This window comes from Prionailurus bengalensis, chromosome B2 (genome assembly GCF_016509475.1).
Source record: "Prionailurus bengalensis isolate Pbe53 chromosome B2, Fcat_Pben_1.1_paternal_pri, whole genome shotgun sequence".
NCBI lineage: Eukaryota > Metazoa > Chordata > Mammalia > Carnivora > Felidae > Prionailurus > Prionailurus bengalensis.
In genome coordinates, this window is record NC_057349.1 from 31,664,707 (window position 1) to 31,788,242 (window position 123,536).

The 123,536-nt window shown below is 46.9% G+C and overlaps 10 protein-coding genes, 2 long non-coding RNA genes and 1 pseudogene across 19 annotated transcripts; 4 read left to right on the forward strand and 9 right to left on the reverse strand.

Moving 5' to 3' along the window:
- Nucleotides 1–5,812: 5,812 nt before the first annotated feature.
- On the reverse strand, nucleotides 5,813–20,987 carry VPS52 (VPS52 subunit of GARP complex). The gene is made up of 20 exons (XM_043591133.1): nucleotides 20,602–20,987; nucleotides 19,649–19,733; nucleotides 19,450–19,502; nucleotides 19,189–19,264; nucleotides 18,923–18,990; nucleotides 18,447–18,622; nucleotides 17,921–18,071; nucleotides 17,532–17,632; nucleotides 17,288–17,420; nucleotides 17,091–17,148; nucleotides 16,599–16,732; nucleotides 15,968–16,123; nucleotides 15,377–15,495; nucleotides 14,848–14,971; nucleotides 14,489–14,584; nucleotides 14,268–14,375; nucleotides 13,978–14,043; nucleotides 7,213–7,324; nucleotides 6,890–7,008; nucleotides 5,813–6,690 (listed from the first exon to the last, which is right to left on the reverse strand). Exons 1-20 carry the CDS (start codon nucleotides 20,689–20,691, stop codon nucleotides 6,544–6,546), a joined length of 2,172 nt encoding a protein of 723 aa, XP_043447068.1. The 5' UTR covers nucleotides 20,692–20,987; the 3' UTR covers nucleotides 5,813–6,543.
- RPS18 (ribosomal protein S18) lies at nucleotides 20,669–26,165 on the forward strand. Of its 2 annotated transcripts, none has more exons than XM_043591141.1 (6): nucleotides 20,669–20,674; nucleotides 21,602–21,700; nucleotides 25,460–25,546; nucleotides 25,630–25,731; nucleotides 25,830–25,921; nucleotides 26,048–26,165. In XM_043591141.1, the coding sequence occupies exons 1-6, from the start codon at nucleotides 20,672–20,674 to the stop codon at nucleotides 26,121–26,123; spliced, it is 459 nt and encodes a 152-aa protein (XP_043447076.1). In that variant the 5' UTR covers nucleotides 20,669–20,671; the 3' UTR covers nucleotides 26,124–26,165. The 2 variants fall into 2 exon arrangements, with proteins under 2 accessions (XP_043447076.1, XP_043447075.1); XM_043591140.1 differs by lacking the exon at nucleotides 20,669–20,674 and adding an exon at nucleotides 21,022–21,131.
- Nucleotides 26,166–26,627: 462 nt separating this feature from the next.
- On the forward strand, nucleotides 26,628–28,548 carry B3GALT4 (beta-1,3-galactosyltransferase 4). Its single transcript, XM_043591139.1, has 2 exons — nucleotides 26,628–26,905; nucleotides 27,099–28,548. Exon 2 carries the CDS (start codon nucleotides 27,122–27,124, stop codon nucleotides 28,271–28,273), a length of 1,152 nt encoding a protein of 383 aa, XP_043447074.1. The 5' UTR covers nucleotides 26,628–26,905; nucleotides 27,099–27,121; the 3' UTR covers nucleotides 28,274–28,548.
- A 266-nt stretch (nucleotides 28,549–28,814) lies between these two features.
- WDR46 (WD repeat domain 46) lies at nucleotides 28,815–36,775 on the reverse strand. The gene is made up of 15 exons (XM_043591135.1): nucleotides 36,572–36,775; nucleotides 36,254–36,466; nucleotides 36,064–36,144; nucleotides 35,811–35,923; nucleotides 35,609–35,696; nucleotides 35,368–35,429; nucleotides 34,997–35,101; nucleotides 34,758–34,908; nucleotides 34,500–34,635; nucleotides 34,207–34,306; nucleotides 29,957–30,270; nucleotides 29,714–29,808; nucleotides 29,444–29,539; nucleotides 29,182–29,295; nucleotides 28,815–29,087 (listed from the first exon to the last, which is right to left on the reverse strand). Exons 1-15 carry the CDS (start codon nucleotides 36,638–36,640, stop codon nucleotides 28,986–28,988), a joined length of 1,839 nt encoding a protein of 612 aa, XP_043447070.1. The 5' UTR covers nucleotides 36,641–36,775; the 3' UTR covers nucleotides 28,815–28,985.
- Nucleotides 30,269–33,874, forward strand: LOC122489401. Its single transcript, XR_006298900.1, has 2 exons — nucleotides 30,269–30,433; nucleotides 32,289–33,874. It is a non-coding gene; the product is annotated as an uncharacterized LOC122489401 (long non-coding RNA).
- Nucleotides 36,776–36,782: 7 nt separating the features above from the next.
- On the forward strand, nucleotides 36,783–38,582 carry PFDN6 (prefoldin subunit 6). Of its 4 annotated transcripts, none has more exons than XM_043591144.1 (5): nucleotides 36,783–36,895; nucleotides 37,266–37,414; nucleotides 37,661–37,731; nucleotides 37,825–37,949; nucleotides 38,185–38,582. In XM_043591144.1, the coding sequence occupies exons 2-5, from the start codon at nucleotides 37,351–37,353 to the stop codon at nucleotides 38,312–38,314; spliced, it is 390 nt and encodes a 129-aa protein (XP_043447079.1). In that variant the 5' UTR covers nucleotides 36,783–36,895; nucleotides 37,266–37,350; the 3' UTR covers nucleotides 38,315–38,582. The 4 variants fall into 4 exon arrangements, with proteins under 4 accessions (XP_043447079.1, XP_043447080.1, XP_043447078.1 ...); XM_043591145.1 differs by having other exon boundaries at nucleotides 36,785–36,895; nucleotides 37,336–37,414; nucleotides 38,185–38,425; XM_043591143.1 differs by lacking the exon at nucleotides 36,783–36,895 and adding an exon at nucleotides 36,902–37,117 and having other exon boundaries at nucleotides 37,336–37,414.
- Nucleotides 38,583–39,237: 655 nt separating this feature from the next.
- On the reverse strand, nucleotides 39,238–46,745 carry RGL2 (ral guanine nucleotide dissociation stimulator like 2). The gene is made up of 18 exons (XM_043591132.1): nucleotides 46,634–46,745; nucleotides 46,221–46,419; nucleotides 44,846–44,929; nucleotides 44,409–44,587; nucleotides 44,240–44,290; nucleotides 43,854–44,151; nucleotides 43,330–43,581; nucleotides 43,141–43,244; nucleotides 42,959–43,043; nucleotides 42,789–42,857; nucleotides 42,518–42,592; nucleotides 41,897–41,929; nucleotides 41,653–41,774; nucleotides 41,460–41,555; nucleotides 41,250–41,361; nucleotides 40,845–41,135; nucleotides 40,053–40,167; nucleotides 39,238–39,923 (listed from the first exon to the last, which is right to left on the reverse strand). Exons 2-18 carry the CDS (start codon nucleotides 46,377–46,379, stop codon nucleotides 39,712–39,714), a joined length of 2,337 nt encoding a protein of 778 aa, XP_043447067.1. The 5' UTR covers nucleotides 46,380–46,419; nucleotides 46,634–46,745; the 3' UTR covers nucleotides 39,238–39,711.
- Nucleotides 46,746–47,485: 740 nt separating this feature from the next.
- Nucleotides 47,486–62,288, reverse strand: LOC122489397 (TAP binding protein). 2 transcript variants are annotated; one of them, XM_043591138.1, is made up of 8 exons: nucleotides 58,950–62,288; nucleotides 58,640–58,810; nucleotides 58,153–58,413; nucleotides 50,697–51,095; nucleotides 49,961–50,302; nucleotides 49,784–49,873; nucleotides 49,593–49,630; nucleotides 47,486–48,595 (listed from the first exon to the last, which is right to left on the reverse strand). In XM_043591138.1, exons 1-8 carry the CDS (start codon nucleotides 58,984–58,986, stop codon nucleotides 48,584–48,586), a joined length of 1,350 nt encoding a protein of 449 aa, XP_043447073.1. In that variant the 5' UTR covers nucleotides 58,987–62,288; the 3' UTR covers nucleotides 47,486–48,583. The 2 variants fall into 2 exon arrangements, with proteins under 2 accessions (XP_043447073.1, XP_043447071.1); XM_043591136.1 differs by lacking the exon at nucleotides 49,593–49,630 and having other exon boundaries at nucleotides 58,950–59,169.
- On the reverse strand, nucleotides 59,363–61,848 carry ZBTB22 (zinc finger and BTB domain containing 22). The gene has a single exon (XM_043591134.1). It carries the CDS (start codon nucleotides 61,846–61,848, stop codon nucleotides 59,947–59,949), a length of 1,902 nt encoding a protein of 633 aa, XP_043447069.1. The 3' UTR covers nucleotides 59,363–59,946.
- Nucleotides 62,289–63,398: 1,110 nt separating the features above from the next.
- DAXX (death domain associated protein) lies at nucleotides 63,399–67,940 on the reverse strand. 2 transcript variants are annotated; one of them, XM_043591146.1, is made up of 8 exons: nucleotides 67,766–67,940; nucleotides 66,589–66,847; nucleotides 65,604–66,435; nucleotides 65,264–65,478; nucleotides 64,873–65,107; nucleotides 64,240–64,717; nucleotides 63,859–64,081; nucleotides 63,399–63,653 (listed from the first exon to the last, which is right to left on the reverse strand). In XM_043591146.1, exons 2-8 carry the CDS (start codon nucleotides 66,793–66,795, stop codon nucleotides 63,594–63,596), a joined length of 2,250 nt encoding a protein of 749 aa, XP_043447081.1. In that variant the 5' UTR covers nucleotides 66,796–66,847; nucleotides 67,766–67,940; the 3' UTR covers nucleotides 63,399–63,593. The 2 variants fall into 2 exon arrangements, with proteins under 2 accessions (XP_043447081.1, XP_043447082.1); XM_043591147.1 differs by having other exon boundaries at nucleotides 66,589–66,844; nucleotides 67,766–67,878.
- Nucleotides 67,941–68,032: 92 nt separating this feature from the next.
- On the reverse strand, nucleotides 68,033–74,812 carry SMIM40 (small integral membrane protein 40). 2 transcript variants are annotated; one of them, XM_043591149.1, is made up of 2 exons: nucleotides 74,497–74,812; nucleotides 68,033–68,870 (listed from the first exon to the last, which is right to left on the reverse strand). In XM_043591149.1, exon 1 carries the CDS (start codon nucleotides 74,776–74,778, stop codon nucleotides 74,536–74,538), a length of 243 nt encoding a protein of 80 aa, XP_043447084.1. In that variant the 5' UTR covers nucleotides 74,779–74,812; the 3' UTR covers nucleotides 68,033–68,870; nucleotides 74,497–74,535. The 2 variants fall into 2 exon arrangements, with proteins under 2 accessions (XP_043447084.1, XP_043447083.1); XM_043591148.1 differs by lacking the exon at nucleotides 68,033–68,870 and adding an exon at nucleotides 74,246–74,293.
- Nucleotides 74,813–98,163: 23,351 nt separating this feature from the next.
- LOC122489405 lies at nucleotides 98,164–116,273 on the reverse strand. Its single transcript, XR_006298901.1, has 3 exons — nucleotides 115,443–116,273; nucleotides 98,828–98,917; nucleotides 98,164–98,435 (listed from the first exon to the last, which is right to left on the reverse strand). It is a non-coding gene; the product is annotated as an uncharacterized LOC122489405 (long non-coding RNA).
- A 95-nt stretch (nucleotides 116,274–116,368) lies between these two features.
- Nucleotides 116,369–117,903, reverse strand: LOC122490604 (annotated as a pseudogene).
- Between the last annotated feature and the right edge of the window lie 5,633 nt (nucleotides 117,904–123,536).

A 123,536-nucleotide genomic window follows, 5' to 3' on the forward strand; every position in this document is an offset into this window, starting at 1 on the left:
AACAGAATTTGACAAAATGAAATGGAAAAAAAGCCCCAGAAAAATCCACATTCATAGTGAGGGACTCCGGCATACCTTCCTCAATGACTGATGGGGGGAAAAAAAAACACAAGGTAAAATCAGTAAGGATATAGAACATTTGAAGGACACAATCAACAACTTGATCTATTTGACAAATACAAGACACTTCCTCCAGCAGCAAAAGAATCCACATTCTTTTGTAAAATAAATTTTGTTTACTAAAAATTACCCCATGCTATGTCACAGAACAAGCTTCAAAAAAATGTCAAAGGATTAAAACCATTCAGTGTATGTTTTCCAGAAGGTAGAAATCAAGAATAAAATAAGAAAATACTTAACTGCTCAGATATCAAGCCATATACTCCTAAATAACCCTTGGGTTATGGAAGACACCACAATAGAAATTAGAACATCTTTGGAGCTGAATAACAATAGAAAGAGACAAAGGATTTTGTGAGCCACAAGTAAACAGTGTTTAGAGGGAAAGTTATAGAATTACGACCATATATTAGAAAAGGAGACAAGGCTGGCAACCAATGATTCGAATTCATCTTAACAACGAAAAAAAAAGGCTAGCGTATCAAGCTCAAACACAGCAAATAGAAGAAATAATAAAGTGATGGCATGAATAAAATAGAAATAGCAATGCTCAATGAAGAAATTCAACAAAGTGAGGAGGAAAAAGCAGTGCCTTATACAGAGCAAGCATTTGATACGTGGCAGTCACATTACTGTCACTCAAGAAGGGTGGACACTGGGCTCACAGACAGATGGCTTGGACGCTCACCCTGGAGTAGACTGGTCCAAAAGCTTGCAGACCCCACCCTGAGTGGAGTGAGACGAGATTTGGGATGGGGAGATTGAGGAAGTAAATGCAGTCTTTTCAAAAGCCTCTGTGTGTGTGTGTGTGTGTGTGTGTGTGTGTGTGTGTGTGTAAACAGAACACCGTTAAACTCCTGCATACCAAGCAGGATGAAGTGCAAGGAGATAGCACCACAAGGAGGAGTATTTTGTCACTAACAATGTTGTAGAATTGCTGTGGCATGGGAACAATAAAAAGTTGGTTTCAGTATCGTCTTAAAATATTCTACAGACAACACACCCTCTTGCTGCCTGCCCTGGGGCAACCCTCCCTCTGCTCTGCCGTCAGTAAGCTGCAGCCCGGATGACCCATGTGAGTAAACGGTCCACTCCTCCACCAGAATGGGAGCCCTATGGGAAGCCATGGCAAGTGAGGGTTATTTTGCACACGACGGCAGAGTTTTGAGCAGCATAGCTTTGTACAAGAGAGGTGTTTCCTATATAGTTGATGAATGAATGATTGAACGGTGTAACAATGAAGACAAGAAAATATGGGCGTTTTGTTTAAATGTGAAGAAAACCTTCCCAATTACTGATGTTGTAAAAGAATGCAAAACCAGGAAACTATAACCATCTCATGAGAGCTCAAGGAGTTGTTAACCTTCTTGTTTTGAACCCCTTTGGCTATATGATGAAGTCAATGGAGGGTAAACTGCATAAAATAAAATACATAGGATTACAAAAGAAAACAATTGTACTGAAATACAGGCATCAAAATAAAAAATCAAAGGTGTGATAGATACTAAGATTTAGTGTAGGTCTAATCACTATCGTAACTACGAAGTAACAATGAACACACGTGACATTTTGAAATTTCTGCAACTAGAAGGTGATAAGGTGACATAAAAATGACTGTGATGTCTATTGATAACAGTCACAGGTACTGCTAATTCTGCTGTGGTGGGTTGCCTACACTTATCATTGGAGGAAATGTTAAGCTGCAGCTCGAGGTTAGAGAAAATAAAATGTAATTTTTCCTGATCCTCATTCACAGAGCCTTTAGGATCTTGGTTAAGAGCCCTGCATTTGAACCAGGGATGCTTCAGCAGAAAGGGAGCCGGGCCAGGAGAACATGTTGCTCTCTGCCCGTGAGCCTTGTGACCCTTAGTCCCTGCTACTTAGATCCTGTAACTGTCCTGGCTTCTGTCTTTTCCAAAGCCTGCCTGTTCACTTTTTCCTTCGCTTCTGTAAATATCCTCCCAATAAATTACTCTAACTTCTTAATTTGTTGCTTCTCCACAGATAGCTACTTCCTCAGCCCTATGACTCCCAGCCTGGAGTCATGGAACAAGAAGTGAATATGGGCAGAGAAGGTTCAAACCACTGAGGGGCTGGGTGGTGCTGGACTCAACTTATTCAAGCATGAGAAACAGGAACAGCATCCTCTCACAGGGCAGGTGTGTGGATTTCAGTGAGACGAAATATCTGCTCCTATGAGATCAAGGACTTTGATTTATTCTCTGTTGAATCCTATCAGTGCCTATCACAGAACACAGAAGGGGGTCAATAAATATACCTTGGCTTAACGGGTGTATCTGAATCTGGAAACACTTGAGAAACTCCAAAATGTAACATGAATTGCTGTATCCATTATTCCCAGGATGAAGAGAACAGATTCCTATTCTTACCCTCAAAGTTTTGTGTTGGTCTTGCTTTCTCCTTCTTTCCTTGAATCTTTGCCGTAAGTCTCTGTTGGAATCCAGCTAATTTGCCTTCTGACTGATTTCCTGAAATTAAAAAAAAAAAAAAAGCCACCCTTCTTAAGTGGAGGGAGGATGGGTCAATAATAGGATGGGGAGAAAGAAGGGTGTCCTTTATTTCTTTTGTCCTACCTCATTCAGTGGTCCGGAAATTGATGCCGAGATGAGCATGCCCATCTTGCACAGAAACAGAGCTGTGAAACACTAAGTAAATGTTTCCCCGAGAGCCCAATTAAGAAATAACTCAGGGCAAACCGAGGGTACAGTGGTAGAGAAATAGAGGGAAATGATATTTCTTTAAAGGACAGAGATCCCTGAGCAGTGTTGGAGAAACGCAAGGGGCAGTGATGTTCATCAGATGTTGAGTTTCAGCCTGGGGGTCACAAGGTTCTATCTAAGCCAAAAGGCTTGGGTGCCTGGCTGGCTCAGTCGAACATGTGACTCTTGATCTCTGGGTTGTAGGTTCGAGCCCACCATGCGTGTACAGATTACTAAAAAAAACAAAAACAAAAACAAAAACAAAAAACAAAAACCTTTTGGGATGCTTGAGTTCACTCAGGTCATGATCTCAGGGTTTAGTAAGCTAGAGTCCCTCATCTGGCTCTGCAGCATGGAGTCTGCTTGGGATTCTCTCTCCCTCTTTCTGCCCCTCTACAGGTCATGCTCTCTCTCAAAATAAATAAATAAACTTACAAAAAAAAACCACTTTAATGTTTATTTATTTTTGACAGAAAGAGAGAAAGAGACAGAGCATGAGCGGGGGAGGGGCAGAAAGAGAGGGAGACACAGAATCCAAAGCAGGCTCCAGGCTCTCAGCTGTCAGCACAGAGCCGGACGTGGGGCTGGATCTCACGAACCTCCAGATCATGACTTGAATCGAAGTCAGACGTTTAACCGACTGAGACACCTAGGCGCCCCCCCCCCGCCAAAAAAAAAAAGAAAAAAACTTTAAAAAGGGCGGGGGGGGGGTGTAGGCTGAAGGAAAACTCTCAGTTGCTTCAGTGTGAAGGGAGCATGAGAAAAGCTTCGTAGTCTTCAGCAAGACGAGGCATCAGAGCCTGTGAACTGGGAACGACCCCATCTCCTGGTCGATGCTGCCCCCTGGAGGTCGATGTGGATGTCGCGGCTCCCTTTCACGCAGTTATGTCTCATCCGGGTCCCGAGAGACTGTTGGATGAGCGTTCTTATGGATTCTCCCGGCGAGTTCCATGTCCCCGAAAACTATGTGCATACCTCCGGGTTCCCTCATCAAGGGTCTCCTCATACTACAGCACTGCCCCTCAGTGAGCCCTGCAAAATAACGCGCTTACCGCTCGTCTGAATATTTGGGTTCGGAGATGGATAGAAGTGTCTGTAGTGCGCGAAATCAAAGTGCCTGCCTGCACAGCCCTTGTCCCATCCGAACATTAGTTGACTTTCGATGAAGTCTCCTGTCTTGGAGGCAGTCCCCCTCGACCCTTTCTCTGGGAACCTGCTGTTTTGTCAAAGCGGCCTGTGCCTCCCCTGTCCCAAGTCCCAGACCCTGAGCGAACCTCCTTCTGTGCCCCTCACGCTGAGGCTGCAGTCAGATCAAATGTGATGAACATCTGGATCCGCTAAGGTTGAGAGCTAAAAGTGGGGAGGGTGTAGGTGGGCGAGGAATGAGAAGTGGGAAAGGAAGGCGGAGGGACAGAGAGTTCCGGGGGAGAGCTTGCGGGCCCCTCTGAGCCCAGCACACCAACCTAGCACGCGGCAGGCCTCAAAGAATGTGTGGGGCAGAGTCAGTCAGGGTAAACCTGGAAGCACGCCGAGAGCAGGGAGCAAGGGGCGGAGGCGCCGGGTGAGGTCAGTTAAGGACACTGCCCTGGTTCCGCCTCTGAAGCATCTGGCCCAATCAGGAGACGCCGACAGTCCCCCCAAATCACCCCGTCCCCGCCGCACTTTAGCCTCCGGCGCCCAGGCTTTCAAAGCAGTGAGGAGGCAGCTTTGATGTCCGGCTTCCAATCAGAGTGCGGCTCTCGGAGATGGGGCGGAACCCAAAGAAGGCGGGAGCGAGAGAAGGCACCCCATCCGCCACGCCCCCACCCCGCAGCAGCCAATCCGGAGAGTCTGCCAGGCGGGACAGTTCCTACTCGGCCAACCCGCGCGCCTACCTCTCTCTCCACCTCCCGCGCCCTGGGCGGTTAAGGACCCAGCCTTCAGACTCTGGCGGCGCCTTCCAGGAACCCCCCCCACCCCGCCCCTGCCTTGGCAGGCCGGGCCCGCATCCAGAAGGCCTAAGCGGGAAGCAGAAATCATTTTCCTTCCATCACTCGCTGGGACCTGGGAAGGTATCCTCAGGCTATAGGGGAGGAGGAAACATCCTCAATTACCATCCCTCTCACCCCTAGTCTGTCTGTGCCTTACCCCTTAGGACTTGAAGGCGCCTCCGAGTCTCTCCTACCTAGTCTGAGTTCAAACGAGGTGTATAGGTGGGAAGCAGCAGGAAGGCTCCAAGTCAAACATAGAAATGGATGAGACAGACACACTGCAGACCTGTCCTACACCTGCCTCAGTGGTGTAGGTGCTACAGCCCTCCATCAAGGGTTGTGCCAGCCAGAACCAGAGGAGCTCAAAAGCTGATGTTCAAGGAAAGGAGACAGTCCCAGGGTCAGTTTGGGGGCAGGGATGCAAGGAGAGACCATAGTGGGGAACCAAGGCAGCCATAGGACAGTGCCGGAGGCTGCACAGCCATGTTCCCAGCACCTGATGCATTGGCCATCTTAAACAGGGGCCACCTTCCTCCACCAGGCTGGTTACTCATGAAATAGTTCCTGCCTAAAACCAATGCCACCACTTCTTTGGCCTGAAGCAGTTAAGAGTTTATTATCTGGGGGGGGGGGGGGGGGGGGGCGCCTGGGTGGTTTAGTTGGTTAGGCATCCAACTTTGGCTCAGGTCATGATCTCACAGTTGGTGAGTTCAAGTCCCGTCGGGCTCTGTTGACAGCTGGGAGCCTGGAGCCTGCTTCAGATTCTGTCTCCCTCTCTCTCTCTGCCCTTCCCCCACCTGCACTCTGTCTCCATATCAAAAGTAAATAAACGTTAAAAAATTAAAAAAAAAAAAAGTTTACTACCAGTACCCCTTCCTTATGGATACCCATCAGAAGGGAGGTAAGCCCAGGAGGTAGCCTGAGAGGAAAGGTGACCCTGGAACAGAGATGGGGCCACTTGAAGGCCCAAGGAGGAAAGAGGAAGGAAATGGGAAAGGTGTGTTACGTCATATTAAATATTTATTGTTTTCTGCAAGCTGACCTTGGAGTAACTCTCAAGCCAGGAGGGGACTGGTTAGTGTTCAAGTTGCTGAGATCTTAGGTCAAAAAGCCATAGAAAAGGGGCACCTGGGTGGCTCAGTCATGTTCTCTTGGTTCATGAGTTCAAGCCCTGCATCGGGTTGCTGCTGTCAGTGCACAGCCCGCTTGGATCCTCTGTCCCCCCACCTCTGCCCCTCCCACACTTACACTCTCTCAAAAATAAATATTAAAAGAAAAAAAAGGCTACAAAAAACAAAACACTGGGGGTGGGGCCAGGGGAGAGGAATCAATGACTTGGAGGCAGTTTCACCTTGCCACCAATTCCAAGAGCTGGGGCTTTTGTGACTCAGGACATGGTGACAAGAGTTGAGTAAACCAGAGACCAAGGCAGTGAAGGTTTTACTGGGGAAAGAAAACTTAGGTGTATGTGTGTGGGGGAAGGATGGTGAATGAAATAGGGAAAATGATAAAGGTGTTTTGGAAGGCCAGGGGGAAGTGGTCCTGGGAACCTGAAAACAAGGAAATTCAGCTTATCCTGATAAGGCAGGGTCTGGGGAATGAAGGCAGGGTGAGGCATGTCAAGGACCTGGGAGGCAGAGGGAGAACTGGAAAGGAAACCCCAGGTGAAGAAGAGTCTGGGATAGGGTACAGAAGTCCATGGAGAAGGCCGGTGGATCCCAGGGTCCGAGACATCAGAAGTTGGGCTTGTGCTTCTTGAGCTCCACCATTAGATGATGAATATTGATGAGCTCAGCCCTGGCAGGGAGAGCTCGGAGCTGGGGCTGAGAGAGCACACGGTGGAACCGATGATAGAGCTGGATCAGCTGGGTCAAAGCTCCCTGGTCAGAGAAAGTCATGGAAGGATCATGTGGGGTGGTGAAGATGATGTTAGGAATCAGGCTAGGGCTCATCCAGAATTCTGGGCATGCTGGTAGTTGACGATCAAGGGTCACTTGCATGATGCGAGCCCAGGGAAAAGAGAGGGAAAACAACTAGTGACAGAGTGGGGCAAAGTGAGGGCTGGGAGTTGTAAGTCACCTGGATGATACTGGTCCCATTTCTGAAGTTGGTGAAACTCCGCATTACATCCTGACTCAGAGACTCCACTGATGATTTCCAGGAACTACCAAAGCCACGGATCAGCTGAGTAACCCGGGCTGATGGCAGGAGGAAAGAGAGAGGGTGTCAGAGAAGGACTTGGCTAGGGTGATCTTTGTCCCAAAGTCCTCCCCCAGGCACAGCCTTCCTCAGCATCCAACCCCATTTTCCTACTCTACCCTCCTCATGGGATCTGCACCCTCTCATTTTTCTTTTCCACTCACCTTACCACTGAACCCACCACTACCACATCATCCTCATACCTTCTTCCCCTCGAAGCCGCTCAGCCTGTCCACGCTCAATCAAAGCCTCCGCTTCCTTCACAAATGCCACCAGACCTCCAAAAGGGGGAGACAGCAACTCTTCAATGAATTCCTGTAGAAATACACATATACACAGGGTCAAGTGGCCCTGGTGTCAGCACCTTTCCTTGCGGATCATGACTGACCGGGTCCTCAGAACACTCCCAGAGCAAGTTATATACTTTAAGACACCACTGGTCTCAGGGGTAGGGGAAATCTCCAAGGATCCCCTTCTTCAAAAACAAAAACCAAAAAACTAAACTGGAGCTGGAAGCAGAGTAATAATAAATTGGGGTCAGGGCCGGAACCAGAGGGGTGGGCGGCTGGGAGAGGCAAGGCTACCAGAAGGCAAATGGCCATAGCAAGTCTGCTATCTGGAAATGGAGGGAGTCTGATGGCAGACTCAGGTGGAGAAGCAGAGCCTGGGTCTCTCATGAGAACCTCAAAGAGGTACTGATGTAGATCTAAGTGGATTGCGTCTTTCAGCTATTACAAAGGCAGAGACAAATCCTCTTGAAAGAAAATATCCTCAGGGTGCCTGGGTGGCTCAGTCAGTTGAGCTTCCGACACTTGATTTCGGCTCAGGTCATGACCTCAGGGACATGGGCATCAAGCCCTGCATCAGGCTCCATGCTGAGTGTGGAGCCTGCTTAAGATTCTCTCTCTCTCCCTCTGCCCCTCTCCCCAGCTCATGTGTTCCCTCTCCTCTCTCTCAATCTCAAAAAAATAATTAATTAAAAAATAAAATTACTGAAAAAAGAAAAATATCCTCAATCCCATTTTAGGCCCATATGACTCCCCCTGATCATAAGATCAGGCAATCAACTCAAAGATCACCAGACACATAAGAAAGGAAAAACTACCATAAGAATCAGTACAGATAGTAAGCAATGGACTTAGACCTGCAAAGATTGCCAACATCAGAACTATCAGATACACAGTGGTTGTGCATTCTGTATGAAACATTCAAAGAAGCTAAAAATATAGACACAAAGATGACCACTCAACAAGATTAGGAATGGGCTGGTGAGGTGGCCCCCGATTCTAAACTTTTTTTTTTTTTTTTTAACGTTTATTTATTTTTTTGAGACAGAGAGAGACAGAGCATGAACAGGGGAGGAGCAGAGAGAGAGGGAGACACAGAATCCGAAGCAGGCTCCAGGCTCTGAGCTGTCAGCACAGAGCCCGACGCGGAGCTCGAACTCATGGACCGTGAGATCATGACCTGAGCCGAAGTCGGACGCTTAACCGACCAAGCCACCCAGGCGCCCCCCGATTCTAAACTTTTAAGAATTTAGATAAAATAAGCTAAAACTATGTAAAGCAAAATTTGATAGAACTACAGTAAAAAAGTGACAAGTCTACAAATTTCAAAGCATCTCTTTCAACTACTGATAAGTACACGCAAAAAAAAAAAAATCATTAAAGATGTAGATAATTTGAACAATACAATTAAAAAGCTTGGATCTCCACACTGAGCAATTACAGAATACACATCCTTCTCAACCATGCGTGGAGCATTTATAAAAGTTGATCATGTACTAGGCCACAAGTGCATCTAAAAAAATTTCCAAAACTCAGTACCAAAAAACCCCACATTCTCTACCTACAATGTAATTAAGTTAGACATTAATTTAAAAAAAAAAACAAAAAACCTTTGATAAATAAGAAAACCAGTTTTGGAAATTTTAAAATACTCCTCCAAAAATCTCATGGATCTAAAGAAGAAATAATTGAAATATTAAAATTCTTAGAACTGACTTATTTCAAAAATGCTACATATTCAAACTTACACAATTCAATAAAAGCGATACTTTGAGGGAATTTCATTGTTTTAAATCTTCGGAAATGCTTTTGTTGGCAAGTTCTATGAAACTTTCAAGGAAGAGATCATTTCAACCTTAAACTCTTTCAGAATAGAAAGAAAGAAGGCATATTTCCTTTCTACCTCCTCCTCCGAATCCAGTATGACTCTGGTACCAAAACCATACAAAGACAGTACAAGGAAAGAAAATCAATGGCCAGTATCACCTATGGACAAAGAAGCAAAAATTCTAAATGAATTAGATCAAATCCAGAATGGTTTAACATTCTTGTTTTTTTTTTTTTTAATTTTTTAACGTTTATTTATTTTTGAGAGACAGAACACAAACAGGGGAGGGGCAGAGAGAGGGGGGAGACACAGAATCCGAAGCAGGCTCCAGGCTCCAAGCTGTCAGCACAGAGCCCGATGTGGGGCTCAAACTCACAAACTGTGAGATCATGACCTGAGCTGAAGTTGGACGCTTAACCAACTGAGCCACTCAGGTGCCCTTAACATTCTTTTCTTTTTTTTTTCTTAAGTTTTTTTTAATGTTTATTTATTTTTGAGAGAGAGAGAGAGAGAGAGCACGAGCATGAGTGGTGGAGGGGCAGAGAGAGAGGGAGACACAGATCCAAGGCAGGCTCCAGGTTCTGAGCTGTCAGCACAGAGTCCGACATGGGGTTTGAACTCACGAACTGTGAGATTTATGACCTGAGCCGAAGTTGGACACTTAACCAACCAAGCCACCCAGAAGCCTCTGGCAAGGTTTAACATTCTAAAGTCTACAAATGTCATAAACCATAAAACTGATAAAGAAGAAAAACCATGTAATTACCTCAACCACTGCAGAAGAAAAAGCATACGTTCTTGATTAAAAATTCAACACCCATTCATGCTTTCAATAAACAGTAACTTCTGGCCTACTGTAAATTAAACACCAAAGTGTTGGTGAGGATGTAGAGAAAAATGAACCCTCGTGCACTGTTGGTAGAAATGCAAACTGGTGCAGCCACTGTGGAAAACAGTATGGAGGGTCCTCAAAAAATTAAAAATAGAATTACCATATGATCCAGTAATTCCACTACTGGGTATTTACCCAAAGAAAACAAAAACACTAATTTGAAAAGATAATATGCACCCCTATATTTATCGCAGCCTTATTTACAACAGCCAAGATATGGAAATAACCAAAGTGTCCATCAACAGATGAAAGGACAAGGAATATACAATGGAATATCAGCCATAAAAACGAATGAAATCCTGCCATTTGCAATAACATGGAAGGACCCTGAATGTATAATGCTAGCTGAAATAAGTCAGTCAGAAAAAGGCAAATACCATATGTGATTTCACACATATGTGGAACTTAAGAAACAAAACAAAGTCAAAAAAAGAGACAAACCAAAAAGTAGACTCTTAGACACAGAGAACAAACGTGGTTGCCAGAGGGATGGAGAGTAGGGGGAAGAGTGAAATAGATTAAGGAAGTTCAAAGTACACTTATCTTGATGAGCACTGAGACATGTATTGAATCATTATATTGTACACCTGAAACTAATATAACACTGTATGTTAATTATGTTTGAATTTTTAAAAATGAAGTAATTATTGATAGGTAATGAAAAACTAGTAATGATAATAACTCTTGGCATGCTAGGGATTGAAAGGAATTTTCTCAACCTGAGAAAGGGTAACTATAAAAAGCCTACAGCAATGTTACTCTTAATGGGGAAATGATGAAAACATTCCTTTGAAAACTAAGAAAAGATAAGGGTTCTCACTGTCATCACTTCTACTCAACTATTCAGCTTTGTGTGGAGGTACTAGCCAGTACAGGAGGAGAATAAAGACATAAGAAATTAAAGACTTAAGGATTAGAAAGGAATAACTAAAACTGTCATATCTACATAGAAACACGCACACACTACCTCCAGAAATGTTTAGAAATAAAAAGTTAAGGAGGTGGCTTTGTATATGGTTGATACACAAAAATCAATAGCATTTCTTTTTTGTTTAATTTTTAAGTTTATTTATTTATTTGTCTATTTATTTAGAGAGAGAGCATGCGCACGTGAGCAGGGGAGGGACAGAGTGAGAGAGAGCATCCCAAACAGGCTCCACACTGTCAGCACAGAGCTCCATGTGAGGCTCCAGCCCACAAACCAGGAGATCACGTGAGCCGAAATCAAGAGTCAGACACTTGGGGCACCTGGGTGGCTCAGTCGGTTAAGCGTCTGACTTCGGCTCAAGTCATGATCTGGAGGTTCGTGAGATCCAGCCCTGCGTCGGGCTCTGTGCTGACAGCTGAAAGCCTGGAGCCTGCTTTGGATTCTGTGTGTGTCTCTCTCTCTGCCCCTCCCCTGCTCGTGCTCTGTCTCTCTCTCAAAAATAAACATTAAAAAAACGAGTGTGACACTTACCCAACTGAGCCACCCAGGCACCCTCAAGAGCATTTCTACACGGCAATTCAAACAACAAGAAAATTTCTTTTAAAAATGATAATATTTAAGTAACAAGTTTATTTAAAAGGCAAATTCTAAAAGAATAGATCAGGAAGTCTGAACAATTTGAAAGGAAAAAAGTTAGCAATTATTCCTAGTACTCCTAGTAATTATTCCTGAATGTGGGTTTATTCCTAATAGGAATAACTACAGTAACAACTCCCAGTACACTAGGGATTGAAAGGAATTTTCTTAACCTGATAAAGGGCATTTACAAAAACACAGCAGCATTATTCCTAATGGGAAAGTGATGAAAGCATTCCTTTTAAAATCAGGAACAGGACAGGGGTTCTCACTATTGCACACTATTCAATTGTTCAACATTGTCAGAGAGGTCCTAGCCAGAAAAGTAAAAGATCAAAGATGTAAGAAATTAAACACAGAGAATTAGAGAGGATTTATTTACTCCTAGTAGGATGAAATCTATATATTACACCTACCTAGGAATAACTGACAAAAGATCTGCAATGTCTTTGTGTTGAAAATTATAAAAGGTTATGAAAGGACATTAAAGACGGGGCGCCTGGGTGGCTCAGTTGGTTGAGTGTCCAACTCTTGATTTTGGTGCAGGTCATGGTCTCACAGTTTGTGAGATCAAGCCCTGCAATGGGCTCTGCACTAGCAGCTTGGAGCCAGCTTGGAATTCTCTCTCTCCTTTCTCTCTGCCCCTCCCTTGCTTTCTGTCTCTCTCTGTCTCTCAAAATAAATAAACACTAAAAACAAAAAGTTAAAAAAAAAAAGACATTAAAGAATATCCTTAAAAATGGGGAGCCCATGTTCATGGATGAGACGTTTCAATACCATAACTATCAATTCTTCCAAACTGATTCAAATTGATCAGTGCAATTCCAATCAAAATCCTTAACGGACTTTTTTAAATGTCAAAATTTACAAGCTGACTGTAAAATTTATATGAAAAATCAAGAGGTCAACACTACTCAACATACTCCTAAAAAAGGTAGAATTTGTGTAATAATATAGCATAATATTTGCATAATCATAGAGCATGTTTGCATCGTTATAAAGCACAATAATTAAAACTGCATTGCAGGTTAGACAAATTGATCAATGGAATAGAATAGACAGGCAAGGGGTGCCTGGATGGCACAAGTCAGCTAAGCGGCAGACTCCTGATTTGGGCTCAGGTCATGATCTCGTGATTTGTGAGATCAAGCCCCGTGCTGGGCTCTGTGCTGACAGTGCAGAGCCTGCTTGGGATTCTCTCTCTGCCCCTTCTCTGCTTTCTCTCTCTCAAAATAAAAAAAAAAAAAAACCATAAAAAAAAAAAGAACAGAGACAAAGACACATTTTGCTATCTGACAGAAGCACACTGTGTATGGAGAAAGAAAGGGATTTTCTATAGTTCTGGTTCCATCATTTTCTATACATAAAATATTAAATTAGATTCCTACCTCACATCATACACAAAATCAATTCCAGGTAAATTTAGGGCTTAAACGTAAAAACCAAAATTCTACATTAACAGGAAAATGTAGTATAATATTTTTCTGACCCTGGGATAATGTAAGACTTTTTTTTTTTTTTAAGTAGACTTCACACCCAGCACAGAGCCCAATGTGGGGTTTGACTCATGACCCCAAGATCAAGACCTGAGCTGAGATCAAGAGTTGGACGCTTAAACGACTGAGCCACCCAGGCGCCCCAACATTTCTAACAAGACAGAAAAATAAAGATCAGTAAAGTCAATCATATTAAAATTAAGATTAATTTTAAGACAATTAAGATAATTAAGATGGACAATTAAGATGTCCATCTTAAGACAACATAAAAAAAATAAAAAGATAAAACACCGAAAAATATCTACAAACTATATGATCAAAACATTGGTTTCATAAATAAAATTAATACAAAAAAACTTTTATAAATCGAAAAGAAATACACAGGGGCTCCTGGGTGGCTCAGTGTCAGGTTGTGAGTTTGAGCCCCACACTGGGTGTAGAGCCAACTTCAAAAAAGAAAATAAAAAACAAAAACTTTAAAAAAACAAAACTAAATAATTATTGCCTTACCATACATACATACATACATACATATATACACATGTGTGTGTGTGTGTGTATATACGTATATATATACATTTTTTTTCTTTCTGTTATGTATTTTTAAAAGCAAGAACATGGTAAACACAACATATAGGTCAAGGGGAGACCCTGAGAAGTGAGGAAATGGAGTGAGGAAGAATTCAGTGTTTGATGCTGGTTATTGCCAAGGCATGTAGTGGCTTCAGGAGCACGTATATCATAAAAAAAAATACAAAAGAAAATAAAGCTGACCAATAGTTGCAAGTCTGTGTACCTAATATCCTTTAATTGCCACACCCACACACAGACACACACAGACACACACACAGAACTGAAAACAGCACACAAGACCATCCTTTCTTCTTCCCCACACCCCTACCTGCGTCCGAGCATTGAGCAGCTGCTGGAAACTCTCAACCTCTTTGCTGTCATCTGCAGCCCGCTCCTAAGGGACGACAAAGGGAAATCTCAAGTGTGGGGAGAAGCAGCCCTTCACTTCAGGATATCCCCTTCCTTCCGCATTTACTGTACTTGGCCAGGCACTGTGCCAGACGCCAAGAATAAAACATGGAACAAAACCAACATCATGTCTGTCCTCAGGGAGCTAACAGAGCAGTAGGGGAAGCCAAACTCTCCAGGTGGGGAGGAAGGGAGAAGCAGTGTCTGTACCATCAGCACACCCAGCATCATGTCGTAGTTGTTGATCAGGAACACCAGCTGCTCCTTCCTTGAGGAGAACTCAGCTGCCACCCGCAGGACAAAATTCTCCACTTCCACCTGGGAAAGTCAGAAGGAGGTGACACAAGTGGAGGCAAGGGCGCACGGCCCTCCTCACACTCAGGTGGCTGCGGCAGCTGGGCTGCTGGGAAGGCTGTCCTGTCCGCCCTCACCTGTAGCTGTCCCAGCAGCTGCATCGTCCGCTCGTTGGGAATTGTCTGATTGATGCTGACAAGAGCAGAGGAGAATTCTGCATATCGGCGTGTGATCTTGGGGAGACAAAGTAGGAAGAAAATTCACACCAACCCCCTGCCCGAGTCCCTGGGAGCTGGCCAATTAACTCCTACCTCCCATCCCTCTAACCAACAGTGCCCAGCTCACCGAGTTCACGCGCACTCCTACATTGCCCCCTCACACAGTGTGCCCAAATATCCAGCCAGGCCCACAACACAACTGGACACCTGGCCAACCCCACAGTGAAGCTAACAGCCCTGCCTTTCAGAACCCCTTTGTTACCCTTGTCCTGTCTTACATAGTGGGGCCGAGTATCCAGCCCCCCAAGGCGCTGAGGGTCAGTGCTTCGGACACTCTGGACGTTCATCTCCAGGATCAGCTCAAACCGTGGCCAGAGCAAGGCAAGCACCTGCTCCCAGTACCTGCAGGCTTAATCAGAATCAGAGATCAGCTGGCAAGAAACAGGGGGGTCGTGAGGAGCAGCGGGTCATGTATGGAATTGTTGAATGAGCATATTGTGCACCTGACACTAATAGAATGCTATATGTTAGCTAACTGGAATTAAAATAAAAACTTAAGAAGTCAGTAAGAAATGGGGGGGGGGGGGGGCAGGGGAAGAGTTTCTGTGGGGGGAACCCAATTAACAGCTGATGGCTGGTGGAAGCAGGACTGGTATGAAAGGTGAATCAGAAAGCAGTACTATCTCCAGGCAGATGAATGGGAGTAAGAATCAGGTATCAGGTCAGTAGCAGTCCAAAGGTCAGGGCAGGGTCATGTAAGACTATGGGTTCAAGGGCAGTGGGCATCAAGGACCAGAACTCAGTGACCTGTCCAGGGCAGGAACATCCCTCTTCGCTGCAATGTTGCGGAATCGGAGAACAATGTGGATACAGAGAAAAACAGCAATGGCATCGTAGCAGTCAGTGAGATAGGACTCCAGGTGTTTCTATGATTCAGGGACAAACAGAAGATTGGAAAAGAATGTTACTGTGTCATTCCCAGAGGCTATGGACAAATGCATGTGCTCCTATGGGGAGGTGGCACTGGAAGGAAGGGAGGGAGAGGTGTGATCTCTCAGGAAATGGTCCCTCCTTCCCTGTCCACTGGCCACTCACATGGTCCTGCTGCCTTGCCCATCAGGATCTATGATCACAAGCCCATCACAGCAGAATTCAGGGCTGAGCACTATTTCGGGGGCCCCTCTGTTTTCAGATGTTACTGCCTGAGTGTGGGTCAGTAGTAGGGGTAACCTCAGGACCCCAAGCTTTGAGGGTTTCATATACTCTGCGAGTATGAGGATTAGACATTTTAGAATAAGGAAATCCTGGTTTCAGTACCACCACAGCTAGGACTCCACTAAGGTGTTAAAGAGGACTGAGGACAAAGAGGTCTAAGGGCACAGGAGCTGGGGATCTCACCAGGGTCATGCTGAGTGTACGGCCCATGACAGCATTGAAGAGCTCGTGCGCAGCCGAGCCAGACACAACAAAGAATTCACAGATGAAAAGATATTCACGGCAGGAATTGTCTAGGAGGGCGTAGTGCTGGCTGCGGAAGAGGGCCTCGAAGGGATACTAGGATGGGAGGGGTAAAGAAGAGAAACAGAAGGGATGGATCCCAACACTGACTCCCCAGAGACAGAGCTGGAAAACCATTGAGCTTGGGTAATGAGAGCTCAGGAGGCCCTTCCCATCTGACCCAAGTGCAGACTGAGAAAGAGCAACCTGAGTGTGTACTGAAAGGAGGAGGGGGGACAAGGGGCACAAGAGAAGAACCTACCCCCACCTGCCGTTTTTATGCATGCATTCACCTCCACAACCTGCCTCATGACATGTCACGCCCCTCAGCCAGTCTCTCCCTCTATACGCCCCAAAGTCAACAGTCTTAACCCTCCTCACATCACAGAACGCTCGGGTGACCTGAGAAGGCCACTCCCAGTTCTAAGGAAATTGATACAGGGACCTACAGCATGGGTGGCTTTGCCCAGTCTGGCCTCCCCCACCCAAGGCTCAGCGTCCCCTCGTGACAGACTCTTGTTCCTTCTCCTACCCTCTGTTCTCCCCGCTGTGCAGTGTGGGGCACCAGGATGGGGGCCTCCAGTTCAGTGGGGGAGATGACAGAGCCACGAGTCCCCAGGGTGAAGATGGTGTTCCTGCTGCGGAGGGAAGGCTTCGAGAAGAATCGTGAAGGGTCAGGGAAAATAATAAGATCACAACTGTGACAGACTCAGAGACCCAGTGCCTTCAGGGACTGGAGGCAGCTAGACACAGCCTAGATGTACTTCCTTCCCAGTACCAGGACCTCACTCTACCTGATACTTGTGAATGGGCTTCAGAGAGCTTCTATCCTCCCTGATACCATATGCAAAACCATGTGTCAAAATGATGTGTGCCTTTTTCTGGGGAGGAAGGCCACAGCCTTCATCACATTCTCAAAGGTTTTGGTTACAAAGAAAAAGGCAAGAAGCAATGCCTTTGAGGCTGAGCTGGAAGTACCCTCCCTGTCAAGGGCTAGTATGTGGGTTCCTCAGGTCTAGGATATCTTTCTTTGCTGTGTCTTCCACGCCCATTAGATCATCCTTCTCAGCCACTTCCTCGTACTAGAAAAAAGAGAAAAGAGAACTGGTAACCATCTCTTCCTATAGTGATAAAAAATTTTTGTCTACTGTCCAGCCTTGCCCAGAGGTGGTCCCTCTTCCCAGCCCACGTTCCTAGGAATGCCTCTCTCCCTGGCCTCACCTGCACCTTCATGAGCCGCCCCAGGTAAGAGCGATAATAAGACAGGTAGATCTTGCTCAGTGTTTCCACATATTCATCCCTGATCTCCTTTGCTGTTGCTCGTTCATTGCCCAGTAGAAACTGATAGAAGAACCTGGAGGGGCCAGGGATGAGTCAGTATCCCTGCCTCCCCAAAAAAGCAGACACTGCAATGGGCTGCTCAATACTTCAGAGGCCATCCTGAGCCCTTCCTTCAGGTGGTGACCTGTATTTCAGCAGTGCCGTCTGGGGGATCTGATAGTTGGTCATTGGTTTTCTGAAGGAATAAATCTTCTGCAGGATGAATTCTCGGATCTTCGTCACTGCCTAGACACGGGGGACCAAACACAGGGCATGAAGCTGCAACCTTATTACTGTTCAGGAAGTGGTGGGGGAAGTACCAAATGTTAAATATTGGAGGATGAAGGGTAGAGAATACCTCTTCAGTATTTCTTTAAATTTTCAGGGGAAGCCAGAGACGTGAGGATGAGGTCTGCCAGGTAAAGGTAGGGTGAAGTTTTGGGGAAAAGCTACAATGAGCGCTGCCAGGGAAATCTAAGTTGAAGGTGTCAGGAAGAGTATTATCATCTCTGGGCTATCATCCCCATCTCTCACCTTGACCCGGAGCCGGTCGAGTATGCCTCTGACATCTGCACAGGCCGCTGTGCCTCTAGCCTCCTGCTCTCGGACTGCAGCTGCCTTGGCATCCAGTTCCTGTAGCTGTTCCAGGAACCTGGGCTCTGTCACTGGGGCCTCCAGAATTGCCCTGGGTAGCAGGGATGGGTGGAAGGGGTTAGGAGGGAGACCCAGACATCCCTAGACCCCAAACCGTATCCCTTATATCCACCGTCTCCTCTCCCTTCTCACACTGTATCACGTAGTCAGGATACATGCACAAAGTTCCTGGAACCTCTCCCCCTGCTCCCATGCCCATAAGCCTTGAAACTGCTCACTACATGCCTGACCCTGGATGATTCCTAATCTTGGATGCATCAAGATTGAAAGGGCTGTCAACCCACCCAACAGTTTCTGGAAGGCACCTGATGACATGAAGCCAGGAGACCCACGTGATAAGTAAGGTAGGTCACCCCAGCCCAACTACCTGCTACAGACATTGTGACTCTTCAAACTGGCAACTCACGTGATCAGAGCAGAGGGCACTATCAGACCATCGACAAGTTCCCCAAGTTTCCCCCGAACTGCCTGGCGGTTTCGAAGCCGAATGTTCATGGCTCCTGACTGTTCCTGCAGTGTCCGGATCTCAGAGCTGATAGAGCTGAGGTCACTCTGAAAAGCTCCCAACATCTGCTCCATGCGCTGGGGGGAGGACAGAGATGTTGCTGGAGCACCACAGGGTAGGTAGGGGACAAATGGGCCACCTAAGTTTATTGAAGTCTTCAGTATCAGCCCATGAGGGTAGCAGGTGATGAGGTAAAAAGCACCCCAAAGGTCACTGGCAAGCAACATTAGTTATGGCAGTAACAACAAGAAAGGCTGCTGAGGTCACCCTGAAAATGAATCTAACTATCCCCATCTGAGACTGATGACCTAAAGAATGGCACCAGACACCATGATCTGGTTCAGGGTTATTAGGGATCACAGGTCATGGTTACTAACCTCAAGAACAGCATCGCAGGCTGTAATCTGGTTGTGCAGAGATGCTATGTTCTCACTCTCTTGGATATCTGACCCACAAAAAGTCAAGGGGCCTCACCATAAAGTTGGAGATTCTCAGACCTGCAGGACATCTCCAGTTTCTCCCTGAGATGACAGAAACTTCAGAGAGAAGATGTCAGCCCCCACCCCCACCCCAGGCTGCCTGCACCATACTCCACAAAATCCCTATTTTAATAACATCACCCATTTTCTCTACTGGAGGATACAATCCCGAATGGACTTCTGCTCAATCTGCTGTAGCTCCAGCTCAACCTGCTTTGAATAGTGTCGGAGATCCACGCCCTGGGAGAACAGAAACATGGCAGCTTAGGAGAAAGTCACAGTGAAGGGACACTGGGACAGAATCAACACAGGACTAGAGAATAAGACACCAGGGTAACATTATAAGTCCAAGAGACTGTTTCCTTTTTTAATTATTTGAAGGGAGGGTAAGTGGAGGGGCAGATCAGTATAGCCGAAAGCCTCACCGTTTTAAGAGCTTCCTTTACTAATTCATCCTCCAGATTTGCCTGAATGTGAACTGGAAATAGAAGTTTATTGTAAGGGTCCAGCTCCACAGCTCCCTCCCCCAACTGAACATCTGTCCACCAATCCCAGCCTTATTATTTCCAGCCCCCTTGCCTCTCAGATCCTCATAAGCAGTCTGCATCCACCTCCATCACTTACCATCCACTTCATCCAGGATGAATTCATCAGAGGAGATGTCCAACTCTCCAAGTTGCAATGGCTCCTGAAGACCAGGACCACCCCCCTGGAGAGAGACAAGTTAATGGGAAAGGACACAGGAAGAACATAGGGAGAACAAATATAATGGGATAATCCGCAAACCTTCATGGCATGGTGGGAGAGGGGAGAGGAGGACGGGCCGGAGTTTACTAGGGAGCCATAGGTACTGAGTCAAAAAATTCCAGGAGTTTCACATTGTACCCAATCTACTACTTGGGGCTTATAGGTAGGGAATACGACAAAGAAACAGGCAACCCACGGAGAGTAGAGGTGTCCCAATGGGAAAAATCAGGAGTTGCAGAGGACAGAGCAAAACTTACAGTTGAATGCAGGCTTTTCCAGACTCCTGCTATCTCAAGTGTTCTATCAACAATCCCTCTGGGGAGCACCAGCCTTTCTAGAAACGTCAGCTAACACATAGCTTTTACCTGCGTGCCAGGTGCCACCCTTCATATACTCATTCATCTCACCATAATAACCAACAATCTATATGGTACGTCTTATTATTTCGTTCACCTTATATGTGTATAAAGCACGACCGAGAGACTGGTTAACTTGCCCCAAGACACACAGCGTGTAAGTGGCAAAACTGGAATTGGAACCCAATCTGACTATAGAAGCCATGTTCTTAACCTTTACACTACACTGCTTCTCCATCCTGCCCCCAAATCTGGAAATTAATTGAAATTGTGCCTCTGGGAAATTGACTCTTGGCCACTCTGTTTCCGGCTCAGACTCAAGTCGGGTCCCAAGGAGGGGGTATGGAAAGCCAAACAGGTAGCATCATCGGTAGCAGTCGGGCTCCCACCCTTGTGCCTAAACCCAGCCCAGGCCTTTCTGACTCGAGGACGACCGGACAAGACTCCGTAAGAGAAAGAGCCCCGCGTTCTCACCAGCGGGCCCTCCTCCTCCTCCATATCTGAGGCCCCAGCCCGCAACATCAGCTCTCGGGCAGCTGCCGCCATGGTCGCAGCAGCGGCCATTCCGCGCAGCCTCACTTCCGGCAGCTGTCAGTCGCCGAGTCCGTCCCTGGAGTGGAACTACAAATTCTAGAAGGTCTTGAGGAGCGCGAAATCCTTCCCAGATATTTGAATTAAGTTGTTTGACTCCAACCTTCCCTCTTCAGCCCTCACCACTTCACCCAACTGAAAACGGGAATTGGAAGTCTTAAGCACTATCCCATCCCGGAACCTTTGCCGCTCTCACACCAAAGAACTTTACGAATTGTAAAGGGAGGCAGCACCGGAAGTTATAGCCATCAATAGCGACTCCCAGAAGTCGACTAGGCTCTGGCACAATTTCCTGAAGCGCTCCTGCAAGATAGCTCCGCCTCTTCCGTCTGGTAGCTATATAAGGGTACGACGTCACTTCCGTTCTCTCTTCCACAGGAGGCCTACACGCCGCCGCTGGGGCCGCCGCCATGGTAAGCTTGGGGTTAGTGGCGGGATCTGGCGACATCGGAACTGGGACACAGAAAGTCTGCTATTAGGAGGCCGGAAACGGCCTATTCTCCGGGTTCGTAACTTTCTGTGTGAGTCTTTGGATGGCGCCCCCCGGGGAAGAATAACTAAAGACATCTGGGGAGTGGGCCAAAGGAAGAGTCCCTCCCAGAGCGCTCGAAAGCGGCGAAAAGGTTGGGCGTGAATGGGGACCTCCAGTGTCTGCCACTCAGAGTATACTTTTGGGAACGGGCAGAAGACCTCCCCCCTCCTAAAGGTTGCGTTTTCCTGGGCCTGAACACTTCATGTCCTGTTGTCTGCAGCACTGAGGAGAGTTTGTTGTGAGAAAACTGAAGGGGGGGAGGGGGTCGTTGCTCCCTGTGTGACAAGCTTAACGTTACTGTTTGATAGTAGTTCATTCGTGTTGTCTGGTTTCTCCCCCAATCTCTGTCAGTCTCTAGTAATCCCTGAGAAGTTCCAGCACATTTTGCGAGTACTCAACACCAATATCGATGGGCGGCGGAAGATAGCCTTTGCCATCACTGCAATTAAGGTAAAGTAGGGTAAGGAATGGAGACTAAAAATGATACGTAGGTTAAGACAGCTGTAAGTGAGGCAGGGTTGAAGAAACACGTCCCAACTAGCTGGGTAAAAACAAAAGAATGGTTAAAAGTGATTAATTCCACTAATCCCTCGCCACGTTCACCCCAAAAGGTAAGTAAAGAAAGCCAGAGAACAGTCTGAGATACTTGTAGGGGAAGGGGAGTGGGTTCCCTTGTCTACCAGAATTCACTAAAATTTTACTGGACCATCAGCCATGATCCTCTTGTGAGGTTTGTTCTAAATTTGGTTTCTGATTCCTACAGGAGTGCATCATAACAGCAGCCATCACTGTGGGAATACATACACCCTAGAAATTGTATAATTGCACGTGGGGGGGGGGGTACATAGAAATGCCAACAGATTCCCAGCATGAAGAAACCAATAGTTGGGAAGTAGGAGGGTGTCACTACATCATGAGCAGGTTGTTTAACTCTGATGCCTGAGGTGAATGAAACGCATTTCCTGTTTCTGTTGATGGGAACAAGTGTTTGGTTCATTGTGTGAATTAGGTCAGGGAGCACAGGCTTGGATGATTCCCTTCACCAACCTGATGAACTGGCCTTCCAGATGGAGACATTATTGTATTGTAGTTTTTGGCCCGTACGTATAATTGTGGAATGGCTGAGTGTGTTTTCTCCCCTTCTGTGGACATCATGGGGGCGAGGATAGTCCCTGTCTTGCTCACAATCCCCTGCTTCTGGTGCATAATTGGTGTATTTATGCAGTGTTAGGGAATGGATCCAGGATACTGTAGCCTGGTTTCAAAAAATGTAAAGGAGACAAATATAAAATAACTTGTTAATTTAGAATTGTATATCCTAGCTTTGATTCATCAGATCAAATTCCTTTGCTTTTTCATGTTATACTGCAGGAAGCACAGCTTTTGTTTTTTCTTAAACGGTGTATAAAAAGATTGCTTTCTTTGGTTATTATGTGAAACTAGTAAGATGGTATAAAATATAGTACCTTTTCCAAGCGTTGGTATGAGGCTAAAATGGGATAGTGAATACACACAGGCACAGCATAGAGATGTATATGGCAGGCTCAGTTCCAGGCAATAAAGTGAGTCAAATGAATCTTTTGGTTTCTTGTTGCATATGCAAGTTATATTTACACTGTAGTCAATATTAAGTGTGTAGGATTATGTCTAAAAAAATGTGTGTACCTTGATTTAAAAATACTTTATTGCTGGAAGAAATGCTAATCATGAGTTTTCAAGGAGTCATAATCACAGATCACTATAATGACTATAATATTTAACTAAAAAGTGAAATATTGTGAGAATTACCAAAATGTGACGCCAGCACAATGCTTTTAGGAAAATGGCACCGATAGATTCGTTTGACACAGAATTTGCCATAAGCCTTCATTGTGTAAAAGAACAAAAACCACAATATCTGCACGGTGCAATGAAATGAGATGTGCCTGTATAAAAGATGGTGGTGGCTAATGGAATGCTTGTGTTAATCCCTTTCTCTCTGCCTCTTTGAAATTAACTGGTTTTGTATTTACTTTCATTAAATGTGTGTTTGTAGTCCACTTAACAATTTAACCAAAGGACTTAAAGGTAATTTGTGAGTTTGGTAATAAGTCTCTTATTACACTTTGCTTATCACTGGGAAAGGTTATTCCTAGAGATAGACGATACAGAGGTTTTTGCTAATTGTGTGGAGAGCCAGCAAATGCACCTAGCTCTTTGGTGAGAGAACAAAAGCTTGGAGAGGGTCTTTTCTAAGGATCCAGAATGGGGGAGGGGGGGTAATAATTAGAAACTGGAAGAAAGTGGAGGCTGGGTATGAGGAGGGATTCCTCAAAAAAAAAACAACAAATGATAAGATTAATTGGATGGGGAAGGATGAAGAATGGAAACTGACTCAAGCAGAAGAGGATATTGAGAAATAATACAGACCTTATCAGATTATTGTATACCAACGAACCTTTCCTAATTGTTTTGTTTCCACTTGAAGACTTTCGCTGTGTCTGTTTAAGGTTGGCTGGTTTTCTGCCTTTCCTCTAAATCAGGGTGATACTGCCATCTGTGGGTTACTTGGAAACCTGGGAAGTAACCCACTGGCCATGTTTGAAGAATTCAGGTCCTGTCCCATGAGTAACACCGCATTAAATACTTTCTGAGAGTAATATTAATTTGGTGCCAACTCTTCTATTATATGGTCTAGGCCAATGGGCTACAAATAATGAGTGATGGTCCCCTGAGTATACTCTTCTGGATGGAGAAAACAGAGGTGGTCTCCTTGGCTGAGAAAGGGGGATCTAGGGTCCTAACTTAGGAAGTTGGCGAGTTTGTATCAGTCTGCAAACAGGGCTTTCAAAAATTTTAGCTTAACAGCAACTTTTTAACTTACGGAAAAACTTTAACATTGAAAAGTAGAGGGCAGAAAATTACTAGCCCCTATGAATATCGTCTAAAAATATGAACTCTTGTTTTATCTACACTCTTCACTATCATTTTAAAGTAAACCTCAGACATACTATTTTATCTGTAAATCTTTTATTTTTTTCACATTTATCTGTTTCGAGGGAGAGAGAATGCCAAACAGGCTCTGCACTGTCAGCGCAGAACCCTATGCGGGGCTTGAACCCACAGACTTATATAAGATTATGACCTGAGCCGGAAGTCAAGTTGGACGCTTAACTGAGCCACCCAGGCACCCCTATCTGTAAATGAGAGGCTTAGACTTTAATATCTTCTGATAATTTGATATTCCAGGTCATTTCTTACAGAGAGGAAATAAGTCTTCGTTTTCTGGGGCTACTGAAACAAGCTACTTCTTGGCTTAAACCAACAGAAAACTTATTCCTATAGTTCTGGAGGCCAAACATCCAAAATCAAGGTGTGAGCTCCCTCAGAAGGCTCTAGGAATCAATCTTCTGGTGGTTGCCAACAGTCCTTGCTATTTCTTGTCTTGTAGCTGTGTCGCTCTTCTTATTACATGGCCTTTGCTCTGCGTCTTCTCTTTTTGTGAGAATACTAGTCATTGGATTCAGGGCCTGCACTAATCTGGTCTAACCTCATTTTAACTAAGTATATTTGGAATGACCGTTTTTCCAGATAAGGTCACATTCTAGGTGGACATACAGTGGAGTGAGGGGAGGGGCACTATTCAACCTGGCACACCATCCTTCACCATTCAGGTGCAAGTTTGGGTGGCAAAGTACCCGTGTTGATGCCAGCACAATGCCACCAGTGTGTTAGTTTTCTTGAGTTTGGTTTGGGTGGTTAGCTCCCTGTGGCCTGCTCATCTCTGAGCACAGACCATCAAGTTTGTGATCTTAGAAAACTAATCATTGCGATGAGGTGACCTGCCCAAAGGACTATGGCCCTTAGAGACCCAGAGCACCACAATCCCACCCCTTGATCAACCCTATTACCCCAAAAGTCCTTACTCTTGCTGCTGCATCCACGTTGAGAGCCAAGTTTTGGTCCTCCACAATGCAGAGACTAGAAGGTACCATTCTTGGGTGCTGCTGCAGTGTCTTAAGAGCCATCACTTGATGAATGTATGTGTTGAGCAGTATGAAAAGATGTGCTTTCTTTTGGACCCGCTCCTGAATAAAACCTTTTCTGTTTAATGGTTAGGCTTTGTATCTAAAAAAGTATAGTGCAGTGGGCGGTTGCAGGCTGAATAGTGGGGCTTACAAACAATAAAAAAAATCAGACTCAACCCCAAATTACAAAACCTCTCCTCAGGGTGTAGGGCGAAGATATGCTCATGTGGTGTTGAGGAAAGCAGACATCGATCTCACCAAGAGGGCAGGAGAGCTCACTGAGGATGAGGTGAGGACAAGGAAGGGGGTGCTGTGGGCTGGCCTGCCTTGGAAGGGAGGCCATCTGTATCTGACCTTTGTCCTGCTTGACAGGTAGAACGTGTGATCACCATTATGCAGAATCCACGCCAGTATAAGATCCCAGACTGGTTTTTGAACAGACAAAAGGATGTGAAGGATGGAAAATACAGCCAGGTGTGTATTGAAATGGGAGAGATTAGAGAAAGGCAGGGTGTCCCATTAGAATTAGTCCTAGGAGGTCAGTGGGTAAAACGTTGCTCTTCCAAATCCAGGTCCTGGCCAATGGTCTGGATAACAAACTCCGTGAAGACCTGGAACGACTGAAGAAGATTCGGGCCCACAGAGGGCTGCGCCACTTCTGGGGGTGAGTGGGGTGGGAGTCTCCTCTCCCTGCCTGCCCCTAGACTCCCAGAGGTTTCTCATGCCCCCCAAGTGTTTCCTTTATGGTCCAAGTGTATGACCTGTGACCTTTCTCTCTTCTCACCTGCAGACTTCGTGTCCGAGGCCAGCACACCAAGACCACAGGCCGCAGGGGCCGCACCGTGGGTGTGTCCAAGAAGAAATAAATCTGTAGACCTTGTCTGTTAATAAATAGTTTATACACCTAAGTCTTCTTTGTATGTAGTTCTCTCCTTTATTCTGGGGACACTGATCCGGAAAGCTACCACAGTGGGCCCTTTGGGTGTTTCTCCTCTCAGTTGATGGCCTCACTCAGCTACCCAAACCAGGTGCCCTGGGTCTAGGGTAAAGCAATGGCGTTGCTACTCCCCGTCCTACCAGAGGTGGCGCACCCTCTTGGGTTCCCACCTAAGGTGTGAGGTAGAGAAAACACTCGGCCTAGAGGGGGAGCCTAAGCCAATTTCAAGACAACCAAGGCTCTCGGGTTAGCGCGTGGGGCGGTGTGGCAAGTGTGAGTACCATAGGTCTTGACCAAACCTAGGTTTCTTAAGGAAAAAAAGAAGTGGCCCGCGGAGACCCGGAGAGTTGTGAGCTTCCCCTACCGAGGCAACCCTATAAATCGCTGACCCGGAAGAGCTGGGCTCCGCAGCAGAGCGAGGGGGCGCTTGCGTACTTGGGGAGGGAGGCCGCGGCTGGTAGGCTGCCCCGCGCCCGCCTCTGCGTACGAGGCACACTGATCCGAATCCCATTCGCGGTCGCACAGAAGCCCCGCCACCGGTATTTCGCTTGCCTCTACGCTTCCGGGAAGGCGGTGTGCACGCGCCACTACACTCTCCGAGGGAGGAGGGCGGGACCCAGCCGCCACCGCGGGTGGAGGAGGGGCGACTGGCGCTGTGGCGAAACCCCGCCATGGAGCCGAGCTTTGGGACGGCGGGGCCCCGACGACAAGGTAACCTCCCCGCAGCTCCGGCTGTGCTACCCCACAACCCCCGCGGCCGCGCCGCCTCCTGGGCTTAGGCGCCCCACTCCACTCCCGGCGCCGGTACTGGCCGCGCGCTCCATCCCAGGCGTGGCCGGTTACGGACCCAGATCACGGAGATCTGGGGCTTCCGCACTCTAACCGCCCCCATCTTTCCCTCTAGGTCCCTTCTGATTACGCCACACCATGCCCCTCAGCCTCTTCCGGCGCCTTCTCCTTGCTGCCCTGATGCTGGTGATTATTTGGACCCTTTTCGGGCCCTCAGGCATCGGGGAGGAGCTGCTGAGCCTCTCACTGGCCTCCCTGCTCCCGGCGCCGGCGTCCCCAGGGCCGCCCCTGGCCCTGCCCCGCCTCCTGATCCCCAATGAGGAGGCATGTGGGGGTCCCGGCGCCCCACCCTTCCTGCTCATACTGGTGTGCACGGCCCCAGAGAACTTGAACCAAAGAGACGCCATTCGGGCTTCGTGGGGCGGGCTGCGCGAAGCCCGAGGGCTCAGGGTGCAGACACTCTTTCTGCTGGGAGAGCCAAGTTTGCGACATCCCACCAGGGAATCCCACGAGATCGACCTGGCACGAGAGGCAGCGACTCGGGGAGACATCTTGCAGGCGGCTTTCCGGGACTCTTACCGGAACCTTACTCTCAAGACTCTCATCGGGCTGAGTTGGGCATACAAACATTGCTCCATGGCCCGCTACATCCTCAAGACGGATGATGACGTGTTTGTCAACGTCCCTGAACTGGTATCGGAGCTGGTTCGGCGAGGGGGCCGTTGGGAACAATGGGAGAAAAGCATGGAGCCTCCAAGAGAGAATAAGTTTGAAGATGAAGAGTGGGAAGAAAGGTCCATCTTCAGGGGCCAGCCAATGCCTCTTTTGTACCTGGGCCGTGTGCACTGGCGGGTGCACCCCTCTCGGACACCAGGGAGCAAACACCAGGTATCAGAGGAGCAGTGGCCTCCCACCTGGGGCCCCTTTCCACCCTATGCCTCTGGCACAGGGTATGTGCTGTCAGCTTCTGCCGTGCAGCTCATCCTGAAAGTGGCCAGCCGGGCACCCCCTCTACCACTGGAAGATGTCTTTGTGGGGGTAAGTGCCCGACGAGGAGGCCTCACCCCAACCCATTGTGTCAAGCTGGCTGGAGCCACCCACTACCCCCTGGACCGGTGCTGCTATGGGAAATTCCTGCTGACATCCCACAGGTTGGACCCCTGGAAGATGCAGGAGGCCTGGAAGCTAGTGGGAGGCTCTGAGGGAGAAAAGACTGCACCCTTCTGCTCCTGGCTCCAGGGAGTCTTGGGCATCCTGCGGTGTCGGGTAATAGCCTGGCTTCACAGCTGACAGTGTCTGGGGCCACAGCAGAGTGAGGAGCTCAGGGTCTAGCCAGCACCCCTCACAGCCGTCTCTCGCTCAGGCCCACGGCAGGGGCCCTAGCTGGCTACAGATGGCCACTTTCCGCTATCAGATGCTCAGTCTATCACTGAAGATAGAGAAATCGAGGGGCCTGGCCTGCCAGCCCCAAAGATGGTCACCAGGAAGAGCAAAACAATGCTGGGGTTGTTCTCTCCAGCCACAGGAGAGGGGCACAAGCTCCTCAATAAACTTGTCTCTCTACCTCTTCGAGTACAGCGTGGTCGTCACCAGGAGTCCAAGAACATATACCCGGGGAGCCTGGAGGCTGCCAGACCATGCTGGATGGGAAGGACCTCTCCAGGGACATGGGAAAGAGAGGAGGAAGGGCCCTAAAGAACAAGGCTAAGGCTATAGTGATGAGATATGAGGTGGGGGTAGAAGCAGGACACCGTGACCCCTCAGATCCTAGAGTAGTCCCATGCTGGGCACAGGGAAGGGAACAGGTCCTGAGAATGATCTAGACACATTATCCAAAAAAACCCCACTTTCTTCTTTAATCCCAACCCAGCCCAGGAGCCAGCTGTCCCTACCCAGCTGGGGAAGGGGCATACTGCCCCCTCCTTATTCTAAGGAATAGGGTCATTTCCCCACGGGCAGTCGTGGGGGAAAGTGTTGCTCTCAGGCCATCCTTGGGCACGGCTCAGCGCAGAAATCTGTCCAGGGCAGATGGTCGGGCCCTCGTGGGCTTGGCCTTCTTCTCTTGCTTCTGCGGCTGCTGCTCAAGGCTCTGTCGGACTTTATCCTGGGTGGTGAGAGGGCGGCAAGGTGAGAAGTGGCAGGCTGGCAAGGACAGAGGCCCACGGGATGCCTGGTCCAGCCCCCCAGTGATCATTTACCCGGTGCTCCTCATCCATGACCTTCCTCTTCCTCTTCACCAGACTTGCTGTAGAACTGCGGCCCTTCTGCTTTGGCTTTGGCTGGAAAGGAGCCTTGGCCTCGGGGTCGTAGCCCTAAGAGAGGAGACAAGGGTAAAATCCATAAGAGCCTCAGAGACCAGGAACCGTGGCAGTACCATGTGCTGTGCCGTACTTCTGGGGACATGGCACGGGGGAGGCTGTGAAGGGGGGAAGGGCCTGGGCACTTGGGCCTGATTCATACCAGCCTCTCTATCCGCTCCTTCTTTTCTTGCTCCAAAGAGATGACATCAACCTCTGCCAGGGCTCGTGGGTCCAGACAAATGAGCTCTGCAGGTACCTGGAGGTGTCACGGAGGGACAGGAATGGGTAAGGAACCATAGGAGCCACAGGAGGATGATCCAAAGAGGGACAGAAGCCAGGGAGCTGCTGAATCCCACTCTTCCCAAGACCCCTGGGGCCATGGGGAGCTTTTCCTACCCCCAGCCCAAACCACATGCAGGTACGTGCTCACCTTCTCCAGCAGGGCCTTCACCTCCCACTCCTGGCGCTGCTTTTGGCTCCTGTAAGGATTACTCTCCAGGCCGTCAAAGTTGGGCTCAGCAGCCCCTAGAAAGAGGGAGAAGCATGGAGCTATAAACAGAACCAAGTCCAGCCGCTCCAGCCCAACCAAGCCCTTTTGCTCCTGGCTATCACAAGCCAACCCACACTTCCATCCAGAGTTCATTCACTGGACCCCATCCTCTGGTCCACTCACCAGGTACCAGCATGCTGGTGATGCCCCCAGTGTGCCCCACCCCCAGCACATCTTCAAAGGGGCAGAAGTGAAGGCCATGCACGTGGCCTGAGAGCCGGTGGGTGAGGTAAGGCTGCTCCAGGGAGGGCAGGCTGGCCTTGCCCTGCCCCGCCCATATGTTGACCACGTCACCCATGCCTGCAGCCAGCAGTCCCCGCTGGGAAAAGACCAGGTGCCCTGCTCCCTGGGGCAGGGTCCGAGCACTCAGAGGCTGGAACGTCCCTCGTAAATCAAAGATCTTCAGCTGGTGGTCCAGGCCAGAGGTGGCCATGTACCTGGTAGAGACGGGGAGGTCAATTAATCTGCAGTGTGGGCTTACTATGCAGGTCTATAGCCAAGTGCAAGCATAAAGTCTCGGTGGGGAGAAACAATTTTTATTTCCCTTTTACAGATGAGGAAACTGAAGCTCAGAGGAAGATAATCAAGTAAGAGTGAATGGTAGAGCTAGAATTCAAGTCCAGCCTGTCTCTTTAGTGTCTCTTCTCCCTCTTTTTTTCTTTTAATATTTTAACGTTTATTCATTTTTGAGAGACAGAATGTGAGGGGGGAGGGGCAGAGAGAGGGAGACAGAATCCTAAGCAGGCTCCAAGTTCTGAGCTGTCAGCACAGAGCCCAATGCGGGGCTCAACCTCACAGACCATCATGACCTGAGTTAAAGTCAGACACTTAACTGGGCCACCCAAGCGCCCCATTAGTGTCTGCTGTCTTAATCAAAGGGACAGTGCACACACCCATCTGTACCTAAATGAGATGTTCCACTGTACCCACAGGGAGTACAGTGGCTCAGCAAAGAGAAGGATCAACAGCAGTGATCAGGGAGGACCTCTAGGGGCTGTTCTAGGTCATTCTCAAGAAACATAGCAAGTACAAATGAATTAATATCAGAGTGTGGAGATGGTGAAATGGAAGCAGAGGTCTGTTTTTGGGATCAGTGGGAAATGTCAGGAGGATCACAAGGGGACAAACAGCAGGGGCTCTTTAAACTCAGACTGAGGACCCAGAGTCCCCAGCACTGCTCTCCAGCAATGACAGACCACAACTGGAAGATTGTGAGGACCTGAGGAAACCTTAGGAAGTAATGAAGTAATAAGCTAGGAGGCCCTGCCCCACCCCCCCTTTCCCTGGAAAAAGGGAGGGCAATCCTCTCAAGGAATCGTGCACTATAGTTTGTTTTCCAAGGTTGGAGTTTCTATGTTCATGATGTTCCTCAGAGAGGGAGGCTAAAGGGCGACCAGCCAGGCCAGGGTATGTAAGTTTGCTAAGGGGCCACAGACTCTCTTTTTAGCCTTGGCTGTGAGCCAAAGAAGAGGGTACCAAAGGACTCCTATGAAAGGGACTAGCCTAGTGATGGGGCTGAATAGAGGCCCAGCTGGACACTTCTCCTCACAAGACAATCAGGACCCCAGCTGCATCAGATGGAAAGACCATCAATGCAAACCAGGAATTACGGAGGGCTCCTGGGACACAGGTCACACCCTTCAGTCAACCCACAATTCAAGGGAACATACTGGCTTCTCTCCCCACACATACCTGCCTTTGGGATCCCCTGCACAAATACCAGCCCACTGACCAGAGGGCATCCAGGCTATACTACCATGCTACTAACCCTGCAGAAAACAGTCTAGTTCTAAGAATCCCATCCAGTCCTAATGCCAGCTTCCAGAATGCCTCGAGGAAGCCAGTAAGCCTCATCTTGAGCCCCTGTGGCTTATCTGAGGTGCTCTTGAGAAGGACCAGAGATAAGCAGAGTTGGGCCAAGATCAAGGACCAGAGCTGTACTCAAGGTGTTGACCAAATCTCAGGAAACTACATGATTAGGCCTCGGGCACAGCAGCAGCTGACCAAAGCAGTCTAGGGAAGGCAAACGACAACATAGGTTCAATGGCCCACAGAAAGCATTCTCCTAAAGCCAAACTGGCACAAATACAGAGTAAAAATGGTTTGAAGCATATCTCTCGGCCCCTAAGGTACAACTACGGGAGGGCAAGGGGGTCTGAGCATCTGGAAAGTTTTTATAAGTTGGGGACTACTGGGCTATTCCTTTTCCAGACTTAAAAAAAAAAAAAAAATTTTTTTTTAACGTTTATTTTTGAGAGAGCATGCAAGCATGCAACTGGAGGGGCAGAGAGAGACAGAGACACAGAATCCAAAGCAGGCTCCAGGGTCTGAGCTGTCAGCACAGACCCTGATGCGGGGCTCGAACTTGCAAATTGTGAGATCATGACCTGAGCTAGGGTCAGACGCTTAGTGACTGAACCACCTAGGTGGCACCCCCCCCCCTTTTTTTTTACAGACTTTCTTTGAAACCATTTGAAAATAAAGTGATGGAGTTCACATTTCATGTACAAGATTCCTGAGCAGCAGTGTAAAAGAAGGAAAGCAGATTAGTCTGCCAGCAGCACCCGGGACTTGCCAGCAGGAGGAACAATCAGAGGCTGGAAAGTGTCTGTGAATATCACATGTGTTCAATAGGAGGCAGCAAGAATGGACAGAAATGGACCTCAGAGAGGCCCTTGAGGGGAAAGCAGCCAGGACCTCAAAGGGGAGCATGGGCAGTAATGAAAGGATGCCACCAAAACAAGCAGTAGAGCCTGGGCACCCAGAAAGCACCCAATCAACAGCAATTTGGTTCCTGCCCTTACTGATGGCTGAAGATCACAGGGCAATGGAGCTAGCTGGAGGTGTCCAGTCAAATTCTGGGTGACTGGAAAGTGTGGCAGAAAAGGAGCAAGCCTGGAGGAACTCTGGGGAGTGGGGTGACCTATCCCGCGATGGACACATTAAATCTGGGGCAACAGAAGACAACTTAGTAGGAACTAAGTGTGTCTCCTGGCTAATCGTTTCCGTCAACCACAGTCCCGTTTCTGAACATAAAGTAGAATACTGCCCCATGACAGGCTCAACAGCCCATTCACCCTTGTACCCCCAGAACCTCAGCACAGAGCCTAGTCCGCAGCAGGTGCCCAGTGAGTGCCTGACAATGAAAGGAATTAAGAGGAACATCCACTGATCCCATTAGAGGGAACTCATGCGGAAAACAGTACACCAGGTCCGCACATATGTACGCATCAGACAGCACAGCTGGGCAGCTGCAAACTCTCAGGAGAGGCAGCAATTCGAAGCAGGCCCCCTACTCCTACCCCTCACATCACCAGCCAGAACTCAAGAGAACGATCATCTTCAAGGATGCCAGTGGTGAAAGCCAGTGCTCCGTACTCCCTGGGCACCACGCTAAACCCTACAGGCTTTAACTCGTGTTGACACGGGCCGCCCGTGACAGCCTATGAACTAAGCCCAGGGCTTGGCAAACTACAGCCCATGCACCAAACAAATCCAGCCCATCACCTGCTTCTGTACAGCCCTGGAGCTCCAAATGGTTTTTACGTTTTTAAGTAGTAGGAAAAAATAAAAAATCTTTTGAAACAGGTGAAAGTTACAGGAGATTCAAATTTCAGTGTCTGCAAAGTAAGTTTTACTGGAGCACAACCACACGCTTTCATTGGCTTCTTCTGGGGCTGCTTCTGCACCACAAGAGCACAGGAGAGAGGTCAACACCAACACCACATATGGCATCTCATCTCTGCACCACTGTGGGCACACCACAACTCACAAGGACACCATTATAACTGGACTTTTCAAGCGCCACCTATCTCACGATCTGTGTGAAAGAGGTTTTCAAAGACAAATAGGTAAAATCTCTTCCCAGATCAATGCTAACAAGCATTTGCAAATGAGTTTGATGATTTAGAATACTGTAACTTTTAACCTTAACTGAGCAAAATGTTATCCTCAAAAAGAGGAATCCAGTTCTTCCCATCAGACCTGTATTACAAAAATGCTATATTCAATTATTATATTCTAAGTTTTATTGCCTAAAAATTTGTGACGCTTTGTTTTCTCTTAAGTACCTACATAACATGCTCGAATTTCCCTCTCGGCTAGCAAAACCTAAAGTCTTTCTATTTGGCTCTTTACAGAAAAAGCTTCCTGCCGCTTGAGCTAGATACTCATCCCCACTCTTGGGGTGATGAAAGAGTGTGTGGCACACAGAGGTTATGGAGTGTGCCCATGCTTACGTGGCCCGTCAGTGGCTAGGATTTAAATCTGGGCAGCTTGACTGCAAGTCTATGCTCCTAAAGGCATACTGCTTTCTATACTCTTCTACCCAGCGGCGACCTCCCCAGCACCTCATGACCAAACAAGTGACTTACGTGCCTGTAGAATCTACTGCCACAGCCCGGACCCCTCCACGATGACAGAGAATCTTTGCCAGTGGCTCCTTCATGGCTGGACTCCATAAGGACACAGTCCCTGGATGTGAGAGAAGAGGAGCTGAAGTTATCAACAGGCGCTAAGGGGATTATACCTGGGAAAGATGGGGTCTCAAGGCCAACAGGTATCAAGAGAGAGGAATAGGGGCTATCTAAAGGGATGTGCAAAGTGCAAATATAGAAGCAAAGCAGGTCAGGATGATCAAAGAGTCAAAGCTCAGCTAGAGACCAACCGTTGCTGTGTCCGAGATGGATAACGGCATTGTAAGGGTTCTTAGTCATGACATCCAGCCGTCCAGCCCGAGCATTCAGAGCTGCCACGATCTTTCCCACTGACACATCCAGGTAGGTCAGAAACCCTGTCTCTGACTGAGAGAAAGAGAGAGATCAGAATGAGTCCTGATTGCCCTCTGTCCTTCTAGTGGGATCCCAGAGAAGAAGCAGTCTTCTCAAGGGCTGCCGCCCAGTCCCCGTGTTCCGTTGCCACTCACGGCCGTGGCCAGAAGGAAGTGAAAAGGCAGGAACTCAAGCCGCGTGACACGGTCACAGCGGCGGATACAGTGGAGCTCGATGCCCTGGTTGTCATAGATGTGAAGCCAACGATTCTGAGCGACGGCAAATAGTGCCTCTGAATGCAGAAACCTGGGAGGAAGGCAAGAGTGGTTCAGTGGGATGGGGTCAAGGGACTGTCATTCAATCGAGAATGGGATGCCTCGCCTCCCCCACTGACCGGATGTCCCGCACTGCCTCCATGACGTTGATCTCGCACATGAGCCTCTTTGTTACCCAGTCAAGGGTGGCCACATGACCCCGGCGCCCTCCAAAAGCCAGGTGTCTGTTAGAGGTGGGGAACAGGCAGTGTCAGTCCAGGGAAGCACCGTGACTCAGACCATCTGAGGTATGCCCCACACCAGCCCCTCCTCTCCAATGAGACATTTTACATGCTCAACCTCACATGCAAGCAAATCACAGGACCGCCCCCCCCCCCCCCCCACATCATCGGCCTAAACATACACTGGCCTGGCTGAGGTGAACATGGCTGAAGTGTTTAAGGAGATGCAACCATATCCTAGTTCAAGAGTCACTGACATCCAGCCTTACCTTCCAGTTCGGGAGTAATTCAGTCTGTAGGGTCCAAACTGCCGCAAGTTCAAATCAAAGTGCTAGGAAAGGGAATATCATTAAAAAAAGGGGGGGGGAAGAGAGAGAGAGAGAGAGAGAGAGAGAGAGAAAGTCAAGAAATAACTGGCTCCTTTCAATAATTCCCTCTTGTAGTCCCCACTTCCGTCTTGCTCTGCACCACCAATGTAGCCAGTAGCCCCTTTTCCAATCTCAGACTCACCTTGGCTGCACTTGCAATATCCACAGCCTCCACAATGTCCACCTGGCGTATCTTTGCCGTGTCCTCCCCATCCTCCCCTTCCAGAAACCTAGGAGTGAGTATTAGCAGTAAAACTTCCTAATATGAAGTGGGTGTACCAGCGTGAAAATGATAAGGGACCATAAAGCAGGGCCTGGGGAGGCCCACACGAGAGTCCACTTACCCGGGTTCCTCAGCCAGAAGCAGCTCAGAGCGAGCAGCTTTAATGCTTATTTCCTGTTCCTCAGCTTCAGCCACTTCAAGTCGGCTTCGGGTTTTGGATTTCGAATGCGGCAGCTATAATATCGTTGGTGGTGGAGAGGTGAGAGAAGAACTAGACATTATGTAGGATTCCGCGAGAGCCACACAGCCCCCCTCCATCCCCACTCATATACTCTCGGGCTGCAACCCTTCCCCACTCTCTGGCTGGTCCTCACCTTTTTGGATTTGTCAATGCGACAGAACTTCTGAGCCACCTCCACAGGGACGGGGGCAGGGCCTGGAAATGGATCCTGGGCCTGGGGAAGGAGGTAATAATTAGAAGACAGGCTACGGCTGACCCTCAACCCTCGCACGCGTAAAGTACAAGGCGACTTGCCCCACCACCTTATCAGGTCCCAGGCTCACCCCGGACAAACTCCGCTGAGGCTCCGGATTCCTCCGCTCTCGGGGTTTCTTCGGAAGCTGAAGCTTTCTGGAGAACCGAGACTTTTTTGGGATGTTAGTGTTCTTTGGCCTCTGGTGGCGGAGCTCACGATTCCTTTTCTTGTTACCAGGGGGCCCCGGAGAAGCTCCGGCAGCGGTCAGAGTGGTTTCTTCCTCCCAGTACCTCCGGGGTTTCTACGGGCAGAGCAGGAGCTCTTAACACTCCGCAGCCCGCGCCGCGTCCCGCCCCCCGCGACCCCACAGCTAAAAACTTCTCTTCCACCCCAGGGAGGTCTCTACCTTCTTCTTGGCCTGAAGTCTGTTCTTCTTGGGCGGGACATCTCTGCTCGGTTTGGGGACTGTCTCCATCTAGCCCACCCGAACGACGATCCACGTGCAAAACTCCTCTCAGCTGTCCCACAGTCGGCTTGGAAACTCCCGGAAGTCGGCCGGCCCTCATCCAATCAGCGCCGTACCAGATCTGAAGCCTTCTAAGCGCCATCTTAAATGAGGGCTCTTGCGCGCGCACTCTCGCGCGCGCGCGCTCTCTCTCTCTTGAGGGGCGGGGCTGGCGTTGGCCCAGCCATCTGGAGCAGCAGTTTATGCCCGAGTAATGAATGAAAGGTAGTCTGAGGCTGGGGCCCAAGAAACAATACAGTTTCTCTTTCCGGCTTCGTTTCCCCATTTTGCCTAAACCTTCCCGAGTCCAGTCTTTTTTTGCGGAATACCATTCATTAAACCTGCCCAAACTACAGTTCCCGACATGCGTAGGAGGACAACTTCCGGCACCCTCTTTTCCCAGCATCCTTTGTTTACTTCCAGGTTTAGTAATAGTGAAGGGAGAACGTGAGTAGGGCTGGGTTACGGTTGAGGGGTTTGGGGGTCTTAGCCTCAGCCGCCTCCCCCTGGGACCGGGATAGAGTGGCTCTGCGGGACGGGGAGAGGCTGCGGTGCCCCGGGAGGGTGTCTCTCAACAGTGCTGTCATTTCCGCAGGCCAGGCCAGAAAGGGGAGCTTGAGTACCTCCCAGAGTGAGACCCTGCGCCCCTCTCCCGCTCCCCGCAGGCCTTCGTCCCCGCCATGGCTGAGCTAATCCAGAAGAAGCTACAGGGAGAAGTGGAGAAATATCAGCAGCTTCAGAAGGGTAAGGGAGCAGGGTCGGTGTGGCCTCGGCCCAGTCCCTTCACTCACAGTCCAGAGCCAAACCAAGATAATGTTTCTGCCCGAGTCCCTGCGGGCAGCTCCTTCCCCCATCTCAATGCTCTTCCCCACCCACTGACCAGCCGACCCGTCCTTGCCTACTTCCTCAGCTCCATTTTGTTCTCTCCAGCATTGGGGTCAGGCGGCACATTTGATGTTGCTAATCAAACCTTTCCCCCCCAACCCCCAGACTTGAGTAAATCCATGTCAGGGCGGCAGAAGCTTGAGGCGCAACTAACAGAAAATAATATTGTGAAGGAGGTGAGAGAGGGATTTGCGGGGCGGGGGGGGGGGGGGGCGAGGAGGGACCTATACTGGCAGTGATTGATCATTTATGTCCCATCCCTCCACCAGGAACTGGCCCTACTAGATGGGTCCAACGTGGTCTTTAAACTTCTGGGTCCTGTGCTGGTCAAACAGGAGCTGGGAGAGGCTCGCGCCACAGTGGGGAAGAGGCTGGACTATATCACAGCTGAAATGTGAGTCTTTCTTCCACCAGCCTGCAATGCACCCGACAGGGCTGGGGGAGAGGTGTTCCAAAACCATTATAGTGTAGCTCCAGAGTACCCCTCTCCCCCCGGTTGTCCAGTTCCTCCAAACCCTCCCCCAGATCTCAAAGTTCCTCCCCATCAATCGCTTCCTTGCTTTCATCACCTTCCTTAGTAAGTCCCATTAATTTCTCCTTATTTGCTTGTCTCTCTTGCCTCTCTTCAGTAAGCGATATGAATCACAGCTCCGCGACCTCGAAAGGCAGTCAGAGCAACAGAGGGAGACCCTGGCTCAGCTGCAGCAGGAGTTCCAGCGGGCCCAGGCAGCCAAGGCAGGCGCTTCTGGGAAGGCCTGACCCCGTGGTGGGGGGAGGGGGAGGGGAGGGAATGAGGCAGCTCTAGGGTCTATACTGTAGCTAATAAAATGTGAAAACACCTGGCTGTTTTCTGACCAGCCACTTCTGTCATAATTGTCTCCCATCCGTCCCCCGGGCCCCTTTCACTTTATATATACACCACCTATATTACTCCCTCAGGTCCCAAATTCTTGTAACTGGAATCTCTCTGTGGCAGAGTAATCCTTTCTTCTTTCTTGAGAGTAAAATCTGAAATGTCTCAAACCTACTTCTTGCCTATATGTGCAACGCTGAATTCTCCCTTATCTTGGGTGGCAAACCCCTTTAAGAAACACGGGAAGGGCATTTGCATGACAACAGTTGTTGGGAATGTCAGTTCAATTGCCGGACTCACAGTAATCTAAACAGACCGCAGGGTGAAATGTGGTGACCCTCCTTGCTATGATTTCTTGCCATCTTCCAAATAGCCCTGGCATCTCTCATCAGTCTCTTTCTGGAATGTGTTTGAATGTAGCTTAGACGGATTTGAAATCCCAACATGGAATGCTCCAAGTTTAGACAGTATCCACAGAGTTGTTCTTCTTTTTCTTTGTCCTAAAATTGTTTCTTACAAATTTTCAACCGGGGGTTGTCCTTCATATGGATCACTTTAATTGGGTGGGTGGTACTTGACATGGGTCTGTGACAACTGCAGAGAAAAACTTAAAAGCAAATAAAAGGACTGGGGTGGAGGGGTTGCTGGGGAGCAATTTCCTCACAAAAACTTGTGAGGAAACCGTTTTCACCAACACCTCACTTTCAGCAATGGGATAGAAATGGGGAGAAAACACTGGCCTCCTTCTTGTTACTTGGCGTCTACCTTCAGCCAACTCTCTACCCCCACTCCCAGCAGCTAGACCATACACACTGCAATGACAAGGGAGTAGAATTTACGTAGTGTTTTGGTTTATTATCTTAGTGTTGTCACAGTGACAGGAAAACCCACAGTAGGAAAAAGAACTCCTACTAGAACCTACTTCTTGCCATCCCCTCTCCCCAGGGCTCAGAGCCTCTAGGCTTTTCTTCTCTCCCTCCTTGTAGGCCTTTCCTTGGCCCTTGGCATGCTAGCATGTGGCCAGGAATCAGAAACCGATTCCATTTTCTACCACTAGCTGTGTGCCGCATTCATGGAAAGTAGGGAGCTACACACAGGTATCCAACTTGGTTACCAAGATTACCAGTTCCCCCAAAGCTGAATCCCTCAGCTGTCTGGTAAACCAGTGGCACTTCACTGCCCCAGGGTGGTTGGCCACCTTTCTGGGTTTCTTCCCAGTGCAACATGACTGCCACCATTCAGGATGGCTACCCACATCTGCTATGGCCACCATGAGTTCTGTTGTGCCGGCAGGGCTTCCTCCTCAGAACAGTGCCCGGGCAATCTTCCTCCCTGTGGCCTTGATCCTGGGAAAGGAACCCCCTCCTCCCTCACTTGGGGGAGTTCCTGAGGCAGAGGGGCTGCTGGTGAGACCCAGTGTAGCAAGAGAGGGCCTTCGCCGCTGCCGTAGGAGGAAATCGTGCGAAGCTCCATCCATAGCGTAGAAGACGTTAGCCGAGGGTGGGATGGTCAGCTCTGTGTGTTCAGAGAGGGAGTGTCGAGAACAAACATGGTCATTCCCCCCACAACCACCTGGTTGTGGACGCCTTCCCACTGCTGGGCATCCCTCTCTGCCCAAATCGGACTTCCTTCATGGCCTCTCACCTCGCTCCCCTGGTAGCAGCTGCACTAGCTCATACTCCGAAGCCACTGCAGAATCACGATTGTTTTTTTTAAGGACACGACTAATGACACTCGGAGCCTTGTCCTGGCTTGTCACCTGGCAGGACAGAGACCAAAAGGACAATAAATTGGCCATCACCTCTTCTTTCTAGCCTTTCAGTTCTAACCACTGATCCCAACCAAAAATGGTTACCGGTGTCAAACACTTTAGAATGAACAGGGAACCCCTATACGGTGGTTCCCTGTACCGCACAAGCCTATACTCCATGGTGTCCAGTGAAATAGGGCTGCTTCCCTATGAAAAAACTGCTGTTGGTTCTGAAAATCTAATATGGCCACCAAAATTCAAGGTGCAGCAGCTAATGCAAAGTAGCCTTTAAAATAAAACAGCTGCCATAACCTTGGGGAGCCTGGGTGACTCAGTCAGTTAAGCATCCGACTCCTGGTTTCAGCTCAGGTCATGATCTCACGGCTCTTGAGATCAAGCCCCAAGCTGGGCTCCGCACTGACAGCATGGAGCCTGCTCGGGATGCCCTCTCTCTCTCCCTCTCTCCCTCCCTCCCTCTGTCCCTTCCCCACTTATGTGCGCACACTCTCTCTGTCCCTCTCAAGGTAAATAAATAAACTTAAAAAAATAAGAAAACAGCTGCCATAACCAAAGGTCAGAATTAAAACTAGAATCATCCTCTTCTTGGCTATTCAAACGTAAGACAACACCTGTAGCCCCACAAAGCATCATCCTTCACCCCTACCCCCAGCCCACAGCTTCCTCACCAAAATGCTCTTGTAGACGCTACCATCTTCCCCCAGCTCCATCTGAACTCGGATGATTCGGCAATCAGAGGCCCCTGGCCCAGGCCCCCCTCCCCCACATCCAGTCCCCCTGGAGGCCCCCTCTGCACCCCCACTGAGTGGGGAGCCACAGGAGGCGGAGCGGCGGTGACCTCGAGAAGGCCTGGGAGAGGACGCTGGGGGAGAGAGGTGACTGGGGTCAGCCGGACTGTGCAAAGATGGAGTGCTTTCCAGGGCAGAGTCCAGAGATGAGACAGACGGCCACTTCATGTGCTGGGGACAAACAACATGGGGGACTGGCATGAAGGCAGAGAAGTCAAGCAAGAAACATTCACAAGGGCAGGTTCAGTGTTGAGTCAGAGGTCAGAGATCAGGAACAGGGCTCACCTGGGCCAGCCGCGTCAGCAGAGGGGCAGGGGCTCCAGGTACGTCACCTCCCCCGACGCTGGGCCGGTCCCAGGAGACAAGAGGGGTGGGACCTCCAACAGAGCCCAGAACCCTGGAGTGGCAAGAGACGGGGAGGGTCAGAAGAAGAAGGGCTCTTCTCCCAAGTAGCTTCCCCAAGATGCTACCCCCCCTACCCGCGGACTCCCTCACTCTGTCCACTGTGAGATGACCAGTGTTGGCCGAAGCACCCGTGGGGCAGGAGGGTCACTGGTACCAGGTGGCTCCACCTCACAGGACACTCGATGGCTGTGAAGAGGGGGAAATGGGCAGAAGTCAGGACGTGACACACCGATCCCCACGCTCAACCCCAGCCCTGGAGTCCCAACCTTGCCCAGCCAGTCACCTCTGGGCCTCTGTCAGTGGCCGGAGCCCCTGTAGCCACCGCTGAATATCAGGGTCAGGTCGGAGGTCATAGCCACGACATTCGTTCTGGAGCCGCTGCAGTTCCGAAAGGACAGCAAACTCCTAGGAAGGAGCCCACAGTCTGCAGGAGCCAAAACTCAGGGACCCCCGACTTTCCCCATCTCCCTCCCCTTCCTGGGACATGACTAGAGATGTCTAGCATCCGGCCCATGCACTCCCCTCACCTTCCTCCGCTTGTCAAAATTGATGTATCCGTTCTGCAAAAATAATGGGGATGGGGTGAAGCCCAACCCTGCCACAGAGAGACTACCCCTTTCCAAGTACACACACATCCACATTCAACTCACACACACTTCATTCACTAGGCCTCTGACTCCTCCGTCCTTTCCCTGGCTCCCCCTCACTTCCGTCATGCCCTAAGCCCCCTACTTTACCCTTGAAATTGAATGGTCACAGGTAGAAAGGGTGTCCATTTCATAGATGAGAAAATCAGGGCTCAGAGAGAATGAGGAACTTGCCCAAGATCTCAATGTTTGTTTATTTAACAAATGCTACATATGCTTACATTTAGGGCATGTTCTAAGCACTTGCCAAACATTAATTCACTTAATCCTCATAATAACAGACTGACATAGACACTGTCACTGGTTTCCTGTTTACCGATCACTAGGCACAAAGAAGTCAAGCAACTTGCCCAAGTAACAGAACCAGAATTCTGGCAATCTGGCTCGAGCCCTGGAGTTCAAGCGCTAACACCCCACGGCACCTTTCTGGAAGGTCTGTCTGGCCCTGAGGCCCATTTGTTCCCTCATCACAATGCACACATTAACACACACACCACCGACCTCCAGCTCATCCTTGGAGGCTGCATCCAGCATCACCAGGTCCTTCAAGAAGGTGCCAAGATACGGGACCACACCCTGAGGTCAGAGGTCAGGATTAGACCCCCCGCCCCTGATCTGAGAGCTCTCCATTGCTCTGCACTTTCCTATCCCATTGTCTTGAAGGACAAATTTAATTCCCCCACCCCGCTATGCCTCCCCTCTACATCCCTCAGTCTGCTGCCCCCCACACACTCCTTACTCCTTCACAACCACCCCCCAACTGGTCACTCACCCCACCCCGGGAGCCAGACCTCGGGGCCTTCTTGGAATTTGGCTCCAGAGAGGGCTGCAGCTTCGCCTCCTGGGCAGGGGTAGGGAGGGGACAGAACAAGGAGATATAGGTGTGGCACGTGTGGCATGGGGAGCAGGGGTGGCTGGGAACACCAGGGAATAGGGCCTCACCTGCAGGAGGAGCTCCCGGCTCTGGGAATAATTATCCTCCTCGGAGAAAATCTGGCAGAGGCTGGAGAAGACTCTGAGGCTGTCCCTGAGGGGTGGAAGGCAGCAACCTTGAGGATGGGCCAGGCTCACCCCCACGCCTCTTCCCAGCCCTCAGCTCCAGACCGGTGCCCCATCCTCCCCACCTGGCTGCTTCCCCCCAGGCTGCTCGAAGCCTGTGGATGGGGCTGGACTGCAGGGCCGACACAACAGCATAAACCGAAGAGAAGTTTCGGAGCAGACGACACTCCTGTGGGGGTCACAGAGGCAGGCCAGAGCTTTGGGACCTCTCTCTCAACACCAGGGTCCCCAACGAGGCCAAGCCTCTCTCTTACCTCTGCCACACGGATCCACTTCTCCAGGAGCCGAGCCCTCTGGGGAGGACGGAGTGGCCGAATGGTCACCTCTCCAGGCCCCTCTCCAGTTGAGGTAGCCCCCAGGACAGAGCTGACCACAGCCCCTGCCACCTTGTTGAACTGTGTGACAGTAGCTCTGACGGATGGGCAGAGGTGGGAATGTCCTGGCCGGTCTCTATGACCCCACAGGCTCCCCAGGCACTGAGAGGGGACCAGATTGAGAAACAGCTCCTGCAGGGCAGAAGTCAGAGGTTAAGGTTCATAGTCAGGCGAGGTCAGCCTTCCAATATCAAAGGTGTGAGGATCTCAGGTGGCCAAGGAACCAAAGGGGCACAGGGTGTGAAGGGTAACAATCAAGGGGAAAGGGAGAAAGGTCAAAACTGAGTGGACAGAGGAAGCTGGGAGCTGGATCAGGAAGGGTTGGAAGCAAGGAAAGGATCTGGAGTGAGGGAGAGGTTAGTAAGGGGGCAGGGGGGGGATGGGGTCAGAGGTCAGGGTCTCACCGCATCTAGCAGGGTCAGCTGTTCGGCCAAGTGGTCAGCGAGGAACACCAGGACATCCGTGGGGTCAGCAGGGGGGTCGCCGGGGAGGGCCAGGGACTTAGGAAGGTCTGGGGCCTGGGGGTCCACCCGGGACCGGAGGTTGCGGATGAGGTCAGCGCTGCCCCCCCCAACACCCTCCCCTGCTGCATACCCTGTCCGAAGCAAGAAGCTCTCAAGCCGGTCAAGCTGACCCTTGACCTCAGAGCCAAAATCCTCAGGGTGAGAGGCCAGCCAGGTTGACAGGACAGAGATGGCTACCCTGGGAGAAGGGGAAGCAGCCAGGGGTCAGGTATCAAGCTGCAGCTCAGCCAGAGGGAACTGTGAGGTTAACAGTCGGGGTCACTCACCCTATTGTCCTCTCTAGTTCATCAGTAGGATGAGATTCAAGAGCTTCCAGCCTGGAAGAAGAGATTCTATCTGCCCATTTTTTCCCAACCCCCAGTGGCTTTGACTACTTTGGTGGGATTTTCCGGCTTTAGAAAGCCAGATACCATCTTGGTCCCTTATGACCCTGACCTGTCAGCCACAAGCCCTAGCAGGGCAGGCGTGGAGGTGAAGGCCCGGTGGGTGGCCAGGAAAGCTGATGTGAAGGTCACGTCAGCCCCTGATGTCCGAGCATCCAGCAAGTGTCTGACCAGGGCCTCCAGAGTGCCAGCTCGGAGCCTTCGAGAGGAACGCGGGGGAGGCGTTGGGGCCTGTTGGAGACAGAAGGACAATTACTGACCCTTTTTTCACCTTTTCCCCTAGATCTCTGGGGAAAATCCCAGACCTAGGAGATGGTCCAGGCTCGTCATATGAGATTCAGAGAGGGCAAAAGACTTGATCTAAGTCACATGGCAGAGTCCAGGTCTCTAGACCTCCAACTTAGCACTCTGGCCAAAAAGTTGGCCAGAGGAAAGGGGGCTGGGTGGTGATGATGGGTCAGAGGTGAGAAGCCAAAGTCAGGATCTCACCAGGGGATCAAGAGGCCGATACTGGCGGCTTGTGACAGTAAAGATGGCACCATCCTCCTCCTCATCCCAGACAGACACAGGGGCCTGGAGGAGCAAGGAAGGGGAAGTCAGACAATCCCACACCACCCCCCACAGGCCCCAGCCCTCACCCCCAGGCCCTACTCCTCCCTCTGTACCCCTCACCTGTGGTGGCGGGGGACAGTACCAGCGAGTGCGAGGGGTGGGGGGGGCTGGTGACCCCAGGTCTCCCCCACTGGGGCCCAGACAGCCCCCCCCAAGCCGCCTCAGGGCCCGGTGGAGTCGAGGGGGTGGCAGTGGGGAGGTGGGTGGGATGCACGAACCCTGGGCCTGGAGACCGCTGTGGCCCTTTCCCCCCAGAGCTGAACCCCAACACAGCACAGAAGCAAGGTGCAAGGGGAAGCGAGAGAGGCAGAAAGCCAGAGGCAGAGACCTTGAGAAGCTGGAACCTCAGTCACAGGCACAGCCGCAAGCTCCGCCCTCCCCCCCTCCCCCGCAGGAACTGACCGAGCCCTAAGAGATAGTCCTTCCCCTTAGCCCCCTTCCCCCTGGTCCCTCAATGCTGGAGACCCCCTCGAGGTGGCGGCTCAAATCCCAGTACAGGAAGGAGAAGGGGAAGTTGGGATGATTGGGGGGGAGGGGGGGGGCGCAGACTCAGAGTCACGTGGCCCCAGCCCCTCCCCCAACCGATCCCGAAAAACCAGCCCTGCCAGTCACCCTGCCCTCACCCAGTCTCTGGACCCAGGAGTCCAGGGCCTTGGGGCCCCGAATCCAATTTCTGGCCCCTCCTGAGGCCCCGAATCCTGCTTCTGGCCACCACCATTAGTCCCGGAGGAAAGCTGGTTACCCCCCCACACACACTCAATCTGGGATCTTTCCTCCAAAGTCGGAGAACCTGGGCTTCCCGCCTCCACTCATTGCCCAGCAGGAGAGGGGGAGGGGTCACAAAATCGAAGGGTTCCCTCCCAATCCCAGAGTCAGAGGAGTCGGTTACTGTGGAAACAAACCCCTCCCCGCCAAACAAAAACAAGGAGGGAGACAGGGACCAAGACACAATGCCCAAAGAGGCAGGCACACTCTGGCATAAGCAGGTAGAGCCTGAGACCCTCAGGACAGAGAGCCAGACGCTCTGGCAGTAACAGGGAAGGTTCCTGCGGGCAGGTCCTGAGTCACACTGCCACAGAGAACCACAGAAATTCCGGGACTCCCCGCAGCGGGGAGACAGGCAGCCACCCAGCAAGAGGCGCGGAAATTACTGAGGCTGAGGGAAAGAGATGAAGGGACACACAGACACCAGAAAAAGGTGGAGAGTCTCCGAAATTTATACCTCCCCGACTTCCCACCACCCGCGTCTCACCTCGTCTTCTTCCTCCTCCTCCTCTTCCTCCTGCCCCCCGCCCACGCCCTGGCCACTTGGGCCCCCACCCTCTTCGGGGTCTCGGCTCCGGAAGCTGCTCAGCACGACTCCCCCGGGGGGACTCGTGTCCCAAAGCAGCCGCAGGGGCCGCGGGAGCATGGCCGAGTGAAGGAATCAGCGGGGTCGGGCCATGGGGCGCCTGGGGAGAAACGGAGGGGGGGGGCAGGTGGAGAGTCAGGTTGGCGCGGGGGATCGGGGAGGAGAGGGACGCGGGTGGGTGCCTAGGTAACCGTATGGAGGTCCTGGGGGGGAGGCAACATAGGAGTGGAATATGGGGTGCCCTGGTGCATTTGGGGGATGAGGGGGTCACGAGTACGGGAACGGGCAGGGTCACAGGGTGCTCTGGCTCTGACCTGCTCGGGAATGGTGGGAGCAGCGCGGGTCCCGGGCCGCTGTTCCCGTCGGTCTCCAGTCCCCAAACGAGTCCCTGGACCGAGTCCCCTCCTCGGCTTTTCCGCACCCCCGTTACCCCCCCCGCCAGGCTCCCGGGCCCTCCCGCCCTTTCCGCTCCCCCCCACGTCCGCCCGCTCCGACAGCAGGAGCCAAAAAGGGAAGGAAGTGAGGACAGGAGCCAGGGTTGCGGACTAGGGGAGCCCTGGATGCCCAGCGGCCAGAACCCAGGAGCCCGGGTCCCCAGCTCCGCTGTGCTCGGGACCCCCTACTCGGGGATCCTGGAGCCCTCTTCGCCCCACACTTAATTGGAATGGATGCCGGTCTCCAGCTCCCGAGGGAGGACAGGGGCCGAATTTGACATTCCCCTCCCCACTACACAACGCCGAGGCTAAAACAACCGTGGGAAGTGCTTTAGGTGGAGAGGGATCGGTTACTCCACCCCGCGGGGTTACACTCCCAACCCACACCCACGCGTGTAGCGGACCGGAATCCACTCCGCGTTTTCCGAAGAGCGCTGGGTTCCGGCCCTCTCGCAAGGGGGCGGAGCAGGAAGTCGACACATCCGGTTCCAGATTCGACACTCCCGGGTTTCCGGCGCTCGGCGCTGGTATTTGGGCTCCCTTCTGCCCACCCCCAGTGCACTTTGCTAGAGGGCGTCCTCCCCGCCTTGGGTGGCGCCCGACCCCGAACTGTTCCGGAGGATCGGGTGTCGCCAAAACGTTTGAGAGGTCGGGGAGATTGGCAGGAACCAGAAGTGACTGTAAGAGTCTGTGCTTGCAGAGGGGACCCGTGGCGTGGAAGGAGACACCGTGTTGGGAGCACCAGAGCATAACTTTATTCCAGCGGCCTGGCCGACTGTCCTGCCCCTCGGACGTCCCTAGGCCAAGCCGCCGCTTCCTTCGTCCAGTAGTTACCTGACCCAACACTTGCTGTTCAATACTTAGAATGTAAAAAAGACTAATTTCTTCTGATGAGCGCCCTCCAGTGGGCGCCCGGCCCTGTGCCGCAGCGGGGACACAGCAGTGGACAGACCCGCACGTCCTTGCCTTTGAGGAGCCGACGGTCCGGAAAGGGAGACAGGCATTTAACAACGACTCGTACAATCACTTAAATACAACTGACGAACCGCACAGGAGGAACACGCAGCGGTCTGAGGGAATAACGAGGCTGTCCTGGAGCCCAGAGAGGGCGAGGGCAGAACAGACAAAGGGAACAGACCAGGGAAGGTGGGAGCCGTTGGAGAAAAGGAATAGCCATCGGTGTGGTGAACATTGAGGGGAGGGCTGGAGGGCAGAGGTGGGGTTGAAGAGGCAAGCAGTGGCTCCAACGTGGGAGATGCACAGGCCAGGACAAGAACGGATTTAGCTTCTAGAGCACTGGTTCCCCAAATGTGACGCCTGTCCCAGTGGTCCTGGAGACTGTTTCAGTGGGTTTATGAAATTAAGGCTATTCATAACAATACTAAGATGTTACTTGCCTTTTTCATTCTCATTCTCTAAAAACAATGTACTGTGGAGTTTCCCAGCAGCTGAGTATTGACCTCATCGTCCTCACAGCTAATGGAATGCGTGCTTATGTGTTCTTGTGTTAAATTTTTCTCAGTTTTAAGTTCTAGTATCATTAATATCTAGTTTATAACCCACATAAGCAAAGGTTCTTTAGAGTTCCTGACCGTTTTTAAGTGGTCCGGAGATGAAAAACAACAACAAAAATCGAGAACCACTGCCTTAGAGCTCTAAGAAGGGAAATGCTGTAGATTTGTGTCCTTTAAAAAAAGCATTCCAGCCGCTCCTTGGAGAGAGAGAGGTTGGAGGGAGCATGAGCAGATGATGGTGTACTATTTGGTGGAGCTAGTACAGTAGCTCAAACCAGAGATGACGGTGGCTTCCCCAGGATGGTGGTGAGTGTTCTCACTGGGCTTTCTGGAAGAGAAATAAAAAGGAGGTGAGGAATGCCGGGTTTTAGGAAGTGACATGAAATGCTCATGATCAGTCCAGAGATAAATGCACCATCATGGGCACAGAGGGTGGCAGAAGAATGGGGCTCACAGTTTCAGGGGGTTTTCTGCCTGGCAGATACTGCCAAGGGCTTTTGCTTAATCCTCCCAACAGCCTTCAGAGGCTCTGCTGTCTATACAGTAGACACCATCCACATGTGTCTCTTGAACATTTGAAATGTGCCTAGTCTGAAAGAGTATTATTAAAATTAATTTTAGGGGCGCCTGGGTGGCTCAGTCAGTTAAGCATCTGACTTCGGCTCAGGTCATGACCTCGTGGTTCGGGAGTTCGAGCCCCACGTTGGGCTCTGGGCTGGCAGCTCAGAGCCTGGAGACTGCTTCGGCTTCTGTGTCTCCCTTCTCTCTCTCTACCCAACCCCCAACTTGTACGTGTGCACATGCTCTCTCTCTCTCTCAAAATTAATCGCTTAAAAAAATTAATTTTACCGGGTTTTTTTTTGATGTTTTTTGTTTTTTGGGGTTTTTTTGCTTTTCTTTAAGTAGGCTTCATGCCCAGTGTGCAGCCCAATGCAGGACTTGAACTCAAAACCTTGAGATCAAGACCTGAGCTGAGATCAAGAGTCAGCCGCTTAACTGACCGAACCATCCAGGTGCACCTCTTCTTACCTTTTTGATGTGGCTGCTAGATTATTTAAATGTACATATGTGGCTTGTATCATATTTCTGTTGGACAGTGCTGCCTAAGTAATTTTTTTTTTTTTTTTTACCCTCACACCCAAGGAAACTGAGGTGTTGGTTAAATGGAATATTCAAAGTGGCAGGAGTCAACCCAGGTGTGTGTGAATTCCAAGTTCAGGTTCTGCCCACCATGCCAGTGGAAGCCAGAGCCTTCCTCTACCAGTGAGGAGTTGCAGGGAGGGTCTCAAATGAAAAGGGAAAGAAAAGAAGAGGAGAGCTATTACCTTCTCCTTTGAATCCTTCGAAGTACACATGTAGGCAGCTGTGGAGAGAGATTGAGAAGGGATGGGATGGGGGAGTGAGGGATGGGATGGGGGAGATGAGATTGAGAGGGATAGGTGTCAGGCTTCTGGGAGTAGGCAGGGACTGTCATGGTCACAGTGGGGGTCAGGGTCTAGGTGGGACTCACACTCACCAGCCCAGCCCAGTGCTTTGATGAGCCCGAGGAGGAGAAAGGCAGACAGGAAGAGGCCTACACCATCCTCCAGGGTGGGCCCAGACAGACCTGGCAGGTGGAAGGGAGAAAAGTGAACCCCTTAGTATCTTCCCGGGGCGCCCGCCCCGGTCATTCCATCCTCCTCCTGGCTCTTACCTGCCACCTCCAGGGTGACCTCTGCGCTGCGCCCCAAGGCCGGCAGGGTGGGGTGGTGGACACGACAGGCATAGCGTGCCCCATGATGCTCGGCAGTTATGGGGACCGGCTGCAGGTGCGCGGAGAGGCTGACGGTGCCGTCTGAGTGGTGGAGCAGGGCAGAGAGCCACTTCTGCCCCTCAGCCTTCTGAAAGCTGCCCTCTGGGCCACCCCGGAGCTCCCACTCCACTTCCAGACCCTCAGAGGGATAGAAGTGGGACACGAGGCATTGCAACTGGGGGGGTGCCTCCCCCCGAGTAGCCCATACAAGAGGTGCCGGTGTCAGGGATACTTTGGGTGGCTCTGGGGAGAAAACATGAAAGGAGCATGGGGGGAATCAATCCACATTGTCCTCCCATGGAGACCCTCAGTTTGCCCCATGGCTTCCCCCAAACTGGGTTTGAGTTTTTCTCTCCTAGGATGGGGAACCCGCTGTCTCCCCACTGGTGCTTCAGAGGGATTCCCACGCTAAAACCCTCAATCCCAGGGACGCCTCTTCCTCAGATTTGGGAACCTTTATCCCAGTCACTCAGATTCCCAGGGACTTCCACCATTGCCCCTCTGAAGCCCAGGGACCCCAATCTACCTCCCATCACTCACCCAGCACCCTCTTCTCCCCTATCCCTCTTCCATCATGATGTCCCCATAATGCCAGTGCCCATCCTTTACCCGTGGGGACCCCTGGACCCCAACTCACTCTGTACAGCAAGCTCCAGAGCGACCTGCCCTTGCAGGTATGGCAGGTGTACAGTGGCCAGATAGGTGCCCTCCTGGAAGGGCTGCACTGCAGGCAGCCAGAGGGTCCCATTTCCAGTCCACGGACCCCACGGCTCATCATCATCCCAAGCAGCAAATGCCACTGCCCCCTCTTGGGCAGGTGGCATTTGCTCACTCAGCCCAGGCGTTGCAGCCAGGAGTAGGTGCCCTTTGCCCAGGTGCTGGCGTCGCCACTCCAGCCCAAAGGGAGGGGGACCTGGGGCCAGAGATGTTGCGGCCTCAGAGGTGGGGGGCATGTAGGCAAACTTCAAGTCCAGCAGAGCATCTTGTCCCAGTCGGATCCGAGGGGTGGGGGTGTGGGTGAGGACAGTCAGCACAGCTGGGGAAGATGGGGAGAGGAGGGAGGGGAAAGGGCATGAGGGAGAGAAAAAGAAAGGGAAAAATAGACAAATAGAGTTATAGGGAAGATACAACTAGAATTCACCCAGCCCTCAGAGAACACCTCCTTTTCTGATTCCATCTTCTAGTCCTCCCTGCAAATCCCCTTTGTTCTGGGACTGGGTGGGACCCAAAGTAGCTGAGAGTGAGCAGATACAGCTAGAGATGAATAGGGGCAGGGAGTGGGGACAGTCCTTGAAGGCTGGGCTGAGCACACAGCCCACTCAGTGGGCTCTGAGAGCACTTCTGACACAGCCTGAACCAGCCCAGTCCCCATGCACCACCCTTCAAGAGCCTTTAGGCTTTAAAGAGCTTTTGAGGCCTTAAAGCCTTAAAGCTCACTCTTGTCACTGGTGAAGACTGTGAAGACTCAGGGATGTCAATCCTATGGTGCCGTACAGAGTACTTTTTGACTGCTATTTATATGGTCCTGTAGACCAGTTGTTTCACTTTTCCGTGGCTCAGCTGAATCTCCTAAGAGGGAATAATGATGATGATCACAGTGCCTATCTTACGGGGTTGTAGTGAAGATTAAATCATATAATGCCTCTTGCTACCCGGAATTATTCATTTCCTGATTCTGGATAACAAAGGCACCTATATATGAAAGGCACTTAGAACGGTACCCAGAATACAGTAAGTCTACCAAAGTGTTTGCTGTGGTTACACTTGACCATCAGCCAGACCAACCGAACGTGCCCCAACTCGACAGCATCTCTCCCCATCAACATTCCCTCCTCCTGTTCCAATGCCCATTCTCTCTGCCTTGATGAATGATCACCATCAGCCCCGCACCCGCCCCCCCCTCCCCATGCTAAAGGGCTTGGAGTCACTAAGACTCCATCCTCTCTAATGCTTTCACTCAACTAATATTTATTGAGTACCTGTGATGTTCAAGGCAGAGGACTGAGCAGTGACAGGCAGTCCCTGCCTTCAGATTTCTTACAGTCTAGTAAGGGAGACGATGAGTAAATTGCCAAACATAACATACTGTGTACTATCCCAACCAGGCCCTAATTCTGTCTTCCAAATAGACCTCACCTGTTTCCAACTCAAGTTCTCACCAACATACATTTGGACAATTACAGCCTCCTCTCGGGCCTTCCTATCCTTGGTCTCTCTCTTCTTCAATTCATCATCCACACTGGAGCCACACAGTGTCGCTACAATTCTGATCCAGTCACTTGCCTGTTTAAAAAACCCAGCTGCCTAGGAAGCCAGCAACTAAAGGCACAGGCTGAAGCTAAATGGCCCAGGCTCCATTCCTGGCCTAGTTTCTTACAAGCTGTTCTTGGACAAGTTACCAAAGTGCTCTGTCTCAGATTTCTTCATCTGTGACATGGAGATGATATCAGTACCTAGTTTCTATGGCTGTTGAGAGGAATAAATGGGATCATGTCTATAAAATGCTTAGAATAAGACCTGGCCATAGAAAATGCTCAGTGAATGTCAGGTGTTACTATTTTCATTACTGTTGTCGTCATCATCACCACAGACTTGCTGGGTATCTCGAAGAAATCATTTAATCCATATTTTTCTCATTAGTCCAGTGATCTGATCCTTGCCTACTTTTGTAAGAATTAAGTTTTAAAAAGCCTGGCTTTTGGGACAATGGCGCACACACTTCTGATGGTTCACTATCACTTATAAAGCCCAGATCTCAGGGTACTTGATAATCCACCTGCCAACCTATCTGTCCAGACTTCTCTTGCACCCTAAGGACAGGCTCTAGAGAATCCCTTTCTTGTGACTAGTAGAAATTCTAATCAGGCCGCCTGGGTGGCTCAGTTGATTAAGCGTCTGACTTCGGCTCAGGTCGTGATCTCACAACTCGTGAGTTCGAGCCCCGCGTCGGGCTCTGTGCTGACAGCTCAGAGCCTGAGCCCGTTTCAGATTCTGTGTCTCCCTCTTTCTCTGTCCCTCCCCCACCTCTCAAAAATAAACATTAAAAAAAAAAAATTTTTTTTAATTTTTTTTTCAACGTTTATTTATTTTTGGGACAGAGAGAGACAGAGCATGAACGGGGGAGGGGCAGAGAGAGAGGGAGACACAGAATCGGAAACAGGCTCCAGGCTCTGAGCCATCAGCCCAGAGCCCGACGCGGGGCTCGAACTCACGGACCCCGAGATCGTGACCTGGCTGAAGTCGGACGCTTAACCGACTGCGCCACCCAGGCGCCCCTAAAAAAATTTTTTTAAAAAGAAAGAAACTCTAATCATTGGGCCATTCTTTGCTACGGTCATAGGTTCCTTCGGTTTATAATGTCCTTCCCCATTTTCTCCCAAACATCTAAATACTTCATGTCCCACAAGGTCAGGTCCACTGCTACCTCCTCCCAGGATGTTTGGGTCCTTCCCATAAAAGTCCTCTTTCTTCTCTTGTGATTATGCAATTTTTAATCCTAGTTTCTGAGCACTACAAGGTTAAACTTCTCTCAATGTTATGGGAGTTTTTGTTGAATAAATTAAAAATAAAGTAGGTAATTCACTTAGTTTATTAAAATCCAAAAACAGACTCTTGAATTGTCAAAAACCCATATGATTTTAATAAACAAAATCTGAAGGTTTTACAGGTTAACCCTGAAGCTAACAGTGCTCTTTAATATGGGTTGATGGAGGGGCACCTGGGTGGCTCAGTTGGTTGAGTGTCCGACTCTTGGTTTGGGCTCAGGTCATGATCTCACGGTTTGGGGGTTCAAGCCCCACACCGGGCTCTGCGCTGGCAGTGCGGAGCCTGTTGAGGATTCCTTCTCTCCCTCTCTGCCCCTCCCCCGCTCTCTCTCACTAAATAAATAAATAAACTTTAAAATGGGTTGATGGAGCAATTTTAGACCTGCATCCTACAAACTGGACTCTGAAAAATACAAATGGAAATTTGTACCTGTTTTTATGGCTTGTATTACATAGGTTTTTGCTTTGCTGTTAATAAAGTGAATGGTAACAACTATTATAAAGTATTACAGAAAAAAATTTAAATCCAAACCTAATCAAGTGACACGATGAAGAAATACTTGGCCAAATACAGAATGTAGGAAATTCTACAGAACAAGTGACAAACCAGTACCATTTGGGGGGCTGGGGGGAGCAATTATAGAATAAAAGAGACAAGAGACAAAACTGTTGTGGACTGAATGCCTGTGATACACGCCCCACCCCACCCCCCAAGTTCATTGTTGAAGCCTTCCTGGCCAGTGTGACTAAACTGTTGACTCTTGAACAACACAAGTTTGAACTGTGAGGGTCCACTTATATGCAGGGTTTTGGGTTTTTTTTTTACAGTACAATACTATAAATGTATTTTCTTTATGATTTTCTTTTTTTTTTTTTCCTAATGTTTATTCATTTTTAAGAGAGAGAGAGACAGAGCACAAGCAGAGGAGGGCCAGAGAGAGTGGGAGACACAGAATCCGAAGCAGGCTCCAGGCTCCCAAGTCATCAGCACAGAGCCCAGCGTGGGGCTGGAACCCACAAACCGTGAGATCATGACCTGAGTCAAAGTTGGACGCTTAACCGACTGAGCCACCCAGGCGCCCCTATGATTAATTTTCTTAATAATATTTTTTCTTTAGCTTACTGTAAACATACAGTATGTGATACATATAACAAAACATGTGTTAATCATTGTTTACATTATCAGTAAGATTTTCAGTCAACAGTAAGCTATGAATGGTTAACTTTTGGGAAAGTCAAGTACACAGAGATTTTCGACTGCTGGGGGCGGGGTCAGCGCCTATAGCCACCCCCCACCCCCAATACACACAGTTGTTCAGAGTAAGCTGTATTTGGAGATAGGGGCTGTGAAGAGGTGATAATGGTTAAATGGGATCATTAACATAGGGCCCTAACCTGATATGCTGATGTCCTTTTAAGAAAAGGAAGCAACAGCAGAGCTCACTTTCTCTCCTCCATGAGGACACAACCAGAAGTGGCCATCTGCAACCACAAGGAGAGAGCTCTCATCAGACACCAACCCTGCGAACACCTTAATCTTAGACTTGATCTCAGACTTCTAGCCTCCAGAACTGTGGGAAAATAAATATTAAGACATCTATTCTGTGATATTTTGTTAAAGCAACCCAAGTAGATGCAACAACCAAATATGATATATAGAACTGTTTTTGACCCTGATTCAAGCAAACCAGCTGTAAAATAACATCACTGAGACAACTGGGAAAATTTTAATATGGGCTAGGAATTAACTGATATTAAGGAATTATTGTGTGGTTTGTTTATGACAATGTTTCTTTTTTTAAGTTTATTTATTTATTTTGAGAGACAGAGTGCGAGCAGCAGAGGAACAGAGGGAGATGGAGAGACAGAATCCCAAGCAGGCTCTGAGCTGTTGGCACAGAAACCTATGTGGGGCTCGGTCTCACAAACAGTGAGATCATGACCTGAGCCTAGATCAAGAGTCAGAAGCTTAACCAACTGAGCCACCCAGGTACCCCAAAGGTTTTCTGAATTTTTTAACGTTAATTTATTTTTGAGACAGAGAGAGACAGAGCATGAATGGGGGAGGGTCAGAGAGAGAGGGAGACACAGAATCTGAAACAGGCTCCAGGCTCTGAGCTGTCAGCACAGAGCCCGACGCGGGGCTCGAACTCACGGACCGTGAGATCATGACCTGAGCCGAAGTCGGACGCTTAACCGACCAAGCCACCCAGGCGCCCCACAATTGTTTTTTAAAAAATGAGAATTAAATACCATACACACAAACTGCGTTAGGACAGTGTATTTGTCAACAAACATTTTGAACTATTTGATAAGAAATACTGTCTAAATGTGTATTAGCAAAATTACCAATGATCTGTGACACTAGAAAGATTCATTTTAAATTTTACATTAAAACAACAACTTTCATTTTCTTAAATCCCTAATCAAGCAGAAATGCTTGAAAAGGAAGACTGAGCACAGCAACTAGTTTTTACCCCCAGGGGTCTGTGAGAAGCAGAGAATTGTCCCACCTGGGCTCTCTCATGGCTCCCTATCTGTACTACTCTAATGGCCCAAATTGCTTTCTACTCTACATTACAATTACCCATGACAAACCTGCTGAGAACCTTGTAGAGAGCAGAATCTACATCTGATCACCTTTTTTTTGTTTTGTTTTCCAGAGAGAGAGAGGAGAGAGAGAGAGAGAGCACACACAAGTGGAAGGGGCAGAGGGAGACAGACAGGGTCCTGCAGAGCCTGACCCAGGGCTCAAACTCAGGAACCCTGAGATCATGACCTGAGTGGAAATCAAGAGTCAGCAGCTTAACTGAGGGAGCCACCCAGGTGCCCCCTGATCGTGTTCTTGACTCTTAAAAATGTCCAGGGCTACCCCAAGATTCTGACTTAATTCTCCTGGAGTGGTAGGATTCAGTGTATTTTATTATTTTTTTAAGTTTATTTATTTATTTTGAGAGAGTGAGTGAGCTCTGGTACATGAATGAGGGAGGGGCAGAGAGAGAGAGAGAGAGAGAGAAAATCCCCTCCTCGGGCCGGAACTCACCAACCATGAGATCATGACCTGAGCCTAAAGCAAGAGGCTAACACAACCGACTGAGCCACCTAGGCGTCCCTATATTCAGTACATTTTAGAAACTTCCAACAGGACTCTTACTTGCAGCCTGGACTGAGAACCACTGGGCCCTAATTTATCCTTGGTGCTAATAAATATTGAACCAGTGAATACATTAACAAAGTGATATGATAGTCACATGATAGTCACAACAGAAAGGTGGATAGGAAACAGCATCCACATTTTACAGTTGGAAAAACAGACTCAGAGAAAAAGTATGTTGTCACCCCTACCTCAGTGAAGCCAGAAGCCCTGGGAAATACTCCTTGCCACTGGAGAGAGCTACTATCCCCACAAGGAGCAGTTTGCCTCTGCCCCTGCCTAGGGTGGGTCCTGGGAGCTAAGAACAGAAGTGTAGGCAGAGGTGATTAGGGAGTTGCTGAGTCCCTTTCCCTGGTCCTGTAGGTGATTCACTCTCAGGGAGGAGGGTAGCAGGAAAACGGTCCTAGGGAAGGGAAGGGAGGGTACAGCCCTCAGCTGGGGTTTATCTGCTGGTCGGGCTGTGTCATTTACAAACAATGGCACAAGGGAAGCCTGGCTGGCTCAGTCCAAAGAGCATGTGGCTTTTGATCTCAGGGTCTTGAGTTTGAGCCCCAGGCTGAGCGTAGAGATTACTTAACATACATATATAAAATTTAAATCAACTTTAAACTTTTAAAAAAAGTCGCACAAGATTGAGGGAAGCCAATGACTACTCATATCCTACCCACCTTCTGCTGCGAGAAAGGTGAGCTCCTAGATACCCAGTTGATTGTTTTTATCTGCCCACTTCCTTCTCATGCCTCCTCTCAGCAAAGTGCCAGACCCCTGGGCGTCAAAACCGCGTTGCACCATGCACAGAAATGGGTCTTTGCAGTGGAAACCATGAGGTCTCCTGCCCTGTCTCTTCCTCCAAGTCCACCATTTGGTGACCACAGAATCAGCGCATCCTCACGAACTATAGGAAAGGGGCAGTCAGAAAATGTCAACGCTCTAGAGCGCAAGAGCCTTTGTTTTGCTAAGTGCACAAGTTCCGGATGTGGGCACGGATGGGGCTTGAACCCTGGTTTTTGAAACAGAGTGAAACGCAAGATAAAGATCCAGGAGGAGAGGAGAAAAAAATTTTCTTGCTTCTGAGCCCCTCCCAAACCCGATTCCCTTACAAGTTACTCAACGTCCAGTGTAGGGAAAGTCAGCCACTCTTCCCAAAGCTCTGCCCCTGGGAACTCCACGAAGCCCCACCCCCAAACCGCAGGTTGTGGGTGGTTGTTTTCAACTGGGCAGGAGCTAGAGTAAGCTGTTAGCGGTAGATTGTTTAATCTTAGCCGAACCGCCTTGCTTTACAAGTAAGGAAACTAAGCCCCAATTAGTTCCAATTAAGTTCCACAGAGCGAATCACAGGCAGATCTAGACCCTTAGAATCTACCCGTTCACCTCTACTTCCCCGTCCCAGCTACCTGTTACCATGGTGATGAGATTAGGTTCCGGCTGAGGCTCGGACTCTGGTCTCAGGAAGCTGGAGAGACTTAAGATCGGGCTGGACACGCTGACCATGAGCCAAGTCCCATCCAGGGCCCGAGGGCAGCTCTGCTCCGGGGTCAAGCCACTGGCCCAATTCGCTGAGGCAGGGAGCGGGAGGTAGCGGCTCATCTCGCAGTGTGGCGCAGGGGCGTCCGAGGGGTACCGCCTGAAGGCAGCCTGCAGGGCTCCCGCGGGGTCTGTGAGCGCGGACAAGGGAATTGCTGCTGTAGTCACCACCAGGAACGCGACGGGGAGGGCAGCGTCCAGGGAATTCCAAATGCACAAACTACCCAGTAGTGAGAGATTTACAGGTAATCCAGGCTCATTTTAAAGGGGAAACTGAGGCCTGAGGTCACAGTGCGACCTAAAGAGGAGGGGGTTTCGGTGGAAGTGGGAGTTGAGGGCGAGTCCGGGATGACTCACCGCGCACTTTGAGGTAGAGCTCGGGTTCGAGGTCCGGCCGGGGAGGTAGTCTCCCTGGGCCCTGGCGCAGCAGCAGTGCGGCGGGTTTCTTGGTCAGGCGGCCCCCGCCCGCGTCCTCCACCATCCAGCACTCTATCACCGCGGGTCCCGCCGAGACGGCGGTCACCAAGCCTGGAGGAGAGGGGCACGAGTGAGGGAGCGGTCCAGAGGTCAGGCGACCCTCGTCCCGCACCCCCAGCGTCTGGCGCGTGGTGGGTCACCTCCCTCCGCCTCTTCCCTGTTCTTGAGCAGAGTCTCGGGGTTCGCTCACCCAAAGCCATGGAGAGGAGCAGAGACAGGGGCTTCATGGCGCAGCGATCTGCTCAGCTCTGAAACCTCCACTTCTCCCTTTCACTTTCATTTTCTTTGAAAGGCCGGCTGGAGAGTCGCCGGAAATCCCCTCTGGTTGGGTGAGGCCACGTGGGAGGCAGGTGCTTTCCGCACAGGCCAGGCACAGATCCCGGAACACTATCTCCAGTTCTGATCTGGGGACCTCAGCCCCGCCCCGCCCCGCCCCTCCCTCTTGGACCACACAGCACCACCCACTTCCAGAAACCCTCCCCAACCCTAGGCTCCCCCTCGGTGCCCTCCTTCCAGAAACTACTTCCTAGAGAACCGTTACTCCGCTTTCCCCAACCTGCTTTGGATCCCCAGCAAACACATAGGGGCTGTTGGCAAGCCAAGTGAAATGACCAATAAATATTTTAATCACCATTTTAAAAAAAATAAGATTTAAAATAAAAACCTTGTATTCTTACGATTTATATTCCCTCCTTGTCTTCACTCCCTCCTCAATGAGAATCCAGTTGGAGGTCCCCCAAGGAGAGATAGGAGGGATTAGGGTGGAAATAAAGGGCACGTCCTTAGCGGGGTGGGGTAGGTTCTAGGACAAGGGTGGGGCTCAAAACCTGGTCCCCACAACAACACAAACACAGACTTCAGGTACAGACTACAACCACCTGACCCTTGACCCTGTGACTCCAGGATGCTCCATAGCCCCTTTCCCTCCCCCCACCACCATATGCGCCCTAGTCTGGAGCTGAGGGAAAGGAAGGACTTAGTTCCAGGGATACTTTGTGGGAGAGGGGCTGAGGGATGGAATGGGGTGGCCGATGGTGCAACATTGTTCCCCCTCCAAAATATATACAAGTCCGGTAGAGATAAGGAAGACAGTAAGCGTGGTGGGAGATCACCTGAGGGCCACAGCGCCCCTGGCTGGTGCTCCCGGTTTCCTCTTCCCCGAAAGCTGCCTCCAGGAGCCCCCCCCTTCAGTTTGTTCCTCCTCCTCCACCAAAGCCCATCTCCACCTTGTGGACACTGGGTGGGGACCAGACCCTTCGGCTGGACTGGGGTGTGGCCCCACTCGCCTCGTCGCCGCTGCCCCCACCCACTCCAGGAGACTCTCTCTTGGGCGGCAGGGCTGGCCCAGCGGGCCCTCCGGGTCCGGGTCCGCCCCCGCCCAGGCGGTGCCGGCGCTCACAGTGTCCCCGGTGGCGCATGAAGCTGTCTCGCCACATGAACTTCTTGGCACAGACGCCACACTCGTAGGGTTTGAGACCTGTGTGTGTCTTCATGTGCTCGGTCAGGTGGTGCTTCATCTTAAACTTTTTGTTGCACACGGGGCAGTCAAAGGGCCGCAGGTTGAGGTGCATGTTCACATGCCGATCTCGCATGCTTTTGTGGGAGAAGGCCTTCCCACAGTGGCACAAAAAGATCTTATTCCCATCCCCACTGCCTGCCCCTCCAGGGGTCCCCCCAGCACCACCCGGCATGCCCAGGCTCCCTGCTGAGGTGCCCCCCAGGGTCACCGCCCCGTGTTCAGCTTGGTTCCCTGGTGGCTGGCCTGGGGCCTGTGAGGAGGAAGAGGAGGATGAAGACGATGGGAAGACCAGGATCTGGTTGCCCTGCATGTCCAAGGGAAGCAGGGGCCTCGGAGGGTGGGAGGGGGCATAGGAGGAAGGGGTTGGCCCCCCAGAATCATCAAGCCCCGCCCCAGGACCCCCACCCTCATAGGAGCCAAAGTCATTGGAGGACTCACAGAAATTGACCTGCTCCTCTCCCTTGTCCGGTGGCTCAGTCAGGGTCCGGACATCACTTATGCTAAGGGTAGCCTCTGGTCCTCCAGCCTCGGGAACCCTGGAGCCACCCCCAAGCTCTTCATCTTCATCATCCTCACAGGTCAACACCAGGTCTTCCTCCTCCTCATCCTCTTCCAGATCTGGGTCTTGGGGAACGAGGGGTGCCGGTGCTGGGCTATTTCCACCCCGCTTCACATATACCCAGTGTTTCTGTGGCATGATGCTGGGGGGTGCATAGGTGGGCCGCCGGAGCCCACCCCCAGGGACCACAGCACCTCTCCCATCCCCATCATCGCAGAGCTCATCTGCCTCCAGCAGCAGCTTCCCAGAGGTAGCCCCGCCACTGCCAACCACAGGGGCTGGGAATACAGGGCCACCTCCTCGACGTTCCCCACTGCCCACTGCAGAAGCTGCAAATGCCTCTTGGGAAGAAGATGAGAAATCAGTGGACTCTCGGGGGCTGAAGTAGTTGCTGCTGCTGGGGGACTGATTCTCACTGGCTCGGCTGGAGGCATGGGAGCGCACAGAGCCCATGGTGGCAGGGGCCACAGTGGCCCCACTCCCCGATGGGACCCCAGCACCAGGGACAGTGGCAGAAGTGGCAGCAGCAGTGGTGATGGTGGTGGTGGTGGCTGAGGCCCGGCCTTCGCGGAGGAGTTCAGTGCACTTATCCACGATGTGCCACATTTGGAGCACCGACCCCACTGTGAGGAAGTTGACAATGTCAGCAGCAGCCATGCTGAGGCGACCAGTGTAAGCGGAAGCCAAGACAGTCTCGAAGGCGCCCGGGTCCATGACGCTGGGCAGAGAGATGGAGGTCATGCCCTTGAGTAAAACCTGGTCGTGGAAGTAAGGGGAGGAGGCAGCCAGGACAGCACGATGAGCCCTGAACTCCCGGCCCTGCACTCGGATGGACACATCGCAGAGCTGGCCCTGTAGCCGCTGCTGATTGAGGGACTCCAGAAGGGCACTGGTCACCTCAGGGAAGGACACGTGGACCACTGCAGCTGCAGGCAGGGGCAGTGGGGGTGGGGCCAGTGACAGAGGCAGGGGGAGTGCTGCCCCACTGGGAGAGAGAGGAGATGGCTCCATGGCGTGGAGGGAGGGGGTACCCCCCCAGCCACAGGAACAAGGGAAGGAGGAGGGCGGCCGGGGGGGTCTCTGGGAAGAAAAAGAGAGAAGAATGATAACATCTCATAATAACACAGCCCTTCCCTCTACAGTTTAAAAACATGTTCATACCCTTTATCCGAGTAATTCCCCACAACACTGTAAGGTAGGTATTCCTCTCAACCCCATTTGACAGATGAGGAAACTGAGGCTCGGAAAGATTACGAGATTATCCAAGGTCACAGAGCCAGTAAGTGGCAGTGCCAGGAAACACAGATGTCCTGACTCCTAATCCAGTGCTCTTTCCTTGGAGATTAGAGAAATAAGGTGTTCTTGGGGAGTGGGGTGCCTCCCCTCGGAATTTCCCATTTGCCTGAAAGCCTGAATTTCCAAAATTTACCTTACTGGTATTTTGCAACCTTTTCTTAGGAGGGGGGCAAGTCTGTTCCTGTACCGAAAACCATCCCTCCCTCCATGTCTTTTTAGGCTATGCCCTCCCCCCCCCCCCCCCCCAGCTCTGTCGGGAGCAAGGGCCCCTTTGCCCCTCAGCTTACCTCTAGCCCCGCCCCTTCAAGGCACGCCCCTTGGCCCTTTCGGCCCCGCCTCTTCAAGGCCCACCCCCGTGGCCCTCTCGGCCCCGCCCCTTGCCTACCCCCGCCCACACAGGACCCCGCCCCCCTCTGCTCCGCCCCAAGCGCTACTTCGACCTCCTCTCCCACCCGGAAGGCGCCCCCCAACCCCGCGCGTCCCCGCTTACCGGGCCGCGCGCCCCCGGGCCCCCCCGCCCCTCACTCGGCGGCCAGAGCCGCAGCCTGGGCCCCTCCCGCCGCCATCTTGCGCCGACTCCCTCCGCCCTCCGCCTCCGCTCCGCCTCCCGCCCCTCCGGCTTTAAAGGCACAGACGGGTACCCCGCCCGTGCCTCTGGGCACTACTCGGCCGACTAGACCACTTCTCCTTTAAAGAACAGCCGTCTCATTCCACCTTAAAGGTACCAGGTCTCTTCCGCTGCTGAAAACGCAGGACTTGGTGGTTCGGCCGAAGCGCTCATTCCCCTTTAATTCCGTAAACCTGCCCTTCCCATTGGCGAAGGGGTTTGGCCGTCGCTGCTTAGGCTCCGCCCCTGAGCTGTGGCCATTAGCAGGTTTGCGGGATCTAATCGCCCTGCTCTCCCAGCTTCAGACAGTCCCCCTGAAACCCCGCCCCCTTCCTCCGGGTCTGGATTGGCCAAATAACCTTGAGTCGGCCCCTGATTGGCCTTTTTACTCCAACCGCTCGAAGTGAGAAAGTAAAGCACATTCGGGAGGCTGGAACACATTTCTTTTTCTTTTTTTCTTTCTTTCTTCTTTCTTTTTAGTGCCTGGCAGAGGGCAAGCGGAAGGCCTGAAGCCGAGGGAACTCAAAGAGAGGCAGGCTAAGGACAGGCTACAAAGGACAGCTCCAGGGGTAGTCCAGGCCCAGGCTAACCTTGAACCAGAGAACAGCCGGTGCCAATCGGCTGTGAGAGTAGAACAAGGAAAAGGAAAAGACAGAGATACAATAAGAAAAGAACTTTATTGTTTATTAATGTTTCTGTGTAAAACTTAAGGTTTTGTTTTTTGTTTTTTTTTTTTAAAGAAACACCACCAAAAGGGGATTAGCCCAATCCCTTCCTCGGTCATCTGTTTCCCACCATCCTCCAAATACTATTCCAAAACATTTTGGAGGCAGGGAGTGGGGGGTAGAGGCAGCTAATCAGAGTCTGAGAGCACGATGATCTCCTCTGGATCGCACTGTGTGGCCACACTCATCTGCAGGGAGTGAGAGACAGAGTCAGAAAGAGACGTCTGGAATATAGGGGTAAAAGAAGCAAAGGGAAGGATTTCTCAGAGATTAAAAACTAGGGTTAGAAAAAAGGTCGAGAGAGGATGTGGTGGGTGCAAAATTCAGATGGAGTGCCTGAAACTGAACAGACAATGAAAGACAAGTCAGGAAACAACTGCCTCCCCCTCTTACCTTGTAAGTACCAGGCCGGGAGGGTTGTGAATGGGGGGCTTGGGACAACTGGGCTGGAGATGGGCTACAGAGGGAGCTGGTCACCAGGCCATGGCTAGGAGAGTCCACTCTTGTCGAGGAATCAGCAACTGGGGCCATAGAAGTCAAGGGAGAAGGTGGGCTGGGCAGGGTAGATACCTTCTTCCCATTCTTCTCATGCACTGCCCTTTGCCTTTCTACATAGCTAGGGACAGAAACACAAATATGTGGAGGGGTATGAAGAGCCTGAGGCCGGAGGGGAATCATCCAGTCTCTTCCCAGCAGACCCAGTTCCTCAATACTCTCAGAAAGCCCCTTGCAATCTGTCCTTGGCCTCCCTCTTCTCCTCCTTGTCATTGTTACCTGTTTCCTAATGACCCTGCTCCAGTTTGCTTCTCCTTCCGGGATTTCTTGCACGGGGGACAGGAATCTCCCCAGGTGTGAGGAGACACACCTCCATTGAAGGAAGTGGAGGTGACCATGGCTGCTCCATTCTCCAAGACAGTGGTGAGGGGGTCCTCTGATTGCTTCCTGGAAGAAGAAACGTCCCTCTCCTCAGGGGAAGGAGTGGTATCCAGGGGCAAGGCTTCGATCTCGAGCTCAAAGAGCTGAGACATGGGGCTCTCTTCCTCCAGGGGTAACTCCTCAAGGTGTTCTCCGTTGCTTTCAGCATCTATGCTGGAGGGGGCCAAGGCGTCTTCTGACAGTGAAGATGGTGACATTATGAGTCCTTTGTTCTGCTGCTCCCCCACAGATTTGCTGATCCCTCTGCTAGATTCCAGGTTTTTTTCAGCAGAGATCTGCTGCAGTGGGGACATAGGGCTCTTGTCTCCATCCTGACCTGGAAAAGAAGAAAAGAGGGGAGAGGCAGCATGAGAACTAAGGGAAAGAATACTGCTGAGAGTGAGAGGAGGGAGGGAAGGGTCTCAAACAGGTGGTTCACATCCAAAAGAGTAGAGGGAACCGACACATGAGGGGACTGTTTCCTTGACATACCTGCTTCCTCCTCCTCCTCCTCCTCCTCCTCCTCCTCTTCATCGTCCCCCTGACCTTCCTGCATCTGTTCGAGATCCTCCTCTTCTTCAGAATCTGTGGCCTCCTCCTCTTCTTCTTCCTCTTCTTCCTCTTCTTCCTCCTCTTCCTCTTCCTCATCACTTTCCTCATCTTCTTCGTCATCTGTCTCAGCCTTGGAGGTGGTAGGGCATTCCTGGGACACCATTCCACTAGGGCCCTGGGGGACAAAGGAATTTCTCTAAGGAATCCCTTGTCCCAGAGGGTCTGGTTCTCGGGTTCCTTCTGCACTTTTCCCAGTCAGTCACCCTAAACTCCCTGCTAGCTAGTGCAGGGGAAGGACAAGGTCTGTCTGAAGGGTTTATCCCTTCCATACCTCACCAGAATCCAAGGAGGCTTTGGGGGAGTCTGCAGAGTGGGAAGAGGTGGCTTGGGGAAGCCGAGCCCTTCTCTTCTGTCTCTCGCCCTCCTCACTCTTGTCTTGCATCATTGCATATTTGGAGATGACCTCATCCAGCCGGCTCATAGCCAAGCTCCGGTTTTCTCGCAGGCGCCGGGCTAGGGCGGGATCTGACAGTGCAGGGTCAATGCCTACGTGGGAAGATATAAAGTCAGAGTACTCAGCCCAAACCCTAGAAGAAGGGACAAGAGAGATCCCCCCTCCACCAAACATCTGACATATAAGGGTTGTTGACAGGCATCTCACTAATCCCTACCTGGCCTATAGTCATCTGTGAGGTGACAGCCAAAGTTGTAGATGAGATCAAGGTGGCGTCGTTCCTGTAACCTGATGCCCACATCTCGGAAGGCATCCTGAGCCATGAGCTGGAGCTGCTGTCGTGGGAGGCCGAGGCTGTGCCTAGCAGCTGCCTTCTCCACAGCCCGCAGTACATCTCCATAGTCAGGGAAGGTATCAGGCCCTGGTTTGTTGATGAGCCGCTCAATGCGCCTGTTAACCTCTGGGTAGCGGGTGCCACGGTAGGGGATGCGCTGTTCTATGACACGGCCCGTCAGTGAAGAGCAGTCTTTGAGTTCACACAGCCGCCCAAAGAGGCGGATCAGCTTACGCTTCAACCTTGCCTCCTGCAGGTATGTGGAGTCTGGGTCATCCAACTCTGAGAGATCCAACTCCTTTTCCTGCAGCCGCCGGATCTCAGCCACATAGAGCGCTAGCAGCTGCTCCAAGCGCTGGATCTGCCGCCGGGAACCACGGGTCCTTGGGGCCTCAGAGGCAGTGGTCTCGGCATTTGTGGGGTCCGAGGAGGGGTCTGTGGGAGGGTTATTCCCAGAGGGTTCACTAGAGGTGGTGGCAGCAGGGGCCAGGTTCAGCTTCTTCTTGGCTGAATGGGCTTTGAGAACAGTGCAGAGCTCATTAATGTAGACATAGAGCTTAGCTGGCCGGCTCTGGGCCCGAGATAGGACCCGAGAGAGGATGTTGCAGAACTCCGCCGAGGCCAAAAACAGAGAGTGGGCACGCTGCTGCCGGTTATAGAGGAATGGGACCACCTCAGGGTGGTCTGCTGTCTGCGTCTTACACAGCTCAAGGAACTAGAGGATTCAGGGGAAGAGGTAGGGGGAAAGAGACAAGGGGAGGGGTTGAGAGAAAGAAGGCGAGGTGGGGTTAGTGGGGAAGAAAGGACAGGAGAGCCAGTCAGCCATCCCCCTCCCTGGGGTACAAGAATCTTCTCCCCTAAAGCTCACCTCTTCAAACAGCTTCTCATTCTCCAACTTGTAGCATTTCTTGCCGCCAGAACTACTGCTTCCTCCAGCCCCATGGGGCTGAGAGGAGCCAGGGGCTTCTGGCCGGGGTGAGGCCGGATTGGGGGGTGGGTGGGAGGGACCTGGCTGAGCAGCTGCTTCATCTTCGTCATCATCATCCAGCACGATGATGCTGTTAGCGGTGGCCATGGGGGATCAAATCCCCCGGAGGGAGGAGGTGTTGGGGATTTCGGAACTCCTGCTGGAAGGGGATGGGGCCTCAGAAAGAGCCCCTCCAGCACAGCCCATCCCTCATCTCACACACTTTCCAATCTTCTTGGGTTTCAGTAACACCCAGCCCTGCCCAACAGTGTCCTCAACTGCCTGTCTTCCAGCAACTGTTAGTACCATATGCTTTTCTGGCCCTTTACATAAGGAAGCCCCAAACCACCTGAAACCCTTAAGTCCCCACCCCCAGCTCCACCCCTCTTGTCGATATCCAAGCTTTCTTTCTGTTTCATTGCCCCACTTCGCAGACATTCATTTCCCCAATTCTCATACTTGCCAAGTTGATTCTTCCAACCCCTGGACCGCCTCCCACATTGCACTCCAGATTCCCTCGACGTTCCCTCGCAGATACCACACCCCCGGCAGCACCACCTCCTGAGCCTTCCCCGTTTCGCTCTCAAACACGTCAAATCCACACCCTCATCCCATCCTGAAGGATCACCCCCAACTCCTAGACTCTCTGAGGTGAAGGAGGTTCCCTCCCAATAATCCATTCCCCTTTCTCCTCCTTGAATTATCTTCATACTCCGCCCTCCGACGGGGCTCCTCAAACCGGGGCGTCAGGTTGGAGAGATCTCACCTCAATCCCCTCCCTCTTACCCCACCCGAATTTCCCCCATTCTCTCTCTGTGACCTGTAACCGATTGTGAGCCCAGCAGTGAGCTGTCCCGATTCCTCTTAAATCCCAACCTGGCGTCTGACCCCTTCCTCTAGATGAGCTTCCCGCCAAGTCCCCCTCCCCCAGTTCGGCCCCCGGCCACCCCACTCCCCTTCAGGGATAGGAAGGAAGGTACCATAGCTTGTCCCTCAGACTCAGCGCCCGGGACTCCCCAATACCTCTCCCTCGACATTCCCGCCCCCGCCTTCGCTCCCCACACCGTCCGGCCCCCACCTCTGAAACGGTCTCTCGAGGCGACCCTCGCTGCTGATCTCAGAACCTCGCATGGTTCCCTCCGCCTTCCTTCCCCCTCCCACCGCAGGCCCTTCTCTGGACCGGAAGCCGCCGAGTTTCCGCCTATAGCCACATAGGCGCGGCCATATTGTCGTACGGCGCCCGGACCAGGCCTCACCCTGCGGCAGGAAGTGGTGGTAGGCCCGCCCCCATCTCCAGTGACGCCCACACAGTCTGCGGCTCCCTTTCCTGTGACCAGTAGGGGGCGCTTTTGCCTCCTCAGGGCGTCCCAAACTACCTGGGGGCCGCCATTTTGCCGTACGGTATTGGCTACGCCCGGACTAGGGCGCGCCGCCGGCAGAGCTCTTTTCACCCGGTGCTTCTGCGACTCAGCCAATTAGAAACTTCCTGCATCCGGCCCAACCGCCGGCGGGTCGCGTGCGGGAAGGACTGAGCCACCTTTCCAAGTGGGAAAGGGGGAACGGAACAGGAGAGCCAAGGGATTGGGCCCTCCAAGACTGCGCAAGGGTGCAGGAAAGAACGAGCGTCTCTTAAGAGGGAAAAAAGCCCTTTTCCTTCCGCTGGGCCGTTGACCAGCCTTCCGGCGCTGCTTTCCTACCTGCCCGGTACCCTTTCCACGGTTTAATCGACTGCGCCTGCCCCTTCCCTTTTGCGGGCTGCCCGCTCCCTTGCCGCTGTCCAGCAGCTACTAATACTTCCAGGTGTCTATATCTCCCAACCGTGAAATCATAACAAATGCATACAGATGAGCACAATGAGCTGTACAAATGTGTTCTTACTATTATCGCTATTGTTATTGATTCCTCTTTAAGCGCCTCCATGGAACTAATGACCAACCAAGTAGGTGGGAGCTAGGTGGTTCTCCGTTCTTTTCTGGAGAGGGTCCCCCAAAGTGCAGGCGGTGATGACCTGGAGGCCGAGCTTTGTCCAGGAGCTCCAGGGCCTTAGGACGGCGATATGGGGGTAGGGGTGGGGGGCCGTGAGAAGAATCTGCGCAGATTGCCGCTGTGAGGGCTGGCAGACGAAGTGAGACTCGTAAAATACCTTGGGTCTCGACTCGTCCCTTTCTCTTCCTCTGGGGAAACTGAGGAAAGAACGAAGAGAGAAGAAACTGACTTCGACGCCCGCCTCGCCCGCACCCCCTACCTCACTCAACTTTAGGGAGGCTGGAAGGACTCATGGAGGCCAGGGTGGGTCCAGATGTGAGCTTATGGGGAAGCCAGAACAGTTAACACGGAGATTCCCATCCCCTGCATCCTTTGGCTTTCTACAAGTGGTGACCATCTTGCCACTATTAGGACCCGGAGGTTCTTAGATCCTTAAGCCCTCACTGTACCAGAGCCTCAAACCTGCCCTTCCATTAAAGAATCCCACACCATCTAAGCCTATAGTCTTCAAACTAGGGAACATGAAAATTCCCTCAAAGGGTACTCAGCCTTAGGAGACGATAAGGATGTAATTTCTAGATCCTCAACTTTCGCAAGATTGTTCTTACTAAGTAAATGCTTGCAGTTGAGGTTCTCCTTCTTCCCGTTCCCTTTTATAATCGACTTCCTCGTCTCTTAAACAAACAAACAAACAAACAAACAAACAAACAAAACCCAAAAAGGTATGCGGGCATACCTCATTTTATTGTGCCTCACAGATATTGTAGTTTTGTTTTTTGCTTTTGTTTTTTGTTTTTTGTTTTTGTTTTTTTTTTACCAATTGAAGGTTTGTGGCAGCCTTGGGTTGAGCAAGTCTATCGGCACGGTTTTTTTTTTCCTTTTTTTAAAGATTTTATTTTATTTTATTTTTAATATTTATTTATTTTTGAGACAGAGAGAGACAGAGCATGAGCAGGGGAGGGGCAGAGAGAGAGGGAGACAGAATCCAAGGCAGGCTCCAGGCTCTGAGCTGTCAGCACAGAGCCTGACGCGGGGCTCGAACTCACGAACCACGAGATCATGACCTGTGCTGAAGTTGAACGCTCAACCAACTGAGCCACCCAGGCTCCCCTAAAGATTTTATTTTTAAGGAATCTCTACACCCAACGTGGGGCTTGAACCCAAAACCCCAGGATCAAGAGTCACATGCTGTACTGAGCCAGCCAGGTGCTCCTGCTGACACCCTTTTTCGAACAGCATTTGTTCATTTCGTGGTTCAGTGCCATATTTTGGTAAGTACTGCAATATTTCAAACTTTTTTGTTATTTTTACTTTTGTCATGGTAATCTGTGATCAGTTACTATTATAACTGTTTGGGGGTAACACAAATGACACCCATATAAAGACAGTGAACTTAATAAATACCGTGTGTTTGTGCTGACTGTTCCACTCACCAGCTGTTCCCCCATCTCTCTCCCTCTCCTCAGCCTTCCCTATTCTCTGAGACACAAGGATATTGAAATTAATAACCCTGCAATGGCCTCTAAGTGTTTAAGTGAAAGAAAGAGTCACATGTCTCTCACTTTAAATCAAAAGCTAGGGGTGCCGGGGTGGCTCAGTGGGTTAAGTGTACAATTTCGGCTCAGGTCATGATCTTGTGGTTTGTGGGTTTGAGCCCTGCATCCAACTCTATGCCGACAGGTTAGAGCCTGGAGCCTGTTTCTGATTCTGTGTCTCCCTCTCTCTCTCTCTCCCCCTCCCCTGCTCTCTCTCTCTCTCTCTCTCTCTCTCTCTCTCAGAAATAAACATTAAAAAAGATCAATCCGTCAAAAGCTAGAAATGATTAAGCTTAGGAAGGAAGGCATGTTGAAAGCTGAGACAAGCCGAAAGCTAGACATCTTGTGCCAGACAGTCAGGCTGTGACTGCAAAGGAAATGGTCTTGAAGGAAATTAAAAGTGCTACTCCAGGGGCGCCTGGGTGGCTCAGTCGGTTGAGCGTCCGACTTCGGCTCAGGTCATGATCTCACAGTTCGTGGGTTCAAGCCCCGTGTCAGGCTCTGTGCTGACCGCTTGCTCAGAGCCTGGAGACTGCTTCAGATTCTGTGTCTCCTACTCTCTCTGCCCCTCCCCCGTTCACGCTTTGTCTCACTCTGTTTCTCAAAAATAAATGTAAAAAAAAATTTTTTTAAAAAGTGCTACTCCAGTGAACACATGAATGATAAGAAAGCAGCACGGACTTACTGATGATATGGAAGATGCTTGGGGGGGTCTAGATAGAAGATCAAACCAGCCACAACATTCTCTCAAAGACCTTAACTCTCTTCAATTACGTGAAGGCTGAGAGGCTGCAGAAGAAAACTTGGAAGCTTGCAGTGGTTGGTTCATGAGGTATAAAGAAAGAAGCCATCTTCCAAACATAAAAAAGCAAGGTGAAGCAGCAGGCGCTGACGTGGAAGCTGCAGCAAGTTATCTGGCAGACCTAGCTAAGATAATTAATGAAAGTGGCTACACCAAACAACAGATATTCAGTGTAGATGAAACAGTCTTCTCCTGAAAGAAGATACTATCTGGGGCTTTCATAACTAGAGAGGAGAAGTCAGTGCCTGGCTTCAAAGCTTCAAATGACAGGCTTACTCTCTTGCTAAGGGCTAAAGCAGCTGGTGACATTAAGTTGAAGCCAATGCTCATTTGCCATTCCAAAAATCCTAGGGCCCTTAAGAATTATGCTAAATTTACTCTGCCCGTGATCTATAAATGGAACAACAAGGCCTGGATGACAGCACATCTGTTGACAACATAGTTACTGCTAAGCCCTACTTTGAGACCTACTGCTCAGAAAGAAAGATTCCTTTCTGGGGGCACCTGGGTGGCTCAGTCCATTGGGTGTCCGGCTCTTGATCTGGGCTCAGGTTGTGATCTCACTGTTTGCGAACTCAAGCGCCACGTTGGGCTCTGTGCTGACAGTGCAGAGCCTGCTTGGGATTCTCTCCCTCTCTCTCTCTCTGCACCTCCCCCCAAATAAATAAACTTTAAAAAAAATTCCTTTCTTTAACTGCTCATTGACAATGCACCTGGTCATCCAAGAGCTCTGATAAAGATATACAATGAGATGAATGTTGTTTTCATGCCTGCCAACACAGCATCCATTCTGAAGACCATGGATCAAGGAGTAATTTCGGCTTTCAGGTCTTATTATTTAAGAAATACATTTCATAAAGCTGTCGTTGGTATACACAGTGATTCCTCTAATGGATTTAGGTGAAGTAAATTGAAAACCTTCTCGAAAGGATCCACAAATGTAGATGTATTAGGAACATTTGTGGTTCATGGGAAGAGGACAAAATATTAATATTAATAAGAGTTTGAAAGAAGTTGACTCTCTCACGGATGACTTTGAGAGGTTCAAGACTTCAGTGGAGGAAGTGACTTCAGATGTGGTAGAATTGGCAAGAGAACCAGAATTAGAAGTAGAGCCTGGAGATGTGACTGAATTGGCTGCAATCTCAAGATAAAACTTCAAAAGATGAGGAGTTGCTTCTTATGGATGCGCACAGAAAGTGGTTTCTTGAAATGAAATCTACTCCTGGTGAAGATGCTATTAAGATCATTGAAATGACAACAAAGGATTTAGGGTATTACATAAAACTTAGTTGATAAGGCAGCGGCAGTGTTTGAGAGGACTGACTTCAATTTTGAAAGTTCTGCTGTGGGTAAAATGCTATCAACCAGCATCGCAGGCTAGCTACAGAGAAATCGTTTGTGAAAAGAATAGTCGATTGATGCCGCAAACCTCATTGTCTTATTTTAAGAAATTGGCACAGCCATCCCAACCTTCAGCAACCACCACCCTGATCAGTCAGCAGCCACCAGCATCTAGGGAAGACCCTTCCCCAGCAAAAAGATTAAAACTCCCTGAAAGCTCAGATGATGTTTAGCATTTTTAGCAGTATTAAGTTTATTTATTTATGTTGAGAGAGCGAGCATGTGCATGCAAGTTGGAGAAGGGCAGAGAGAGGGAGAGAGAGAGAACCCCAGAGGGGCTCCGAACCCATAAACCATACTGAGCTGAAGTCAGGTTCTCAACTGACTGAGCCACCCAGGCACCCCAGCAATAAAGTATTTTTAAGTTAAGGTATGTACGTTGGGTTTTTGTAAACACATAATGCTATCGTGCACTTAATGGACTACAGTATCACGTAAACATAACCTTTATATGCACTGGAAAAGCAAAAAAGCTCCTTTGACTTTCTTTATTGCGATATTAGCTTTATTGTGGTCATCTGGAACAGAACCTGCATTATCTCCAAGATATGCCTGTGGTTGTCAATCATGAAATCTGGGGCTAATCTTGTCTTAAAGGGACATGTAGCCTATTTCTTTCTTCAAGGTACCATAAACACCACCTCTCCTGTCTCATTAAACATGTACTTTCAATTTTTAATCATTTAAAAACTGTGTGCAATCTTGATGCTATTTAAATCAGTTCTGTTCTCATAATAATTGTAATGATAACAGAGAAGAAAAAATTTTTTTAATTTTTTTTTAACGTTTATTTATTTTTGAGACAGAGAGAGACAGAGCATGAATGGGGGAGGGTCAGAGAGAGGGAGACACAGAATCTGAAACAGGCTCCAGGCTCTGAGCTGTCAGCACAGGGCCTGACGACGCGGGGCTCAAACTCACCGACCGTGAAATCATGACCTGAGCCGAAGTCGGCCGCTTAACCGACTGAGCCACCCAGGCGCCCCGAGAAGAAAAATTTTTAAAAACTTTGCTGTCTATGGTCACAACAAAGAAAAACATTTTTCATCTCAATTAATATGTATATGCAAGAAAATATGATTGATCGGTCAGTAAAAGACTTTCAAGTATAAAAGTATAAAATTGTTTGTGGAGAAGTGGACTGGTAATAGCTGTTCAAGGGGGAAAAAAAGTCACGAAAGAAGGAAGAGAATAATCCTGTAGTTATGAGTTTGTTTATTTTAAAATGTGAATATTTTCCTTTTTTCTTTTTTTAAAGTTTTTTTTAATGTTTATTTATTTTTTTCAGCGTTTATTTTTATTTATTTATTTTTTGGGGGGGACAGAGAGAGACAGAGCATGAATGGGGGAGGGGCAGAGAGAGAGGGAGACACAGAATCGGAAACAGGCTCCAGGCTCCTAGCCATCAGCCCAGAGCCTGACGCGGGGCTCGAACTCACGGACCGCGAGATCGTGACCTGGCTGAAGTTGGACACTTAACCGACTGCGCCACCCAAGCGCCCCTAATGTTTATTTTTGAAGGGGAGAGACACAGAGCATGAGCCTGTAAGGGGCAGGGAGAGAGGGAGACACAGAATCTCTGTCAGCACAGAGCCCGACATGGGCCTCGAACTCACCAACCATGAGATCTTGACCTGAGCCAAAGTGTGACAACTGAGCCACCCAGACGCCCCTATTTTCCTTTTTTTTTTTTTAATGTTTATTTTGAAAGAGAGCACATGCATGAATGGGAGAGGGGCAGAGAGAGAAGAGGACAGAGGATCCACGCTGACAGCAGAGCCTGCCTTGGGTCTCGAACCCAAGAACCGGAGATCACGACCGGAGTTGAAGTCGGGTGCTTCACCGACTGAGCCACCCAGGTTCCCCAAGATGTGAATATCTGCAATCGGCCAGAAATTCCATCCTTGAAACAATTTTCATTTATGATGAAAAACTGTAGATGATTACTTAAGCATATGTGAGAAGTACAAACCTTTTCAAAAAATTTTCCCAGAGTATAGGTGCAAAAATTTTAAGACAGCTGTGCAAGTATCCCCTCCACAGCCCCCTACATTCTCTTTCCCTCTTGTCCCCACCTCTCACCTCTGTCGCAGGAGAAGACAATGTTTATAGGAAAGGTGGTCACAATTCCAGCTCCTCCTCCTTCTGAGGTGTTCTCAGGAGCCAGTCCCCAAACTTTGCCCACGGTAGCAGCCACAGCAGCTTATAAACAGCCTCCAGTGTCAGTAGCATCAGGAAGAGGACCAGGAAGATAAAGAAGGCCTTGTCCAAGGCCCGACGCAGGGGACCTCTGGGAGGACAAGGACGCCTGGCAAACGCCAGGAACACATCCTCCTCAGCCACATCGCCTTCCTCCTCCGCCATACTAACTCACAGCTGACAGCTGACTGGATCAGCGGGGCTGGAATGGGAGCCCTTGCTCAGCAACGCCAGGATTAAGGGGCATGGCAGCAGCAAGCCCTGAACCTGCTTGGGTTGACCCTAATTCCCCCATCAAAGACAGAAAGGAGGCAATCGTATAATCATCCCGTGCAATGTGAATGGTCTGGACTAAGTGATTCCTAAAGTCTGTTCACCTTTACTGCAACTGTGTCTTCGCGACACGGAGACAGGTGAGCTGGAACGACTGCTGGAGTCATTCTGGGTCTCCAGGTTCAAGGCCCCACGTCTTTCGCCCCTACAGACAGAGGGTGAGCAATTGTAGCTGCTGTGCCACCGTGAGCTGCTGTCAGCCCATTCCAGCTTTACCTTGGGTGGTCGGAGGAGGCCTAGGGGAAGGGCTCTCGGGGTCTATAGAAAAAGAAAGATCGTGATTGGTCAGCGGAGCCAGAGTGTGTAGTTGGGACTTAAGTGTTGGCGCGATAATATGGGAGAGGGGTGGTGATTAGAGTTGTTGGCTGGGAGTGTCCTCCAGGAGGCTGTCGTTGGGGCAAGGGTTGAAGGCCTCTTCTTGGCCCTGTTCCCTAGGCACTGGCCCCAAGGCCCATGTGGAGACCTGAGGACCCCCTGGGATAAGTGGGGCAGTACGGGGTAGGGTAGCCAGTGGAGGGAGCAATGTATGGTTGTGGACCTCATGCATAGAGCCTTTAGGATCTCTTACCTAAACTTCATTTTGACCTAATAGGAAGACCTTGCTCACCCCCAAAAAGGTACAAACAATGCCACGATTTTGTTTAGAGCCAACTTCTGTTATTGTTTGCTGTCGCCACAAGAGGGTTGCTCTAAGAGTCAAAAAACCTAGATGGAGTCAAACTAATCACTTAGGAGTTGTGTTAATTAAACAAGGCGGCCATTAGGCTGCATTAGCAAACCCAAATCTAAGCCTGTAAATTCCCCAAGGTTTGGAAATCAAAATGCTGAAGACAATCACAGTCAACGAGGCTTTAAGCTATAGCCAGACAAATAATTGCTTTTCTTTGCTTCTGGACTTTATCTGTATAAGTCTTTCCCCTGGCTCCTGTCTGCAGAATGTGCCTAAGCGCTTTTGGTTTGGTGCTACCCCATTCAAATCCGTTCATTCATTCATTCATTCATTCAGAGAGAAGGAGAGAGAGAGTGTGTGCATACAAGTTGGGGAGGGGCAGAGAGAAGGAAACAGAGGATCTGAAGCAGGCTCTGTGCTAACAGCAGAGAGCTGATTCAAGACTTGAACTCACAAACCATGAGATCATGACCTGAACTGAAGTCGGTCGCTCAACTGACTGAGCCACCCAGGCTCCCCTCAAATCCATTTTTACTCAAATAAACGCTTTGAATTTTTAATATGCCTCAGTTTATCTATTACCTGTTTGTGTCATCTTGAGGAAGTCACTGAACTTTTTTTATAAAACTGAGAAATCTCTTGCTTCACAAAATTGTTATAAGGGACAAATAAAATAAGGGGTTTGTTTTGTTTTTGTTTGTAAATTGTGAAGTGCTATATTAATATAACATATTAATTTCTGATACCCTCACTTATGTCTCAGGCAAGTTTACAATAAGGCTACACAAACACCTTTTCTTTTTCAAATTTTAATTTAAATTCTAGTTAGTTCTAGCACAATTCTAGCACAATATTCTATATATATATATATCAATATTCTAGCACAATTCTAGCACAATATTGGACTCAGAAGTAGAATTCAGTAATTCATCACTTACGTACAACACCCAGTGCTCATCATAACAAGTGCCCTCCTTAATACCCATCACCCATTTAGCCCATCAACCTCCCTCCATCAACCCTCAGTTTGTTCTCTATTGTTAAGAGTCGCTTGGGGCGCCTGGGTGGCGCAGTCAGTTAAGCGTCCGACTTCAGCCAGGTCACGATCTCGCGCGGTCCGTGAGTTCGAGCCCCGCGTCAGGCTCTGGGCTGATGGCTCAGAGCCTGGAGCCTGTTTCTGATTCTGTGTCTCCCTCTCTCTCTGCCCCTCCCCCGTTCATGCTCTGTCTCTCTCTGTCCCAAAAGTAAATAAACGTTGAAAAAAAAAATTTAAAAAAAGAGTCGCTTGGGGCACATGGGTGGCTCAATTGTTTGAGCATCCAACCCTTGCTTTTGGCTCAGGTCATGATCCCAGAGTCGTGGGATCCAGCTCCACATCAGGCTCCACACCTGTGGAGCCTATTTGGAATTCTCACTCTCTCTCTCCCTCTCTCTCTCTCTCTCTCTCTCTCTCTCCCCCCTCTGCCCCTCTCCCCTACTCTCTCTCTAAAATAAAAAATTAAAACAAATATTCTCTCTATCCCTCTGCCCCCTCTCCCTCACTCACAGCCTCTCTGTCTCACATTAAAAAACAAAACAAAACAAAACAAAACAAAAAAAATATCTTATGGTTTGCTTCCTCTCTCTTTTTCCCCGTTCCCTATGTTAATCTGTTTTGTTTCTTAAATTCCACATATGAGTGGAATCATATGGTATTTGTCCTTCTCTGACTTATTTTGCTTAGCATAATACACTCTAGCTCCATCCATGTCATTGCAAATGGCAAGAGTTCATTCTTTTTGATGACTGAGTAATATTCCATCATATATATACCACATCTTCTTTATCCATTCATCAGTTGATGGACATTTGGGCTGTTTCCATAGTTTGTCTATTGTTGGGGGGCCTGGGTGGTTCAGTCAGTTAAGCGTCTTGATTTCAACTCAGGTCATGATCTCACATTCATGAGATCAACCTGGAGTTGGGCTCTGTGTTAACAGCTCAGAGCCTGCTTGGGATTCTCTTTCTCCCTCTCTCTCTCTGTCCCTCCCCCTCATGCTCATGCTCTCTCTCTCTCACTCTCTCAAAATAAAGAAGAAAGAAACATTAAAAAAAACATTGTACACAGTTTTGCTATTGTTGATAATGGTGCTATAAACATCAGGGTACATGTACTGCTTCAAATTTGTATTTTTGTATCATAGGGTAGTTCTATTTTTAACATTTTGAGGAATGAACCTCCATACTGTTTTCTGGAGTGGCTGCACCAGTTTGCATTCCCACCAACAGTGTAAGAGGGTTCCCCTTTCTCCACATCTGCACCAACATCTGTTGTTTCCTGTGTTAATTTTAGCCATCGTGATGGGTGTGAGGTGGTATCTCACCATGGTTTTGATTTGTATTTCCCTGATGATGAGGCTATACAAATACCTTTATCTTTCCTTCTACATGATAGGTTTAGCACCAAGGTCTTGTGTAATATATAAACCCAGCACCTCAATGGATTTTTTTTTTATTTTGAAATAATTTCAAATTTACAGAAAACATTTAAGAATGGTATCAAGAAGGGGCACCTGGGTGGCTCAGTTGGTTAAACATCTGACTCTTAATCTCAGCTCAGGTCTTAATCTCAGATTATGAGTTCTAGCCCCACTTTGGGCTCTGTGCTGGGCATGAAGCCTACTTAAAAAAAAAAAAGAATGGTATCAAAAACTCTGGTATCTTTTTCACCCTAATTCCCCCATTCTACATGTGGATATATGTGCTCATTTCTCTCAACCCCAATATAACTATCTGTTAGGGGTTGCATTTTGACACATAAAATTCATATATTGAAGTCCTAATCCTCAGTGTCTTAAGAATGTGACTTTATTGGGCAAAAGACGTGACTAGACACTTCTCCAAAGAAGACATCCAGATGTTCAGCTGACACATGAAAAAATGCTCAACAACACTCATCGTCAGGGAAATACAAATCAAAACCACAATGAGATACCACCTCACACCTGTCAGAATGGCAAACATTAGCAACTCAGCCAACAACAGCTGTTGGCGAGGATGTGGAAAGAGAGGATCTCTTTTGCATTGTTGGTGGGAATGCAAGCTGGTGCAGCCACTCTGGAAAACAGTACAGAGGTTCCTCAAAAGATTAAAAATAGAACTACCCTACAACCCAGCAATTGCACTACTAGGCATTTATCCAAGGGATACAGATATGCTGTTTCAAAGGGGCATATGCACCCCAATGTTTATAGCAGCACTGTCAACAATAGCCAAAGTATGGAAAGAGCCCAAATGTCCATCGATGGATGAGTGGATAAAGAAGATGTGGTGTATATATACAATGGAATATTACTCGGCAATCAAAAAGAATGAAATCTTGCCATTTGCAACTATGTGGATGGAACTGGAGGGTATTATGCTAAGTGAAATCAGTCAGAGAAATACAAAAATCATATGACTTCACTCATATGACGACTTTAAGACACAGAACAGATGAACACAAGGGAAGGGAAGCAAAAATAATATAAGAACAGGGAGGGGGATAAAACATAAGAGACTCTTAAATATGGAGAACAAACAGAGGTTTACTGGAGGGGTTGTGGGAGGGGGGAGGGGATAAATGGGTAAGGGACATTAAGGAATCTACTCCTGAAATCATTGTTGCACTAGATGCTAACTAGCTTGCATGTAAATTTAAAAATTTTAATTTAATAAAAAAAAAGAATGTGACCTTATTTGGCAATGAGGTCATTGCAGATGTAATTGGATTAATTAAGATGAGGTCATATTGCAGTAAAGTGTACTCCTAATCCAATATGACTAATGTCATTACAAAAAGGGGAAATTTGGACCCAGATCTGCGTATAGTGAGAATACCATGTGTACATGGAGGCAGAGATACGGTTGATGCGTCTACAAGCCAAGGAATGCCAAAGATTGCCAGCAAACCACCAGAATCTAGGGGAGAGGCATGGAATAGACTTTTCTCTCATATCATCATTCAGAAAGAACCAAGCCTGCCAACACTATGACTTTGGACTTCTGCCTTCAGAACTGTGAGACAATAAATTTCTATTGTTTAAGCCACCCAGTCTGTTACAACAGTCCTAGCAAACTAATACACTATTCTAAACAGCAAATCGACACCACTATTCAAATCACAGATACCTTTCCAATTTCACCAATAATATATCTGCCCTTTTTGATCCAGGATTACATATTGCATTTGGTTGTCACATATCTACAGTCTCCTTTAATCTGGGTAGTTCCTTTGTCTTGCCTTGGCTTTCAGGAATCAGTTTTAAAGAGCACAAGCTTTTTACTTTCTGCAAGATGTCCTTCAACCTAAGTGCACATAAAGGCAAAAGGAAAATGATGCTGTGTCCTTTCAAGTGCATGACATTAGGAAGTGCAGGAGGTGAACCCATATACAGTTCGGTAGGTTTCTCCTCCATAAAGTCAGCACTTGTCCCTTTGTAATTCTTAAGTCTCTGCTACGTCATCAAATCTCCATTTGCCTTAGCATCGATTGATAACCTCCCTTGGAATAACCACCATGATAATGTTTATTAAATATTGATTTTTAATTCCACCATTCCTTCTTCAGCTTTTAGTCAACAATCTACTATAAGAGAGAGCATTACCTTCTCCCTCATTTATTCATTTATTTATATCATATGGACTCATGGATTTCTTTTACTCAATGAACTGTAACGCATTACTATCATATTTATTGTCTGGACTTGTGGGTTTCTATTTTACTTAATGAATTATAATCAGTTACTATAATTATTATTTTGATGCACAAAGGATCCCAAATTTGGTAAATGAAATATCCTTTCAAGCTGGATCCTGTATCCTTTTGAGATGTTCTCAACATTATTTGAGCACTTCCTTCCTTTCTTTTTTTGCTTTTTAAACAATTTTTTAATGTTTATTTATTTTTGAGAGAGAGAGAGACAGAGCGTGAGTGGGGGAGGAGCAGAGAGAGAGGGAGAGAGAGAGGGAGAATCTGAAGCAGGCTCCAGGCTCCAAGCTCTCAGCACAAATCCTAATGTGGGGCTCAAACCCACAAACCATGAGATCATGACCTGAGCCCAAGTCCGACACTTAACCAACTGAGACACCCAGGCACCCTGAGCACTTCCTTACTTTCTGGTACAAGAGGTGACCCAGGCTGAATTTGTACTTTTCCTGCCTCTGCCCAGGAATCAACTGTTTCTTCTGGCTTCTTCTAACAGGATGGTATTTGGAAACCAAGATCTGGGTACTAGATATACTCATTACTACAGGGATGCCATTGTTTCTAGCCCCTGACAGCAAACCAAGCTAGGAAATATATGAACATACATGTATGTACACACACACACACACACACACACACACTGTTCCAGTTACTGTTGCTGCCTAACATAACTAAAACTTAGTGGTGTAAAACAACCATTTTATTATGCTTATGGAATGATGTCAATAATTCAGGAAGGACACAGTAAAGACAGCTTGTCTTTGCTCAACAATGTCTGGATCCTCAGTTGGGAAGATTTGAAGGCTGGAGATGACTTAACTGCTAAGGTGGAATCATCTGGAGGCATCTTCTGGCAGTTGATGTTAGCTGTCAGCTAGATCTCTGGAGCCGGTGGCCAGAGCACCTACACATGTCCTCTCCATGTAGCCTGGGCTGCTTCACAGCATGGTAACCTCTGGGTAGTTAAAATTCTTACGTGGTGTTCATGGCTCAAAGGCGAATGTTGCAGTGAAAAGGGCAGAAGGTACATCACCTTTCAGATCTAACCTCAGAAATCATGCAGCACGACTTCATTGCTTTTTATTGGCTACAAGAGAGCCACAAGCCTGTTCAGATTTATAAGGAAGAGATATGGACCTCATAAATCCACCACTTGATGGAAGAAATGGAGAGAATTCAAGAGAGTGTGGTGGTGAATAAGAGGAGAGCAAGAACACAGCCAGCCCTTTCCAAGAATGTTGCCCTGAGAGGAAAGAGAAAGATGCAGCATAATGTAGAAGGAAACATGGGATCAAGAGGAAGGATTTTTTTTAAGATTTTATTTTTTAAGTAAACTCTACACCCAACAAGGAGCTCAAACTCATGACCCCAAGATCAAGAGTTGCATGCTCCTCTGACTTAGCCAGCACCCTAAGAGGAAGAATATTTTTAATAGTATATTCTGATATTTTGATATGCTTATAAGAATGACTAAGTAGGGAGAGAGGAGACTGGGGAGTAAAGTGGCAACTGTAGGAATGGTATCCTTGAGTTCAATGGCCACAAGTAAAAGAGGTGGCCTTAGATAGACTATTACATTTATGGTGTCTGGAGGGAAGACAAAGTCTAAGGGTAAAAGTGTAGATAGGTGCGGACGTGTAATGGGAGGTGGAGAAAGTTCTCCACCTTTCAGTGAACTAGGAAGTAACACAGTCAGAAGGGCACCAGGAGGTTAATTTGAGGAGAGAAAGGTGTAGACATTTGCAGGATCCCAGTGCAAGAGTAAAAATGGATGCTTACATATCATAGGTCTAATTTTTTTGAAGTCACTAACCAAGCTAATGAACTGCTAAGTATGTTCTTTATTCATACCTTGAGAAATCTACCTTCATAACAAAATAAAAAAATATGTGCAAAGCAACACAACTGGAAGAACATCAAAATGACTATATTTAATCATTTAATCATTATCACATGTATCTAAGTATTCTATTGGTGGATAAGATATGGTTGGATGAGTAATAAAGATATGCATTATTTAAAAATTAATAAAATATTAATTTTATAAATGAATTTTATTTATCTTTATTTTAGCAAAGTCGCTATGTTGTTATAATAAAGATTTTCAAATAATCTGTGTTCTATTGATGGTAATGGGCTAAAGAATTTAAAAGTCAACGCAACTCAGGGCACCTGGGTGGCTCAGTTGGTTAAGCGTCTAACTTCGGCTTAGGTAATGATCTCACAGTTCGTGGGTTTGAACCCTGCATTGGGCTCTGTGCTGACAGTGCAGAAGCTGCTTGAGATTCTCTCTCTCTCTCTCTCTCTCTCTCTCACATTTCCCCTACCCGAATTGTTTTCTCTCTCTGTCTCCCCCTCAAAAATACACAAATAAACTTTAAAAAAAAGTCAAATGCAACTGTATTCAAACTTCACATAATTTGAATATATTTGTATACAGTATTTGCATACAGATGTAAAATGAAGTTAACCTAAAATTAAAATTATACTCATGCTTTCAAATATTATTTGTCTAAGTTTAAATCATCTATTAAAACTAAAGTTTAAAATGCAAGTTATACTAAATATTTTGTTTTATTATTTTTTAATGTTTATTTTTGAGAAAAAGAGAGACTGAGCATGAGCAGGGGAGGGGCAGAAAGAGAGAGGGAGACACAGAATCCAAAGCAGGCTCCAGGCTCTGAGTTGTCAGCATAGAGCCCAATGTGGTGCTCCAACCCACCAACCTCGAGATCATGACCTGAGCCAAAGTCGGATGCTTAACCAACTGAGCCACCCAGACACCCCTAAATAAATATTTTAAATTATTATAAAAAGGTGGTGCTTTATTTATTTATTTATTCGAGAGAGAGAGAGGGAGAGAGAGTGCACAAGCTGGGGAGAGGGGCAGAGGAAGAGAGAGAGAGAGAGAGAGAGAGAGAGAGAGAGAATGTTAAGCAGGCTCCACACTCAGCACAGAACCCGATGCAGGGCTCGATCCCACAAGCCTGGCATCATGGCCTGAGCTGAAATCAAGGGTCGGATGCTCAGCCAACTGAGCCAACCAGGCACCCCAGAAAGATGGTATTTTAAATTTTAACTTTTTGAGATTATAGTTAAACCTTCTTAAATATTTTTATAAAAATAAAGCTATATGTAATTCAGGTGTTGGCTATTGATGTAGTTGCCAGTATAATTTCATATGTCATGCTTGTTATACATAAATATATTCACAAGTCTAAGAGTAATATAAATTGTTTAGGACAGGAAAATGTTCCTCAGCCACCATGGTACAACTGTGGCCCTACCTACCGGGAAATGAGACATCATTATGTAAGAAAGCATTGCTTTCATAACTGACTGGGAAAGAATATTTGACAAATTGATTAATTTGTCTTTTCTATTACCTAATCACTATCACTGCTAAATTGTCCCTGCATTCTAAACAAGGGTCCATCTCTAGAGTCGGCAACGGCACAGCCCATAAATCTTCACAGCATTTGGTTACCATCACCTTTTGTTTCAATGATAGAAGACAAGAGGTATGGAAACACATTTCCTTGGGACCTGATTAGTGTTTGGTTTTGGTTTTGTTTTTTTGGAGAGAGAGAGAGCACGAGCAGGGTAGAGGGGCAGAGGGAGAGACAGAGAGAGACAGAGAGAGAGAATCTCAACCAGGCTCCACACTCTGCACAAAGCCCCACATACAGCTCAATCCCATGACCCTGGAATCAAGATCTGAGCTGAGGGGCACCTGGGTGGCTCAGTCAGTTAAGCATCAGACTTCAGCTCAGGTCATGATCTCACGGTTTGTGAGTTCGAGCCCCGCGTCAGGCTCAGTGCTGACAGCTCAGAACCTGGAGCCTGCTCTGGATTCTGTGTCTCCCTCTCTGCCCCTCCGCAGCTCGCTGTCTGTCTCTCTCTCACTCTCTCAAAAATAAAAAAAACATTGAAAAAATTTTCTTAAAGATGTGAGCTGAAATCAAGAGCCAGGACTGCTCAACCGACCGAGCCATCCAAGTGCCCCAGGACCTGAATATTGTAAATTTTAATGGAAGATGTTTAGACTTCTGGTCACGCTGTGTATAGTAGGCAGCCTTCTACAATGGCTCCAGGTGATCTCCACCTCCTGATATTCATGCCTTTGTGCAATCTCCTCCCCTTGAGTGTGGACTGCATCTAATGACTTGCTTGTAAGGGATTGAATATGGCAAAAGTGATGGGATGTTACTTCCTTTTCTTCTTCTTCTTTTTACAATGAACTAACTATGGCCACTTTTATTAATGGTAAATTACTACATATGCCCTTTCCCACCTCCCACCTTCACCCTGCCCAACCCTCCCAAATTAACAAGAAAAAGAGCAAATATTCAGTAGTGTACCGACAGCAGCAGTATTTCTCTTTTCGAAGAGATCATGTGCCAATAGTTTCAAAGGGCCATAATATACTCCAGATTTTGTTGACAAGTATTTCTGGATTGCATGATAAGCCTTTCCACCATTTGTGGGGCCTGAATGGAATATTATCTTCCACCGTATGGCTCTGGCTTCTTAGGATCATGTGGATTCTGAAGTCACCAATCTTACCTAGATCACCCCAGGATCCAACACAGGAAATATCTGCTTCTCACATCTCAAGAATAATGGAAATAAATCATCCACATGAGCTGCACTGAAGCAAATATCTTTCAACATAATCCGAATGGCCACATCCAGGGAATGAGACTGCATGATCAAATTTCTTTTTTTTTATTTTAAATTTATTTATTTATTTTAATTCAAATTAGTTAACACACAGTATAGTATTGGTTTCAAGAGTAGAACCCAGTGATTCATCCCCTGTATATAACACCCAGTGCTCATCCCAACAAGTGTCTTCCTTAATGCCCATCACCCATTTAGCCCGTCCTCCCACCCAACACCCCTCCAGCAACCTTCAGTTTGCTCTCTGTACTTAAGAGTCTCTCATGGTTTGCCATGGTTTATAATTTCTAAAACTTAGGAAAGCTTGGTGGAAGAGATGAGCATCAAGTCCATAATCAGCACCCAGTTTCTGAATTTCTTCCCTCTTGTAAAACTTGTATAAGACTTTCTTTATATCATTCTTGTCCAAAGGGGGGTTTAGCTCAGCCCGACATCACCATCTGTGCCATCTGCGTGCTGGGACCCTCAGGTTTCACGCTGACTGCCACCAACAAGGATGTGGTCTGAGCCGTGGAGCCTCCTGAGGCAGGGAAGGAGGCCCAGACAACAGCAGATAGGTGCCCCTGAGCCCCAGGAAGGGGTTCAATGCGGGCATGAAGGACAGAGCAGTCCGCTGCCCAGTGGCCAGACAGGAGCCTCGCTGGGAGTAGATCCCATAAGGGGCACACGTGGGGAAGGACATCCAGGCCGCAGGCCTTAAAGGAGGCTGGCTGAAGCAGCCTGGGCTGGGCCTGAGGTGTCACTTCTAAGATTAATTTATTAAAAAAAACCATGACTTTCATCTTGCTGACACTCTCCCTGTTGCTGGCTTTGATGAAGCAAGCTGCCATGTTGGGGGGGCTCACATGGCAAGAAACTGCCCTCCTCTGGGCAACAGCCAACAAGAAACTGATATCTCAAGTCCAATAACCTTTAAGGAACTAAATCCTGCCAACAACTGTCGGGGTGAGCTTAGAAAGAGATCCTTCCCTAGATGAACCTTTAGACGAGATCATTGGCAACACCTTGATTGCAGCTTTGTGAGAGACCCTGAAACAGAGCTGAACTAAGCTTCTCCCAGATTTCTGACCCCCAGAAGCCATGAGTAAATATGTGTGCTGTTTTGGCTCACTAGGTTTTGGGGTAATTTCTTTTCTAAGTTTATTTACTTATTTTGAGAGAGAAAGAGCAGGGTAGGGGGTAGAGAGACAGAGAGAGAGAGAGAATCCCAAGTAGGCTCGGCACTGTCAGTGTAGAGCCTGATGCAGGGCTCGATCCTGCAACAGTGAGATCATGACTTGAGCCGATATCAAGAGTCTTGTGCTTAGCCGACTGAGCCACCCAGGTGTCCTGGGGTAATTTCTCATACAGTAATAGATAACTAATATGCTGTGCCAGAACTAAGTGTCAGATCCTTAATAACAAAGAAACCCATATATTTTTTCCAAACTTACTCCTTTTGTGTTATGACTCGTGGGGCCCTCTTGAATGTGGATCTCAAGCCAGAGTCCCTTCTTGCATGGGTAAAAATCAGTAGTAGGATTAGTCTATCAGTCTTCAAATTTTTTTGCTTGCCTGTTTCCTAAAAACATTTTGGAAAACTATGTAACCTCTTCCATATTTTTCACCTTATATCTAATTGTTTTCCCTGTGAATTTATTAAAAAAATTTTTTTAATGTTTATTTATATTTGAGAGAGAAAGACAGAGCACGAGGAGGAAAGGGCAGAGACAGAAGGAGACACAGAATCTGAAGCAGGCTCCAGGCTCTGAGCTGTCAGCACAGAGCCCGATGCAGGGCTTGAACTCACAAGCCGTGAGATCATGACCTGAGCCAAAGTTGAATGCTTAACTGAGTGAGCTACCCAAGCGCCCTTCCCTGTGAATTTAAATAACTACAAAAAGTATAAAAATTCTGATGTCTTATAAATGTTGACATTGTAAAACAAAGCTGTTTATATTACTCTTTTAAATGTATAATAGAATTTAAATGCCATCATTATTTGATATTCAACGTCAGCCTTTTAGAAAAAGTACAAATAGGGGGGCACCTGGTTGGCTCAGGCGGTTAAGGGTCACACTCTTTTTTTTTTTTTTTTGATGTTTATTCATTCCTGAGAGGGAGAGACAGACAGAGCACAAGCAGGGAAAGGGCAGAGAGAAAGGGAGACACAGAACCTGAAGCAGATTCCAGGCTCTGAGCTGTCAGCACAGAGCCCAACGCAGCGGTTGAACTCAGGGACTGTGAGGTCATGACCTGAGCCAAAGTCGGATGCTTAACTGACTGAGCCACCCAGGCACCCCATTAAGCATCCCACTCTTGATTTGGGCCATGATCTCAGCTCAGGTCATGATCTCACTAATGTGAGATGGAGCCCCATGTCAGGCTCCCTGCTGGGTGTGGAGCCTACTTGGGATTCTCTCTCTTTCTCTCTCTCTTTCTGTCTCCCTCCCTAACCCTCCCCCCATTTCAAAAAAATTAAAATTAAATTAAATTTAAAAAGATATGAATGGAACACCTGGCTGGCTTAGCAGGTAGAGATGCGGCTCTTGATCTTGGCGTCATGAGTGCAAGCCCCATGTTGGGTATGGAACCTATTTTTATTTTTTATTAAAATTTTTTTTAAGTTTATTTATTTATTTTGAGAGAGAGCACGTGAGAGCATGAGCAGGGGAGGGGCAGAGAGAGAGAAGGATAGAGAGAGAATCCCAAGCAGGTCCCACACTGCCAATGATGAGCCCAACACAGGACTTGAACTCACGAACCGTGAGATCATGACTTGAGTCGAAATCAAGAGTCAGACACTTAACCGACTGAGCCACCCGAGAGCCCCAGGAGCCTACTTTTTAAAAAATGTTTTTAAAAATGGAAGGAATAAACTCTCTTTCCACAGTTGGATATTTTACATAATTTTTTCTCCTTGAATTCATATTTCATTCACTTTCACCACAGAATTTTATCTTAATTTAATGGATTTTATATCTGAGAGTCTCTCTATATTTCTCTGCAACAAAAAATTGTTTTTTAAGATTAGTTCCTTTTAATTTCTTTTAACCATAATACTGTAAATGTTTCAATTTTTCTTCTGGATTGAACTATTAGCAGTAGCACAAACTGATGAAAATCACATAAGTATATTATAAAACTTGATAATTATTAAATATTAATCTAAAATGTTAACCAAAATGCATCTATTAATGAGTTTTCAACGAGTTCATGTATCACTGAATCACATTGCTGGAATGAGGCAGCACTAATTATCAATTCTTTTTCTATTTTTTTCTTTTGTTATTAGAGTAAGGGCTGAGAGTCCTTATTTACATAAATAAGTAAAAGGGAATGGAAATCCTTTTATTATAGCAATAACACTCACTTCTTTGAACTCCTTCTGAATTATATGCCAAAAATCACATAATGAGCTATCATTAAAAGTATTTTTAATGATATTCCAGCTGACAACTCAATTACATTCTATTTTAATTCTGTTGAAAGCAAAGAATTGGAAACCACCTGAATTGTTAAAGGGTTCATTACTCAATCATTAAAGTCATTTACGTTCAAAAACAATATTTCAAATACTCCAAATTGTACTTTTGTTTGACAACCCAGATGTTTTCACACTTCCCTACCTTGAGAGAATGGTATAGAGGCAATGATAAAAGAGGAAGAAGAGGGAAAAGAGAATCTGCAGAACAGTTCTCAGGCAAGCCAGTTTTAGGTAAGAGAACATATAGCAATAGGGAACGCAAAAATGGATACCTTCTTAACTGGCCTTGCCCTCATACCCCTTGTAAGGTCTTTGTGGACTCCTTGGAGTCCAAATACTCTAGGGTGAAGACCACTGGACTGGGGAAGCACAATATGATTATCAACCAGCACTGAGGTCTATTGGAGGCTTGTGATAAATTCAAAGTGAGATCAGCCAGCAAAGTTGTGTGGTTTTCATTCCCTTTGGAAATGTTCAGCCACATGAGTACAATGGCAGCGTTGGTAGAGTTAGGGCTTTGCCAAAAATGCTGGGAAAAAATAAAGTAGAAAAGGAACTGAGGCCATATCCAAAGGGAACATCAGTATTATTGGTGGAGGCCAGACGGGAAAGTGAGTGCTAAAATTTCTATATATATTTTTTTAAACCAAACTCTATACCTTCAACGTGGGGCTGTAGCTCATGATCCCAAGAGCAATAATTGCATGCTCTATGGATGGAGCCAGCCAGATGCTCCTAAAATTTTCAGTTCTTAAGGATGGGTTGTCCTAGGATTGTAAAGTGAGAAGAGAATCCAAGACCAAGTTTTGGACAGCTCCAGTATTCACTGTCAAGATAAAGAAGGCAATGGTGACCAAAGACAATCAGAGAGGTGAGAGGGGGATTAAAAATATGTTGGGTCATGTAGGACAAGGGACAAGTGTCCCAATACAGTAGAAGTCCATTTGCCATCTGCTGTTGGAAAACCGAGTACAAGGAGGTCTGGAAAGTCCACTGGGTTTGGTTATATGGAAGGCATTGGGGAATTTAGAGTAAGAGGCAGAAGCCCAGCTGGAGTAGGTTGTGGGAAATGAGTGGGAGATGGGGGATGGAAGCAGTCAATACTAACAACTCTTACTGGGATGTGAAAAAGAGGACAATGGGGTTTTCTTTCTCTTTGTCTTTTATTTGTTTCTATTATAATATTTATTTGTTGGTTTTTCTCTCCTTTATCTGTGTCCTTTCTCAAAACTGTAATCTAAGCTTTGTGAGGGCAGGAACCAACCCTGTCATGTCCAGTCTGTGCAGTATAGAGGATGCTTGGAAATATCTTTTAATGGATTAATGAATGAACCAATGGCAAATAAAAGGTTTAAAAATGTAATCCTTTCCCAAACAAAGGCATATCTTGATCCAAGGACAAATTCTAGCTTCATTTTTTTGACTACAAAGGCAATTTTAAGCTCATTTGGTTAAATCTTGAGAATCGGATGTTCAAGTTTCTCTCTCCTCATGCCCCAAACTTCCCTGAAGGAAAGGAATGAAAAAGACAAAGGCTTATAGGGACAAAGAAGATAGGAGAAGCCAACTTTTTAGAAATCGGAAACCTGATAAGAGCTGAAAGAGGGGTGATAATTGACTTTGCCAACCTGGGAAAGCAAAACCCTGAGGTAAGAGAAATAGATCTGGATAACATGAAACAAGCTGATTCCTGAGACAGAACTTCAGGAAGATACAGGAATTGAGGCCCCAGTTCCCTTTGAAAGCAGACATACAATGGGAAGATGGATTAAAAGTTTTTGATGAAGCAGAGTTAGTTCTCCCCACAGTTCGGAACCAGACAACCCCCCAGGCCAGCACATCATGCTGGGAAAATATTGGGGAAAGTCAAACTGGACAGATTCTGGTCTTGGGGACACCAGGCTCTGCTGAGAGCAGAGATGAGGCTCCACACTTCTGAAGTCTGTATCCTAAGCAGTAAACCCTTCAGCTCCCTCTTCCCAGATGCTTCCCAGAAGGTTGGCAACTTTTACCCCACAGGAGTCTGAATCTCTAAGGAAACTGACCCCCTCAAGAAAAAAATACCTACAGATATTAACATTTAGGGGTTATTCAAATTTTTTAAAAATCTGGGTTGTCTCTCAACTGCCCTATAGTGAAGGCTACTAGTTCCCACTGAGGTAGCAGGGTGGCTTACTGGCTTGTTGGTGGCTCTATCTTAAGTGAGTGTTCAGTTAAGGAACACAGGATATTCGAGGAAGACTCTGAACAAAAACAACAAACCAAAATAAAAAGTAAAAATAACATAGAGGAAACAGACAGAAGAGGAAAACGTCACATAAACTATAATAAACTTACTCATAGATAAGACTGCATATATATGAAAAAAAGAACAGGATGCTATTAAAAAAAAACCAGCAAATTGCCATAAGAAGATCAATAGTATGTAAGAAATAACAGTATGTGAGAAAAACTTAAGGCCAATTTTAAGATCCAAATTTTATTTTGTTTTTAACTAGGCTTCACACCCAGCATAGAGCCCACTGTGAGGCTTGAACTCATGACCTTGAGATTAAGACCTGAGCTGAGATCAAGAGTCTGATGCTTAACCAACTGAGCCACCCAGGCACCCCTGGATTTTACTTTTTATGGCAGGAAGAAGCTACTAGCATTTAAAAAGTAACAGTTGTGGGGCACCTGGCTGGATCAGTTGGTAGAGTGTTCAATTCTTGATCTCAGAGTTGTGAGTTTGAGCCCCATATGGGGTGTAGAGATTACTTTAAAAATAAAATCTTTAGGGGTACCTGGGTGACTCAGTAGGTTAAGCCACTTTTGAATTTGGCTGAGGTCATGATCTCACGGCTCATGGATTCAAGCCCCACATCAAACCTGGGTGGCTCAGTCGGTTAAGCATCCAACTCTTGGTTTCGGCTCAGCTCATGATCTCCATGGTTTGTGGGTTCAAGCCCCACATCAGGCTCCATGCAGATAGCACAGAGCCTGCTTGGGATTCTCTCTCTCCCTCTCTCTTTCTGCCCCTCCCCTGCGCATGCTCTCTCCCTCAAAACAAATAAATTAACTTAAATAAAATAAAATCTTCTAAAAAATTAACTAATTTAAAAATGTTGCCCCATGTTGGGCTCTGTGCTGACACTGTGAAGCCTGCTTGGGGTTCTCTCGCTCTTTCTCTCTCCTCTCTCTGCCTCTCCCCTGCATGAGCACACTCTCTCTTTCTCAAAATAAATAAATAAATATTAAAAAAAATAAGGGGTGCCTGGTTGGCTCAGTTGGTTAAGTGTCTGATTTCGGCTCAGGTCATGATCTCACCGTTTGTGAGTTCAAGCCCCGCATCAGGCTCTGTGCTGACAGCTCAGAGCCTGGAGCCCGCTTCAGATTCTATGTCTTCCTCTCTCTCTGCCCCTCTCCCACTCATATTCTGTGCCTTGCTCTCAAAAATAAATAAAAACATTTAAAAAACATTTTTTAATATATAAAATAACAGTTGTCCTCATTGTATTTAGCTCAAACAACAAACAAACGGTATTTATCCTCTTTTTTTTCTCTTGAAAATGAGAGTCTCTAAAGAAAAGAATGCATATTTCTCTTGAAAAATGACTGTCCTGTTTGTTCTGGCTATTTTTAGGTATTATACTGATTTGACATTGCAGTTAATTAACAAAAGAATCTTTCCTGTTGGATAGATACCACGTGCGCAAAATCCCAAAGGAAGAAAGGTGCATCTCCTGTTTTCCCCAGTCCCACAACCACCCAGGTCACCTCCTGGGAACCAAACTGTTATACTGGTTTCTCCTACCTCTTTCCAGATAAGGCAGTCAATTTACTGTGAAGTCAATGATGCTTTGGCATCAGAGATCCTTATTGCTCAGGACCCTTCCCAGACCCTGAACCCAATTTTGATTTGTACTTTTTGTATTCATTTTCTTTTTTAAGTTTATTTATTTTGACAGCGAGAGAAATGGAGAGAGAGTACAAGAAGGTGAGGGGCAGAGAGAGAGAGAGGGAGAGAGAGAGAATCCCAAGCAGGCCCCATGCTGTTAGCATGGAGCCCGTTATGGGGCTCGAACCCATAAACCATTAGATCACAATCCGAGCTGAAACCAAGAGTCAGACGCTGAACTGAGGGAGCCACCCAGGCACCCCCATATTCATTTGCTAAAAAGGGCCACCAGAATTGTACAAGTTTCAGGACTTCCCAACCCTGGATCTGCCAGAGATAGTGTCTTCATATACAAACATGCAGTCATACATACCCTTTAAAACATGTAAATGGGGGCCACCTGGATGGCTCAGTTGGCTAAGCGTCCAACTCTGTATGTACCTCAGCTCAGGGTCATGAGTTCAAGCCTGGTGTTGGGCTCCACCAACTTAAAAAAATAAACAAACAAACAAAAAACCACACATAAATGGTAGTATACCACACCCATTCTCTGCCTTGCTTTTTATACTTAACATCTTGATATCAATATTTACAGAGCTGCCTCGTTTTTAACTATTGTGTTGCATTCTATTGTAGGGTTAAATGGTACTTTTATTTAACCATTAATTTACTGATGAATAATTGAGTTATTTCCAATATTTTACCAATACGCACAATGCTGCAGTGAATATCCTTGCACATAATTCATGGTCAGGGTGCCTCTCCATGCAGATGTCCAGGTGAGTCCTTGTTTTGTAAGAGTGCTCCCTATGATTCTCAAAAATGTCCAGTGGAGTTATATGGTGTTGAAGCAGAATTGCTAACTCAAAAAATGTATAAATATTTAATTCAGATAGATATTGTAAAATTGCTGTCTGGAAGGTTGCACCAGCGTACCCTCCCATCAACTCTGTGACAATGCCAATTCCCTTCTCCCACTCCTGCCACCTGAGAATGCTATCAAATCTCTCTCTCTTTTGCTATCAAACTTTTTTTATCTTTGTCTATCTGGTGGGCAAAATATAGTATGCCATTTGTTATTTTAATTTACATTTCATCAGTATGACTGAAATTGAGCACGCTTCGATTTCAATCAAATGGTTCAAAAACCAGTTGAATTTCCTTTCCAAAAATAGTGTATACGCTCTGCCCATTTTCGACGGTTGTCAGTATTTTTCTTATTGATTTGAAAGAGCTCTTTATATATTGGGAAATGGTGCCTATTCTTTAGAAATAATAGAAAAGCTGGAGGTGACAATATAGAGATGACTTATTTTAAACCCATGTTCCTCAAACTGGTTTACATACATCCCAGGAAATACTTGTCACCGTGGCAGGAAACAGATAGATCGTGTTTAATAGCATCAATTCCGGAGCCAGGCTACCTGGGTTCACATCCCGGCTCTGCCTCTTGCTAGCTGAATGACTTTGCACAAATCTTTTAAAGCTCTTTGACTCAATTAGCTATCTATAAAACTAGGATAATAATAATCTCTTCCTCATAAGGTGGAGTGAAAGAGCCTATGCCAAGGAAAGATAGTTTAGAAGACCAAAACAAATAATAATACTTGTCCTATTATTTGGCTTTTTAATAATAATCCTAAGGACCCAAACAAGGCTAAAGAAAAGTCACATGGGGTGCCTGGCTGGCTCAGTTGGTAGAACATGTGACTCTTTATTTGGGGTTGTGAGTTCAAGCCCCCGTTGGGGGTAGAGATTACTTAAAAATAAAGTCTTTAAAAAATAAAGAAAAGTCATGCAAATTATGAACCAGAATCCAGCTGGCACAGATAAAACTTCTTGTTTGTTGTTGTTGTTGTTGCTTCAGCTGTTGTTTATTGACACACTGGTAGGCTCTATAGCAACAGGCCTGGAGGCGGCTGCAATAGTGGGGAAAATAGAAGGTGGAGGGTGGAGTGTAGGGACAGAGGCTCGCGGTGCACAACAAGGTAGGAGTGGGGGAGGCTGAGGAGGGTGGAGAAGCAAATAAGGGTCTGGACCAGTCTGCTTAAACTGGAACTGCTGCCTCGTGCTGCTACTCTTGCTGTCTGCCTCTCAACCCAGCACAGACAACTTCTTTTAAAAAAAAAAAAATTTTTTTAACGTTTTATTTATTTTTTTTGAGAGAGAGAGAGACAGAGCATGGGTGGGGGAGGGGCAGAGAGCTAGGGAGACACAGAATCAGAAACAGGCTCCAGGCTCTGAGCTGTCCGCACAGAGCCTGATGAGGGGCTCGAACTTGTGAGCTTCGAGATCATGACCTGAGCCGAAGCTGGACGCTTAACTGACTGAGCCACCCGGGCACCCCTACAACTTCTTAACAGACTGTATCAGTTAGTTAATTGCTGTGTATCAAAGTACCCCCAAGGTTTGTGTTTTAAAACAACACCCACTTGGGGCAGCTGGGTGGCTCAGTCCGTCAAGCATCCAACTTCGGCTCCAGTGGTGACCTTGCAGTTGGTGAGTTCGAGCCCCACGTGCTGTGCTGACAGCTCAGAGCCTGGAGCCTGCTTGGGATTCTGTGTCTCCCTCTCTCTCTGTTCCTCCCCCACTCATACTCTGTCTCTCCCTCTCTCAAAAATAAATAAAGATTAAAAAAAAAAAAAGCCCATCCACTTAATTAGCTCACAGGTCTGTGGGTCGGCAGTATGGGTTGGTCTCCTGCATGCAATTCTTTTAATATCAGCAAGGCTCATTCATGTGTTTGTAATCAGATGTTGGTCAGACAGCATTACTTCTGGAGGTTGGCTGTGTGTTTCTAGAGTGACAAGAGGTGCCTGGGTCCCATGTCTTGTCATCTGGAAGCCTAGCTTGAGCTTGTTTGTTGCCAGGGTTCCAAGATTGGAGAAAAGTATACAAGGCTTCCTGAGGCCTACGCTCACAGCTGACACAAGATTGCTTCCACCTTGTTCTATTGACCAAAGCAAGTCATAAGGCTGACCCAGAGTCAAGGGGTGTGAAAATAAAATTCAAGGTTTGGGATAGAGACTGCAGGTGAGAGACAGCCAGCGACTGGGGGATATACAGAGCCACAAACATCCCCCAAGAGCAGGAGTCGATATGAACATCTGCCTCGGCCGGAGGAAACCAAAACCACTTCTGGTCTGTGCTGGTTAAGGAAAGCATTTTCTCCCCTTACCTCCCTGCATCTGGCTTTGGTGGGAAGGGTGGACACTGAGGGAGCCTAGAAAGGAATGCATGAGGAAGCCAGCCACACCGTGTCTGTTTTCCACCACAGGTTTCCACGTCAAGCCAGTCTTAGCTGGCCCAGAGAAGAAAGTTTAAAATGAAGTTTGGAGGTCTTTTTATACCAGAGGCTGAGCAGATATGGTCTGTGGCCTTCCTGAGTATTGTTCCAGGGGGTAGGGGGGTGGAAGAACTAGCCCAGTAAGGCAGATTCCAAAGGGCAGTAGAAGAGGGTAAAGCTATTACCTGATTACAATCTGCAAGTCCACAGACTCAGTGTATTGTTCAAAAGTAAAAAGTTACAGATTGTAGTAAGTCATATGAGGGAAATAAACAGCGTGAGGGAGGGTTAGAGATATAGAGAGTGGGAAGATACTTAGTTACTTGACAGAGTGACCAGGAAAGGGCTTCCTAAGGTGACTTCAAACAGGAGAATGAACGACTCTTAGCCTTCCAGGCAGAGGAAGTGGCTAGTGTATAAAATTCCAAGGCAGGAAAGACTTTGGCATGTTCTAGGGCGATAGTTTCTTTCCTTCTTTTTTTTTCTTTTTAAAAAACCACAATATATGGGCAAAACAAACAAACACATTTTATCTGCAATCCAGAGCACAGTCACATCTAAAACAAAAGTATCGTGAAACTCTCCTTTTCCCTAAAGTGCTCAAATGGATTCTGATATTTAATCAGGTTCATTGAGATGTCATTGACATACAGCGAAATTCACTCTGTTTAGATTCTATGTGTTTTGATAAATGTATACAATCGCTTACATCACCACAGTCAAGTTATAGAACGTTTCCATCTCCCTCAAAATTCCCTACTGATGCTTTGTGATCAACCCCTCCCCCCAAAGTGGAGCTAATGGCAAGCACTGATCTGATTTCTGCCAATACAGATTTTGTTAAATTGTTTTTCTTGATGTGTGTCTAGATGTTTATTGATTTTAACGATCTTTTCTAAAAACCTGCTTTGGGTTTCATTACTTTTTGTTCTCAATTTTTATTGATTTCTGCTGTTTCTCATTTCCTTCCTTGTTCGCTTTGGATTTAATTTGCTCTTTTTTTTTTTTCCTGGATTTTTAAGGTGGAGGATTAGAGTACTGATTTGAAATTTTCCTTGTTTTCTAGTTTGATGTTTAAATTTCCATGTAAGCACTGCTTTGGTGGTATCCGCAAATTTTGATAATATTGTGTTTTTATTTCTATTCAATTCAAACTATTTTCTGGTTTCCCTTGTGACTTCCTCTTTGACCCATGGGTTATTTAGAAGTACGCTTTAATTTACAAATATTTGAGAGATTTTCCAAATATCGTTCTGTTATTGGTTTCTAATTTAGTTCAGTTGCGGTGAGAGAACATACTTTTTATAATTTCAATTAGATTAAATTTGGTGAGGCTTGTTTTATGGCCCAGAATGTGATCCATCTTGGTAAAGGCCCCATGCATCCTTGAAAAGAACGTTGTTTTTCTGTCGTGGGGTGGAATGTTCCATAAACGTCAATTAGGTCAAATTTGTTGATGGTGGGTTCAGGTCTTTACATCTTTGCTAATTTTCTGTCTGGTTGTTTTATCAATTACTGAGACAGGAATGTTGAAGTCTCCAACTGTAACTGTGGATTTATCTATTTTGTTTTTCACTTCTAGAAGTTTTGCTATATGTGTTTTGAGGTTGTGTTCAATGCATGAAATTTTAGAACTGTTATGAATTGATTCCTTTATTGTTAGGTCCCTCTTTATCCCTGGTAATATTCCTTACTGTGAAGTCTAATTTGTCTGGTATTAATATAGCCCCTCTTCTTTTAGTGTTTGTATGTATATCTTTTTGCATACTTTTATTTTTAACTCAGATATGGATTTATATTTGATGTGTTTCTGGTAGAGGGCATATAATTTGGATCTTGCTTTTATTTGTGCAACATAGTTCAAAAGGAAAATAGGTAACCAATAGAGTGAGAGAAAATATTCATAATACATACAGGCAACAGAAGACCAATATGAAAATGGATGAAGAATTTCTACAAATCAGTTGGAAAAAGACAGAAATACACAATACAAAACTGAGCAAACAACTTGGAGGGACATTTCACGAAAGCTGATATTCAATGGCCAATAAACTTATGAAAAAGTACTCAGCTTCATTAGCTGTCAGAGAAATTCTAATTAAAACCACAACATGATGCCACGACATATCCCCAGAAGGACTCAAATGAAAAAGATTAATGACAGCAAGTGTTGGCAAGGATGTGGAGCAACTGGAACACTCACACACTATTGATGTAAATGTAAAATCGGTACAACTACTTTGGAAAATTGTCAGGCAGTATCCAAAAATACGGCCCACAAGAGTGTGTATACAATGTCTACCAAAAACATTTACTAAAATGTTCATAGTAGCACTCCTCGTAGTAGCTCCATATTCGAAGCTAGACAGATGCCCTGAACAGTAGAATGGATAAATTGTGTTACATTGTCACAAAGGGACAGGGGGGCGAACTACAGGGCCACGCAACAACGCAGATGAATCTCATTGACGTAATGTTGAATGAGAGAAATCAAACCCAAAAGGTGACATACTGTATGACTCCATTTGTATAAAATACAAAATGGTCAACATGAATCTAAATGTTAGAAATGGAAAAGGATTACCCTTGTGGGTAGCGATTGGAAGGGGGTAGATGAAGCCATCCCATGAGGGAATATTCTGGAATCTTCCATTTCTTTCTCTTGAAGGTAGTTACAAGGCTGTGTTCATTTTTGTGAAAAATATCAAGTTGTATGTTTATGATATGTACCCTTTGGGTACGCAAGTTACATGCTTCCATAAAAAGTTTTCAATGAAGACGCTGGAAAACAAAAAGTCGAATAATCTTATGAGACTTTTTACAAAAAACAGGCCACTGATCCCTGCTTTCATCTCCTTTCCTGTTTAGAGTTCCTGTCTTTATTTATGTTTATTTTGGTATTAATTTCATAATATCATTATATTTTATCAAAGTCATTCATGCACACAGTTTAAATACTTCAACAGGGCTTGTTATCGAAAACGACACCCACCCCCTACTGGGCCTTATCTGCCCATTTCTCATCCCCGGGTCAGTCCAACATAGTTCATTTTGGTTAAATGGATATTCACTGTTAACCTATTTACCACTGCACAAACATTACTTGCTGCATAACCTCTCATTTCCCCTTGACCTAATAATTGCCTTTTTGTGAATTATTTCTACCTTCTTACCATGAATTCAATATTCAAATATCCCCCAGTGCATATTTCTTCTCAATTTCTTCAAATACGTTAGTCTATCCTTCTTCTGAATGAAATTCCCTTTTTTAAAAAAATTTTAAACATTTACTTATTTATTTTTTGAGACACAGAGACAGAGCACAAGTGGGGGAGGGGCAGAGAGAGAGGGAGACAGAATCAGAAACAGGCTCCAGGCTCTGAGCTGTCAGCACAGAGCCCAACATGGGGCTCGAACTCACAAACCGTGAGATCATGACCTGAGTCGAGCCAAAGTTGGACGCTTAACCGACTGAGCCACCCAGGCACCCCAATCCTCCCATTTTAGAATGACACCCTCGCCATCTGGTGTCCTCCAGTCTAGAAACTCTTTAATTGGTACCTTCTGGGATATAAATGCTCAGACTTCTGCTAGTTTGGGAGGAGAAGTCATATACCTGCTGTCAGAGGAGGGGTATTTGGGGTTCAGCTGCTTCTTAAGTAGACTTCCAGCTAAACGTTCTGTTTTCAGCTACTCACCTCCAGAGGTGATTTGTGTCGCTAATTCCTTTTGCAGCTTCTTTGATGTAAATGTGGTTGCTGCTCGGTTTTCCCCAGCTTTCTCTAATCTACTAAATTAGTTACCATTTGCCTTGCAGCTTTCCAATTTCCAACATTTTGTTTCTACTGTCTCCTTTTCTATTCTCCTCACTGTGTGATTTCGGTCATTAAAAAGAATGCCTTACCAGAATTCCTTCTGTGTCCTTTTATAACCTGCTATTTTATCACAGACAGTGTGACATTTTACTTCTAATCAACTGGGAAAACACATTGGTAACTTCTCAGAAAGAGATTGTCACAAAGTTATTTGAGTGACAGGGCATCTTGCCTGGCTGGTGAAGACAGTCTTCCCCTTCAACTTTCTGCCTTTATTGCTCTAGAAGCTTGAGAGCATTGATTGGCTTTTTGCTTTGTATCTACGAGAAAGAGAAAAGGAGGATGTGATGTCTGCTCACCACCACCCCGGGCCCTAGTACAAGTGTGAGTGCCAGTGGTTAATAGATCCAGGCTCATCAGCAGAAGGAGCTGTTTCCTGAGCGATGTCGGGGACTCCAGACACAAGTCCTGCTGCTGTGGGGCCTATTGTCCCAGTTTGTCACACGTTAATGTGGTAATCTGAGGACTGGCTGATGGCTTCTTCTGTAGGATATCAGTTCCGGTAACAGCAAAGCTTCCTTAAGCAGCTTTGAGAACTATGAGTGTTGAATCAGAATAGGAGAGGAGGAACACGGCAGATACTTCATGGAGGCTACAGCTGATATTTACAAACACATGTAAGGCCTCTTGTGGGCTCATCCAAAAAAAAAAAAAAAAAAACCAGGGAAGAGGGGCACCTGGGTGGCTCAGTCAGTTAAGCATCTAACTCTTGGTTTTGGCTCAGGTCATGATCTCACAGTTTGTGATTTCAAGCCCCTCCTTGGGCTCCGCCCTGAGAGCTTGGAGCCTGCTTGGGATTCTCTCTCCCTCTGTCTCTGCCCCTCCTGGCTTGCACTCTCTCTCTCTTTCTCAAAAATTAATAATAAAAATAAATAAACTTAAAAAAATTAAAACAAAAAGAGGGAAGAGAACTTTCTGCAGGACTGGCTGATATAGGTTGAGACCTAGGGTGGTCTGCTGTATCGGTGACCCCTAATGGATGCCTCACAATATTCACAACCTTGTGTAGCCAATAGGCTACAGTGGATGGGACTATGAGCCAGTTCTGAGCCTAAGCCTAAAGAAACCCTGGTAGTTTTCATTTTTGCTCTCCTGGGAACTTTGAGTCTCCAGGTAAGAAGTCTGTCTACCCTGCTGGAGTGACTGTGTGGAAAGGCCACACAGAGAGGGAGGGGCCCTGAGATTTCACAACAAAGAACTGAGGAAGCCAGCAACAATGAGAACTGAGGCTTCAGATGCATGACACCAGTTGAGCAATTGCAGTCATCCCCTGGCCACTTGAGCCTTGCCAGCTGAGGCTCAAGACCTGTGAGTGAAGAAGCCCTCGAGGGCATTCCAGCGCCAGCGGGCATCACATGAATCAGAAGCCAACTACGACCTGCCAGAATTCCTGACCCGTGTGTTGTGAGAAACAGTAAAGCGGTTACTGTTTTAAGACGTCGAGTTTTGGTGCAGTTTGTTATGCGTCGATAGGTCACCAGACTGAACCAGAAGGACTTTGAGTACTTGATGTTTGAGGGACTGCCTCTATCCATCAAGATGTCATGACATGGAGACTGTGCTCAAAAAGAGCTAAAGAAAACGGCAAAAAGAGTTAAAGAAAAAGCATATACTGGTCTGGAAGAAAAATATGCATTTAGAATTTTTTTAAGTTTCTTTATTTTTAGAGTGGGGGGGAGGGAGGGAGGAGCAGAGAGAGAAGGCGAGAGAGAATCCCAAGCAGGTTCTGCACTGTCAGCACATTGCCCGATGTGAGGCTTGAGATCATGACTTGAGCCGAAATCAAGAGTCGGATGCTTAATTGACTGAGCCACCCAGGTGTCCTTGGAATTTTTATAAAATCTCTAAAAAAGATTTGAGCTTAGGCATTTTCTCCTTTACTCACTGTTGGTTTCAAAAACCTAAACTTAAAGACAAGAGTGGGAAATGCCCCCAAACACTACCTTCAGATTGGGTGGCTTTTTACGGATCCCAATACGAGCTCCCTTTAACCCATGGCAAGGGAGCTGGGGCCTCCTCCACTTGTGATATTTTTTGGCAGTGGCTTAAATCTGATGCCTGTAGTTTATTTATTTACTTACTTACTTATATTTTATTTTTTAAGTTTATTTCTTCTGAGAGAGAGAGAGAGCTTGCATATGTGATTGGGGGAAGGGCAGAGAGAGGCGGGCAGAGAGAGAATCCCAAGCAGGCTCACGGGGGTTCAGCGCAGAGCCAGATGCAGGGCTAGAACTCACAAACCATGAGATCATGACTTGAGACAAAGGCAGATGCTTAATTGACTGAGCCACCCAGGTGCCCTTATTTATTTTTATTTTAGAGAGAGAGAACTCAAGCAGGGAAGAAGGGCAGAGGAAGAGAGAGAGAATCTTAAGCAGTCTCTACATTCAGCGTGGAGCCAACTTGGGCCTCGATCCCATGACCCCAGGATCATGACCTGAGCCAAAATCAAGAGTCAGGTGCTCAACTGACTAAGCCACCCAGGCGCCCCGATCTGATGCCTTTAGTTTATTTTTTCCTTAATGTTTATTTATTTTTGAGAGAGAGAGAGAGAGAGACAGACAGACAGACAGAGCATGAGTGGGGGAGGGGCAGAGAGAGGGAGACACAGAATCCAAAGCAGTCTCCAGGCTCTGAGCTGTCAGCACAGAACCTGACTGGGGCTCGAACTCATGAGTAGTGAGACCATGACCTGAGCTGAAGTCGGACGCTCAACCAAGTGAGCCACCCAGGCACCCCTGATGCCTTTAAAGCCAGGTTGGGGTGCCTGGGTGGCTCAGTCGGTTAAGTGTCTGACTTCAGCTCAGGCCATGATCTCCCAGTTCGTGGGTTTGAGCCCCATGTTGGGTTCTGTGCTGACAACTCAGAACCTGGAGGCTGCTTAGGATTCTGTGTCTCCTTCTCTCTCTGTCCCTCGCCTGCTTGGGCTCTGTCTCAAAAATAAATAAACATCAAAAAAAATTTTTTAATAAACAAATGAAGCCAACATAAGTTTTTTGGGTTTTTTTTCCTCATTAAACTTTTGTTTTAATGGGTCTCAAAATTCTGTGACAGATTTTTGGTCAAGTTGTTTCCATTAAAAAGTACTGACTTTAAAAATGAATAACTTAAAACTGCCCCCCCCCCCCCACACACACACAAATGGTCCACAAAACCTCCTTTCCTTCTGAAGGTTTTATGATTCACTGTTATCATTAACCAGTCTTTTACTTTAAACTTAAATGGCAAATTGATACAAACAGTTCTGAGACTGTTCTACCACCATAAAGCCAGGTTACATTTTAAAAATAAACTCCTGCAAGAAAGAAAAACATTTTAAAAATAAACTCCTGCAAGAAGGAAAATACTCATCTTTACAGAATCCTCCTCATGTGGTGCTGGTACATTCTCTCAAGAAGTACCTTAATATAAGGAAAGGAGGTGAGGTTAGTAACCATAGCAGACAGGGCTTGAATCCCACCTCTTTCATGGTTTAGCTGTGGGGCTTTGGAGAAGTTATTCAACCTCTTTCTGTCTGTGCTCCCTCATCATTGAAAAGCGAGAATGTTAATACCTATCTTGAAGGATTGCCTTGAGAATAAAAGAGGTAATGTATATAAAAGTACATAACATACTGCTGGGCATATGGTTAAGGCTCAAAAATATCTTGGCTTCATTTTGCTGCATTCGTAAGTTATTGGAGCCAGAGTTATGACTCAAGGAGGTCGAAGAAAAGCGAAAGGGCTAGACAGCTCAGTGGTAGTTGGTCAGGACCATCACTGCCCTCTCTTCTCTCCATTGCCATTGACCTAGATCCTAGAGATACTAGACTTTTAAAATAGTAACCTATTGCCCTATATTTTCTGTAATCCCCATCCCTATGCTCATCACAGAAAACAAGGGTTCTGGTTTTATCTCAAGAAAGAATGATAATACAACACCGATTATAAATGAGTCAAATTTTTTCTTTGGGGCTTTAAAAGCCAACGACTCATGACATAAGAAAACCTCTTTAAAGGAATAATTGAAGACCTGATTTTTCTCAACATTGTCACGCATATGCACACATACTCACACACATGCATACACACACTGACATGTGTGCATGACCACAAAGGACTAGCCAAAAATTCCCTGGACTTCAGAGTAGGGAGCATTCTAGCTCTAGTTTTGCCATTGACTTAGATCCTTAGAAACTATTAATGTGTTTTTTCCTTTGCACTTAGCAAGGAAATGACCTCCTTCTTATTTGGTTATGGCATCAATCTGTTTGTGAGGAGATTAAGATTGTTTCAGGAGGAATACTAAGAAGAAAAGAGCTAATATGCATTATTGAAATTCAAAATAGTTTTTTTCGAGCAAAACAATAGGCTTGAAAACTGGACTCTGTGAGAGAAATAATTTTCTATATTCACTTAGCTCCCATTTAACAAGATCAAGATCCAAAACTAGATTCAAATCTCCACCAAAGTAGGGGTAATTTAGTCTATTGTCTCTGATTTCCTCATCTACTCATGACGATGATGATAACACCTATATCAAAGGATTGTTTCCAGAATGAACTGCTGTCTTCTGAAGTGGGACTTAGGAAGTGGGCCAGGAAGCCAAGGATATGATATCGAAGGAATAAAAGAGAAGCCTGCCCTTTCCTTTCTTGGACATTGAAGAAGATAGCTAGAAGGTGAGAGTGAGATAAGAATCAAAGAGGCTTAACTTGCTTTTGTGGGAATGGCTTCAGAAATATCCAGAAAGAGAAGAAATCATTGAAGTTGGCACCAACTTGTGCCCAATGTAGATAAATGGACAAATCAGGGTAAACTGTCAGAGAGATAGGGTCTAGTTTGTACTTCTAGTCCTCCAGTGATGAGTATTCAGTTGAGAGCCATGGGCATGCCATGGAGAATGGTATGGCAGGAAGATCCAAACAGGAAACAGAGGCATGTAGTTTGGGTCAGAGCCTGGATGGGGGCCATGTCAAAATTCAAGGGGTCCACTGGGCTTTGCAGAGCTATGGGGAGGTTGAAGTCAGACCTAGTCAAGAAAGACATGTGAGGGGGCACCTGGGTGGCTCAGCCCATTAAGTGTCTGACCCCTGATTTCGGCTCATGATCTGGCAGTTCATGAGTTTGGCATGATCTGGCAGTTCATGAGTTTGAGCCCCACATTGGGCTCTGTGCTGACAGCACAGAGCCTGCTTGGGATTCTCTGTCTCCTCTCTCTTTGCTCCTCCTCCACACATGCTCTCTCTCTTTCAAAAATAAATAAACTTAAAAAAAAAAAAAAAGAAAGAAAGACATGTGAGATACTGTAAGTGCTGACTTTAGCCAAAGGCCAGCAGGGGGAGAATGACCAAGTGCATATTGGCCCATAAACCAGAGGAGCCAAAGGACACATTGAGAGCACAAGGACCCCAATTCTCCTCATACACCCATTCCTGAGGAGATCACTTAAGCCTCTTCTCTCTCTCCGTGCACTCTCACAGCTACTTGGAAAAAAGCCTGGGAAGAGGCAAGACCTCTGAGAAATCTGAGACTCTGAGCATTTTTACCTAGATAGATTAAAAAATATCTGAACAGCGTGTTTATTCTGTGGTATTGCACTGAAACAACTACGGCTTTTAATGCCACCCAGTGGATGAAGTTTGTAAGAAAGACCACATTGCTTATAGATAAACTATTTCTCCTCACATTCTGAGTTGTAGTATAAGATAATTGATCCTGGGGCGCCTGGGTGGCGCAGTCGGTTAAGCGTCCGACTTCAGCCAGGTCACGATCTCGCGGTCCGGGAGTTCGAGCCCCGCGTCAGGCTCAGAGCCTGGAGCCTGTTTCCGATTCTGTGTCTCCCTCTCTCTCTGCCCCTCCCCCGTTCATGCTCTGTCTCTCTCTGTCCCAAAAATAAATAAACGTTGAAAAAAAAATTAAAAAAAAAAGATAATTGATCCTATTAAGGAGCTTAGACATTGGTGGGACCCTCAAAATGGACTGCAATAGTCAGTTTTTGTTGTGTAACAAACAACTCCAAGATCTCAATGGCTTATAACAAAACCACCTATTTCCATGCTTTTGGTGGTAGAAGTTGGCTATGGTTTGACTTATCCAAGTTGGGCTTGACAGGGAGTAGTAGGGCTTCAGACTTCTGGTTATGTTCAGTTATTTAATCTGGGACCCAAGCTGGAGGGGCAGTGCATGTCTGGAATTTGCTCTTCTCTTAACACATCACAGGAGTGTAAGAAGCAAAGTCAAATCACAAAAGCACATTTAAAGTATATGTTTGTATCATGTTCTATGGCATTCTATTGGCCCAAGGAAAGTCACATAGCAAAAGGCATGGATGTATACTTAAATAAAGGGGAGGCAGAGAATTGGGAATAACAATCGAAACTGCCAGAGGACCGCTGTTCCCTGCCCACCCCTCACTCCCAAGCAGTAATATTTCCAAAATGATGTGTGAATTCTGGGAGCAAAGTTTCCCGTGTGCAAAGAGTATCAGTGGAGAATCACAGAGGGCCCAAGGAGCCAGCATACCAAGCATGATGGAGCAGGATGAGGAAAGCCTAGGTCTTGGATGACATAGTTTAAAGTGTTTACCAGCCACCTACCTCCAGACCTTTTTGTAATATGAAATGAGTTAATATCTATACTGTTAGTTGAGTTTTCTGTCAGTTGCAGCTGAGTGTATCCTAACCAAAACTGGTTAGACTCTTATTAACTCTATTTTTCCTTGAGGCCTAGAGAAGTAAGTGCTGGAGGTTGGATTTGAACCCAAGCTTTGTCTACAGAGCACATGCTTTTACTTTACTATGATACCTTGCCCTCCAAGTCTTGTGTGAGGCTGAAGTCTCTTAGGTACATGTCAGCTGATTCAACGGGTAATGGAGTTAAATGCCTCCATGGTGAAAAAGCAGAAAGTCTGGGCATAGCAGTAAAAAATACCAACATGGCTTTGATCTGGCCCTGTAGCCATACAACTCAGAGAAGAGTCAGGGCCAGGCACCAGAGGATACTCAGATGTAGGGCTAGTCCTGAGGTTTCTCTGAGTTTTATGCAGGAAGAGATGTTAGGTGATGGTGACCTCACTCAACAATTTAATCAACCTACACACTTAAAATAAGCCCCCTCAAGCACCTGCTCCCTTCATCCCCCTCTTCTGCTTTGAAACAATGAAAAGGAAAATTGGCAAATAGCAAGTCTAAGCCATCAGTCCTCAAATCTATTCTATAGATCAAAATTTATGGGCCACATGGAAATACCTCTCTAGGTAGATACCAGGAACTGACCCAACAATTGTATCCCACACAGTAGGTGTTCATGAAGGTTTACTGAATGAATGAACAAACCACAATATAGGATCAGGGCCTGATGAACCTCCCTGCAAGCCTAAAGATCTGTTGGCCAGTGTATTTAGAGTTATTGAAGCTCAAAGGTCTACCTGATATTAGTCAAAGTCATGTGAGACAGATCAGCTAGAATACCCAGGATATCATGTCTTTCTAGTGAGTAGATTTCTCATACCTCTGTCCAAGGAACTTCTTACTACTGAGGTACAGATGCAGAATAAACATGATAGTCACTGAGTATGAGTCAGAGGGGTGAGGACATGTTAGGCAAGTTTCCCTAGGGCCCCACAGAAGCCATTGAAACATGCCTGTCTTGACAGGATTTGGTAATTCTGAAAGTATAATTTCTCAGGCCTGGATACAATTTTATCAAACAGTACAAGATAGATAGATAGATCAGTTATCAGATATATATATATATATGTATATATATATGTGAATACATATGTATATATATGTGAATACATATGTATATATATATCAGATATCTGATCTATCTATATCTATATATATCAGTTTAAATTATATATATATATCAGTTTAAATTATATATATATATATATAAATATATAATTTAAACTGATATTTTGAGGGACTCCTCCTATTAAGAGAAGTCTAGCCCTGTCCAAGCCCCAGCTTCTTGTCTGTGAGAGTACCTCCAGGGTCTTCCCCATAACCCTACATAGCACTTGGCTCTCAGGTGGCACAATGAATGCCCAGGATTCTAACAGAACTCCAGTGATGATGGGGTCCCTGGTGCTGACACATCTCTGTCCCCATCACTTTTTTTATACTGGGCTTCTGCACAGAGGGACCAGGGTGGGCCATCCACCTCCTTCCATAGGCCTCTGCTTCCATAGCTGGTGCTGTGGTCTTTCTTAGTTCTTTTACTTGTTCTGAAGCAGAAGGCCTTCGCAGGGAGCTCAAATTTGCCCATATCCAAGAATAACTTGATTCATGTCCTATTTTGAGGCTATTTCTTTTACTCATTCACTTAATCAGTCAACAAATATTGATGGTCAACTTTGTGCCATCAGCGTGTGAAGCACAGGGTCCCTGCCTTCAAGCAGCTTGTGGCCCAGCTGAAAATATTAACATTTAGTGAAACATTACAATGAAATGTGAAGTGAGTTATGATAGAACAAATAAAATGTGCTATGAGGGATATGGAACAGGGACAGCTAATCTCATGTGATGCAGTAAAGAGCTTCCTGAGGATATGAAGTTCACGGTGAGAACTGAAGGATGAATAGAAATGAGCCCAGTAAAAGAGTGAGGAGACTTAAAAATTTTTTTTAATGTTTATTTATTTTGAGAGAGAGAGTGTGTGTGTGAGAGTGGGGGAGGGGCAGAGAGAAAGACGGATTGAGAGAGAGAGAGAGAGAGAGAGAATGAATCTCAAGCAGGCTCCACACTCAGCGTGGAGCCTGACTCCGGGCTTGATCCCACGACTGTGAGCTTATGACCTGAAGTGAAATCAAGAGTCTGACATGGGGCGCCTGGGTGGCGCAGTCGGTTAAGCGTCCGACTTCAGCCAGGTCATGATCTCGCGGTCCGTGAGTTCGAGCCCCGCGTCAGGCTCTGGGCTGATGGCTCGGAGCCTGGAGCCTGTTTCCGATTCTGTGCCTCCCTCTCTCTCTGCCCCTCCCCTGTCCATGCTCTGTCTCTCTCTGTCCCAAAAATAAATAAAAAAAAAAAAAGTTGAAAAAAAGAAAAAAAAATTAAAAAAAAAAAAAAGAATCTGACAGTTAATTAACTGAGCCAGGCACCCTGGGCCTTAAAAATATTCTTTTTAAATTAGGGCGCCTAGCTAGCTCAGCGGGTAGAGCATGTGACTCTTGATCTCTGACTAACGAGTTCAAGCCCCACTTTGGGCATAGAGATTATTAAAAAAGAAAAAAAAATTAAAGAGTGTGGGGCCAAGGGGCTCACTGTTTTGTACAAATTATTTGAAGGTAGAAAAAACACTCCATGAGATTATTACTTGGATACAGAGTTATAACCGACATTAAAACAAAAACAGCATACACTTTCTCAGGGAAGAGAAAAAAGAGAGTACATTTTCAAATTATTTTATAATGCTCAATATAACTTTGTTAACATTAGACAAAGACAGTATAAGATAGGAAAACTATAGGCTAATCTCACTAACAAACATAGTTGGGAAAATCCTAAACAAGATTTTTGTAAATCTAACCCAGCTGTGTGTGTGTGCGTGCGTGTGTGTGTGTGTGTAAATCTAACCCAGCTGTGTGTGTACTGCTAACCTGACAATTAAAAAGGGGGGAAACCCCATAAATAATTATTGTATTATTTATAGGGATCTTATCGTCTACATAGAAAACCCAACACACTATTAGAATTGATAGGAAACCTTAGAAATGTTACTGGATATGAGATTAATAAGCAAAAAAAAAACTGGTTTTCTTTATACAAGTGGCAGATTAGTAAGAAAATATAATTTTATAAAAGCCCTTTACAGGGGCGCCTGGGTGGCGCAGTCGGTTAAGCATCCGACTTCAGCCAGGTCACGATCTCGAGGTCCGTGAGTTCGAGCCCCGCGTCGGGCTCTGGGCTGATGGCTCAGAGCCTGGAGCCTGTTTCCGAATCTGTGTCTCCCTCTCTCTCTGCCCCTCCCCCGTTCATGCTCTGTCTCTCTCTGTCCCAAAAATAAAAAAAAATTAAAAAAAAAAATTAAAAAAAAAAAAAGCCCTTTACAATACAATAAAGATTTGAAAGTAACTAGGGGATAAATCGAACAAAAATGTTCAAGAAATTTCTGAGAAAAATTATATCATTTTATTGAAATGTGCTAAAGCAGACCTAAATAAATGGAAAGTCATACCATGTTTTTGGATGAGAAGACTTAATATTACAATAGTGTCAACTTTCCCCAAAGTAATCTGTAAATCTAATGCAATTCTAATAAAAAATCCCTAGTGATAGTTTTTCTGGACGTCACAAGCTGATTCCAAAATTTATATGGATGAACAAAGAGCCAAGAACAACTAAGATATCATAAGATATGTGCCTTACCATATATCAAGAATTATGGCAGGGCGCCTGGGTGGCATAGTTAAGCATGGGATTCTTGATTTCAGCTCAGGTCACGATCTCTGGTTGTGAGATCAAGTCCCGCATCAGGCTCTGTGCTGATGGCACAGAGCCTGCTTGGGATTCTCTCTCTCTCTCCCTTTCTCTGTACCTCTTCAGCTCTCTCTCTCTCTCTCTCTCTCAAACTAAATAAATAAACCTTAAAAATAAATAAATAATAAATAAACACTAAAAAAGAATTATGGCAATTATTTAGTAATTAAAATAGTTGGGTACTGATACAGGGATAAACTCATAGGGCAATGGGGCAGAAAAGAAAGCTTAACAATAATTACGCATATGTATGGACATCTAATACTGACATAGGTAAGTTGTCCTTGTTCTGTGGATGGGGACTGAGTATTCGATAAAATGCACTGAGACAACTGGTTTTCCATATGAAAAAATAAAATAAAGGGGCACCTAGGTGGTTCAGTCAGTTAAGCATCTGACTTCGGCTCAGGTCATGATCTCACGGTTCATGAATTCGAGTCCCGCATCGGGTGAACATGAACCCCACTTTGAGTGAGCCCTGCTTCTCTCTCTCTCTCTCTCTCTCTCTCTCTCTCTGCCCCTCACTCACTTATGCGCTCTTTCTTTTTTTTTTTTTTTTCAACGTTTATTTATTTTTGGGACAGAAAGAGACAGAGCATGAACGGGGCAGGGGCAGAGAGAGAGGGAGGCACAGAATCGGAAACAGGCTCCAGGCTCTGAGCCATCAGCCCAGAGCCTGACGTGGGGCTCGAACTCACGAACCGCGAGATCGTGACCTGGCTGAAGTCGGACGCTTAACCGACTGCGCCACCCAGGCGCCCCCACTCTTTCTTAAAATAAAATAAAATAAAATAAAATAAAATAAAATAAAATAAAATAAAACTAGATTTCTATCTCATTTCATACAGAGAAAGGAGGCCCAACTGGATTAAAGTCTAAATGCATAAAGCAAAAATTTTAAACTTTCAGAGAAAAATGTAGGGCAGTAGAATATTGGGATAAGATAGAATTTCTGCATAAGATACTTGAAAAGCACAAGTCCAAAGGGAAAAAAATTGATAAATTTGTCTATGTTAAAATTTAAAACTTCCGGGGTGCCTGGCTGGCTCAGTTGAAAGAGCATGTGACTCCTGATCTTGGGGTTGTTAGTTCAAGCCCCACGTTGGGGGTAGAGATCACTTCAAAATAAATCTTTAAAAAAAAAAGAAATAAAAGTCATTATACGTGGAGTTTTGAAAAACAAATTAACAACAAAACATTGGTTACCTCTGAGAAGGGTTTACGGAGTAGCCAAGCAATAGGATAATGAGGGAGACTTTTTATTGGTTACTTTTTTTTTTAACGTTCATTTATTTTTGAGACAGAGAGAGACAGAGCATGAACGGGGGAGGGTCAGAGAGAGGGAGACACAGAATCTGAAACAGGCTCCAGGCTCTGAGCCGTCAGCACAGAGCCCGACGCGGGGCTCAAACCCACGGACCGCGAGATCATGACCTGAGCTGAAGTCGGCCGCTCAACCAACTGAGCCACCCAGGCGCCCCTGGTTACTTTTTTTTAAAGGGTGAAATTCAAATAGCATACAGTTAATCATTTTCACGTGTACAGTTTAGTGGTATTTAGTATATTCACAATGTTAATGTAACCCACTACCTTTCTCTAATTTCAAACATTTTTCATCACCCCATAAACACGCTTCCTGTCCATTAAGTAATCACATTCCCCTTGACTTCATCACCCTGTAACCTCTACTCTGTTTTTTGTTTTAAGTTTATTTATTTATTTTGAGAGAGAGAGAGAAAGAGAGAGAGAGCACGCACATGCACACACGAGTAAGGGAGAGGCAGAGAGAGCTGTCAGCACATAGCCCTACACAGCGCTTTTGGATCTTGCAAACCCTGAGATTGTGACCTGAGCCAAAATCAAGAGCCAGACATTCGACTGACTGAGACAGCCAGAGCCACCCCCCCCCCCCCGCCTTGTGTAAGTTTATTTTGCATTCTGTCTCTATGGATTTGCCTATATATATATATCGTATAAAAAGGAATCACACAATTTGACCTTTTGTATCTGGTTTCTTAGACTTAGCATAATTCAGCGTTCATCAAAGTAGCATGTATCTGTACTACATTCCTTTTTTATGGCTGAATACTTACTATTCCATTCTATGTATGTATCATAACTTGCTTATCCATTCATCAGTTGATGGACACTTGGGCTGTTTCCACCTTTTTGGCTATTAGAAAAATCGCTGCTATAAACATTCTTGTACAACTTTCTGTGTGTACATACGTTTTTATTTCTTGGGTAAAAGTGCTGGCTCATATCAAGAATAAACAAAGCTGGGCGCTACTTAAAGTGGGAAGGACAGATTTTAGTCAGTAAGATACTACTGCAGTGGAGAAAAGAGTCCCACATGCATGAAACTCAACTTTGATTCGTACAGAGGTAACTGGGCATTTTAAAGGGAGAATGAGGGAATAGGGAGGGGGGTGAGTGGCAACTTTGTAGAGTCAGGGAAGTGGAAAATTACAAAAAAGCAGGAAGCGGGGGAGTTGGTCCGTGTGAAATCCATTTGGGTTTATTAACTGGTGCTTATCCAGGTTAGGCTTCTACCCTCCCAAAGAGGCTGAGAGGCAGGGGTCCTACCTTCAGGCATCAGCTGGAACAAACAGTAAATTCTTCTGGCAGCCTCAAGTTTTCTCAGGCAGGTGCTTTAAGGGGGTCAAGGGTCATTGCAAGGATGTGGCCTTGAGCTGTTAGAAACGATGTTAGCATTTGTTTAAGTCTTTATAGGTCTAGATTGAAAGGGTTTAGAGACACCTGGCTAGAGTTTGGTCAAGGAGAGAATCTTTTTTAGTCATATGGTAATTCTATATTTAACTTTTTGAAGAACCCTGGTTATCTTTGTGTGCCTTTTGAAATACATGTGAATATATTGCTATTCCAAAAATTAATACTAAAAGGTGCATTAATGTAGACGTCATATATAGGCATATAACCAAGAAGAATTACTATCTAGAATTTATAGAGAGCTTCCACAAATCAATATGAAAAAGACAATAAACCCCACAGAAAAAGTGAAGACAGGACAAAAGACAATTCCTCAAAGAAGAAGAAACAAAAACTGCCGATTCAAATAACGAGATAACACTTCACATCCATCAGATTGGCAAAGATAAGTCTGGTAATATCAAATGTGAGACTATGGGGCAATAAGGACCCTCTTACACTGGGTCAGAGAGTAAACTGGAAAAACCACTGTGGAGACCATTTGGCAATCTCTAGTGGCGGTGATAACACAATTCCATTTACACACTTTAAAAAAAATGTTTATTTACTTTTGAGAGAGAGAGACAGAGCTCGAGCAGAGGAGGGGCAGAGAGAGACACAGAATCCGAAACAGGCTCCAGGCTCTGAGCCATCAGCACAGAGCTCGAACTCACAAACCATGAGATCATGAACTGAGCTGCAGTTGGACACTTAGTGGACTGGGCCATCCAGGTGCCCCTCCACTTATAGACTTATACCCAAATTCTCCCACATTTGCACAAGAAGGTATACAGAAGTATGTTTATTGCAGCATTATTTTATATAGCAATAAGGTGGAAATTATTTTTTTTAATAAATGTCTGATAGGTCTGCGTGGTTTATGCCATTTTTTTAAAGTTTATTTATTTTTGACAAAGAGAGAGAGAGACAGAGCATGAGTGGGGGAGGGGCAGAGAGAGGGAGACACAGAATCCGGAGCAGGCTCCAGGCTCTGAGCTGTCAACACATAGCCCAATGCAGGGCTCGAACTCACGGATCGTGAGATCCTGACCTGAGCCAAAGTCGGACGCTCAACTGAATGAGCCACTCAGGCGCCCGAATAAGGTGGAAATAACTTTAATATCCATAAGCGAAACAATGATACATGATCTGTGATATATTTATCAAATTGAATATTATACTGCTGTGCTGTTCAATATGGTAGCCACAAGCCACACGGGACTCTTTACATTTAAATTTAAAAATTATAAATTTAAATTGATTCAAATGAATTCTATGTTTTAAATTTCAAAGTTTGAATTCAGTTCCTCAATCACATTAGCTGCATTCAGATGCTTCAAGTGCTCAGTAGTGGTACCATATTGGACAGTGCAGATATAGAACATTTCCGGAAAGTTCTACTGGACAGCACTGTTATGGAACAGATAAAATGAGTCACCTGGGTCGACATGTTTCAAAATATATAAATCTCAAAAATATAAGGTTGATAGGAAAAAGCAGGCAAGCTGCACAGGGACACCTAGAGTGTCCCATTTAAATGGCCTCCCATTTAATACACACTCCCACTTAAATAGTTTGGAAATTAAAAACATTCATTGCCTTCAGAGATGGGAAGTGTGTGGTGAGGGATGAAGTGGTTGGTATTTTTAACATACATCCTTTGCCTCTCTTAAATTTTGAATCATGCAATTATATCATCTATTCAAATATAGCAAAATAAATTCTGGCCCCAACCAGTTCAAGAAAAATGCTCAAGGCACGTACAGCCTGTTTGAACTTTGGCAAAACCATATTTATGGGTTACTTGTTGAAACCCATCCACCAGATTATCTTAAAAAAGAAACTCGTGTTTCCTTTCTGTGATATTTTACAATTGCCACAGAATGCAAAAAAAAATATTTGCACTGAAATGTCTCCAGCAAGACCTTGCTCAATCCTCTGTTGTGTTTCACGTGAAAATGAAAACCTGTGATCAAAAAAGTTTTGAAATCACTTGTAAAGAAAATGTGATGTGAAGATGAAACTAAACTGTAATGTGTTAACAAGTAAGTAAATCCAGTTTGAACACGTTAAAATGCTGTATGTCCTCACAGACCCATAAAAATACAGTAATGGTACAAAATAATTTGCGGGCCTGGCAATCATCACATTCAGGCTAGAGGTTACCTCTGAGGAGAGAGGAGGGCTATCTGAAAGGAGTACACAGGGGCATCAACTGAGTCTGTAGTATTTTACTTATTAAAAAAAAAAAAAAAAAAAAAAACACAGGACAAATTGTTAGTGTTGAATAAGGGGGTGGTGATCCCGTGAGGCTCACTATGGCTGTGCTATGTGGTTTTCTACTTACTTCTTGTTTTTTTTTTAAATTTTTTCAATGTTCATTTATTTTTTGAGAGAGAGACAGAGAGACAGAGTGTGAGCAGGGGAGGGGCAGAGAGAGAGGGAGACACGGAATCCAAAGCAGGTTCCAGGTTCTGAGCTGTCAGCACAAAGCCTGACGCAGGGCTCGAACTCACAAACTGTGAGATCATGACCTGAGCTAAAGTCAGACGCTCAACCGACTAAGCCACCCAGGCGTCCCCTCCCCCCCGCCTTTTTAAACACTATAAACGCTTTATTAATCGCAAACCACCCCTGTGGGCCAAGTGGTCCTCCCAGACATCCAGGACCCAGCCACAAGTTCAGCGCAGCCTCTCGCTCTGACAGGGTGAGCACTTGGCCCTCGCGCCCAAGGCCTCTCACCTTGTGGAGGGTGGAACTGCTCCTGCGATCCGTGACCTCCACGCGCACCTGCGTGCACTGTCCCCGCGAGCCGGTCCCACCCAGCACGTTGCCGAGCCTGGCCAGCTCTATAGGCTGAGTGGGGCTGGCCTCTGGGGTGGCGGCGCGGAGGCGGTCTGACGGAGAGCTCCTCATTTTGAAAGAGAAAGGAAGAGAAGGGAGAACAATCATTTTAAGTTTTAAATGGGAAGGCCTGGATGTGAGGGAGCACATTGCACTTCTGAGAAATTAAAAAACGCTTTGTAGCCGGATTTGCCCTGGAGAAGTCTGGCCACGCGGGCATGGGCAGCACACTGGACCATTTAAGCCGTGGTGGCAGAAAAACATAGGGAAGGCCTTCTTCATAAAGCAAATATAAGATCAGATATGAATTTTTCTTTGCAGAAGGGAAGCCTCTTTTTAATTAGCGAAGGGCTCACTAGATTTGGAAAACATCAAAAAGCTAAATACAATTCTCAAGGTGAATGCATTTTACATTGCACTTACTCCTCTCAAGATTCCGGCATCCAAAGGGAAGAAAATGCGTACCATTGTACATGCTGTGCTGAGTATACCACATCTGTGATCTCTTAATTTTTGTCATTGCCTCTCTATCTGCTCGTCTATCTGCACTCCTCACTGGGGTGAGTACTTCAAAAAGGGCAGGGACCATGTCTGTCCTGTTCACTGCTGTGTGCCCAGCGTCCCACACAGGGCCCCTGGCTCCATGCTGTAAAAAAGTATTCTCTTGGGGCGCCTGGGTGGCTCAGTCGGTTAAGCGGCTGACTTCGGCTCAGGTCATGATCTCACAGTCCGTGAATTCGAGCCCGGCATCGGGCTCTGTGCTGACAGCTCAGAGCCTGGACCCTGTTTCAGATTCTGTGTCTCCCTCTCTGACCCTCCCCCGTTCATGCTCTGTCTCTCTGTCTCAAAAAAATAAATAAACGTTAAAAAAATTTTTTTTAAAGTATTCTTTTTGTTTTGTTTTGTTTTAATTGTTGAGTCAACATCTTTCTTCTTGGTCATTTGTTTTAAACTTATTAAATAAACCAAAAGAACTGTTCAGTGTGTTATACAAACATGTGTACAGGCATGTATGACTGAAATCAACCATCTAACAATAGAAAATGTCAATGTTCAGAGCCCATCAATGCTTGGGGATTCTGGGCCGTTTTCCCGTATGGAAAACAGGCTTAGCATCTCCATCTCCAACAGACGCATGTTGTCTCCTGTGATAATTAAGGAGTGAAATGGTCCTTCCAAGTTCATGGTGCATGTTTGCTGCAAGGGCTGGCTGCAATTTTCTGGTCCTTAGCTCCAACCCTGGCTAAGCTAACACAGTGTCTCCTTGGTGGCTGCTGATTCTTCTCATATTCTTTGATTCTGAACAATCTCCAGAAGTTGCTGGGCTGCTTGATTTTCATTCATACACCAAGGAGGTTTGTAAGTCTTCCTTCGATTAGATGTTCCAAAGACTACTCCTTTATTTCAATATCTAGTAAGCACGACGCATGTGTGCCATTTTGTCTGTTCTTCACTTTGTCAAAAAAGCTTTCCAGTGTCCAAGTGCCTGTCCGGGAAACGATAGAACCTGGCTCTCCCAATTTATACAACTGTAAACCTAACTACAAAACAGCAGCCTAAGCATCTATTATGAGAGCATTTTGAATAACTCGATGAGAGATTCCCAGTTTTGTTGCTCTCAGAATGAGATCACTGTGTGTTGTAGCCCCAAATGGATCATCAACCACAGGGAATCGCTGATATCAGCATCCTTCAAAATATTATCTGCTTCTTGTTCCACTTCTTCTCTATAAGCAAGAATCAATTTTCTTCCATAAAACTCTTCCAGGGCCTTTCTTCCCTACTGTCAGGACTCAGGCATAGGCTTCCAGATACACTCAGCTGCAGCGTCTTACAACTTCCAGGCCCTTGGGTGTTGATGATTCTTGGCATCTCCCAGGCCCAAGCAAATCAGGTAACACATTTCAAAATCCAGGGGGAGGGAGACCACTAACTGTTGCCTTTCCAAAGAAGCAGTTACTGATGGGAGCGCTTCTTATACTGAATTTGTATTCTGGATAAAAAATGAAGCAAAATGTTATTAAGGGTCGTAGCACCTTTTTTTTTTCTTTTATGACTAATTTTTTCTGAGGAGCACTGACCAAAGAAAGGAAGATGATTCCTTAGATCTAAAGGGTGTATCTTCCCTGGATCTTTGACATTGCTTTTCAGTGTGATAATGGACCTTACTCGGGGAGTGGCTGTCTCTTGGGAGGCTTACCCCTGCAGATGGAGGGTGTGGTGGTGGTGAGTGATGCCTCCTTGGCAATGGGGACTGGAGACTGGAGACGGAGGTCTTCGTATCTCCAGGGAGGGATCGTATGCATTCACTCCCTTTTTATTGACCAACTTGCATTTTCCATCAAAGAAATGACAGTAAAATATAGAAAGCCACATTTCTTTCATCTAACCCAACCTCTGGCCTACTTAAGTGACCAGTTATTTCCCAGTCTGGATATGAAAATTTCCTTTATGAGAAACTCTCTAGGACGTTCATTGAATATGGTTAGTAGTAGTGGAATTCTGTGATCCGGACACATGGTTAAAAAGAACATTCCCGGGGCGCCTGGGTGGCGCAGTCGGTTGAGTGTCCGACTTCAGCCAGGTCACGATCTCGCGGTCCGGGAGTTTGAGCCCCGCGTCAGGCTCTGGGCTGATGGCTCAGAGCCTGGAGCCTGTTTCTGCTTCTGTGTCTCCCTCTCTCTCTGCCCCTCCCCCGTTCATGCTCTGTCTCTCTCTGTCCCAAAAATAAATAAACGTTGGAAAAAAAGATTAAAAAAAAAAAAAAAGAACATTCCCGTAGCAGCGTGAGGTGAAACTTGGATGATGCCTGGCCTCTGAAGATTCCCTCATGCCCAATGTCCCGTGGGCATTCTCATCCCCAATCTCATTTCCCCTCCTCTTCCAGATCTGTGCTGTTAGCTATGTTTGGATAGTCTGGGAGAGTAGGGAGAAAGATGAGATGGCCAGAGAGAATCCAGCCATCTGTTTGTAGTTAATGTCAGGAGCTCTCTTATCTTTTTGAGAACTGGAAAGTCACTGGAGAAATAATTACCACGTGGACTAAAAATATTAGTTTTTGGGTAGAAAAATGCAAACAGGAATTTTCCAATGTTCCTCATCCAATCTTTGTGTCCACAGAAACATCTCAACATTTCAGTGGATCCTTGGGGGGCCTGGAGGGCAGATTTAACTCTCAGTCTCAGGGAAATCTTTTTAAAAGAATTTTTCATACCTAGGTATTATAGCCATGTTACATGACATTTGAAAATGTAGTGAAAAGTTTTGCATTTTGATTATTTTTCCCCACTCTTTTTCTTATGCATCCTCTTTTTTCCCAAATGCAATTTTGAATGTAGTGTATATACAAGTCCCCCCAGGGGGGCAGACTTCTTCACTCACCTTAAATCATAAATGCTCTCCTTTGTGGAGGATCCAGATGCAGTGATGTGTTTCTGAAAGCAAATGTGCTATAATACCTTTTTTTTTTTTTACTTGAATAACTAACAAGGAGGGATATTCTAGATTTGGAATCTAACTTGGCAAGATAATATGCAGATTTGATTAATTGTAACAAAATCAGCAAGGTCTCAAACAGGAGGCTATCAATATAAGGTGAATGTACAAATGTAATTTCACATAACAAATATAGTTTCAACATGAAGTAAACAAACACAATTTGCTATAACAAATAGTCTCGACAAATGCAATTTCCTTTCATAAAAAGCCTATCATCAAAGCCTTCAATTGTAGGTTATAATTTCTGGAGTTAGAAATAGCCTATCCCAGAGGCTGCCTGATTTTATCCCACTTTTTAAAATGAAACGGAAAAGTAAATAAATAAATAATAAAATGAGGGGTGCTGGGTGGCTTAGTTGGTTGAGTGTCAGACTCTTGATTTCGGCTCAGGTCATGATCTCACGGTTCGTGAATCAAGCCCCACATCGGGCTCTGGCTGACAGTGCAGAGCCTGCTTGGGATTCTCTCTCTCTCTCTCTCTCTCTCTCTCTCTGCCCCTCCCCTCTCTCAAAAATACATAAACTTTAGAAAATAAATTAAAAACATAAAATAAAATGGTAGTTACGCTTTAACTAGAAACAGAGCATGCCAAAAATAATTTTGGAAAAGCTTCTTCCCCTTGGCCAAATGTTGGCCCATTGTACTTGATACATACTGTCTGTACCTATATCTGTACCTGTACCCATAGTTGTACCTGTACCTGTACCTATAACCTGTACCTAAGCTGCACTGAAAGACTTCATGTCAATGAAATTCTTTTCTTGCAACACTTCCCGTAAGATATCACTGTCACTTGTAACAGTGACAAGTGATTTGAACCAAGGTTGAATTATGGTCTTTTAAAATGTATCATTTATTTTTTTATTTTTATTTTTTTAATTTTATTTTTTATTTTTTAAAATTTACGTCCAAATTAGTTAGCATATAGTGCAACAATGATTTCAGGAGTAGATTCTTTAGTGCCCCCGACCCATTTAGCCCATCCCCCCTCCCACAACCCCTCCCGTAACCCTCAGTTTGTTCTCCATATTTATGAGTCTCTTCTGTTTTGTCCCCCTCCCTGTTTTTATATGATTTTGTTTCCCTTCCCTTATGTTCATCTGTTTTGTCTCTTAAAGTCCTCATATGAGTGAAGTCATATGATTTTTGTCTTTCTCTGACTAATTTCACTTAGCATAATACCCTCCAGTTCCATCCACGCAGTTGCAAATGGCAAGATTTCATTCTTTTTGATTGCTGAGTCATACTCCAGTGTGTGTGTGTGTGTGTGTGTGTGTGTGTGTGTGTGTGTGTGTATACCACATTTTATTTATCCATTCATCCATCAATGGATATTTGGGCTCTTTCCATACTTTGCCTATTGTTGAAAGCGCTGCTATAAACATGGGGGTGCATGTGTCCCTTCAAAACAGCCCACCTGTATCCTGTGGATAAATGCCTAATAGTAAAATTGCAGGGTCGTAGGGTAGTTCTATTTTTAGTTTTTTTGAGGAACCTCCATACTGTTTTCCGGAGCGGCTGCACCAGCTTGCATTCCCACAAATGTATCATTATGGCACACTTGTTACTGTAGAGTCTCCAGAATCACTACTCGCAGTGGCTGCATGATGTTCCACATGTTCTCAAATGCTTTTCTTCCTTAGAGTTCATCTCATTTTACAGTTGTACACTGAATGGTATGGCTGTGTTTAAGGTGAGTCTCTTCAATTGACTCTAAGTTCCCTGAGGGCAGGGCTAGGTGAGTTAGGGCTCAGGATTGAATCACCAGCAGCAGCACACATAGAAGGCACACTGTCCCTGATAAGTATACTATATGTATGTGTGTGTGTGTGTGTGTATACATACATACACACATATATATGTATATATGTGTTATTATCAATACTTGTAAATTAAATTTGCATCATAATTTTGTCATCTTCTGTTTAATAATTATCCACTAGTGGAAACTTTGGTTGTTTACAACACTTTACTTTTGTAAATTTTTGTGCGCATTTTTTATTATTTCCTTAAACCAAATTCTTAAATTGGAATATTACTTTAAGAGGTGTCAGTACTGGGGCACCTGGTGGCTCGGTCGGTTAAGCGTCCAACTTCGGCTCAGGTCATGATCTCACGGTTTGTGGGTTCGAGCCCCGCGTCAGACTCTGTGCTTACAGCTCGGAGCCTGGAGCCTGCTTCAGATTCTGTGTCTCCCCACCCCTCAAAAATAAATAAACATTAAGAAAAACAAAAAGAGGTGTTGGCACTTTCAAGTTTCCTAAACTTCTAGAAAAGAAGTACCAATAATGTATGGGAGTACCAATCTGACAGGGAGGCATATTTCGTTTTTCTCATTTTCTTTTCATCTTATTGTGTAATGCATTCGTGCGGTACAAAATGTGAAAGTACTCCCCGTGCCCTGGCACACTTTGAATTGCCCGGTCTTCATGCCATCTTGGGCTTCACTTCCTACACAGCCTCGACAATATTAGTGATTTTTCTCCCAATTCAAATACTTCTTTCCCTGGGGGACAAAAGGCTGATAGTGCACCTCAGACCTAATGGTAGTTATGTTCTTCTCCCGTGGGCTACTCAAATCTTGGTGCCTGAAGAAACACCCATGATTGTCACTTGTGGATTTGGGGCAAGTGGCCTGGAATAGGGCTCCTCTTCTGCTGTGTTCCCAGAAGGTGAGCTTGTGGGGGCCCCTGGAGAGCTTCTCTGCACCCTTTCCCCTAGAGACTGTAGACAAGGATCTGGGAGGCACCGCAGTGGCGGGACACTCGGGGAAAAACTGGAGGCCTCCTTCTCCAGAATAAACCACAGGCCTACTCCTTGCCATGACTTACTCTGTGGAGATGGGTGGGTCTCCACCTCACAGGACCGGTATCTATCTATGCCTTGGTTGTGTTACCAAATAAAACCCTGGGATAAAGGGAGAATAACTTTAGGGGAAATCAATCACCTCTGGCTGGGTCCTCTCAGACCCACAAAGCTCGACCCATCCTTTGGGACCTCAGCTCCTGGCCTGTAACCACAGCTCCACTCCTTCGAGATGGAAGCTGCTTTTTCCGCGTGCTTACTTTATCTCGCTGCTCACACAGCTGAGATGAGAGCTTCCCCTGGAAATCTTTCTCCAACTCCTCACTTCTGAGAAAGGTGATCCAACAGCACTTGTCTTCCTTCTACCATGTGCTAATATTTTGTTGTCTGTCTCCCCTTTACTCCCCAACTTGTAGCTCTGATAGGCAAGAGACTGTGTGTGTCTCCTTCGTCAAAGCCTAGCAGAGTATACATGGTATGAGTGGGCACTTCAAACATGTTGAATGAATTGTACTTGAAAGCCGAATGGCCTATTAAAGCTTTTCATAATAGTTCTGAGAAATAAAATTCACCTTTTAAAATGTACAAATCAGGGGTGCCTAGGTGGCTCAGCCAATTAAGCGTCCGACTTCGGCTCAGTTCATGATCTCACAGTTCGTGAGTTCCAGCCCCGCGTCGGGCTCTGTGCTGACAGCTCGGAGCCTGGAACCTGCTTCAGATTCTGTGTCTCCCTCTCTCTCTGCCCCTCCTCCACTTGCACTATGTTTGTCTGTCTGTCTCTCTCTAAAAAAATGAATAAACATGAACAAAATTAAAACGTACAAACCAGTGGTTTTTAGTATAGTCACGGAACTGCTGGATTGTCACCCTACTCTGAGACCAAGGGGGCTGAGGATCAAAACAGTGACAACAAATTTTGTGGGAGAGGGTAACAGAGGCAGAATACCTGCCAGGGTGAGGGGCTAAGTAACACACCTTCCAGGAAGGCGAACACAAGAATTTGCTGGGGTAGGATGGGGGGTGTGTGAAGGGTTGACATCTTTCAGACATAATCAAGGTTAACTTTACAGCCCACCTTGCCATCTGTGGAGAGATCTGCAAAGGGCGAGACAAGCCAGAAAGGGAAGCAGGGGGAGAAAGGGATGAGGGATTCAGGAATGTGATTTGCAAGGTAAGAAAAACTCCTCAGCTTGCAGGAGGAAATCTCTGGGGAGGAGTAAAGGCCCACCAAGGGCTGTCCCACTCAGTCTGCTCCTGAGATGGGCAGATGGGTGAGACTGTACCAGGACTGGGCATAGAAGACTCTTATCATCCCCCTTGGCCCCACACTGAGGTCATGGAGAGAGAACGGACATCTTTACAATATCAGGTCGTTCTTCTAAGTGCACAGTATCTCTCTCCATTAATTTCGATTTTCTTTAATATCTTTCAGTAAAGCCTTATCATTTTATCTGCAAAGAGCCTGTACACCTATTGTTAAATTTATTCTCAAGTACTTTATATTTTTGTTGCTATTGCAAATCGTATATTTTTATTAAAATTTTTATTGCAACCTATACACTGAATCTATAAACTGTAGAAAGTTTATGAAAAAAATTGAAGACACAAAAAAAATGGAAAAAGATTCCATGATCCTGGATAGAACAAATATTGTTAAAATGTCAATTACTCCCCAAAGCAATCTACATA

Coding starts and splice junctions, on each gene's coding strand:
- RPS18 (XM_043591141.1), top strand. Junction 25,547..25,629: donor GAGAGCTCACTGAGGATGAG/GTGAGGACAAGG, acceptor CCTGCTTGACAG/GTAGAACGTGTGATCACCAT. Junction 25,922..26,047: donor GGGCTGCGCCACTTCTGGGG/GTGAGTGGGGTG, acceptor TCTCACCTGCAG/ACTTCGTGTCCGAGGCCAGC.
- VPS52 (XM_043591133.1), bottom strand. CDS start 20,691: ATGGCCGCTGCTGCGACCATGGCGGCAGCTGCCCGAGAGCTGATGTTG. Junction 19,503..19,648: donor CATCCTGGATGAAGTGGATG/GTAAGTGATGGA, acceptor TTCTATTTCCAG/TTCACATTCAGGCAAATCTG. Junction 19,265..19,449: donor TAAAGGAAGCTCTTAAAACG/GTGAGGCTTTCG, acceptor CTGTTCTCCCAG/GGCGTGGATCTCCGACACTA.
- B3GALT4 (XM_043591139.1), top strand. CDS start 27,122: ATGCCCCTCAGCCTCTTCCGGCGCCTTCTCCTTGCTGCCCTGATGCTG.
- WDR46 (XM_043591135.1), bottom strand. CDS start 36,640: ATGGAGACAGTCCCCAAACCGAGCAGAGATGTCCCGCCCAAGAAGAAC. Junction 35,924..36,063: donor GCATTGACAAATCCAAAAAG/GTGAGGACCAGC, acceptor ACGATATTATAG/CTGCCGCATTCGAAATCCAA. Junction 29,088..29,181: donor TCATGGATGAGGAGCACCGG/GTAAATGATCAC, acceptor CTCACCACCCAG/GATAAAGTCCGACAGAGCCT.
- PFDN6 (XM_043591144.1), top strand. CDS start 37,351: ATGGCTGAGCTAATCCAGAAGAAGCTACAGGGAGAAGTGGAGAAATAT. Junction 37,415..37,660: donor ATATCAGCAGCTTCAGAAGG/GTAAGGGAGCAG, acceptor CCCAACCCCCAG/ACTTGAGTAAATCCATGTCA. Junction 37,732..37,824: donor AAAATAATATTGTGAAGGAG/GTGAGAGAGGGA, acceptor TCCCTCCACCAG/GAACTGGCCCTACTAGATGG.
- RGL2 (XM_043591132.1), bottom strand. CDS start 46,379: ATGCTCCCGCGGCCCCTGCGGCTGCTTTGGGACACGAGTCCCCCCGGG. Junction 44,930..46,220: donor AGGAGGAGGAAGAAGACGAG/GTGAGACGCGGG, acceptor TTGCTCCTCCAG/GCCCCTGTGTCTGTCTGGGA. Junction 41,775..41,896: donor ATTTTGACAAGCGGAGGAAG/GTGAGGGGAGTG, acceptor GCTCCTTCCTAG/GAGTTTGCTGTCCTTTCGGA.
- LOC122489397 (XM_043591136.1), bottom strand. CDS start 58,986: ATGAAGCCCCTGTCTCTGCTCCTCTCCATGGCTTTGG. Junction 58,414..58,639: donor GCTCTACCTCAAAGTGCGCG/GTGAGTCATCCC, acceptor CCGCGCTCACAG/ACCCCGCGGGAGCCCTGCAG. Junction 48,596..49,783: donor CAAAGCACTGGGCTGGGCTG/GTGAGTGTGAGT, acceptor TTTCTCTTCCAG/AAAGCCCAGTGAGAACACTC.
- ZBTB22 (XM_043591134.1), bottom strand. CDS start 61,848: ATGGAGCCATCTCCTCTCTCTCCCAGTGGGGCAGCACTCCCCCTGCCT.
- DAXX (XM_043591146.1), bottom strand. CDS start 66,795: ATGGCCACCGCTAACAGCATCATCGTGCTGGATGATGATGACGAAGAT. Junction 65,108..65,263: donor CCTCCTTGGATTCTGGTGAG/GTATGGAAGGGA, acceptor TTTGTCCCCCAG/GGCCCTAGTGGAATGGTGTC. Junction 64,082..64,239: donor GCAGGGTCATTAGGAAACAG/GTAACAATGACA, acceptor TTCTGTCCCTAG/CTATGTAGAAAGGCAAAGGG.
- SMIM40 (XM_043591149.1), bottom strand. CDS start 74,778: ATGGCGGAGGAGGAAGGCGATGTGGCTGAGGAGGATGTGTTCCTGGCG.